Source organism: Capra hircus, chromosome 14 (assembly GCF_001704415.2).
Source record: "Capra hircus breed San Clemente chromosome 14, ASM170441v1, whole genome shotgun sequence".
NCBI classification, from domain to species: domain Eukaryota; kingdom Metazoa; phylum Chordata; class Mammalia; order Artiodactyla; family Bovidae; genus Capra; species Capra hircus.
Genome location: NC_030821.1, coordinates 88213048 through 88357226, shown reverse-complemented (window position 1 = coordinate 88357226; position 144179 = coordinate 88213048).

Genomic DNA, 144179 nt, shown 5'->3' with positions numbered 1-144179 from the left:
TGATGAACATTGGGATACACGTGTCTCTTTCAATTCCAGTTCCTCGATGTGTATGCCCAGAAGTGGGATTGCTGGGTCATATGGCAGTTTTATTTCTAGTTTTTTAAGGAAACTCCACACTGTTTTCCATAGTGGCTGTACTAGTTTGAATTCCCACTAACAGTGTAGGAGGCTTCCCTTTTCAACACACACACACTCTAGCATTTATTGTTTGTATATTTTTTGATGGCAGCCATTCTGACCTGTGTGAGATGGTACCTCATTGTGGTTTTGATTTGCATTTCTCAGATAATGAGTGATGTTGAGCATCTCTTCATGTGTTTGTTAGCCATCTGTATATCTCCTTTGGAGACATCTGTTTAGTTCTTTGGGCCATTTTTTGATTGGTTCATTTATTTTTCTGGAATTGAGCTGCATGAGCTGCTTGTACATTTTGGAGATTAATTCTTTGTAAGTTGCTTTGTTGCTATTATTTTCTCCCATTCTGAAGGCTGTGTTTCACCTTCTGTATAATTTTCTTCATTGTACAAAGCTTTTAAGTTTAATTAGGTCCATTTGTTTATTTTTGCTTTCATTTCCATTACTCTGGTAGGTGGATCATAGAGGATCTTGCTGTGATTTATGTCAGAGAGTGTTTTGCCTATGTTTTCCTCTAGACGTTTTATAGTTTCTGGTCTTACATTTAAATTTAATCCATTTTGAGTTTAGTTTTGTGTATGGTGTTAGAAAGTGTTCTTGTTTCATTCTTTTAAGGGTGGTTGACCAATTTCCCAGTACCACTTGTTAAAGATATTGCCTTTTTTTTTTTTTTTTGGTATATTTTGCCTCCTTTGTCAAAGATAAGTAGTCCATAGGTGCGTGGATTTATCTATTGGCTTGTTATTTTGTTCCATTGATCTATATTTCTGTCTTTGTGCCAGTATCATACTGTCTTGATGACTGTAGCTTTGCAGTACAGTCTGAAGTCAGTCAGGTTGATTCTTCTAGTTCCATCCTTCTTTCTCAATATTGCTTTGGCTATTCGAGATTTTTTTGTGTTTCCATACAAATTGTTAAATTATGTGTTCTAGTTTTCTGAAAAATACCATTGGTAGCTTGATAGGGATTGCATTGAATCTATAGATTGATTTGGGTAGTAGCCTCGTTTTCACTATATTGATTCTTCAGATCCATGAGCATGGTATATATTTCCATCAATTTGTGTCATCTTGGATTTCTTTCATTAGTGTTTTATAGTTTTCTATATAGAGGTCTTTTGTTTATTCAGGTAGATTTATTCCTAAGTATTCTGGTTTTTTTTTTTTTAATTTCAATAGTGAATGGTACTGTTTCCTTAATTTCTCTATTTTTTCATTGCTAGTGTATAGGAATGCAGTGGATTTCTGTGTATTAATTTTATATCCTACAAATTTACTATATTCATTGATTAGCTCTAGTAATTTTCTGGTAGTGTCTTTAGTGTTTTCTCTGTAGGGGATCATGTCATCTGCAAAACAGTAAGAGTTTTACTTCTTTTCCAATCTCAGTTCAGTTCAGTCAGTCAGTTGTGTCCGACTCTTTGCAACCCCATGGACCGCAGCACTCCAGGACTCCCTGTCCATCACCTCCTCCCAGAGTTTACCCGAACTCATGTTCATTGAATCAGTGATGCCATCAACCATCTCATCCTCCTTTGTCCCCTTCTCCTTCTGCCCTCAATCTTTTCCAGTGAGTCATCTCTTCGCATCAGGTGGCCAAAGTATTGGCATTTCAGCTTCAACATCAGTCCTTCCAATGAACACACAGGACTGATCCCCTTCTAGGATGAACTCGTTGGACCTCGTTGCAGTCCAAGGGACGCTAAAGAGTCTTCTCCAACACCACAGTTCAAAAGCGTCAATTCTTCAGCATTCAGCTTTCTATATAGTCCAACTCTCACATCCATACATGTCTATTGGAAAAACCATAGCCCTGACTAGACATATCTTGTTTTCCATTCTGGATTCATTTTATTTCTTTTTATTCTCTGATTGCTCTGGCTAGGGCTTCCAAAATTCTGTTGAATAGTAGTGGTTGACTGGGCACCCTTGTCTTGTTCCTCTTTTTAGAGCAAATGCTTTCAATATTTTGCCATTGAGGGTAATGTTTGCTGTAGGTTTGTCATAGATGGCTTTTATTATGTTGAGGTATGTTCCTTTTGTGCCTACTTTCTGGTTATTTTTTATCATAAATGGGTGTTGAATTTTTTCAAAGGCTTTCTCTGCATCTTTTGAGATAGTTTTCCTTTTGTTAATATAGTGTATCACTTTGACTGATTTGCAAATTTTGAAGAATCCTTGCATCCCTAGGATAAAGCCCACTTGGTCATGATGCATGATCTTTTTAGTATGCTGAGGATTCTGTTTACTGAAATCTTACTGAGGTTTTTTGCATCTGTGTTTATCAGTGATATTGCTCTTTGGTTTTCTTTTCTTGTGGTAGCTTTGTCCACTAGGGTGATGGCCTCATAAAATGAGTTTGGGAGTTTGCCTTCCTTTGTAATTTTCTGAAAGAATTTGAGTAGGATAGGTGTTAGGTCTTTAAATTTTTTGTAGAATTCACCTGTGAAGCCACTTGTTCCTGGGCTTTGCTCGTTGGATGATTTTTTGATTACAGCTTCAATTTCCTTGCTTGTGATGTGCCTGTTAAGATTTTGTATTTCTTTCTGGTTTAGTTACAGAAAGTTATACTTTTCTAAGGATTTGAACATTTCTTCCATGTTGTCCATTTTATTGACATATAATTGTTCTTAGTAGTCTTTTATGATTTTTTGTATTTCTGTGTTGTCTGTTTTGATTTCTCCATTTTAATTTTCATTTTATTGATTTCATTCTTCTCTTTTTTTTCTGATGAATCTAATTCTTTGCCTATTTTATTTATCATCTCATAGAATCAGCTCTTAGTTATATTGATTGTTGCTATGGTTTCCTTTGTTTATTTTTCATTTATTTCTTCTCTGATTTTTATGAGTTTTCCTTCTACTAACATTGGGATTCTCCTATTCTTCTTTTTCTGGTTGCTTTAGATATAGAGTTAGTTTGCTTATTTGATGTTTCTCTTGTTTCTTAATTTAGGGTTTTATGTCTATAAAATCTCCTCTTAACAATGTTTTTACTGAATCCCATAGGTTTGGGGTTGTCATGTTTTCATCTTCAGGTTTTTCTATGCATATTTTGATTTCCTTTTTGATTTCTTCCATGACATGTTGGTTATTCAGAAGCATGTTGTTTAGATTCCATATGTTTGTATCTTTAATAGTTTTATTTTTTTCCTGTGATTGACATCTAATCTTTCTGCATTGTGATCAGAAAAGATTCTTGAAATGATTTCAATGGTTTTAAATTTACCAAGGCTAAATTTATGACTCAGGATATGATCTGTCCTAGAGAATGTTCTGTGTCTCCTTAAGAAAAAGGTGAATTCCATTGTTTTGGGATGAAATTCCCTATAGTTATCAATTAGGTCTAATGGGTGCACTGTATCATTTAAAGTTTGTGTTCAGTTCAGTTCAGTCCCTCAATCATGTCCAACTCTTTGCAACCCCATGAATTGCAGAACGCCATGCCTCGCTGTTCATCACAAACTCCCAGAGTTCACTCAAACTCACATCCATCTAGTAGGTGATGCCGTCGAGCCATCTCATCCTCTGTTGTCCCTTTCTCCTCCTGCCCCAAATCTCTCCCAGCATCAGAGCCTTTTCTGATGAGTCAACTCTTCACATGAGGTGGCCAAAGTACTGGAGTTACAACTTTAGCATCAGTCCTTCCAAAGGACAGACAAGACTGATTTCCTTTAGGATGGACTGGTTGGATCTCCTTGCAGACCTAGGGTCTCTCAAGAGTCTTCTTCAACACCACAGTTCAAAAGCATCAATTCTTCGGTGCTCAGCTTTCTTCACAGTCCAACTCTCACATCCATACATGACCACTGGAAAAACCATAGCCTTGACTAGAAGGACATTTGTTGGCAAAGTAACGTCTCTGCTTTTCAATATGCTATCTAGGTTGGTCATAACTTTTCTTTCAAGGAGTAAGCATCTTTTAATTTCATGGCTGCAATCATTATCTGCAGTGATTTTGGAGCTCAAAAAAATAAAGTCTGACACTGTTTCCACTGTTTCCCCATCTATTTGCCATGAGTGATGGGACTGGATGCCATGATCTTTATTTTCTGAATGTTGAGCTTTAAGCCAACTTTTTCACTCTCCTCTTTCACTTTCATCAAGAGGCTTTTTAGTTCCTCTTCACTTTCTTCCATCAGGGTGGTGTCATCTGCATGTCTGAGGTTATTGATATTTCTCCCGGCTATCTTGATTTCAGCTTGTGCTTCTTCCAGCACACCGTTTCTCATGATGTACTCTGCATATAAGTTAAATAAGCAGAATGACAACATACAGCCTTGATGTACTCCCTTTCTTATTTGGAACCAATCTGTTGTTCCATGTCCATTTCTTACTGTTGCTTCCTGACCTGTATACAGATTTTTCAAGAGGCAGTTCAGGTGGTCTGGTATTCCTATCTGTTTAAGAATTTTCCACAGTTTATTGTGATCCACACAGTCAAAGGCTTTGGCCTAGTCAATAAAGCAGAAATAGATGTTTTTCTGGAACTCTCTTTCTTTTTCCATGATCCAGCAGATGATTTAAATTTGATTTCTGGTTCCTCTGCCTATCTAAATCCAGCTTGAACATCTAGAAGTTCACAGTTCACATATTGCTGAAGTCTGGCTTGGAGAATTTTAAGCATTACTTTACTAGCATGTGAGATGAGTGCAATTGTGCTATAGTTTGAGCATTCACTGGCATTGCCTTTCTTTGGGATTGGAATGAAAACTGACCTTTTCCAGTCCTGTGGCCACTGCTGAGTTTTCCAAATTTGCTGGCATATTGAGTGCAGCACTTTCACAGCATCATCTTTCAGGATTTGACACAGCTCAACTGGAATTCCATCACCTCCAATAGTTTTGTTGGTATTGATGCTTTCTAAGGCCCACTTGACTTCACATTCTAGGTTGTCTGGCTCTAGGTGAGTGATCACACCATCGTGATAATTTTGGTCGTGAAGATCTTTTTTGTACAGTTCTTCTGTGTATTCTTGCCACCTCTTCTTAATATCTTCTGCTTCTGTTAGGTCCATACCTTTTCTTTCTTTTATCAAGCCCATTTTTGCATGTAATGTTCCCTTGGTATCTAATTGTCTTGAAGAGATCTCTAGTCTGTCCCATTCTTTTGTTTTCCTCTATTTCTTTGCATTGATCATAGAGGAAGACTTTCTTATCTCTCCTTGTTATTCTTTGGAACATTGCATTCAGAGGCTTCAATTTTTCCTTATCTCCTTTGCTTTTCACTTCCCTTCTTTTCACAGCTATTTGGAAGATCCCCTCAGACAGCCATTTTGCTTTTTTGCATTTCTTTTCTATGGGGATGGTCTTGATCCCTGTCTCCTGTACAATGTCACAAACCTCTGTCCATAGTTCATCAGGCACTCTGTCTATCAGATCTAGTCCCTTAAATCTATTTCTCACTTCCACTCTATAACCATCAGGTATGATTTAGGTCATACCTGAATGGTGTAGTGGTTTTCCCTACTTTCTTCAACTTAAGTCTGAATTTGACAATAAGGAGTTCATGATCTGAGCCACAGTCAACTCCCGCTCTTGTTTTTGCTGACTGTATAGAGCTTCTCCATCTTTGGCTGTAAATAATATAATCAATCTGATTTCAGTGTTGACTATCTGGTGATGTCCATGTGGAGTCTTCTCTTGTGTTGTTGGAAGAGGTTGTTTGCTATGACCAGTGCATTTTCTTGGCAAAACTGTATTAGTCTTTGCGCTGCTTAATTCCGTATTCCAAAGTCAAATTTGCCTGTTATTGCAGATGTTTCTTGACTTCCTACTTTTGCATTCCAGTCCCTATAATGAGGAGAAGGCAATAGCACCCCACTCCAGTACTCCTGCCTGGAAACTCCCATGGACGGAGGAGCCTGGTAGGCTGCAGTCCATGGGGTCGCTAAGAGTCAGATGAGACTGAGTGACTTCACTTTCACTTTTCACTTTCATGCATTGGAGAAGGAAATGGCAACCCACTCCAGTGTTCTTGCCTGGAGAATCCCAGGGACGGGAGAGTCTGGTGGGCTGCTGTCTATGGCATCACACAGAGTCGAACACGGCTGATGTGACTTAGCAGCCCCTAAAATGAAAAGGACCTCTTTTTTTGGATGTTAGTTCTAAAAGGACTTGTAGGTCTTCACAGAACTGTTCAACTTCAGTTTCCTCAGCTTTACTGCTTGGACATAAGAGTTGTTTATATGTAAGGCATGTGTGTCCTTGCTAATTTTCTGTTTTGTTATCTATCCATAGGTGTGAGTGGGGTATTAAATTACTCCATTATTATTGTGTCACTGTTAATTTCCCCCTTCATGCTTGCTAGCATTTGCCTTACTTATTGAGGTGCATTTATTTGGGGTGCATATATGTTCATAATTTTTACATCTTTTTCTTGGATTCATACTTTGATCATTATGTATTGTCCTTGTTTGTCTCTTATCATGGTTTTCATTTCAAAATCTATTCGATCTGATATGAGAGTTTCTATTGAAAATCAGTTCTTATCCATATGGGGATCTCCATGTGTGTTATTTGTTGCTTTCCCTTTGCTGCTTTTAATATTTGCTCATTTCGTTTGATGTTTGTTAGTTTGATGAATATGTATCTTGGGGTGTTTCACCTTGGGTTTATCCTGTTTCAGACTCTCTGGGTTTCTTGGACTTGGTGGCGGTTTCCTTCTCCATATTATGGAAGTTTTCAATTATTATCTCCTCAAGTATTCCCTGATGCCCCTTCTTTTTGTCTTCTTCTTCTGGTACACCTATGATTCAAATGGTGGGGGATTCAATTTAACATTGTCTCATATATCTCTCAGATTGTCCTCATTTTTTAAATTCTTTTTTTCTTTTTCTCTTTCTGTTTCATTTATTTCCACCATTCTGTCTTTCACCTCACTTATCCTCTCTTTTGCCTCAATCATTCTACTGTTGATTCCCTCCAGAGTGCTTTTAACTTCCGTTAGGTCATTATTCATTATTGATTGATTCATTATTGCTTCTAGGTCCTTGTTAAATATTTCTTACATCTTCTCAATCCTTGTCTCTAGCCTATTTATATGTAGCTCCATTTTGTTTTCAAAATTTTGGATCATTTTTTACCATAATTATTCTGAATTATTTTTCAGTTAGACTCACTATCTCCTCCTCTTTTGCTTGGTTTTGTGGGTTTTTATCATGTTCCTTAACCTGCTGAATATTTTTCTTCATTTTCATTTTGTTTAGGTTACTGTGTTTGGGGTACCCTTTCTGAAGAGTGGGCGTTTGTGGTTCCTCCTAACTGTGGAGTCTGCTCCCTGTGGGTTGGTTGGACTAATGGCTTTCCTTTCAAGGTTTCCTTTCAAGGTTTCCTTGTCGGGGGAGCCTGTGTCTGTGTTCCGTTGTGTGGAACTTGATTTCATCTCTCTGGAGTGCAATAAAGGGTCTGTTGGTGAGTTTTGATGGTATCTGTGGGTTTAGCATGTCTTCAGGCAGCCTGCCTTTTAATGTTCAGCATTGTGTTCCTGTTTTGCTGAAGAAATATCACAGTTTGTTAATTCGCACTGCATCTTGTTGGCTCTTGGATAGAGCTTGGTTTTAGTGTAGATATGGAGACTTTTGCGTGAGCTCTTGTCTACTAATGTTACATGGAGTCAGGAATTCTCTGTTCTTCTAAAGTTTTGAAGTTAAGGTTCCTGCCTCTGGCTTTCAGTCCTTCTCTTACAGTAGCCTCAAGACTTCTCCATCCATACATCATAGAAGTTAAAACCCATAGGTGTATTGGTGTAACAGTTCTCCACAGCCAGGGATACCCAGAGTATTTCACAGATTTATTTACAGAAGATAAGAGGGAAGGGGAAGATAGAGGTGACCAGGAGGCTAGAAGTGGGAGTCAAAAGGGGAGAGAGCAATCTAGCCATCAGTCTAATCCCTAAGTGTTCTATACAGCCTGGATCACCCGGAGATATTCACAGGGTTATGTAGAGAAGAAGAAAGGGTGGAAGGAGATCGAGGTGACCTGGAGGACAAAAGGGAGAGTTAAAAGATGAGAGAGCAATCAAGCCGGTAATCAAATCCCTCCTTTTGAAAAAAACCGGCTGCCTTTCTGTGTGCCTGGCGTCATCCAGCAAAATTCAGAAGTTGTTTCATGGAATTCCCTCATCATTCAAATGATCCTTTGATGAATGTGGTGAATAAAGTCCTTCACGGAGCTTTAATTTAAATTTTTATAGGTTGGGATAGAGACTTCCAATATTTTTGTACATCCAGTTCTCCTTTCCTGCTAGGTGAATTTTATCCTCAAGCTTTTTTTTTTTTTTTTTTTTTTTTTTGCAATTAGATAGAGACTTGGCTAATTTTTACATAATGTGCTTTGAGGAAAAGTAACATATATCACTTTCAGGACAAAGAATTTAACTGAAGGTGTCAGACCCCATAGTGCTCCTTTTCCTGCTGCATTGACCTAAGATACCACATAATGCAGCTAGTGAAGGAGCAGAATGGTGGAGCCTCTACTGACTCAGAATTCTGAGAAGCCCCAGGGAGGATAAGTATGCTGGGAAGACTTTCAGACACAACAAAGACTTTGACAAGGAGGAAATCAATTTTGGATATCTTAAATTAGTGAGGTTTTGTGGTTGTGTGTTACATTGTAATCTATCCTACTCTGACTTTGCATTTAGCTAGAATATATTAGCCAGATAATATTTAAATTTCACAAGAATATATCCTTAACTGTACTGGGATTTTTTTTCCCCCTTTGAAATGTTCATGATTTAATGCACAACCCAAAAATACACTTCCTAAAAATAGAACAGTTTTTCTTTTTAATTAAAAAAATTAATTTAAAGGATAATTGGTTTACAGAACTTTCTGATTTTCTGTCATACATCAATAAGAGTCAGCCATAGGTACACCTATGTTCCTTCCCTCTGAGACCTCCCTCCCCATCCTATCCTTCAGCATGTTGCAGAGCCCCTGTTTGAGTTCCCTGAATCATACAGCAAATTCCCATTGGCTATCTGTTTTACACACGATATTGTAAATTTCTATGTTGCTCTCTACATACATCTCCCTTTCTCACTCCTCTCTTCTCACATTGTGCATAGGTCTGTTTTCTATGTCTGATTCTCCAGTGCTGTCCTGAGAATAAATTCATCAGTGCTATCTCTCAGATTCCAAATATATGTGTCAGTATACGATATTCATATTTCTCTTCTGACTTCCTTCACTCTGTATAATGGGCTCTAGTTTCGTTCACCTCACTGGAACACATTCAAATGCATTCCTTTTTATGGTTGAGTAGTATTCCATTGTATATGTGTACCTTAGATTTATATATATATGTATATGTACATATATATATATTCATCTTTTGGTGGACATCTAGGTCGCTTCCATGTTCTATTGTAAACAGTACTGCAGTGAACATTGGGGTAGATGTGCATCTTTCAGCTTTGATTTATTCAGGGTATATGACTAGGATTGGGTTTCCTGAGTCATACAGTGGTTTTATGCCTAGCTTTTTAAGGAGTCTCCATACCGTATTCCATACTGGCTGTATCAAGTTACATTCCCACCAGCAATGCAAGAGTGTTCCCTTTTCTCCACACCCTCTCCAGCATTTGTTGATTGTAGACTTTTTGATGATGGCCGTTCTGACTGGTATGAAGAGGTATCTCATTGTAGTTTTGATTTGTATTTCTTTGATATTGAGTGATGTTGAACATCTTTTCATGTGCTTGTTAGCCATCTGTATGTCATGTGTATTTTGAAAATTAATTCTTTATCAGTTGTCCCCCTTGCTATTATTCTCTCCCATTCTGAGGATTGTCTTTTCACCTTGTTTGTAGTTTCTTTTGCTGTGAAATAGCTTTTAAGTTTTATTAGGTCCCCTTGTTTATTTTTGTTTTATTTCATTATTCTAGGAGGTGGGTCATAGATCTTGCTTTGATTTATGTCATCGAATGTTCTGCCTATGTTCTCCATTATGCATTTAATAATTTCTGGTTTTCCATTAAGGTCTTTAATCCATTTTGACTTTCTCTTTGTGTAGGGTGTTAGGTAGAGATCTAATTTCATTCTTTTACATGTAGCTGTCCAGTTTTCCCAGCACCACTTATTTAAGAGGCTGACTTTGCCCCATTGAATATTCTTACCTCCTCTGTTAAAAATAAGGTACTCATAGATGCATGGATTTATTTCTGGGCTTTATATCTTGTTCCATTGGTCTATGTATCCACTTTTGTGCCAGTACCATACTCTCTTGATGACTGTTGCTGCTGCTAAGTTGCTTCAGTCGTGTCCAACTCTGTACGACCCCATAGATGGCAGCCCACCATGTTCCCCCATCCCTGGGATTTTCCAGGTAATAACACTGGAGTGAGTTGCCATTTCCTTCTCCAATGCATGAAAGTGGAAAGTGAAAAGTGAAATCGAAGTCACTCAGTCGTGTCCGACTCTTAGCCACCCCATGGGCTGCAGCCCACCAGGCTCCTCCATCCATGGGAATTTCCAGGCAAGAGTACTGGAGTGGGGTGCCATTGCCTTCTCCACTTGATGACTGTAGCTTTGTAGTATAATCTGAAGTCAGGAAGGTTGATTCCTCCAGCTCCATCCTTCTTTTTCAAGACTACTTTGGCTATTCTGGGTCTTTTGTGTTTCCATATGAATTGGGAAATTTTTAGTTCTGATTCTGTTAAAAATGCCATTGGTAATTTGATAGGGATCACATTGAATCTGTAGGTTGTGTTTGGTAGTATAGCCATTTTCACAATATTGATTCTTCCTACCCAGGAACATGGAATGTCTCTCCATCTGTTTATGTCATTTTTGATTTCTTTCATCAGTGTTTTAAAATAGTTTTCCATTTACAGTTCTTTTGTTTCCTTAGGTAGTTTTATTCCTAGATATTTTATTCTTTTTGTTGCAGTGGTGAATGGTATTGAATCCTTTATTTATCCTTCTGATTTTTCATTGTTAGTATACAGGAGTGCAAGTGATTTATGTGTATTGAGCTTGTGTCCTGCGACTTTGCTGAATTTGCTGATTAGCTCTAGCAATTTTCTGATAGTTTCTTTTGTGTTTCCTATGTATATTATCATGTCTTCTGCAAACAGTGAGAGCTTTATTTATTTTCCTATCTGGATTCCTTTCATTCTATTTCTTCTCTGATTGTTGTAGATAGGACTTCCAAAACTATGTTGAAAAAAGTGGTAAGAGTGGACCCCTTCATCTTGTTTCCAATCTTAGAGGGAAAGTTTGTAGTTTTTCACCATTGAGAATACTATTTGCTGTGGGCTTTTTACATATGGCTTTTATTATGTTGATGTAGGTTCCTTCTCTACCCATTGTTTTAAGCATTTTTATCATAAATGGATGCTGGAGTTTCTCAAAGGCTTTATCTGCATATATTGAGATGATCATATGGTTTTTTTGTTGTTGTTGTTATTGTTGTTTGAATAATTTATTTCAATTGGAGGCAAATTACTTTACAATATTGTAGTGATTTTTCCCATACATTGACATGTATCAGCAATGGGTGTACATGTGTTCCCCATCCTGAAGCCCCCTCCCACCTCCCTCCACATCCCATCCCTCAGCGTCATCCCAGTACACCAGCCCTTAGCACCCTATCGCATGCATTGAACCTGGACTGGTAATCTATTTAACATGTGGTAATATACATGTTTCAATGCTATTCTCTCAAGTCATACCACGCTTGCCTTCTTCCACAGAGTCCAAAAGTCTGTTTTTTACATCTGTGTCTCTTTTGCTGTCTCACATATATGGTCATGGTCACCATCTTTCTAAATTCCATATATATGTGTTAATATACTGTATTGGTGTTTTTCTTCCTGACTTGCTTCACTCTGTAAAATAGGGTCCAGTTTCATCCACCTCATTAGAACTGATTCAAATACATTTTCTTTAGGAGCTGAGTAATATTCCATTGTGTATATATACCAGTTTTCATATCAATTCCTCTGCCGATGTTCAATCTAGGTTGCTTCCATGTCCAAGCTATTGTAACAGTGCTGTGAGGATCATTGCGGTACATGTGTCTCTTTCAGTTCTGGTTCCTGGTTGTGTATGCTCAGCAGTGGGATTGCTGGGTCATATGGCAGTTCTATTTCCAGGTTTTTAAGGAATCTCCACACTGTTTTCCATAGTGGCTGTACTAGTTTGCATTCCCACCAACAGTGTAAGAGGGTTCCCTTTGCTCTGCACCCTCTCTAGCATTTATTGTCTGTAGACCTTTTGATAGCAGCCATTCTGAATGGCGTGAGATGATGCCTCATTGTGGTTTTGATTTGCATTTCCCTGAGAATGAGTGATGTTGAACATCTTTTCATGTGTTTGTTAGTCATCCATATATCTTCTTTGGAGAAATGTCTTTTTAATTATTTGGCCCATTTTTTGATTGGGTCGTTTATTTTTCTGTAATTGAGCTGCAGGAGCTGTTTGTATATTTTTGAGATTAATTCTTTGTCAATTGCTTCATTTGCTATTATTTGCTCCCATTCTGAAGGCTGTCTTTTCACCTTGCTTATAGTTTCCTTCATTGTGCAAAAGCTTTTAAATGTAATTAGGTCCTGTTTGTTTATTTTTGCTTTTATTTCCATTATTCTGGGAGGTGGATCATAGAGGATCCTGCTGTGATTTATGTTAGAGAGTGTTTTGCCTATGTGTTCCTCTAGGAGTTTTATAGTTTCTGGTCTCACATTTAGATCTTTAATTCACTTTGAGTTTATTTTTTGTGTATGGTGTTAGAAAGTGTTCTAGTTTCATTCTTTTACAAGTGGTTGTAGAGTTTTCCCAGCAACACTTGTTAAAGAGATTGCTGTTTCTCCAATGTATATTTTTGCCTCCTTGTCAAAGATAAAGTTTCCACAGGTGTGTGAATTTATCTCTGGGCTTTCTATTCTGTTTCATTAATCAATATTTCTGTCTTTGTGTCAGTACCATACTGTCTTTTTTTTTTTTTAACTTTATTTTACATTACAATGCTGTATTGGTTTTGCCATACATTGACATGAATCTGCCATGAGTGTTCATGAGTTCCCAATTCTGAACCCCCCTCCCGCCTCTGATCCCATATGTCGCTTTGTAATATAGTATGAAGTTAGGCAGGTTGATTCCTTCAGTTCCATTCTTCTTTCTCAAGATTGCTTTGGCTATTTAAGATTTTCTGTATTTCCATACAAACTGTGAAATTTGTTTTAGTTCTGTGAAAATTACAGTTGGTAGCTTGATAGAGATTGCATTGCATCTATAGATTGCTTTGTGTATTATACTCATTTTCACTATATATATTCTTCTGATCAATGAACATGGCATATTTCTCCATCTATTTGTGTCATCTTTGATTTCTTTCATCAGTGTTTTATAGTTTTCTATATATAGGTCTTTTGTTTATTTAAGTAGATTTATTCCTAAGTATTTTATTTTTTTTGTTGCAATGGTGAATGGAATTGTTTCCTTAATTTCTCTTTCTGTTTTCTCATTGTTAGTGTATAAGAACGCAAGGGATTTCTTCATGTTGATTTTATATCCTGCAATTTACTATATTCATTGATTAGCTCTAGTAATTTTTTGGTGGTGTCTTTAGGGTTTTCTATGTAGAGGATCATGTCATCTGCAAACAGTGAGAGTTTTGCTTCTTCTTTTCCAGTCTGGATTCTTTTATTTCTTTTTCTTCTCTGATTGCCATGGCTAAAAGTTCCAAAATAATGTTGAATAGTAGTAGTGAGAGTCAGCACCCTTGTCTTGTTCCTGACTTCAGGGGAAATGCTTTCAATTTTTCTCCATTAAGCATAATGTTTGCTGTGGGTTTATCATATCTGACTTTTATTTTGTTGAGGTATGTTCCTTCTATTCCTGCTTTCTGAGGAGTTTTTATCATAAATGGATGTTGAATTTTGTAAAGGCCTTTTCTGCATCTATTGAGATAATCATATGGTTTTTATCTTTCAATTTGTTAATGTGCTGTATAACATTGATTTGAAAATATTGAAGAGTCCTTGCATCCCTGGGTTAAAGTCCACTTGGTCATGATGATGATCTTTTTAATATGTTGTTAGATTCTCTTTGCTAGAACTTTGTTAGGGGTTTTTGCATCTATGTTCATCAGTTATATTGGACTGTAGGTTTTTATTTTTTGTGGCATCTTTGTTTGATTTTGGTATTAGGGTGATAGTGGCCTCATTTAAAGAGTTTGGCAGTTTACCTTCCTCTGCAATTTTATGGAAGAGTTTGAGTAGGGTAGGTGTTAGCTCTTCTCTAAAAGTTTGGTAGAATTCGCCCATGAGGCCATCTGGTCCAGGATTTTTATTTGCTGAAAGGTTTTTGATTACAGTTTCTATTTCTGTGCTTGTGATGGGTCTATTAAGATTTTCTATTTCTTCCTAGTTCAATTTTGGAAGGTATACTTTTCTAAGAATTCATCCATTTCTTCCAAGTTGTCCATTTTATTGGCATATAGTTGCTGATAGTAGTCTCTTATGATCCTTTTTCTTTCTCTGTTGCCTTTTGTGATTTCTCCATTTTCATTTCTAATTTTGTTGATTTGTCTCTTCTCCCTTTTTTTTAATTGATGAGTCTGGCTAATGGTTTGTCTATTTTATTTATCTTCTCAAAGATTCATTTTTTAGTTTTGTTGATTTTTGCTATAGTCTCCTTTGTTTCTTTTTCATTCATTTCTGACCTAACTTTTATGATTTCTTTCCTTCTACTAACCCTGGGGTTTTTCATTTATTCTTTTTCTAGTTGCTTTAGGTGTAGAGTTCGGTTATTTTTTTGTTTTTCCTCTGCTTTCTTGAGGTAGGCTTGTTTGAACCTTCCCATTATCACTGTTTTTACTGAATCCCATTTTCATTCATTTCTATGCATATTTTTATTTCTTTTTTTGATTTCCTCTGTGATTTGTTGGTTATTCAGAAGCGTGTTGTTTAGCCTCCATATGTTTGTATTTTTAATAGTTTTTTTTTCCCCATGTAGTTGATATCTAATCTTACTGCATTGTGATCAGAAAAGATGCTTGAGATGATTTCAATTTTTTAAAAATTACCAAGGCTACATTTGTGGCCCAGGATGTTATATATCCTGGAGAATGTTCCATGTGCTCTTGAGTAAAAGGTGAAATTCATTGTTTTGGGGTGAAATGTCCTATAGATATCAATTAGGTCTAACTGGTCTATTATATCATTTTGAGCTTGTGCTTCCTTGTCTATTTTAGTTGATATATCTTCTTGGTTTGACCCTTAATCATTTTGTAGTGTCCTTCTGTGTCCCTTTTCACAGCCTTTATTTCAAAGTCTGTTTTATCTGATATGAGTATTGCTACTCCTGCTTTCTTTTGGTCTCCATTTGCATGAAATATCTTTTCCCAGCCCTTAACTTTCAGTCTGTATGTATCCCTTGGTTTATGGTGGGTCTCTTGAGGACAACATATATAGGGATCTAGTTTTTGTATCCATTCAGCTAGTCTTTGTCTTTTGGTTGGGGTATTCAACCTGTTTACATTTAAGGTAATTATTGGTAAGTATGATCCCATTGAACTTTGTTGTTTTGGGTTTGAGTTTATAAATCTTTTCTGTTTTTCCTGTCTAGAGAAGATCCTTTAGCATTTGTCAAAAAGCTTGTTTGGTGGTGCTGAATTCTCTCAGCTTTTGCTTGTTTGTAAAACTTTTTATATCTCCTTCATATTTGAATAAGATCCTTGCTGGGTATAGTAATCTGGGTTGTAGGTTTTTCTCTTTCATCACTGTAATTATGTCCTGCCATTCCCTTATAGCTTGAAGAGTTTCTATTGAAAGATCAGGTGCTATCCTTATGGAATCTCCTTGTGTGTTATTTGTTGCTTTTCCCTTGCTGCTTTTGATATTTGCTTTTTACATTGATCTTCATTAATTTGATTATTATGTGTCTTGGAGAGTTTCACCTTGGATTTATCGTATTTGGGACTCTCTGGGTTTCTTGCACTTGGGTGGCTATTTCCTTCCCCATTTTAGGGAAGTTTTCAACTATTATTTCCTCAAGTATTTTCTCTTCCACTTTATTTTTGTCTTCTTCTTCTGGGGCTCTTATGATTCGAATGTTGTGGCATTTAACATTGTTCCAGAGGTCTCTGAGGTTCTCCTCATTTCTTTTAGTTTTTTTTTTTTTCCCCACTCTGCTTCATTTATTTCCACCATTCGATCTTCTACCTCACTTATCGTATCTCCTGCCTCAGTTATTCTACTATTGGTTCCCTCCAGAGTGCTTTTGATCTGTTATTGCATTACTCATTGTTGATTGACTATTTTATTTCTTCTAGGTCTTTGTTAAACTTCTCTTGCATCTTCTCAATTGTCTCCAGTACGTTTTTTCTGTAACTACATCCTGTTTTCAGAATTTTGGATCATCTTTACTATCATTATTTTGAATTCTTTTCCAGGTAGACTCCCTATCTCCTTCTCTTTTGTTTGGTTTGGTGGGCATTTATCATGTTCCTTTATCTGCTGAATATTTCTCTGTTTTTCATTTTGTTTAGATTGCTGTGTTTGGGGTGGCCTTTCTGTATGCTGGAAGTTTGTGATTTCTCTTTACTGTGGCATTGCTCCTGTGTGTGGGATTGGACTACTGGCTTGTCAAGGTTTCCTGGTTAGGGAAGCTTGTGTCTGTGTTCTGGTGGGTGAAGCTGGATCTCTTCTCTCTGGAGTGCAATGAAGTATCCAGTAGTGAATTTTGAGGTGTCCATGGGTTTGGTGTGACTTTTGGCCATCGTATATTAATGCTTAGGGTTATGTTTCTGTGTTGCTGGAGACTTAGTGTAGTATCTCTTGCTCTGGCTCTTGGGTGGAGCTTACTTTCAGTGTAGGTATGGAGGTTTTTGGATGAGCTCTTGTCAATTAATGTTATCTGGAGTCAGGAGTTTTATGGTGTTCTCAAGTTTTGAGTTTAAACCTCCTGACTCTGGTTTTCAGTCTTATTCTTACAGTAGCCTCAAGATTTCTCTATACATAGCGCACTGATGATAAAACATCTAGGTTAATGGTGAAAAGATTCTCCACTGTGAGGGCCACCCAGAGAGGTTTACAGAGTTAATGGAGAAGAGAAGAGGGAGAATGGAGATAGAAGTGACTAGGAGGAGAAGATGGGGAGTGAAAAGGGGCGAGACCAATCTAGCCAGTAATCAATTCCCTATGCGTTTTCCACAGTCTGGAACACCCAGAGAGGTTCATGGAATTACATAGATAAGAGAAGATGGAGGAAGGAGACAGAGGTGACCAGGAGGAGAGGAGAGGGAGTCAAAAGGAGAGAGACCAATCTATCCAGTAATCAGTTACCTAAGTGTTCTCCACAGCCCAGAACACCCAAAGAAATTCACAGAGTTAAGTACAGAAGAGAAGGGGGAGGGAGGAGAAAGAAGTGACCTGGGGGAGAACAAGGAGAGTCAAAAGTGGAGACAGCAGTCAAGCCAGTAATCACACCTCTAAACAAAAATGGGTACTGAAGATTAGATTATTATCGGTATGAAATTGATAGAAAATATTAAAAAGCAAAGATTAAAAATCTAGAGTAGAGGTTAGACTCTCAAAAGTACAATATAAAAATATAAAACAAATCACAAAAATTATTATATATATATATATGAAATTTACTTTAAAAATAGGGTCTTTTTTTGCAAGGTAATAGTTAGAACTGGACATGGAACAACAGACTGATACCAAATAGGAAAAAAAAAAGTACATCAAGGCTGTATATTGTCACCCTGCTTATTTAACTTATATGCAGAGTACATTATGAGAAACGCTAGACTGGAAGAAACCCAGGCTGGAATCAAGATTGCTGGGAGAAATATCAATAACCTCAGATATACAGATGACACCATCCTTACGGCAGAAAGTGAAGAGGAACTAAAAAGCCTCTTGATGAAAGTGAAAGTGGAGAGTGAAAAAGTTGGCTTAAAGCTCAACATTCAGAAAATGAAAATCATGGCATCCGGTCCCATCACTTCAAGGGAAATAGATGGGAAAACAGTGGAAATAGTGTCAGACTTTATTTTTGGGGGCTTCAAAATCACTGCAGATGGTGACGGCAGCCATGAAATTAAAAGATGCTTACTCCTTGGAAGAAAAGTTATGACCAACCTAGATAGCATATTCAAAAGCAGAGACATAACTTTGCCAACAAATGTCCGTCTAGTCAAGGCTATGGTTTTTCCTGTGGTCATGTATGGATGTGAGAGTTGGACTGTGAAGAAAGCTAAGCACCGAAGAATTGATGCTTTTGAACTGTGGTGTTGGAGAAGACTCTTGAGAGTCCCTTGGACTGCAAGAAGATCCAACCAGTCCATTCTGAAGGAGATCAGCCCTAGATTTCTTTGGAGGGTTTGATGCTGAAGCTGAAACTCCAATACTTTGGCGACCTTATGCGAAGAGTTGACTCATTGGAAAAGACTCTGATGCTGGAAGGGACTGGGGGCAGGAGGAGAAGGGGACGACAGATAGCTGAAGGGGATGAGATAGCTGAATGGCATAACTGACTCGATGGACGTGAATATGAGTGGACACTGGGAGTTGGTGATGGACAGGGAGCCTGGTGTGCTGCGATTCACGGGGTTACAAAGAGTCAGACATGATTGAGTGACTGAACTGAACTGAGTAGGTTATAAAAATGGAAATTAAAAGGGTAATAAAGAAGTTAAAAATTTAAAAAAATGTCAACTGTCCAGGATCCCAGGAAGACATGGTTAGCAACTGGGAGCCTCCTCCCAGTTTTGTGGAGGAGGCCATCTCTGAGCCTGAAATTGCCCCTTGCCTTCTGCCTCTGGTTGTTTCCTGCCTGCCACTCAGCTCTCCTCTGGTATTTGCTCAATCTTTTTTTGCTGTGAGCAGGCCCGGCTCTGCCTTACATTAGAGTTTTTCATGGGAAAAGTCTCTCTACCTCTTTTTTATTTTTTCTCTCTCTGTCTGTCGCAGTTTGGGTTGCTATCTCATGTAGGCTCCCTCAGATTGTCCTCAGGGCATTCAGGCCCAGTCCTTACCCTAAGCATGCAGCCAAACCCACACCACACCTTCTGTCACTGTCACTCGCTCACTGGTGGTGGACATGAGCATCTGGGCTACTTCTTTGCAGGGAGTTGTGGTTAGGCACATATTCTGTGTGTGTGTGTGTGTGTGTGTGTTTCCTCCTAGTTATGTTGCCCTCTGAGATTCCAAAACCCCCCACAGACCCTCCAGTGGGAGGTTTTTCTGGTGTTTGGAAAGTTCTTCACAACTCCCTCCCTGGGATGGGTCTCCATCCCCAACTCTTTTGACTCTCTTATTGTCTTTTATATTTTGTCCCACCTCCTTTAGAAGAGAGTGGGCTGCCTTTCTGGGTACCAGGTGTTCTCTGCCAGCATTTAGAAGTTGTTTTGGGGAAGTTGCTCAGCATTCAAATGATCTTTTGATGAATTTGTGGGGGAGAAAGTGGTCTCACCATCCTATTCCTCTGCCATCTTAGGCCTGCCCCTGATTATATGGTTTTTATCTTTCACTTTGTTGATAATAATGTATCATATTGATTGCTTTGAGTATATTGAAGAATACTTGCATCCTTGGAATAAACTCAACTTGATCATGGTGTATCAGCTTTTTAATGTGTTGTTGAATTCTGTTTGCTAGAAATTTGTTGAAGATTTTTACATTGATGTTCATCACTGATATCGGAGAAGGCAATGGCACCCCACTCCAATACTCTTGCCTGGAAAATCCCATGGGCGGAGGAGCCTGGTGGGCTGCAGTCCATGGGGTTGCTAAGAGTCGGGCATGACTGAGCGACTTCACTTTCGCTTTTCACTTTCATGCATTGGAGAAGGAAATGGCAACCCACTCCAATATTCTTGCCTGGAGAATCCCAGAGACAGAGGAGCCTAGTGGGCTGCCTTCTATGGGGTCGCACAGAGTCAGACACGACTGAAGCGACTTAGCAGCAGCAGTAGCAGTCATCACTGATATTTGCCTGTATTTTTCTTTTTTCATGTTGCCTTTTCCCAATTTTGATATCAGGGTGATTGTGGCCTCATAGAATGAGTTTGGAAGTGTTCCTTCCTCTGTAATTTTTTGGAAGAGTTTCAGAAAAATGGGCATTACCTCTTATCTAAATGTTTGATAGAATTCCCCTGTGAAGCCATCTGGCCTTGGGCTTTTGTTTTTGGGGAGATTTTTGATCACTGTTTCAATTTCAGTTTTTGTAATTGAGCTGTTCATAATTTCTATTTCCTTCTGGTTCAGTTTGGGAGGCTGATCTTTTCTAAACATCTGTCCATTTCCTCTAGGTTTTCTGTTTTATTAGCATATAGTTGCTCATAATGATACCTAATGATACTTTGTATTTCTGTTTTGTCTGCTGTATCTCTCCGTTTTCATTTCTAATTTTATTGATTTGATTTCCTCTCTTTTTCCCTTGATGAGTCTGGCTAGTGGTTTGTCAACTTGTTTATCTTCTCAAAGAATCAGCTTTTAGTTTTCTTAATCTTTGCTATTATTTCCTTCGTTTCTTTTTCATTTGTTTCTGCTCTGATTTTTATGATCTCTGTCCTTTTGTTGACTTTGGGGGATTTTTTTCTTTTTCTTTTTTTTTTACAGCTGCTTTAGATGTAGACTTAGGCTGTCTATTTGATGTTTTTCTTGCTTCTTGAGTTATGGTTGTATCACTATAAACCTCCCTCTTAGAACTGCTTTTGCTGAGCCCCATAGGTTTTGAGTTGTAGTGTTTTCATTGTCATTTGTTTCTAAATCTTTTGATTTCTTTTCTTATTTCTTTAGTAATTTCTTTGTTATTTAGTAATGCATTGTTTAATCTCCATGAGTTTGTGCTTTTTGCTTTTTTTTTTTTCCCCTGTAGTTGATATCTAGTCACATAGTGTTGTGGTCAGAGAGGATACTTGATACAATTTCAATTTTCTTAAATTTACTGAGGCTTGATTTGTGGCCAAGATGTGGTCTATCCTGGAGAATGTTCCATGTGCGCTTGAGAAGAAAGTGTATTCTTCTGCAATTGGGTGGAAAGTCCTGAAGATATCGATTAGGTCCTTTTGGTATAATGTTTCATTAAAGGTTTGTATTTCCTTATTGATTCTCTGTTTTGATGATCTGCCTGTTGGTGAAAGTGGCGTGTTAAATTCCCCTACTATTATTGTGTTGCTGTCAATTTCTCCTCTTATGCCTGTGGCTCATTGTTATATTGAGTTTGACAAGGCTGTGATTCATGTAATTAGCTTGTTTTCTGTGATTGTGGTTTTCATTCTGTCTGCCCTGTGATGGATGAGGAAGAGGTTTGTGGAAGCTTCCTGATAGGATGGGCTGGCTTTGGGAGAAGCTGGGTCTTGCTCTGGTGGATAGGGCCATGGTCAGTAAATGTTTAATCTAATTTTCTGCTGGTGGGTGAAGATGTGTTCTCTCTAGTTTGGGCTGAGGCCAAACTATGGTAGCGCTAATGGCAGTAATGGTGACCTCTTTTAAAAGACTTATGCCAGCATGCCATTGCTCCCAAGTTTGTTGTAGTCACTGCCCCTCAACTCAAGGCAGGCCACTGTTGACCGACAGCTCTGCCAGAGACTCCCAGACACTTACAGGCAAGCATGGCTCAGTGTCTTGTGGGGTCATTTTACTTTCTTCTGGGTCCTGGTGCACACAGGTTTGGTTTGTGCTCTCCATGAGTCTGTTTCCCTAGTCTCGTGGAAGTTCTGTAATCAAATCTCACTGGCCTTCAAAGTTGAATTCCCTGTGGGTTCTCAGTCTTTTTGCCAGACCCCTAGGTTAGAAATCTGTTATGGCCCTAGAATTTTTGCAGCAGTGTATGTACTTCTTTGGTATAATTGTTCCCCAGTTTGTGGGTTGTCTCCTTGGCAGTTATATAGTGGAGCTAATGGTGAACTCCTCCAAGAGTACCTATGCTACATGCTGTGCCTCTCAGATCTGCTACAGTCTTAGCCTCTGTGCTGTGGCAGTCCACTGCTGACCCATGCCTCTGCAAGAGGCACTCAGACACTCAAATCCAGGTCTGACTTGGTCTCTTTTGGAGGTTATTGATTCTTTCTCTGGGTCCTATTATGTAAAAGGTTTTGTTTGCACCCTCTGAGTGTCTCTGGTGGGCTTGAGGTTTGATTTTGCCCCTCCTATAGTCTTGTTAAGGTTTCTCCTTTGCCGTTGGACATGGGGTATCTTTTTTTGGTGAGATCCAACATTCTCCTGTTGATTGTTGCTCAGAAACTAGCTCAAATTTTGGTGTTCTTGCAGTAGAAGATGAGTGCACATCATTCTACTCTGCCATCTTGCAACCATCATACTGTAAATATTTAGCATACTTTAAATTTATTTAACCACATAATACTTTTTTTCACATTACTACCCCTTGCAAAATAGAATTCTATATATTTATCTTTGAGAAATACTAAGAAAAACATGAGGACATTTACTGATAATCCTTAACTGTCATGATTAATTTCTTTATTTTTTAAAAATATGTTTGTAGAACCCTTTTTAATCATTTAATTTTCAAAATTGTATAGACCTTGTGCATTGAATACTTTACTTATATTTAATATTTATGAAGTGAAAGTCTCTTTAGGGAAGATTCAAGATACAGAAGCCTTATAATTAGAACATAATATACTTTAATACATAAACATGAAAGAATCCTGTGTGAAAGGTTACTGTAGTACATCCAAAGACAAACTGAAAACAAATAATCACAAATCATATCTCAAAGACATAACTTCCTCTCTATAAAAACTCCATATTAAATCTGTGGAAATTAAATGTCAATAACAACAAAAACGTGAGAGACAAAGTATATGACAGACTATTAATAGGAAAGAAATACTCTTAAAATATAAAAAAGATGCTCAACTACAGCTTATGACAGCTTCATAAGCAGAAACTATCATCGTATTTTCTCCCATGTGACATTTTTTCTTACATAAATGATTAAAATTCAGTCACTTACCACATTACCGTATAACTATATTCCTTGTGCTCTGTGCTTCGTCACTCAATCATGTTTGATTCTTTGAAACCCCATTTACTGTAGCCCACTAGGTTTTTCTGTCCATGGACTATTTCAGGTAAGAATACTAGAAGGCGTTGCCATTTACTACTCCAAGGGATCTTTCTGACCCAGGTATCAAACCTGGATCTCATGCATTGGCAGGCGAATTTTTGCCACTAAGCCACCTTGGAAGCCCAACCTATGGGAGTATACACTGAAAAAATCCCCTGGGAGGATAATTTGGCAATCTCAGCAAAATTCAATTTCTAGGAATGAATTTACAAATAAACTAACTTTTTAACAAAGATTGTTCATAAAAATATTCATTGAACCATCAACAGAACTTGGTGATGTTTTCTCTTCTACGTCCATTGGGCCATATGAAGTTTTTTCCTATGTGCATACATTATTTTAGGGTAAAAAAAGTCTATGTTTGCAATGTCATTCTTCATGTTTATTAGCTGTCTGAGAAAAATTGTTTAGAAAAAGAGAAATGTACCTCACCTTTGATTTCCTTGTACTATTTTTAGAGCTATATTTCCTTGACCTATTTGAATATATCAAATGTACAAGGGAAAGTTAGATAGAGTGAGCAATGTAAAAATCACATGGTCATATTTTTCCAGTTAAAATCACTCATGGTAATGGCATATTTTGAAAGCCAGCTACAACTATGCACTAGGTCTTGAGCTTGGTAGGAGGAGATTTAGAAATAATTATGACCCAAGTTTCAAAATTTCAAAATCAGTGGCAACTTTCAAGTGTATAAAAGATCCCAGAAATTAACTTTCACATTCTTTAATTCAACTCTACACCAAATATTAAACTCTTTCTGTTTCAAAGAAGTTATATTAGATGCCGTGGGTAGAGCAATTCATGAAAGATATGGACTAAAATTTGTTTCCCAGAGAGAAAGCTTTGTAACAAGAGATTTGGCATTAGTAGATTTCTAAGTATAGCTCACTCTCTCTTAGCTGGGGAGCTTGTCCTCAGGTGAGCTGCAGATTTAGAAGCTATCATTGAAACAGATCTTTTTCAAAACAGGGATTTCTAGAACTTATTCTTAAAATTGTTTGTATTTAAATTAGAACAAAGATTTCTACAAAAAAATTTAACACATTTTAAAATAGAAATTTAAAGTCTTTCCATCCCACAGACAATCCCTTTGTCGTATGTTTCTCCTTAATTTCCCCCACAGTCTATGCCATGTTTCCTTTCTTAGTATCTACAGCACCTTTCACTGTTTCCTCCCTTTTTTCCCCTATCTTTGTACCAGAGCTACATAAAAGGAAACTCAGCACATAATATTTATCACTTACATTTTGAATATTTTTTCTCACTGCTAATTGAACCTGATTGACTGTGACTGAGAATCCAATGTTATATTATTTCTACCCTTTGGTTCTTGCTCCTACAGACTGGAATATAACAGCTCTTATGATATTTTGCTATGTGGAACTCAGATTCTTTGCATAATGGTTCTGTTTCTTTTCTCAGATCTTCAGGAAGACAACTGTAAATACCCTTTCCAGGCAGATCTCTTTAGATGGTGCCTCTTTTCTAAGGGTTCTCCCTTTCATTAGGAATATTTCCTAAAAAAAAAAAAAAAAAAAAAGGAATATTTCCTGAAAATCAGAAATGAACATGGGAAATATTTAATGGAAACTTCAGGGAGACTACAGGTCTTCTAATGCTGTTACTAAATCAATTTTTAAAAATTGAACAATATATGTAAAAATATATACCTATCTGTATGTATACAAATTTCATTTTTTCCCAATAAAACACCTTGTTTACTTGCCAACTCCATAATATATTTGCTATCCATGGATTTCCTTTTTGCAAAAAAAAAAAAAAAGATGCACAATAAAGTTATATAATTGAGCTAAGATGGCAGGGTAAAAGGATGTGTGCCCATCTTCTCCTGCAATAACTCTAAAATTTCAGCTCCCTGCTGAAAAACCATGGACAGGAGAATGTTGGATCACATGAAAAGAGATATCCTATGCCCAAGGGCAAAAGGGAAGTCCCAACAGAATGATTCAGTTCAGTTCATTCGCTCAGTCATGTCCGACCCTTTGCGACCCCATGAATCGCAGTACGCCAGGACTCCCTGTCCATCACCAACTCCTGGAGTTCACACAGACTCACGTCCATCGAGTCCGTGATGCCATTCAGCCATCTCATTCTCTGTCATCCCCTTCTCCTCCTGCTACCAATCCTTCCCAGAATCAGAGTCTTTCCCAATGAGTCAACTCTTCGCATGAGGTGGCCAAAGTACTGGAGTTTCAGTGTCAGCATCAATCCCTCCAAAGAAATCCCAGGGCTTATCTCCTTTGGAATGGACTGGTTGGATCTCCTTGCAGTCCAAGGCACTCTCAAGAGTCTTCTCCAACACCACAGTTCAAAGGCATCAATTCTTCAGCCCTTAGCTTTCTTCACAGTCCAACTCTCATATCCATACATGACCACTGGAAAAATCATAGCCTTGACTAGACAGACATTTGTTGGCAAAGTAATGTCTCTGCTTTTCAATATGCTATGTAGGTTGGTCATAACTTTTCTTCCAAGGAGTAAGCGTCTTTTAATTGCATGGCTGCAGTCACTATCTGCAGTGATTTTGCAGCCCCAAAAAATAAAGTCTGACACTGTTTCTACTGTTTCTCCATGTATTTCCCATGAAGTGATGGGACCAGATGCCCTGATCTACGTTTTCTGAATGTTGAGCTTTAAACCAATTTTTTCACTCTCCTCTTTCACTTTCATCAAGAGGCTTTTTAGTTCCTCTTCACTTTCTACCATAAGGGTGGTGTCATCTGTGTATCTGAGATAACTGATATTTCTCCCGGCAATCTTAATTCCAGCGTGTGCTTCATCCAGCCCAGCGTTTCCCATGATGTACTCTGCATATAATTTAAATAAGCAGGGTGACAATATACAGCTTTGACATACTCCTTTTCCTATTTGGAACCAGTCTGTTGTTCCATGTCCAGTTCAAACTGTTGCTTCCTGAGTAGCATACAGGTTTTTCAAGATGCAAGTCAGGTGATCTGTTATTCTCATCTCTTTCAGAATTTTCCACAGGTTACTGTGATCCACACAGTCAAAGGCTTTGGCATAGTCAATAAAACAGAAATAGATGTTTTTCTGGAACTCTCTTTCTTTTTCCATGATCCAGGGGATGTTAGCAATTTCATCTCTGATTCCTCTGCCTTTTAAAAAACCAGCTTGAACATCAGGGAGTTCAGGGTTCACGTATTGCTGAAGCCTGGTTTGGAGAATTTTGAGCACTAGTTTACTAGCATGTGAGATGAGTGCAATTCTATGGTAGTTTGCAAATTCTTTGGCATTGCCTTTCTTTGGCAGTGGAATGAAAACTGACCTTTTGCAGTCCTGTGGCCACTGCTGAGTTTTCCAAATTTACTGGCATATTTAGTGCAACACTTTCACAGCATCATCTTTCAGGATTTGAAATAAGTCAACTGGAATTCCTCACTTCCACTAGCTTTGCTCATAGTGATATTTTCTAAGTCCCACTTGACTTTACATTCCAGGATATCTGGCTCCAGATGAGTCATCACACCATCGTGATTATCTTGGTTGTGAAGTTTTTTTTGTACACGTCTTCTGTGTATTATTGCCACCTCTTCTTAATATCTTCTGCTTCTGATCTGTCCATATCATTTCTGTCCTTTATCGAGCCCATCTTTGTAGGAAATGTTCCCTTCGTATCTCTAATTTTCTTGAAGAGATCTCTAGTCTTTCCCATTCTGTTGTTTTCCTCTGTTTCTTTGCATTGATGGCTGAGGAAGGCTTTCTTATCTCTTCTTGCTATTCTTTGTAACTCTGCATTCAGATGCTTATATCTTTCCTTTTCTCCTTTGCTTTTTGCTTCTATTCTTTTCACAGTTATTATTTTTTTTTCCACAGCTATTTTTAAGGTCCCCCCAGACAGCCAGTTTGCTTTTTTGCATTTCTTTTCCATGGAGATGATCTTGATCCCTGTCTCCTGTACAATGTCACAAACCTCATTCCATAGTTCTTCAGGCACTCTATCTATCAGATCTAGGCCCTTAAATCTATTTATCATTTTCACTGTATAATCATAAGGGATTTGATGTAGGTTACACCTGAATAGTCTAGTGGTTTTCCCTACTTTCTTCAGTTTAAGTCTGAATTTGGTAATAATAAGTTCATGATCTGAGCCACAGTCAGCTCCTGGTCTTATTTTTGTTGACTGTATAGAGCTTCTTCATCTTTGACTGCAAAGAATATAATCAATCTGATTTCAGTGTTGACCATCTGGTGACGTCCATGTGTAGAGCCTGCCCTTGTATTGTTGGAAGTGGGTGTTTGCTATGACCAGTGCATTTTCTTCACAAAACTCTATTAGTCTTTGCCCTGCTTCATTCTGGATTCCAAGGCCAAATTTGCCTGTTACTCCAGGTGTTTCTTGACTTCCTACTTTTGAATTCCAGTCCCCTATAATGAAAAGGACATCTTTTTTGTGTGTGTTAGTTCTAAAAGGTCTAGTAGGTCTTCATAGAATCGTTCAACTTCAGCTTCTTCAGCATTACTAGTTGGGGCATAGACTTGGATTACTGTGATATTGAATGATTTGCCTTGGAGATGAACAGAGATCATTCTGTCGTTTTTGAGATTGCATCCAAGTACTGCATTTTGGACTCTTTTGTTGACCATGATGGCTACTCCATTTCTTCTCAGGGATTCCTGCCCACAGTGGTAGACATAAAGGGCATCTGAGTTAAATTCACCCATTCCAGTCCATTTTAGTTTTTTGATTCCTAGAATTTTGACGTTCTCTCTTACCATCTCCTGTTTGACCAGTTCCAGTTTGCCTTGATTCATGTATCTGACATTCCAAGTTCCTATGGAATATTGTTCTTTACAGCATTGGACCTTACTTCTATCACCAGTCACATCCACAGCTGGGTGTTGTTTTTGCTTTGGCTCCATCCCTTCATTCTTTCTGGATTTATTTCTCCACTGATCTACAGTAGAGTGTTGAGCACCTACTGACCTGGGGAGTTCCTCCATCAATATCCTATCATTTTGCCTTTTCATACTGTTCATGGGGTTAAGGGAAGAATACTGAAGTGATAACAAGATGATAAGAAGGATGAAATATCATTTAGAATCAAACCCCATATCTGCCAGTGATTCTTGGAGGGCTCAAGCAAAACCTTGTGTGCTCCAGGACACAGAGGCTCCACAGAGAATGAGTCAGATCTGCCTTTGAGTGTTTGAGTGTCTCCTGTACAGGCACAGGTCAGCAGTAGCCTGTTGCAGTGACAGGGGCTCTGGCTTCAGCACTCCTGGGAGGAATAACATGTGGCATCATGCCTCTTGGAGGAAGTTGCCATTAACCCCACCATGAAGCAACCAAGCAGACATCCCATAAACTGGAGAAAATTTATACCAAAGAAGTTCAGCACTGATACAAAAGCTCTAGGATACACAACAGATTTCCCAACCTAATAATCCAACAATGGGACTGAGAACCCCCAAATAATTTGACTTGGAGGCCAGTGGAATTTGATTACATAATTTTCCACAGGACAGGGGAAAAAGACTCTTGGAGAGCACAAATGAAACCTCATGCACATCAGGACTGAGGAGAAAGCAGCAGTGACCCCACAAAAGACTGAGCCAGACTTGCATGTGAGTGTCCAGGAGTCTCCAGCAGAGGTGTGGGTTGACAGGGCCTGCTGTAGCATCAGGGGTGCTGAATACCACTGCGCTGGCCTAAGTCCTCATTTTGAAGGAGATTGCCATTATAGCCATTGCAAATACCATAATTTGGCCTCTGGCCAAAAAACAGGGAAGGATCATAACCCTGCCCATCAACAGAAAATTTGATTAAAGATTTACTTAGCATGGCCCTGCCCAGCAGAACAAAACCCAGCTTCCCCTACTTCCAGTCCCTCTCATTAGGAAGCTTCCAGAAGCTTATTATCCTTATCCATCAGAGGGCAGACAGAATGAAAACTACAGTTACAGAAAGCTAAGTAAACTAATCACATGGATCACAGCCTTGTCTAACTCAGTGAAACTATCATCTATGCCGTGTAGAGTCACACAAGATGGATGTGTCATGGTGGAGAGTTCTGACAAAAAGTGGTCCACTGGAGAAAGGAATGGCAAATAGCTTCAGTACTCTTGCCTTTAGAACCCCGTGAACAGTATGAAAAGGCAAGAAGATAGGACACTGAAAGATGAACTCTCCAAGTCAGTAGGTATCGAGTTTGCTACCAGAGAAGACTGGAGAAATAACTCATGAAAGAATGAAGAGATGGTTCCAAAGTGAAAACAACTCCAAGTTGTGGATGTGACTGGTGATGGAAGTAAAATCTGATGCTATAAAGAGCAAATTGCATAGGAACCTGGAATGTTAGGTCCATGAATCAAGGTAAATTGGAAACGGTCAAACAGGAGATGGCAAGAGTGAGCATCAACATTTTAGGAAGCAGTGAACTAAAATGAACTGGAGTGGGTGAATTTAATTCAGACAAACATTATATATACTACTTTGAGCAAGAATGCCTTAAAGCAAATAGGGTAACCCTCATAGTCAACAAAAGAGTCCAACATGCAGTATATGGGTGCAATCTCAAAAATGATAGATAATCCCTGTTCGTTTCCAAGGCAAACCATTCACTATCACAGTAATCCAAGTCTATGGCCCAACCACTGATGATTAAAGAGGTAAAATTGAATGGTTTTATGAAGACCCACAAGACCTTCTAGAACTAACCCTCAAAAAAATATGTCCTTTTCTTGATAGAGGATTGTGATGCAAAAGTGGGAAGTCAAGAAATATTTGGAGTATAGTCCAGGTTGGCCATGGAGTACAGAATGAAGCAGGGCAAAACTATCAAGAGTTTGGCCAAGAGAATGTACTCGTCATAGTAAACACCCTCTTTCAATAATATAAGAAACGACTCTACACATGGACATCATCAAATGGTCAATACGAAAATCAGATTGATTACATTCTTTGCAGCCAAAAATGGAGAAGCTTTATATCGTCATAAAAATCAAGCTAGGTAGCTAACTGTGGCCCAGACAATGAACTCCTTATTACAAAACTTAGATTTAAATGGAAGAAAGTAGGGAAAACCACTAGACCGTTCAGGTATGGCTGAAATAAAATTGTTTGCAATTATAAAGTGGAAGTGACAAATAGATTCAATGGAGTATATTTGATAGATAGAGTACCTGAAGAACTATGGATGGAGATTTGTAACATTGTACAGGAGGCAGTGATCAAAACCACCACCCCCAAGGGAAAAAAAAATGCAAAAAGGCAAAATGATTTTCTGAGGAGGCTTTACAAATAGCTAAGAAAAGTGAAAGGTAAGTGAGAAAAGAAAAGACATACCAATCTGAATGCAGAATTCTTAAGAATATCAAGGAAAGATAAGAAAGACTTGTTAAGTGATCAAGGTAAAGAAATAGATAGAAACAAGAGAATGAGAAATACTAGAGATCTCTTCAAGAATATTATACATACCAAAGGAATATTTTATGCAAAGATGGACAGAAATGGTATGGGCCCAACAGAAGCTGAAGATATTAAGAGGTGGTAAGGATACACAGAAGAGCTATATGAAAAATATGTTAATGACCCTGATAACAGCAATGGTGTTATAACTACTCACCTAGAGGCAGACATCCTGGAGTGAGAAGTTAGATGGCCCTTATGAATCGTCACTGTGAACAAATCTAGTGGAGGTGATGTTATTCCAGCTAAGCTATTTCAAATCCTAAAAGATGATGCTGTTAAAGTGCTGCACTCAGTATGAAAGCAAATTTGGAAAACTCAGCAGTGGCCACAGGATTTGAAAAGGTCAGTTTTCATTCCAATCCCAAAGAAAGGCAATGCCAAAAGAAATTCATTTTTTTAAAAAACAATTGCACTCATCTCACTTGCTAGCAAAGTAATCTTCAAAATGCTCCTACGTAGGATTCAACAGTACATGAACCGAGAACTTTCAGATGTTCACAATGGATTTAGAAAAGGCAGAGGAACCAGAGATCAATTGCCAACATCCATTGGATCATATAAAAAGCAAGGGAATTCTGAAAAAAATCTACTTGTGCTTTATTGACTCTGCCAAAGCCATTGACAGTGTGAATCACAGCAAAATATGGAAAAATCTTAAAGAGATGGGAATATCAAACCAGCCTCCTGAGAAATCTATATGCAGCTCAAAAAACAATGGTTAGAACCAGATAGAGAACAACATTCTGGTTTCAAATTGGGAAAGGAGTATGTCAAGGCTGTATATTGTCACCTTGTTTATTTAACTTATATACAGAGTACATCATGTGAAATGCCAGGTGGATAAACCACAAGCCAGAATCAATATTGCTGGGAGAAGTATCAATAACCTCAGATATGCAGATGACACCACCTTATGGTAGAAAGTGAAAAGGAACTAAAGAGCCTCTTGAAGAAAGTTAAAGAGGAGAGTCAGAAAGTTGGCTAAAACTCAACATTCAAAAACAAAGATCATGGCATCTGGTCCGTCAATTCATGGCAAATAGATGAGGAAACAATGGAAACAGTGACAGACTTTATTTTCTTGGGCTCCCAAATCACTCCAGATATTGACTGCAGCCATGAAATTAAAAGACGCTTCTTCACTGGAAGAAAAGATATGACAAACCTATTGAAAAGCAGAGACATTGCTTTGCTGACAAAGGTCCATCTAGTCAAAGCTATGGTTTTTTTCAGTAGTCACATATGGATGTGAAAGTTGGACCATAAGGGAAGCTGAGCACTGAAGAATTGATGGTTTTGAACTGTGGTGTTAGAGAAGACTCTTGACAGTCCCTTGGACTTAAAAATCAGACTCAGTTCAGTTCAGTCACTCAGTCGTGTCTGACTCTATGCGACCCCATGATTTGCAGCATGCCAGGCCTCCGTGTCCATCACCATCTCCCGGAGTTCACTCAAACTCACATCCATTGAGTCGGTGATGCCATCCAGCCATCTCATCCTCTGTTGTCCCCTTTTCCTCCTGCCCCCAATCCCTCCCAGCATCAGAGTCTTTTCCAATGAATCAACTCTTCGCCTGAAGTGGCCAAAGTACTGGAGTTTCAGCTTCAGCATCATTCCTTCCAAAGAAATCCCAGGGCTATTCTCCTTTAGAATGGACTGGTTGGATCTCCTTGCAGTCCAAGGGACTCTCAAGAGTCTTCTCCAACACCACAGTTCAAAGGCATCAATTCTTCGGCACTCAGCTTTCTTCACAGTGCAACTCTCACATCCATACATGACCACTGGAAAAATCATAGCCTTGACTAGACGGACCTTTGTTGGCAAAGTGATGTCTCTGCTTTTCAATATGCTATCTAGGTTGGTCATAACTTTTCTTCTAAGGAGTAAGCGTCTTTTAATTTCATGGCTGCAGTGATTTTGGAGCCCCAAAAGATAGTCAATCCTAAAAGAAATCCATCCTGAATAGTCATTGAAAGGACTGATGCTCAAGCTGAAGCTCCACAATTGTGGTCCCCTGATGTGCCTAAGTGACTCATTAGAAAAGACCCTAATGGTTGGAAAAATTGAAGGCAGAAGAACATGATAACAGAGGTTTTGAGATGGTTTGATGGCATCAGTGACTAGATGGACATGAGTTTGAGTAAACTCCAGAAATTGTTGATGGACACTGAAGCCGGCATGATGTAGTCCATGGGGTTGCAAAGAGTTGGACATGACTGAGCAACTGAACATCTGAAAGTTATAATAACCTGTTAACAACTGTTACCTTATATAAAATGTCATTGTTATTTATTTTACTGTAATATGTCATAATTTTATTTATAAAATAGGAAACCAAGGTAACATATTTGTCTCCCTCATTGTAGTTTTCTAAATTAAGTATAAAATTTAAATAAAATATGAAAATATCCAAGCTTGAGATTACTGATAGCAGAATCATTAAACATATTGCTAATTTTAGTAATTACATAAATTTTGAGCAGCTAGGAGAGGAAGTTACAAATTGCTAAGCTCTATTGTCTGTGTTTTATTAAAGACAGTGCAAGCAATGGAAATTTTAAAAGTACACTGGAATGCTGAAATTATTGTTCAAAATCAATATTGGTGTAACTAAAAAAGATGTGCAAAGCATTGTTGTTAATGAAATGATTCAATGAACAATGTAAGTACTAGGCAGAAAGCTTTTCCAGACTGGAAATTTAAGAAACTGATTTGGAAGAATAAGCAAATGCAAGTTAAGATGGATAATACTGGATCAAATACACTGTGTCAAACTGAATAGAATATTTCAGCTAACAACACTGTATTTCTAAAATCTATTCATAGCAGACAGAAGACAAGAGAAAATTGGCTGTCAGAAGAGACAGGGGAGAATCATGTCTCATGCCTGAGACAAAGGAGATTTGCTAAACAGTGTATTTTTTGGTCCCATTGGAAAAGAGAGAGGCTTAAATTCCTGAGGCTTATTTATTCGTATGTGTCACTGTCCAGAATCATTAGCACCACAGCTACTCATAGCTGGCTACATGGCACAGCCTGACCCTTAACTGCCCTCTCAGAAAGGTGGACACTTATACTCAGGAAGTGTCTCACCTTCTGGATTTTTCTGGATGAGTTATGGAAGTAGAAATATCAACCTAGTTAGTAAACCTGCTAGAAGGCTTAAAAGGCAAGCCAGATTCTCAGAAATGATGACCTATTCAAGCATTGTCATCCCAGAAAGTTACACCATCAAGTGAAAAGGAGAATATGTTTAGGTGACCATAAACTTGTCTGGTAACTTACTGCTATAAATGACTTATCACTTATTCCTGGGCCCACGGATTCCTGGGTCCACCCTCAGATATTCTATATTTGCGTTGGGTGTAAGAATTTACCTTTCAAACAGCTCTCAAGTTGTACTTGTGCTTGCAATGTGAAGATGACATAGACTAAAATACCTTATTCACTTTAAATACTCCGTGTGTGACTGATGACTGTCAGTTTGCTACAGACCCCATTTCTGGCATTACTTATGTCCACTCTGCTCTGTGTTCTGGGGAAAGGCATTTCCTGGGCTCCATGGTCCTCTTATTTCTGGGAAAGTTTGCTCAACAAGAGGTACACTGTTTGTGTAATTATTTTTTTTTTCTTGCTTCTCTAGACATAAGGCTACTAGTGTTTTCCTTCTGTTAATGTCTGGATTGCTTCACTGCCCTTTGTGTGACTTCACATCTATTTCACCACAAATGTAACTGATTGTGTTAAATAGCTTTATAAAATTATAAAATTGTTTCTCTTTCCCGAGTGGACACAAAAAATATAGTATAATGTCCCATAAAACTAGTATATTCATAGGTACTTCAGGATGAGAAATCAAAAAGTTGACAAAGCTAAACCTTGGGCTTTGTGATAAACATAATCATAAAAGCTTTCACACATATATATATGTGTGTGTGTGTGTGTGTGTGTGTGAGTTTTGAAAAGATTGTAAAATTTTTCCTATTAAATCTCACTCAAATGTAAGAGATTTTCATTATTTAGAGGGAAAATAAGTTTAAGTAGTTATACTTCTGAGTATATAAATTAAAAAAGGTTAGCTCCATTGAGGAACAGGAAAGGTATTAGAAATGATTTAATTTTCTTATTTGGGGCAGGAGGAGGTTGAAACATGTAACTTCAGCAAACAATGAGAACTGGGAGCCATGGTATTGACCTTGGTCTAGCCAAATATAATTAGAACAACATATCCCTTCAATTTAAGGCTGATCACCTCCTAGAGAAGAGGAACCAGTGAAAGCCATAATACAAAGCCAATTAAAACTCAAGAGTGCTGATTTGCAAGCCATTGATTTAAATAATTGCTAATTGGTTTCTAATGAGGAAATAATTATTATTTCTCTGACAGTTTATATGCATGATTGAGAATTAGAAAGTGAAGAAGAATATATAAGTTCTTTGTATACCAGGCTCTGAAACTATTCCAATTATATGCTGGAATAAAAAGCTGTTACCAAACATGTTAAATTTTTGCTTCAAAAGGATAATCAAATGGAATGAAACAAAGAAAAAAATTACTGAAGTGTTACATGTGGAATCTGTAACTTGCACAGAAAAAAATTATGGATATTGTTTTGATACCTGTAAAATTGGACGACTGAAAATAGTACATTTATTTCCTTTAAATGTATAATAAGTGTCAGGTAATGTTCTAAGTGCTTTGCATATTTAGCTTATTTAAGAATTGAAAGATGTCAACATGACAAGTACTTCTATTTCAAAGATAAGGAAACTGAAAGAGATTCAGTAATTGCCTAATGACACAGCTCACGTGGTAGAGCCAGGATTTGGATGCAGGTAGATTGCCTCCCGGAGAAGGCAATGGCACTCCACTCCAGTACTCTTGCCTGAAAAATCCCATGGTTGGAGGAGCCTGGTGGGCTGCAGTCCATGGGGTCGCTAAGAGTTGGACACGACTTCACTTTCACTTTTCACTTTCATGCATTGGAGAAGGAAATGGCAGCCCATTCCAGTGTTTTTGCCTGGAGAATCCCAGGAATGGGGGAGCCTGGTGGGCTGCCGTCTATGGGGTCGCAGAGTCAGACATGACTGAAGCGACTTAGCAGCAGCAGCAGCTTGCCTCCAGAGTCCATGATCTTAGCAATGAGCATGAGCTGCCTCCTCCTCAGCAGTGATAATTGACACCTGCTAAATATTCAGAGAATAACTAAACTCAAAAAGGTTAAAAGCATTTTGAGTTGAGTAGGAAGTACCTTCTGAATAAGGTCTAAGGAGGAATAAGTTTTTGGTGTGTGTATAGAAAATTAGACTTGGAAAGGCCCCTAAATTCTCCAAATTTTCCCTTAAATTGATCCACATATGCAATTTTCCCTTGCAATGGATTTTATTTGGTGACAACAGACTTTTCCTTTTATTTCTGAGCCCATGATTGATGTGTGGGGATGAAACGGTCATTTAAAAACTTCAGGGATATTTTCAAATTGGATTGTAGAAATCTGTTACCATCCCTTTATGGTGGTAAAGGTTTGAGACGGGAATTGTGAAATCTGCTGGTAGCCCTTATGCCTACTATTTAGAGAAGACTAGTTCACAGTAAGAAAAATTGAAGGCAATATATTAGAAAATGAAGCAATGAGAATGGTCTATTTGTGTTAGGAAAGGGGAGTGAGGAAGATAGAATCTTTTTCACCAAGCCAAATCTAGTATGAGTTTTTGTTTCTACCATTTGTAATGAATAATACCTACTGATGGTATACTGTGACTTTAATGTTGTGTATAAATAGTTTTCCTTGGGAACAGGGCAAATATGCTTCCAGAGATTATGTTAATCTTGGGCATCCTTTAAATGCAGAGACCATGCATTTTTTTTTTTCCCATTGAAGTAGGAGAAAGAAAGCAAGAGAGAAAATTACCATCTGTTCAGGCAGGGTTCTCTAACCAGATTGTGCTGTATTTGCACTCAGAAGGAAGACAGACAGTAGTAAATCCCGGTGAACAACAGTAGCTCATAAACAGTGGGTAAAAGAGATCCAATATTAAATGTCTTTACACTCGCTTAGCAAAGTTCATAAAGAATCAGCAGCCTAGTTTATCCACATATAGGGAAATAAAGAGAAAGATAACATTTATCAATTGTAGTGAGGTGATATAGTAGATGAAAATAACAGTAAAGCTGGAAGTAACTGAGTCCTCATGTATGTTCAGTGCAAAACAGGAAAAGACACGAGTAGACACTTCATCAAAACTCTGATGAGGGCTAGATTTATTGTTTATAATAATAAATATAGGGAACATGAACTATTTTGGGAGACATAAAATGTAGGATTTGGCTCAAATATGAAAAATCTGGAAGACTTGGAAACATAAGTTTGATACTTATAGTGTCTTCTACAACAACATCAGTCTACAGAATAATTGCAATTCAGATAGCAAAAACTGGTTGAACATTAAAACACATAGCAATTTAACTAAAAGATTAATCTATCTGAGTACCTAGAATTAGAATTAAACACTCATGTGTGTGGTTACTCACCAAAGTCAATAAAAAAATTGAAAATTATGTGCAACATTTATGATGAGAGGTACCATGGACAATTTATTAAAACTTTAAAAGATAACCCTGAAAAATATAAAAGAGTATGAAGATTCCTCAAAAAATAAGAATAGAACCAAAATTAAGAATATGACACACCCATTCCATTTCTGCGCATTTTTCTGAAGAAGATGAAAACACTAGTTTGCAAAGATACACCCTTCTGTTCATTATAGCATTATTTATGATAGCCACAATATGGAAACATGTGTCCTTCCCAGTAAAGATCTGCCAGCAATGCAAGAGACCTGGGTTCAATCCCTGGGTTGGGAAGATCCCCTGGAGAAGGGAATGGCAAATCATTCCGATAGTCCTGCCTGTAGAATTCCATGAACAGAGAAGCCTGGTGAGCTACAGTCCACGGAGTCCCAAAGAGTTGGACATGACTGAGTGAATTGATGCTTTTGAACTGTGGTGTTGGAGAAGACTCTTGAGAGTCCGTTGGACTGCATGGAGATCCAACCAGTCCATTCTGAAGGAGATCAGCCCTGGGTCTTCTTTGGAAGGAATGATGATAAAGCTGAAGCTCCAGTACTTTGGCCACCTCATGCGAAGAGTTGACTCATTGGAAATTACTCTGATGCTGGGAGGGATTGGAGGCAGGAGGAAAAGGGGATGACAGAGGATGAGATGGCTGGATGGCATCACCAACTTGATGGACTTGAGTTTGAGTGAACTCCGGGAGTTGGTGATGGACAGGGAGGCCTGGGGTGCTGCAATTCATGGGGTAGCAAAGATTCGGACAAGACTGAGTGACTGAACTTGACTGAACTGAATTGAGTGACTAGTACTTTCACTTTCAGTTAATATATTATATATATATATAGACAGATAGTTATAACTCAACCATAAAAAAGAATGAAATCCTTCCATTTGCAGCAACATGGATGTATCAGGAAGAATTATTCTAACTGAAATGCCAAACTCAGAAAGACAAATACTGTATTATTCTATTCATATGTAGAATCTAAAACAAAGGTGAACAAAATAAGCAAAAATCTCATAAATACAGAGATCAGATTAGTGGTTACCAAAGGGGAAGTGTGTTGGGGGTAGCAAAATGGGTGAAGGGGATCAACTGTACAGGAGTGATGGTAACTAGATTTGTGGAATGGTCACTTGGTAGTGTAAACAGATGTTGAATTATAATGTTTTAGATCTGGCATTTCTATAATTTAAATAAAAAAGTGCAGAGAAATATGAACATCAGTATAAAAGTATGAACCAGGATATGGGGTAACACTTCACTAAAGGGTGAAAAAAATCATAAAAAGAAATTTAAAATATTATTAGTTTAAAATATTTCACTTAATGTTTGTGAAGATGTAGAAAAACAGTTGCTTTATCAAATATAGTGAGTCGCTTACATACGAACCTTCAATGCAAACATGGGTGCCAGCCCCTGTATGCCAGCTGTTGTACTGGACTATTGTAATTTTCAAGGCACTATAAGATTAAAAAATGTTTATTTGTCTGTTTGTTTTTTATGTACATATTATTTGTGTAAAAAGTATTATAAACCTATTACCATACAGTACTGTATAGCTGATTATGTCAGGTGGATACCTAGGCTAAAATTGTTGGACTCAGGAACAAACTGGACTTTGCTTGACTATGAAGTCACTCTCAGAATAGAACTCATTCATATATAGGAGACTTACCATAATATCAGAAAGATAATTTATTCTGTCAATATAAAATAAATGCCTTAACAATATAAAGCTTTGTAAGTAACCATATGTTTATGAATATGGATTGGTTAAGCCAACAACGGAGAAGGCAATGGCAACCCACTCCAGTACTCTTGCCTGGAAAATCCAATGGATGGAGGAGCCTGGTGGGCCGCAGTCCATGGGGTTGCTATGAGTCAGACACGACTGAGCGACTTCACTTTGACTTTTCACTTTCATGCATTGGAGAAGGAAATGGCAACCCACTCCAGTGTTCTTGCCTGGAGAATCCCAGGGATGGGGGAGCCTGGTGGGCTGCCCTCTATGGGGTCGCACAGAGTCGGACATGACTGAAGCGCCTTAGCAGTAGCAGCAAGCCAACAACAGTAGGGCAATATAATGATATTATTTAAGAAGAGATTAAAAATCACAAAACAAAGTTAATACACAATGCAAGGTAAAAGAAAGCAGTCTACAAAACAATAATTAGCACAGCATACATTATAAAAGAAAAATATTATAACCATGTAACAAAAAGAAATACATCAAATTATTAATACTTTTATTTTCAGAAGATAGGAACATGTGGTAAGGTTAACATTTTAATCCATTTCCTGCACTGAGCATGAGTTAGCATTTGAATTATCAAAATACTATGGTGAAGATAGTAAATGAAAAAGATGTATATAAAATAAATTAACATCAAATGGGACATAATAATAGTTTCTCCCCTCCTAGTTTAGTCTCTCAGTCGTGTCTCTTTGCAACCCCATGGACTGCAGCATGCCAGACTTCCCTGTCCATCACCAACTCCTGGAAACTACTCAGTCTCATGTCCATTGAGTCGGTGATGCCATCCAACCATTTCATTCTCTGTTGTCCTCTTCTCCTACTGGCTTCAATCTTTCTGAGCATCGGGGTCTTTTCCAATGAGTCAATTCTTCCAATCAGGTGGCCAAAGTATTGGAGTTTCAGCTTCAGCATCAGTCCTTCTAATGAATATTCGGGACTGATTTCCTTTAGGATGAACTGGTTGGATCTCCTTTCAGTCCAAGGGACTTTCCTAGAGTGTAAAACAAAAAATTAATCATTCTTATCATTAGAAGAAATACCATAAGTTTTTTAATTTCTTGGAGCCAAATGGAAACTATTTTTAATGGGAAGTAAGAGAGATAATTTCCCTAAGAAGGAGGAATTTTGATTGCAAGTTAACAAATAGTCAAATATTTTATAACAACAGTTTTAGTCTAATTTGTTAGTTTTAATACCTAAATAAATATGTAAAAATATATTTAAAACAACTGCCAATGATGACAAACAATTAATTATAATCTCATGCTTTTTTGATTTAATGAGATTCAGCTGGGCACTTTTCAAGTGGGGACTTTCACGGGTTTGTGTTCTGAATTTGACTGGAGCTGCAGATATCTGGGGAGAAGGAAATGGCAACCCACTCCAGTGTTCTTGCCTGGAGAATACCAGGGATGGGGGAGCCTCATGGGCTGCCATCTATGGAGTCGCACAGAGTCGGACACAACTGAAGCGATTTAGCAGCAGCAGCAGCAGCAGCAGCAGCAGCAGCAGCAGCAGCAGCAGACACCTGGAGTTCAGTCTGAGCTCGCTTATTCCAGAGTGGCTCTCTCACACTGCTGTTGGCTGATCTTGGCCATCTGCTAGGAGCTCAGCCAGGTTGTTGACCACAATGACCACACATGCATCTTCCAGGTGACTTCAGTTTTTCACTTGAGAGCATCTGAGTTGCAAGTGGGAGTGTCCTAAGAGTGTGCATTCCAAATGACCCAAAAAGAAAATCAAGGTTTTTGTAATTAGCCTGTAAACTAAAGCAGCTCACTTTCATCACATTTTGTTAATCAAACAGTGAATCACAGGGCCACCACCCTGATTCAAAGGAGGAGTATTTTGCAAGGGCATAAACAGGTACAGAAGAGGCATCTTGGAAACTAGCTGTTACATTCCACGTACACAATAATTGTATACAATTCAGAAGATACTAAGGCTTAAGCATGGAGGGTTTACTTAGCCCATCTAAAGTAATTACTAATAATTAGTGATGTTGAGCATCTTTTCATGTGTTTGTTAGCCATCCGTATGTCTTCTTTGGAGAAATGTCTATTTAGTTCTTTGGCCCATTTTTTGATTGGGTCGTTTATTTTTCTGGAATTGAGCTGCATAAGTTGCTTGTATATTTTTGAGATTAGCTGTTTGTCAGTTGCTTCATTTGCTATTATTTTCTCCCATTCAGAAGGCTGTCTTTTCACCTTGCTTATATTTTCCTTTGTTGTGCAGAAGCTTTTAATTTTAATTAGATCCCATTTGTTTATGCAGCACTGTTTATAATAGCCAGGACATGGAAACAACCTAGATGTCCATCAGCAGATGAATGGATAAGAAAGCTGTGGTACATATACACAATGGAGTATTACTCAGCCATTAAAAAGAATTCATTTGAATCAGTTCTGATGAGATGGATGAAACTGGAGCCGATTATACAGAGTGAAGTAAGCCAGAAAGAAAAACACCAATACAGTATACTAACACATATATATGGAATTTAGAAAGATGGCAATGACGACCCTGTATGCAAGACAGCAAAAAAGACACAGATGTGTATAACGGACTTTTGGACTCAGAGGGAGAGGGAGAGTGTGGGATGATTTGGGAGAATGGCATTCTAACATGTATACTATCATGTAAGAATTGAATCGCCAGTCTATGTCTGACGCAGGATACAGCATGCTTGGGGCTGGTGCATGGGGATGACCCAGAGAGATGTTATGGGGAGGAAGGTGGGAGGGGGGTTCATGTTTGGGAACGCATGTAAGAATTAAAGATTTTAAAATTGAAAAAATAAAAAACTAAAAAAAAAAAAAAAAGTAATTGCTAATTGTACAAGCCAAGCCTGAACCTATTCAGTCAAACCATAACTGAAGACCTTAGTCACTTCTCTGTATTCACTCTAATACATTTTAGACTGAGAACCATGGCCAAGAATTCTAATGCCCATTTCACCACCCATTCATTCTTGACTTTGGCCAAGTCTCTTATTCTCAGCTCCTGCTTTCTTTTACTGTCCTCAGAGAGTAGCTGTATGTCCTTCCCTGCCTTGCTCTGTAGCTGCATCTGACCCCGCCACCCTCCCCATCACTGACCTCCTTACTCCCCTTTAAACATAATTTTTAATGCAATGTCCTCAAGCAGTCCTTTCTTCATACTTATTAGACTATCTTAGGTGCTCTTTCATATATCCATTGTTTTTTGATGATTATGAGATGGATAATAAACCCTTGCTGAAGAGATATTCTCAAATCCTCTGTAATTTTCTCATTAGATTATCAAGCTCTATTGTTACCACACATTTACCTGCATCCCTAGGTGATATCTCCAAAGATTAGCCTTATTCTGTAATTGGCTTATGATTGGATCCACAGTTAGGTCCAGACCATTTCTGTCCTTTATCGAGCCCATCTTTGCAGGAAATGTTCCCTTCATATCTCTAATTTTCTTGAAGAGATCTGTAGTCTTTCCCATTCTGTTGTTTTCCTCTATTTCTTTGCATTGATCACTGAAGAAGGCTTTCTTATCTCTTCTTGCTATTCTTTGGAACTCTGCATTCAGAGGCTTATATCTTTCCTTTTCTCCTTTGCTTTTCACCTCTCTTCTTTTCACAGCTATTTGTAAGGCCTTCCCAGACAGCCATTTTGCCTTTTTGCATTTCTTTTCCATGGAGATGGTCTTGATCCCTGTCTCCTGTACAATGTCACGAACCTCATTCCATAATTCATCAGGTACTCTATCTATCAGATCTAGGCACTTAAATCTATTTCTCACTTCCACTGTATAATCATAAGGGATTTGATTTAGGTCACACCTGAATGGTCTAGCAGTTTTCCCTACTTTCTTTAAGTCTGAATTTGGCAATAAGGTGTTCATGATCTGAGCCACAGTCAGCTCCCAGTCTTGTTTTTGTTGACTGTATAAAGCTTCTCCATCTTTGGCTGCAAAGACTATAATCAATCTGATTTCGGTGTTGGCCATCTGGTGATGTCCATGTGTAGAGTCTTCTCTTGTGTTGCTCGATAAAGGACAGAAGTGGTCTGGACCTAACAGAAGCAAAAGATATTAAGAAGAGGTGGCAAGAATACATGGAGGAAGTGTACAAAACAGATCTTCACGACCCAGATAATCATGATGATGTGATCACTAATCTAGAGCCAGATATCTTGGAATGTGAAGTCAAGTGGGCCTTAGGAAGCATCACTATAAACAAAGCTAGTGGAGGTGATGGAATTCCAGTAGAGCTATTTCAAATCCTGAAAGATGATGCTGTGAAAGTGCTGCACTCAATATGCCAACAAATTTGGAAAACTCAGCGGTGGCCACAGGACTGGGAAAGATCAGTTTTCATTCCAATCCCAAAGAAAGGCAATGGCAAAGAATGCTCAAACTACCACACAATTGCACTCATCTCACATGCTAGTAGAGTAATGCTCAAAATTCTCCAAGCCAGGTTTCAGCAATACGTGAACCATGAACTCCCTGATGTTCAAGCTGGTTTTCAAAAAGGCAGAGGAACCAGAGATCAAATTGCCAACATCCACTGGATCATGGAAAAAGCAAGAGAGTTCCAGAAACACATCTATTTCTGCTTTATTGACTATGCCAAAGCCTTTGACTATGTGGATCACAAGAAACTGCGGAAAATTCTGAAAGAGATGGGAATACCAGACCACCTAACCTGCCTCTTGAGAAACCTATATGAAGGTCAGGAAGCAACAGTTAGAACTGAGCATAGAACAACAGACTGGTTCCAAATAGGAAAGGAGTATGTCAAGGCTGTATATTGTCACTTTGCTCATTTAACTTATATGCAGAGTACATCATGAGAAACGCTGGACTGGAAGAAACACAAGCTGGAATCAAGATTGCCCGGAGAAATATCAATAACCTCAGATTTGTAGATGACACCACCCTTATGGCAGAACGTGAAGAGGAGCTAAAAAGCCTCTTGATGAAAGTGAAAGAGGAGAGTGAAAAAGTTGGCTTAAAGCTCAACATTCAGAAAACGAAGATCATGGCATCTGGTCCCATCACTTCATGGGAAATGGATGGGGAAACAGAAGAAACAGTGTCAGACTTTATTTTGGGGGGCTCCAAAATCACTGCAGATGGTGACTGCAGCCATGAAATTAAAAGACACTTGCTCCTTGGAAGAAAAGTTATGACCAACCTAGATAGCATCAAAATAATAATAGTTATTATTACAAAATAGTAATACTATTTTTAGATAGTAATATCTCAAAAGCAGATACATTACTTTGCTGACTTAGGTCCGTCTAGTCAATCGTATGGTTTTTCCTGCGGTCATGTATGGATGTGAGAGTTGGACTGTGAAGAAAGTTGAGTGCCAAAGAATTGATGCTTTTGAACTGTGGTGTTGGAGAAGACTCTTGAGAGTCCCTTAGACTGCAAGGCGATCCAAACAGTCCATTCTGAAGGAGATCAATCCTGGGATTTCTTTGGAAGGAATGATGCTAAAGCTGAAGCTCCAGTACTTTGGCCACCTCATGCGAAGAGTTGACTCATTGGAAAAGATTTTGATGCTGGGAGGGACTGGGGGCAGGAGGAGAAGGGGACAACCCAGGATGAGATGGCTGTATGGCATCACCGACTGGATAGACGTGAGTCTGAGTGAACTCTGGGAGTTGGTGATGGACAGGGAGGCCTGGCATGCTGCAATTCATGGGGTCTCAAATAGTCGGACACGACTGAGTGACTGAACTGAACTGAACTGGGTCCACAGTGCCTTGTTCAGTGATTGGCTTACAGTTGGACCTAGGCTTCAATTGGCACTTATTAAGCATTTTCTGGAGAAGTGGACAAATCAAGAATTGAAAGTGAAAATTTCTCTGGTGGGTCAAACTCTTTGTGAATCCATGGTCTGTAGCCTGCCAGGTTTCTCTGTCCATGGAATTCTCCAGGGATGAATACTGGAGTGGATTCCCTTCTCCACGGAATCTTCCCAACTCAGCAATCAAACCAAGATCATTCACATTGCAGATGGATTCTTTACCAGCTGAGCTACCAGGGAAACCCAAGTAATACATAATTGGCATTATTAATTTCAAATAAAATAACCAGGTTGGAAGTTATGAGCATGTTTCAGTATTGTTGATTTGGGCACGGGTATATCAGTTCTTTAAAGAGAAAGTAGGTATGATTCTTTCCTTACCATTATTGAGAAAGATACTAGCATTGTGTCTGGTCTCTGAGAGGCATTAAAATCTTTCTGTGTGTCAATAAAATTACAACATTATTCATTCTCTATTGTCTTTTTATATTTCATAATTATTTTCAATATATAGGAAATATATTCTTAGCAGCTTCTAAGTGTAGGGAATTGGAACTGGAAATGTATAATATAGAAGCATTTGGCCCAGGAAACTAAGGTCCACTAGAGGAGTCAGTCATGTAACCAGTACTGTTAGAGCACAGAGGAAGAATGCCCACCTCATTCTAAGAGGTTACAGGGGGCTTCTTTGAATATTTAAGATCTCAACTGCATTGTAACTGAAATAAGAGAATTAATTTCACTTAGAGATAAAAATGGAAATGAGATTGGAGACATTTTAGCAGAGAACAGAATGAATAATGACTTCACTTCAGTTCAGTTCAGTCACTCAGTTGTGTCTGACTCTTTGTGACCCCATGAATCACAGCACACCAGGCCTCCCTGTCCATCACCATCTCCCGGAGTTCACCCAGACTCACGTCCATTGAGTCAGTGATGCCATCCAGCCATCTCATCCTGGGTCGTCCCCTTCTCCTCCTGCCCTCAATCCCTCCCAGCATCAGAGTCTTTTCCAATGAGTCAACTCTTCGCATGAGGTGGCCAAAGTACTGGAGCTTCAGCTTTAGCATCATTCCTTCCAAAGAAATCCCAGGGCTGATTTCCTTCAGAATGGACTGGTTGGATCTCCTTGCAGTCCAAGGGACTCTCAAGAGACTTCTCCAACACCACAGTTCAAATGCATCAATTCTTTGGCGCTCAGCCTTCTTCACAGTCCAACTCTCACATCCATACATGACCACAGGAAAAAACATAGCCTTGACTAGGCGAACCTTAGTCAGCAAAGTAATGTCTCTGCTTTTGAATATACTATCTAGATAGGTCTTAACTTTTCTTCCAAGAAGTAAGCATCTTTTAATTTCATGGCTGCAGTCACCATCTGCAGTGAGTTTGGAGCCCAAAAAAATAAAGTCTGACACTCTTTCTACTGTTTCCCCATCTATTTCTCATGAAGTGATGGGACCAGATGCCATTATCTTCGTTTTCTGAATGTTGAGCTTTAAGCCAACTTTTTCACTCTCCTCTTTCACTTTCATCAAGAGGCTTTTTAGCTCCTTTTCACTTTCTGCCATAAGGGTGGTGTCATCTACAAATCTGAGGTTATTGATATTTCTCCGGGCAATCTTGATTCCAGCTTGTGTTTCTTCCAGTCCAGCGTTTCTCATGATTTACTCTGCATACAAGTTAAATAAGCAGGGTGACAATATACAGCCTTGATGTACTCCTTTCCCTATTTGGAACCAGTCTGTTGTTCCATGTCCAGTTCTAACTGTTGCTTCCTGACCTGCATACAGTTTTCTCAAGAGGCAGGTTAGGTGGTCTGGTATTCCCATCTCTTTCAGAATTTTCCACAGTTTCTTGTGATCCACACAGTCAAAGGCTTTGGCATAGTCAATAAATCAGAAATTGATTTTTTTCTGAAACTCTCTTGCTTTTTCCATGATCCAGTGGATGTTGGCAATTTGATCTCTGGTTCCTCTGCCTTTTCTAAAACCAGTTTGAACATCAAGCTAAAAACAACTTGGGGTGTTCATTTAATTAAAAGTAGCTTTATATGTCTGGGTCATCAGGCATGAGGCCTGTAGTGGATAGGTAGGGAAGTTGCAATTGGCAAGAATCAATACGTTCTCCAGAGAAACTAAGGTTTTATCCTGTGGATAGAAAGGGGAGGGGTATGGAAAGATTTTGAACCAAATCATTATACAAGCATCCTGAGTTCTGTGTGGATCAGTCTGTGTTGTTAAGGCATGGACACATTTCACAGAGAAATTTCAAAACTTGTTAAGAAAAGGAAAATATTTAAAATATAGGTAAAGGTGAATTATTACCATCAAAGTAGAAAATTAAATTTATTATAACTTATCAATGGCAACACATTCCTTAATGCACTACTGAGGCAGAGTGTCTGGTAACTTAACTTCTGTCATCACTCAATCTTCATCAGGAGTTGTGAGAAATAAAGACAAATTTAGATAAAGACTGAGTTTATGTTTCACATATAATCTCTAAAATAATCTCTAAGGGATGTACTTTTTCAATAAGAAGTGTGAACAAATATATAAAGAAGGACATTAAATAAATAATAACAAAAATATGTGTTCTTGTTTTTCAGGAGTTGTGACCAATTCTTTGTGACTCCATGGACTGCAGCACTCCAGGCTTCCCTTTCCTTCACCATCTCCCATAGTCTGCTCAAACTCATGTTCATTGAGTTGATGAGGCCATCCAACCATATTGTCTTCTATTGATACCTCTTTCTACCCTTAAAACTTCCCAGCTTCAGAGTATTTCCCATGAGCCCATTCTCCCCATCATGTAGCCAAAGTACTGGAACTTCAATTTCAGCACCAGTCCTTCCAATACTTATTCAGGGTTGATTTCTTTTAGGAAGACTGGTTGGATCTCCTCGCAGTCCAAGGGACTCCCAAGAGTCTTCTCCAATACCACAGTTCAAAAGCATCAATTCTTAGGTGCTCAGCCTTCTTTATGCTCCAATTTTCACATCTGTACATGAATATTGGAAAAACCATAGTTTTGAGTATACAGATCTTTGTTGGCAAAGTTATGTCTCTGCTTTTAATATGCAACCTACGTTTGTCGTAGCTTTTCTTTCAGTAGCAAGTGTCTTTTACTTCCTGACTGCAGTCACTATCCAAAATAATTTTGGAGCCCAAATAAATTTAGTTCAGTTCAGTCATTCAGTCGTGTCCAACTCTTTGAGACCCCATGGACTGCAGCATGCCAGGGTTCCCTGTCCATCATCAACTCCTGGAGCTTGCTCAAACTCATTTCCATTGAGTCGGTGATGCCATTCAACCATTTCAACTTCTGTCATCCCCTTCTCCTCCTGCCTTCAATCTTTCCCAGCATCAGGGTCTTTTCCAATGAGTCAGTTCTTCGCATCAGGTGGCCAAAGTATTGGAGTTTCAACTTCAGCATCAGTCCTTCCAATGAATATTCAGGACTGATTTACTTTAGGATGGACTGGTTTGATCGCCTTGCAGTTGAAGGACTCTAAAGTATCTCTCCAGCACCACCGTTTAAACGCATCAAACCTTCAGCACTCATTCTTCTTTATAGTCCAACTCTCACATCCATACATGACTACTGGAAAAACCGTAGCTTTGATTAGATGTATTTTTGTTGACAACTAATGTCCCTGATTTTTAATATGCTGTCTAGGTTGGTTATAGCTTTTCTTCCAAGGAGCAAGCATCATTTAATTTCATGGCTGCAGTCACCATCTGCAATGATTTTGGAGCCCAAGAAAATAAAGTCTTTCACTGTTTCTATTGTTTTCCCATCTATTTTCCATGTAGTGACTGGCTGGATGTGGTGATCTTAGTTTTCTGAGTGTTGTTTTTTTTTTAAAATATAAATTTGTTTATTTTAATTGGAGGTTAATTACTTTACAATATTGTATTGGTTTTAAGCCAGCTTTTTCATCTCCTCTTCACTTTCATCAAGAGGCTCTTTAGTTCCTCTTCACTTCTGCTATTAGGATGATGACTTTTGATATATGATGTTATTGATATTTCCTCTGGCAATCTTGATTTCAACTTGAACTTCATCCAGCCTGGCATTTTGCATGATGTACTTTCCATATAAGTTAAATAAAAAAGGTAACAAAATACAACCTTGACGTACAGCTTTCCCAATTTGGAACCAGTCTGTTGTTCCATGTCTGGTTCCAGCTGTTGCTTGTTGACCTGCATTCAGGTTTCTCAAGAGATAGGTCAGGTGGTCTGGTATTCTCATCTCTTTAAGAATGTTCCACAGTTTGTTGTGATCCACACAGTCAAAGGCTTTAGTGTAGTCAAATGAAGCAGAAATACACGTTCTTCTGGGGTCCCTTGCTTTTTCTATGATCCAACAATTGTTGCCAATTTGATCTCTGATTCCTCTGCCACTTTTAAATCCAGCTTGCACATCTGAAAGTTTTAGATTTATGTACAGTTTATGCCTAGCTTGAAGAATTTTGAGCATTACTTTGCTAGTATGTGATATGAGTGCAATTGTGCAGTAGTTTGAGCATTTTTGGCATTGCCTTTCTTTGGGATTGGAATGAAAACTGATATTTTTCAGTCCTCTGACCACTGCTGAGTTTTCTAAATCTGCTGACATATTGAATGCAGAAAATTTAACAGCAGCATCATTTAGGATTTTAAATAGCTCAACTGGAATTTCACCAATATCACTAGGTTTGTTTGTAGTAATGCTTCCTAGAGACCATGTGTCGATTCATGCTTCAAGTTGTCTGGTTGTAGGATAGTGATCACACCATTGTGGTTATCTGAGTCATTAAGACCTTTTTTGTACACTTCTGCTGTCTTTAATATCTTTTGCTTCTGTTAGGTCAATACCATATATGTCCTTTATTGGGCCCAACTTTGCATGAAATTTTCCCTTGGTATCTCAAATTTTCTTGAAGAGATTGCTAGTCTTCTGCATTCTATTGTTTTCCTCTATTTATTTACATTGTTCACTTAGGCTTTCTTTTCTCTCTCTGTTATTCTTTGAAACTCTACATCAAGATGGGTATATCTTTTCTTTTCTCCGGCCTTTCTTTTCTCTTTCTCAGCTATTTGTAAGGCCTCCTGAGATAACTGTTTCCCCTTGTTGCCTTTCTTTTTCTTGAAGATGATTTTGATCACCACCTCATATACAATTTAAAAAATTTCTGTTCACAGTTCTTCAGGCACTCTGTCTATTAGATCTAATCTTTTGAATCTATTTGTTACTTCTGCTGTATAATTTTAAGGGATTTGATTTAGGTCATACTTGAATGGTCTACTGGTTTTCCCTACGTTTTTCAGTTTAAATCTGACTTTTACAATAAGGAGCCCGTGATCAGAGCCACAGTCAGAGCTAGGTCTAGTTTTTGGTACCTATATATAAGTTCTCCAGCTTCTACTGTAAAGAATATAATCAATCTGATTTTGGTATTGACAATCTGGTGATGTCAGTATGTAGAGTCTTCTCTTCTATTGTTGGAATAGAGTGTTTGTTGAAAGAGAGTGTTTGCTCTGATCAGTGTGTTCACTTAACAAAACTGTTAGCCTATGCCCTGATTCATTCTGTACTCCAAGGCCAAATTTGTCTGTTACTCCAGGTATCTCTTGATTTCCTATTTTTGCATTGCAGTCCCCTAAGATGAAAAGGATTTTTTTTTTCCTGATGATAGTTCTAGAAGATCTTGTAGGTCTTCATAGAACTGTTGAACTTCATCTTCTTTTGCATTAGTGATTGTGACATAGATTTGGGTAACTGTGATACTGAATGGTTTGCCTTGGAAATGAATAAGATTGTTCTGTTATTTTTGAGATTTCATTCAAGTACTGAACTTCTGACTTTTCTGTTGATTATGATTGCTACCCATTTCTTCCAAGGGATTCTTGCTCACAGTAGTAGATATAATGGTCATCTGAATTAAATTCAGCTATTCTGGTCCATTTTCACTCACTGATTTCTAAAATATTGATATTCTCTCTTGCCATCTCTTGTTTGACCACTTTCCACTTATCTTCATTCATAGACCTAAGATTCCAGGTTCCTATGCAACATCGTTCTTACAGCATTGGACTTTACTTTCATCACCAGGTACATGCACAGCTGGGCATTGTTTCTGCTTTGGCTCAGCCTCTTCATTCTTTCTGAAACTATTTCGCTGGTCTTCACCAGTAGCATGTTGTACATCTACTGACCTGGGGTTTGTCTTTCAGTGGCATAACTTTTTGCCTTTTCATACTGTTCATGTGATTTTCAAGGCAAGGATGCTGAAATTGTTTGTCATTCCCTTTTCCAGTGAACCACTGTTTTTTTTTTCCCCCAGAAATAACAGCAAAGCTTTTTGGTGAGCAAATAATAAACATATTACTATGTGTAATTAAGCATATGTCATCAGAAAAAAAATTCTTATATAAACCTCTGAAACTAAATTTTCAAATAACAACAGCAACAAAAAGGAGACAGCAAATTGGGTGCTGATCCATCCAGTGAGGAATTGAAATACATTAAAATTTTTATCATGCTCAAGAAAAGGATAAACATTCTAAATAGCTGAAGTGACTTGTTCTTAAAATGTACACTATGTAGAATTATAAGAGGACAATGACATTTTCTTTCAAATCTACAGTCCTTACCACTTACCAATCCCCCCCTTCTCATTGCTCAGAACTAAGCCCCAATTAGAAGTTCCTTTCCTATGTTGGCAAACATGCTCAAAATCCTCCAAATAGGCTTCAACAGTATATGAACCGAGAATTTCCAGGTATACAAGCTGTAATTAGCAAAGGCAAAGGAATCACAGATAAAATTGCCAATATCTATTGTATCACAGAAAAAGCAAGACAATTAAAGAAAAAAAAATCTACTTCTGCTTCATTGACTATCCTAAAGCCTTTGATTGTATGGATCACAACAAACTAAAACTGTGGAAAATTTTTAAAATGGTGGGAATACCAGACACCTGACCTGCCTCCAGAGAAAACTGTATGAAGGTCAAGAAGCAACAATTAGATCTGAACGTGGAACAGGCTGGTTGAAAATGTGGAAATGAGTGCTTCAAGGCTGTATATTGTCACCTTGTTTATTGAGCTTATATGCAGGGTACATCATGTGAAATGCCAGGCTTCATGAAACACAAGTTGTATCAGGATTGATTGGGGAAATATCAATAACCTCAGATATGCAGATGACACCACCTTTAGGGCAGAAAGTGAAGAAGAACTAAAAAGCCTCTTAATAAATGTGAAAGAGGAGAGTTGAAAAGGTGACTTAAAAGTCAACATTCATAAAACGAAAATCCTGGCATCTGGTTTCAGCACTTCATGGGAAATAGACGGGGAGACAATGGAAACAGTGAAATACTTTATTTCCTGGGCTCCAAAATCACTACAGATGGTGACTGCAGCCATGAAATTAGGAGAGTTGCTTTCTCCTTGGAAGAAAAACTATGACAAATCTAGACATCATATTAAACAGCAGAGACATTACTTTGCCAACAAAGTTTTGTATAGTCAAAGCTATGGGTTTTCCAGTAGTCACATATGGATTGTGAGAGTTGGACCATAAAGAATGCTGAGTGGTGAAGAATTGATGCTTTTGAACTGTGGTGTTGGAGAGATTCTTGAGAGTCTCTTGGACAGCAAGGAGAACAAACTAGTCAATCTTAAAGGAAATCAGTTCTGAATATTTATTGGAAGGACTGATGATGAAGCTGAAGCTCTGATACTTTGGCCACCTAATGTGCAGAGCCGACTCATTGTAAAAACCCTGTTGCTGGGAAAGATTAAAGGCAGGAGGAGAAGGGGACAACAGAAGATGAGATGGTTGGGTAGCATCCCGACTCTATGGACTTGAGTTTGAGCAAGCTCCAGGAGATGGCAAAGGACAGGGAAGCCTGGTGTGCTGTAGTCCAAGTATTGTAAAGAGTTGGACATGACTTAGCATCTGAACAACAACAAAGAAATTCCTTCATGGTTCTATACATTCTAGTGATAAAAACTCTCAACAGGAGACATCAGAAATTATTAAGGTATTAGAACATATGAAGCATTGAATAAAACTTGTGTTATTAGTAGGCTGTAGCTTCCTTTATGTTTTTTAGTAATATGGAGTGTATAGTTGCCTTCCTAAGAGTTTGAGGAACGAGTGAACCCACCCCTCCATCCACAATTGATTAACCTCCTGGTGTTCTGCTGGTTACTCTATCCTGAGGCCGACTTGCAAGAACAAGTGTTCATTCTCCAGTATGCTTAGCTTAGCAGCCACTTCTGCTTAGAAATGATCCTCGTATTTTCTTAAAATAGAGTAATTGGTAGGGTCAGTGGGCTTTAGAATAGGTGGTCTCAACTGCACACTTATACGTGCAATTCTGACCACTTCTGTGTTACCTGCTATTGAGGTCATGATGTGCGTAGCAGGGAGGGAATGGATGAACAGTCTGAAGAGGCTGAAGAAAATGAGGAAACCCTTTCCACAGACAGAATCTTCTCTTAGTTGGTTCTGAAAAGATTACTCTTCATGTGAGACACCTAAAGGAAAATCACTGCTCCTAAAAAGGAAATTTGTAAAAAAAAAAAAAAGTTTAATATTTTATTAAATACTAAATTTAAAAATATAATGATATTTAAAAATGTATCACTGAGAGTACATAAATTATAGAAAAATATTGAATTTAATAAGCCTGTGGCTTCAAAATTCTTTGATGATACACATGCCAATTTGCATCACTAGAAGCAAAATATAATTTCTCAGCATTTATGGCTTTGGCTATTCAAACATTCTTATGTATACTAATGAATTATATTTTTGGTGCAGGTGTATTTTAATATGTGTGCCTTTATAAACTCCCTATGGAAATAGTCTCTGTTCTGTGTAACTATTGCCTCCTGGTTCTTATAAATTCAATGTTTCCTTTAAATTCAATCTTCTGGAGGCATTTTGCAGTTAATATAAATGATTAGATCCCTTTGTCCTGTGATATAAACAAGTAAAAGGAAGCTTTACATTTATCTGAATATGCCCAAGCAGGTTTCCTTTGTAAATTACACTTCAGAGACAATGCTTCGAGTTCCACCCAAAATATTAGACACAAGGAGAACAGTCTCATTGTATAATATTTCTTGCTGTGGCTCAGACCAGGTTAGGAATTTTTAATGGCAAAGAAGAAAGGCTGTGTATGACCTTCTTGAATTTCAACATTGTAAAAATTAAATTTTAGCAGGTACTTTCCTAAAGGGTTTTTTTTTTTTTTTCTGGATTCTGTTTCTTTGTTTGCCATTAAATTATCCTGGTTGGATTTCTAAAATATTTATTCAAACTTTGTCTTTATATCTTTTTTCATAAGTAAGTGAGTCCTGGGTCAATGGAAATTCCATGAGCACTCAACTCAAGCAGATCCTACTGGGACCCAGGTACAATTTTGTTAGCTCCTGTGGACTTCTATGTCCTCTTGGCTCTGTTCTTTTTCTCTCCTTCCAGTAAGCCTTCCTTCCTTCTCTTATATATCTTCCTAATCACAAATAAAGGTATTAGTTGCATCCTACGGGCATCAATGGGATTCCTCCATGGCTCAGTGGTAAAGAATATGCCTACAGTACAGGAGATGCAAGAGACACAGATTTGATTCCTGAATAAGGAAGATCCCCTGGAGGAGGGCATGACAACCCACTCCAATATTCTTGCCTGAAGAATCCCATGGACAGAAGAGTCTGGTGGACTGAGGTCCATGGGGTTGCAAAGAGTAAGACTGAGAGTCTGATTGAAGAGTCTGACTTGAAGCATAGCACAGCACAGCACAGCACATGGCATCAGTATATTTAGAGTCCTTATTTACAGAATTAAATGATGTATATTTCTCTGACTAAAGATTTTAAAGTGTTACCATGTAGTTAGAGAATTTGAGACAAGATGGCTACGGCCATTGCTGTATGGAGAGAACCCAAGTTCTGACGACAGGATGCAGCCAGAATTTTTCCTATTTAATCTTTATTAGATGAATGACATTTTAAAACCCAAGTAATATTTCTTGGGACTCATGTTCCTCATATGTGAAGTAGATTCATAAAATGTCTCAGAAAGTGGTAATTAGAAATAATACAAGGTTGGTGTAAAAGTAATTACGGTTTTGGACGATGAATTTGAAATCACTATAACTAGGTTCAATATATCTTTATTAATCAAAATATGAACCATTACAATAAACACATTTTTTTCAATGAGAAATAAGTTTATTACTGTGGAATAAAAATCCACAGCATGGAATGTTTTGGAATTTGAAAATCTCTTGGAAAGCATTTTCTGTCTCCTGTTGGTTGTGGAGCCTTGTCTCTGAAAAATGTTGTTGAGATATTTGAAGAGAAGAAGCAGTCAGTTGGTGAGAGGTCAGGTTGTGGGAGAGAGAAGTCAGTTGCGACTTCATGTTGAAACTGTTTCTTTGACTTGCTTTTTTTTTTTAATTATAATCATATATAATGCCTCAGAGAACCTTGCCCCTCTGCCAGTAAAATGGTTAAACTAAAGTGACTTTTTTATAACCCTGTTCACCTGTAGGTTGCAGGAAGAAATCAACACATTCCCCTGCCTAAGAGTTGTCATTATAGGAGATACTTCTAAGATTAAAGGCTTTTTTGACTTTATTTCCTCACCTCCCCCTCATCTTTGATTCATAAAGGAACTTGCCATCCAGATTCTTCTAGATGGTTATTTTGAGATGTTAATGTGCCATCTTCTTGTATTAAAGACAAATTTTTTGCCTCAACACCTCATCTCTCAAATCTTATCCTGAAGTAAGCAGAGTGAGCTCAGTCTCGGTAACAAGGTGAATATGGCAGAGGAGGCAAAATTTTGTAGCCTAATTTGTTCCACTTTTGAAGCATTGGTTGTGCGGCAAGCAATTGGGTGTTGTCATGAAGAATTAGGCCCATTCTATTGACCAATGCTGGCTGCAGGCATTGCAGTTTTTGGTCCATTTCATCAATTTGCTGAGCATATTTCTTAGATGTAATGGTTTTGCTGGAATTAAGAAAGCTGTAGTGGATCGGACCAGCAGCGGGCCACCAAACAGTGACCATGGACTTTTGTGGGGCAAGTTTGCCTTTGGGAAGTGCTCTGGAACTTCTCCTTGGTCTAACTACTGAGCTGGTTGTCACTGGCTGTCATACAAAATCCACTTTTTGTTGCACATCACAATCTGATTGAGAAATGGTTCACTGTTGTTATGCAGAGTAAGAGAAGATGACCCTTCAAAATGACAATTTTTTGATTTGTGGTCAGCTCATGAAGCACCCCTTATCGAGTTTTTTTTTTTAATCTTTCCTGATTGCTTCAAATGCTGAACAACTGTAGAATGGTTGATTTCAAGTTCTTCAGCAATTTCTTGTGTAGTTGTAAGAGGATCAACTTTGATGATGCTCCCAATTGGTTTTTGTCAACTTTCAGTAGTCAGCCATTGCACTCTTTATCTTCAAGACTCTCAGCTCACTTGTAAAACTTCTTGAACCATCACTGCACCATACATTCATTAGCAGTGCTTTGGCCAAATGCATTATTGATGTTGCGAGTTATCTCTGCTGCTTTATGACTAATTTTGAACTTGAATAAAAAATCACTCAAATTTGCTTTTTGTGTAACATCATTTCTATAGCTCAAAATAACTGTAAAATAAACAGCAAGTAATAAGTCAATAGTAAGAAAATGTAGAGCTAGAAATGTACATTAAAATGATATCTAACATACTCACATTTATTTTGGAGAAGGCAATGGCAACCCACTCCAGTATTCTTGCCTGGAGATTCCAAGGGGGAGCCTGGTGAGCTGCTGTCTATGGGGTCTCACAGAGTTGGACAGGACTGATGCGACTTAGTAGCAGCAGCAGCAGCAGCACATTTGTTTAAGAATATGTGCCAATATCAAACAATAAATTTTAACAATGCAAAGTCCCAATATTATCTAGTACATAATTCATATTTGACGCATTAGTTTCTTTGATTTCTCCTTTTTTGCATCTTTCCTCTTTCCTCTTTACTTTACTCTGTACTTTCCTTTTCTTTTCAATACTGTTTCTCTTTAAACAAAATGGCTTTAAGCAGATATATATTAAGACAAGTTTTGAAAAATTATTTTATAAGATAGTACACTGATTTTAGAACTTCCATCTTAGAATCTTTAGTTTGTCTTGTCTTTAATTCAGGTCTCTCATAGCCTCATGAATATTTCTCCTTTCTTCCCACTATAACCAGTTCATAGGATGTGATCTGCTAATTCTCTTTAAACATAGTTGAAAATGACTCATGTGATTGAATATTGCCATAAAAATCTGTGTTTTAACAGAGATCAAATTTTACAGTGAACGCATGTTTCCAGGTTGTAAAGTTTGGGGGAAACGAGTAATGGACAACAGATAAGAATCTATTTTTTTTTTCAATTTGGACTCTCTGTGGGTATCACTCATTAAACTACAGAAATTCCTGCCCTTATACCTTCCCCATATCATTGAAACTGTGAACATCCTACTCTGAAAAGAAAGAATGATGGCAATAGGTGTGTGACTGCCTTCATGAAGCACGAAATTCACATCATGAAGCTTCAACTGATTTGGGAATTCAGCTTATGGAGGAACACTTGTCCTGGAAGGGCACTTTCAGTTACTTTCCTGAATCATTAGTGTATCTTTAAGGATTCTGAATTGTTTAAAATTCTCTATGGCTTTAACCTCTGATACATCATGTTTGAAAATAATCTACCTTATACTCTAATTTTTTTTTAATTTTTATTTTTACTTTATTTTACTTTACAATACTGTATTGATTTTGCCATACATTGACATGAATCCTCCACGGGTGTACATGCGTTCCCAAACATGAACCCCCCTCCCACCTCCCTCCCCATAACATCCCTCTGGGTCATCCCCGTGCACCAGCCCCAAGCATGCTGTATCCTGCATTGGACATAGACTGGCGATTCAATTCTTACATGATAGTATACATGTTTCAATGCCATTCTCCCAAATCATCCCACCTTCTCCCTCTCCCTCTCCCTCAGAGTCCAAAAGTCCGCTATACACATCTCCGTCCTTTTTGCTGTCTTGCATACAGGGTCATCATTGCTATCTTTCTAAATTCCAGAACTGCCTTATGACCCAGCAATCCCACTGCTGGGCATACACACCGAGGAAACCAGAATTGAAAGAGACACATGTACCCCAATGTTCATCGCAGCATTGTTTATAATAGCCAGGACATGGAAACAACCTAGATGTCCATCAGCAGAGGAATGGATAAGAAAGCTGTGGTACATATACACAATGGAGTATTACTCAGCCATTAAAAAGAATACATTTGAATCAGTTCTGATGAGATGGATGAAACTGGAGCTGATTATACAGAGTGAAGTAAGCCAGAAAGAAAAACACCAATACAGTATACTTATACTCTAATTTATCTCAAGATTTCTTCATACGTTTTCCCCCTATTTTTAACATTTAACTCTTCCACCTGCTTAAGTTGTTTTGCTGTGCAGGATTTAGCTGGAAGCACAGTGAAAATAAGGCAGTTACAATGAGTAGCTTGTATTTTGTAAGTAAGAAAAAATAATTCCTACATAGCATAGAGTTGAATATGCCTAAAGAGAAAATGGTGGAAGAGGAGGGACAGAGGCAATATTGGCTTAAATGTATTGAGGGCAATATTTCTGAGAGTGTTTGGGAGAAGGAAGAATGCAAGAGACAGGAAATAGAAGCAATTTCATTCTTTTTGAGATGGAGGTAGAAATTATATAAACATGGCCAGTGCAAACTCATTTCTGTGAAGATAGGGCTTTTCAGGAGCAAAGAACATTCCCCTCTGTGCAGCATCACTTAAAAAGTAACAAGAGGTCCCCCTACTTAAAATACTTTTCCTCTCATATTCAAGGCCACTGTTGGCTTGGACAGGAGTGGGCTTGAATCATTTTTCTCTCCTGTTCCACAGTGCTTTGCTCCCCTCTTCTACGAATACATCAGTGAAAATAATGTTGCCTGTCATATCCATAAACAAAGGATGATTCAGCCATCAAGCCATCACATTACAGTTGCTTCTGATGCTAAATCCTCAGGGAAATCAGGATAGAAACAGGATGCCTACCATCAAGCAGTCAATTGCTTCAGCTACTCCCAGGGATGTATCCTGAGGTGACTCAGAATAGAAAAGCACAAGATACTGGCCCCAGTTAGCTGAGGGGTATATCAAAGGAATAAATTCCATAAGCCCAGACTCCTGCATTTTCCCATACATAGAAAAACAATAAATCCGTTAATCTGAGTTGTCTGGTTTTCATTATATATTCTAGTTGATTTGTTGTGTTGATTTCAGTTGTACAGAAAACAGATTCATTTATAAATATACATAAATCCATTCTTTTTTATAACTTTTCCTATGTAGGATATTACAAAATATTGAGTAAAGTTCCCTGTGCTACACACTAAAGTTTTTGCTGATTATCTATTTTATAAAGAGTAGTATTTATACATTAATCCTAAATTCCTTATTTATCCCTCTCTGCCTCCATGTTTCCCCTTTGGTAACCATAAGAAAGCCTTCCTCAGTGATCAATGCAAAGAAACAGAAGAAAACAACAGAATAGGAAAAACTGGAGATTTCTTCAAGACAATTAGAGATACCAAGGGAACATTTCATGCAAAGATGGGCTCGATATGGACAGAAATGGTATGGACCTAACAGAATCAGAAGATATTAAGAAGAGGTGGCAAGAATACACAGAAGAACTATAAAAAAAAGATCTTCATGACCCAGATAATCATGATGGTGTGATCACTCACCTAGAGCCAGACATCCTGGAATGTGAAGTCAAGTGGGACTTAGAAAGCATCACTACGAACAAAGCTGGTGGAGGTGATGGAATCCCAGTTGAGCTATTTCAAATCCTGAAAGATGATGCTGTGAAAGTGCTACACTCAATATGCCAGCAAATTTGTAAAACTCAGCAGTGGCCACAGGACTGGAAAAGGTCAGTTTTCATTCCAATCCCAAAGAAAGGCAATGCCAAAGAATGCTCAAACTACCACACAATTGCACTCATCTCTGCTGCTGCTAAGTGGCTTCAGTTGTGTCTGACTCTGTGCGACCCCAGAGACAGCAGCCCACCAGGCTCCCCCATCCCTGGAATTCTCCAGGCAAGAACACTGGAGTGGATTGCCATTTCCTTCTCCAATGCATGAAAGTGAAAAGTGAAAGTGAAGTCACTCAGTTATGTCTGACTCTTCACAACCCCATGGACTGCAGCCTACCAGGGTCCTCCATCCATGGGATTTTCCAGGCAAGAATACTGGAGTGGGGTGCCACTGCCTTCTCTGGCACTCATCTCACATGCTAGTAAACTGATGCTCAAAATTCTACATGAACCATGATCTTCCAGATGTTCCAGCTGGTTCTAGAAAAGGCAGGGGACCCAGAGATCAAATTGCCAATATCCACTGAATCATCGAAAAAGCAAAAGAGTTCCAGAAAAAAATCTATTTCTGGTTTATTGACTAAGCTGAAGCCTTTGACTGTGTGGATCACAAGAAACTGTGGAAAATTCTGAAAGAGATGGGAATACCAGACCACCTCATCTGCCTCTTGAGAAACCAATATGCAGGTCAGGAAGCAACAGTTAGAACCAAGCATAGAACAACAGACTGGTTCCAAAGAGGAAAAAGAGTACGTCAAGACTGTATATTGTCACCCTGCTTATTTAACTTATATGCAGTGTACATCATGAGAAACGCTGGGCTGGAGAAAACACAAGCTGGAATCAAGATTGCCAGGAGAAATATCAATAACCACAGATATGCAGATGACACCACCCTTATGGCAGAAAGTGAAGAGGAGCTAAAAAGCTTCTTGATGAAAGTGAAAGAGGAGAGTGAAAAGTTGGCTTAAAGCTCAACATCCAGAAAACGAAGATCATGGCAACTCATCCTATCGCTTCATGGGAAATAGATGGGGAAACAGTGGAAACAGTGTCAAACTTTATTTTGGGGGGCTCCAAAATCACCGCAGATGGTGACTGCAGCCATGAAATTAAAAGATGCTTACTCCTTTGAAGAAAAGTTATGACCAACCTAGATATCATATTGAAAAGCAGAGACATTACTTTGCAACCAAAGTCCGTCTAGTCAAGGCTATGGTTTTTCGTGTGGTCATGTATGGATGTGAGTGTTGGACTGTGAAGAAAGCCGAGCACCGAAGAATTGATGTTTTTGAACTGTGGTGTTGGAGAAGACTCTTGAGAGTACCTTGGACTGCAAGGAGATCCAACCAGTCCATTCTGAAGGAGATCAACCCTGGGATTTCTTTGGAAGGAATGATGCTGAAGTTGAAACTCCAGTACTTTGGCCACCTCATGCGAAGAACTGACTCACCGGAAAAGATTCTGATGCTGAGAGGGATTGGGGGCAGGAGGAGAAGGGGACAACCCAGGATGAGATGGCTGGATGGCATCACTGACTCGATGGACGTGAGTTTGAGTGAACTCTGGGAGTTGGTGATCGACAGGGAGGCCTGGCGTGCTGCGATTCATGGGGTCACCAAGAGTCGGACACGACTGAGTGACTGAACTGAACTGATCCACAAGCTTATTTTTCAAAGTCTGTGAATCTGTTTCTGTAGTAATAGTTATCTTTTAAAGTTTTACTACCTGATCTTTCTGCAAAACTCCTATGTAACCTGAGTCCTCTGTTACCTCTATGGGGTGGTCCTACAGAGATTTCTTAGAGACTGCATCCTGGCCTGAAGTCCTCAGTTTGGTCTGCCAAACAAAACATAATTCTCAACTTTGAGGTTGTGCAATTTTGTTTCCACTTGACAATTTAGTGGTACTTAGGAAGGAGTTGGTCTTCCCTGGTGACTCAGAAGGTTAAGCATCTGCCTGCAATGTGGGAGACCCAAGTTAGATCCCCGGGTCAGGAAGATCCCCCTGGAGAAGGAAATGACAACTCACCCCAGCACTCTTGGCTGGAAAATTCCATGAACAGAGGAGCCTGGGAAGCTATGGTCCATGGGATCACACAGTCTCACCTGATTTGAAATAGAACTGCCTTATGACCCAGCAATCCCACTGCTGGGCATACACACTGAGGAAATCAGAATTAAATGAGACACGTGTACCCAAATGTTCATCGCAGCACTGTTTATAATAGCCAGGACATGGAAACAACCTAGATGTCCATCAACAGATGAGTGAACAAGAAAGCTGTGGAACATGTACACAATAGAGTATTACACACCCATTAAAATAATACATTTGAGTCCATTCTAATGAAGTGGATGAAACTGGAGCCTATTATACAGAGTGAAATAAGCCAGAAAGAAAAACACCAATACAGTATACTAACGCATATATATGGAATTTAGAAAGATGATAACGATAACCCTGTATGTGGGACAGCAAAAGAGACACAGATGTATAGAACAGTTTTTTGGACTCTTGGAAACTCTTGGGAGAGGGAGAGGGTGGGATGATTTGGGAGAATGGCATTGAAACATGTATAATATCATATATGAAATGAATAGCCAGTCCAGGTTTGATGCATGATATTGGATGCTTGGGGCTGGTGCACTGGGATGACCCAGAGGGATGGTATAAGGAGGGAGGTGGGAGGGGGGTTCAGGATGGGGAACACATGTATACCTGTGGTGGATTCATGTCGATGTATGGCAAAACCAATACAATATTGTAAAGTAATTAACCTCTAATTAAAAACAAAACAAAACAAAACAAAAAACGCTTTACTTTTCATGAAAGAGTTAGGTGCTTGGGCTCTGTTTTCTAAGCTAAATTTAAATTTCAACTCTGCTTTTTAATTGCTATGTAACTTTGCACAAATAACCTGAATATCTCACACTTCAACATTTTATCACCTATAAAATAATGATGATGATGATGATACTTCTCATAATGTAGTTCCTGTGACACTGTAGTTATGAACTATTTGTACGGTGTATAGAAAACCATTAGGACTGTTTTCCTCTATTTCATTGGATGATTATTCTCTATTTTGATAAATTAGCATTTTTAAAGTGTAGAATTAAATATTCTGGTCATTGAAAATGGAGATTTCTTTTGTGTAACTTGAACAGGTATAGAGAATGTATCCCTTTAGCTTTTACATTTTATTTTAATCATTTGCTCCCAGAGGAGGCCAATGAAGATGGCAGATAATAAAATGTGTGCGTGCTTGTCAGGAGTGAAACACAACTTACAATGTGTATGTGCTTGTCAGGACTGAAACACAGCTTAAAACAGAGGGTTGGAGGTGGGAGGAGGAGATATAGCAAGGGAATGAAATATTCCAATTATCTGGCTTAGGTGCTAGGTGCAGTTTTAGGGAGAGGCATAAACTAGGGAGTGAGAAGAGGTTGATGAGGTCCATCTTATAAAACCACCTGCTGAGTAGGAGTCTCAAGCAATCTAAGCTAATTCATTACCAATGGAAGGGAATCTAGATAGAAACAAACAAACAAACAAACAAACAAACAAACAAACACAAAGCCTTGTCCATTAGGTACACCATGGAGAAGGCAATGGCAAGCCACTCCAGTATTACTGCCTGGAGAATCCAAGGAATGGAGAAGCCTGGTGAGCTGGCGTCTATGGGGTCGCACAGAGTCAGACACGACTGAAGCGACTTGGCAGCAACAGGCATTAGGCACACCATAGTAGTCCACGTTTTCTTTTCATCAGTTCAGTTCAGTTCAGTTTCTCAGTTGTGTTCAACTCTTTGTGACCCCATGAATCGCAGCACGCCAGGCCTTCCTGTCCATCACCATCTCCCGGAGTTCACTGAGACTCATGTCCATTGAGTCAGTGATGCCATCCAGCCATCTCATCCGCTGTCATCCCCTTCTCCTGCCCCCAATCCCTCCCAGCATCAGAGTCCCTTCTAATGAGTCAACTCTTTACATGAGGTGGCCAAAGTACTGGAGTTTCTGCTTCAGCATCATTCCTTCCAAAGAAATCCCAGTGCTGATCTCCTTCAGAATAAACTGGTTGGATCTCCTTGCAGTCCAAGGCACTCTCAAGAGTCTTCTCCAATACCACAGTTCAAAAGCATCAATTCTTCGGTGCTCGGCTTTCTTCACAGTCCAACACTCACATCGATACATGACCACAGGAAAAACCATAGCCTTGACTAGACGGACCTTTGTTCACAAAGTAATTTCTCTGCTTTTCAATATGCTATATAGGTTGGTCATAACTTTTCTTCCAAGGAGTAAGCGTCTTTTAATTTCATGGCTGCAGTCACCATCTGCAGTGATTTTGGAGCCTCCCAAAATAAAGTCTGACACTGTTTCCACTGTTTCTGCACCTATTTCCCATGAAGTGATGGGGCCAGATGCCATGATGTTCATTTTCTGAATGCTGAGCTTTAAGCCACTTTTTTCACTCTCCACTTTCACTTTCATCAAAGGCTTTTTAGTTCCTCTTCACTTTCTGCCATAAGGGTGGTGTCATCTGCATATCTGAGGTTATTGATATTTCTCCCAGCAATCTTGATTCCAACTTGTGCTTCTTCCAGCCCAGTGTTTCTTCTGATGTACTATACATATAAGTTAAATAAGCAGGGTGACAATATACAGCCTCGACGTATTCCTTTTCCTATTTGGAAGCAGTCTGTTGTTCCATGTCCAGTTCTAACTGCTGCTTCCTGACCTGCATACAGATTTCTCAAGAGGCAGGTCAGGTGGTCTGGTATTCCCATCTCTTTCAGAATTTTCCACAGTTTATTGTGATCCACACAGTCAAAGGCTTTGACATAGTCAATAAAGCAGAAATAGATGTTTTTTTTTTTTTTTTTTTTTTTCTGGCACTCTCTTGCTTTTTCCATGATCAAGCAGATGTTGGCAATTTGATCTCTTGTTCCTCTGCCTTTTCTAAAACCAGCTTAAACATCTGGAAATTCACGGTTCATGTATTGCTGAAGCCTGGATTGGAGAATTTGAGCATTACTTTATTAGCATGTGAGATGAGTGCAATTGTGCGAGTTTCTTTTCATACATTCACTTAAAAAAAATCTGTTCTGACATAACTAAGCTAATTCCACGTAATATTTCTCCCCAAAGTTTGATAACCCAAATTTTTATTCATAATGTCTGCAACCAGTTACAAGTTCAGGTTCCTTGGTTTATTTACTTCTTCTCCAGTCTAGATATGGCCCCAAATACATGTATATTACACATCTACATTAGAAATCTAAATAGTCTAAAAATACTAAGTCCAAAATGAAGCAGGCAGAATGGGATAAACACATAGAATAAACACTTTCATGTGAAAAAAGAGAAAGCAAGTAGTATACAGTGGTCTTTGAGTTATGACATAGAGAGCCAAAACCAGAAGCCACGATTTCATGATAGTTGAGCCAATTTCTTGGTCACCCTGATGCTGTATCTTCCAGCAAGATGTCCCCTATCCATTTTCTTCCTTGGCTGCATCTGAGAAGATTATTGGAATATTCCTATTTTTGGAACAGCATTGTTTTGATAAACAAATTCCTTTTACTGTTAATTCAGATGTGTGAATTGCTTTAGGCATTGAAAAGACGTGAGGGTTAAAGTTTCTCTGATACAATATTGACCTTAAAACCTCAGCAGACTTTGGTTTGACTGCTGTGTGCATCCTCCTTGGACTGATAACCAGTGTTCAAGCTTACTAAGTCTCATCTTAAATCTGGACTTCATTCTGGTAGTTTCTGTCTCTTAGCAACCATCCCATTGTTTCATTCTGAGACAGTGAGGCCACTAATCTGTCCCTGACCTCCTGGCTGCATGAAAGTGCATAATTCTTAACAGTGGGGTTTCTCTCTCTCTCTCTCTTTTTTTTTAGACTGAAAGTGCACAAGTTTTTGAGTCTGATCCTATCTTTACAATTTTGATATTTTGCTCAGTCTGAATTATTTTGGTAATAATTTTGATTTATTAAAATATTTCTCTTGATCACCAATTTTTTCAGTGCCCTCTTAAATCATTTAAACATATTCAGATCTCATAGAACGGAAACATTTTCCCAAGAGTGACAAAGTTATGGGGGCAAGTCTGCTTAGCACGACTTGTATCATGTGTCCTTCTCTAAGACAATCATTATGGCCAAGAAGACAGTTTGATAATATTCTTTTATCGGCAAGATTTGGGACACATATTTACCCAGGAGTAGGGGTTATGAAGCAGGTGAGTCTACTATAAACACAAGCGCTGATTAAGATTATGATGCTATGATCAAGGGGTATTTCCTCTAAGATGAAATTCCAAGAAGACAAAAAAATTGGTCCATTTTAATGTGGTATATGTACTTGGGTAAGGGTAGAGGCTGTAAGGTTACATACCAAAACTCTAAGGGAGTGTTACATGCAAAAACTCTGGGGAAAGTGAGGTAACCAAATAAGGAAATAGATCTAACATTTATGGTTGACTGCTTCCAAGGATGGTTCTGGTCTTCCTGGGAAAAATACAGACACTGTGCCCCAGACATCCTTGGCCCACCTTGGTTGGCTCAACTTAGAGATATATCCAGGCTTCCATTTTTAGGATGACAATTTTATCCCTGCAGCTAAGCAATCCCAATAGAGTGTGTGAAATGTGTTCTATTTGTGTTAAGGGTGGTGGAGGAGATGCAAACATGAAAGAAACCTCTCTCTCATCATGTTCAGAAATTAGGAGATGCAGCAAAAATGCATCATAATGATGTTTACAGACTAGATTGACCTTTACAATTTTCATTGATTAAATACAATGACCTATGATATGTCCTTAGCATTACCTTAAAATTCTTAAAAGCCTCCTTGTTGTTCAAAGTAGTTTGCCTGCAAAAAAATGTGAATCATCTTAATACCTAAGAACTGCTTAGTGAGGGGACAGACTCACACAGATATATAAATATAGATAAATTAATATCTAACTACATAAATATTTAGCAACAAAAACAACTCATTAATGAAAATATACAAACTATATGAACAAAAAATGTGAATCAGTAATTTTGAAACATTAACTAGAGAAAATTCTGGGCAAGTATTGAACAAAACTGGAATGACTGTTCTTCGGCAGATTTTAGTTGAGTACTTTCAATTTTTTCAACATGTATGAGTACACGCAGTACGGAAGTGAAGCAAATGTTTAAGTGGTTATGTAAGCTGGCCTCTTCTCTTGGATGTGGGGGAACAAGTATCTGACTCCTGCAGATAACTCCAGTGAGAACTGTTTCTTCTCATGGTGGGTTTAATTCCTCCTCCTTTGGGGAGTTGTAAATCTTGAGTCTATGGACACTTATAAGTGATTTGACTATTTCTTGAGAACTTTTAAATGAAGCAACATTATTAATGCTTCTTTGTATATTTCTCTCAAGAGAGGGCTTATGTAATTTTGAAACTTTATAGAATATTGTGGAATAAATCCAAGAAAAGTGAAGAGCCATTGATTTAGAGGAAATCTGTTCTTAGATATTTATGTAGCACATGAGAGAAGATTCTTGTGCCCCCCTCTTTGATAATTTCCGCACAAGATAGCACACTTCATCTGTTATAATGATTTTATACCCACTTTCAGAGTGTTGTGATTAGTAAATGGATATCTCTTTACCTATAATTCTTCTATTTAGGAAATTATATCAACTATCAATAAAGAAATACAGAACTGTGACTATTCTCCAGTCTCCTAACTATATTTGTTACAACTCTGTGGATGGTTGTTGCCAGTGAAGAAATTTCAGCTCTCATCTGCCAAGAATAACTGCACTGTGGTGTTTTTCTTCATTCAGAGGAGCAGAAGCTGAATAGGGTCACAGACACGTTCTCCCTATCCCTGAAGGAGGGTGGATAGCTCAGGTTATCCTCTGCTCAAAGAGTTGCCGAGAGCGAATGTCATGGAGTTTTAGAGCGCTATGGAATTTCCTCACTGGATATATACCATATGGTATATGCTGCTAGGTGTGAAATAATTGAAATTTTAATGAACAATTTATAGTTGAATTTCTAAGGACCCCAGGCATTTAGTGATGGCTGCTCTTTGAAATACCCATGAATGAAAATGACCCCAGGTAACTGAACAAAACTCACTCTACAGATGTGTGTAGTATACAGTCAAATAATGAAATAAAGCCTCACAGAATACTGATTGCATTTGACAAGCTCTTCCTCGTAATTGTTGCTGAAATAAAGAAACTGACATACAGAATTGGTCCACAGCTTCATTATAGATTTTGTTAGACACAGTATTGGGGAAGAAAATAATATGACATTATTGAAAGTGAAAGTGGCTCTTTTAGACATATTCTGACTGCCAGTTACTCCAATTTTCTGAACAACAACAACAAAAACAGCTTTGTTCAAACTACACAATAGCAACTGATTCATTTCATGGGTAAAAAAATAGGGCAGTTTATTAAACAGGAATATCTTAAAAACTTCAGACTCTGAAAAATGCAATCAAACATGTCATGTCCTCCATCATATCTACTGTATAATCAATTCCCAAATGCTAGCTGCTTAATTTACATGACATTGAAAATATTTCCATGAATATATAAAAAGTGAATGAAAAGTAATAAACCCAGGACTAATAAGTTTACTACACACACTACATTTTTATAACCATCTGTTAATCCCCCCAGCCTCACAACTTCTCAGCTAACTAGAATATACAATCAACCAATATATCCCAACTCCTAACCATGCTTTATAAAAAAGCATTTATTGTATTTCCCATACAAAGAAAAGTTTCAGTGGAAGTTGATCTAGTCTCTGCCAATCACTGAAACAACTTCCAAGGAAGAAGCAAGTTCCAGGGCCTTGGTGAAACAGAAAATGAAAATTCACTTTGAAGAGTTTGCTCCATAAATAGAATTGGAAATGTGTAGAATCAATTAATCTAGTCAAGAATAAAACATAAACATTGAGAGTTTAAGCACCAGTGGGGCAGATTAGTCATTTTCTCAAGAGAAGACTCAGAGGATGGCAGATAGCACATTCCTTAATTAAGAAAAAAAAAATACCAACGTCATAAGGTCAGCTTACAACCCAAATTTGCTCTCTCACATTCTGATTTTCTTATGGATGATTTTGAAGGCCTTTGTTACATGTAAAATCAATAATTAGTCACCTTCCTTTTACCTTTCCTTTCTCCTTCCCTCCCTCCCTCCCTTCATTCCTAATTAATAATTAAGATCATTCTTGTTTTATCCTAGATATACAAGGTCTCTGTCATTACTACCTCTAAGTTTGTCTCTGTTACATTTTTCAGTTGTTAATTCCCTTTCAGCATCCTGATCTATAACATGAAGAGATAATCTCTGACACATGAAATGACTGAGAGTCATAGAGAGTCATAGATGGATAACATGCAGGGGACCTAGTCCAGTTCATAGTGGGTGCTCTCCTTCCTTCCTCAATCAAGGAACCTTGGTAAAGTAGTTAATGCTCACTCTTTCATATCAAAGCACTCTACTGCAGAATTCTGCCCTGGGTAATGGCCTATATCTCAACATTTGCCTAATATCAACTTTAGTCTGTCACTTATCCTATTCTCTGAGGGCTCTGGTCACATCTAAGAGATAGGGGTATTAGTATAAAAGGAATATACATCAGCAGCTATTTGGATGTACAAATTTTCTGTATAAGAAATTTTAACAGTCAACTTCAGAGAGCAATGTCCTACCCTAAGAAATCAGCTTGATGAAGAATGTTTCAGATGACCTAGCAGGTTTATGCAAGATAATTTTACCTTATTAAGTCTTTCCATGCCCATTAAATGCTACCATGTGCAAGTTATATATGTGCATTGTAAATCCTGGTTCACAGTATAGTACGAGCAAAACAACAAAATAGAGTTTTTGCCATTACTATTTTGGCTTAAAAAATGCTAATATTTCACATATCTTATTATTGTCTTCATGTTACTTTTTAAGTAACTTCAAACAAGGCATTCATGTATAATGGTATTAGATTTTAATGCAAACTGAGTTAGGTTTTCCAATATAATCACAAATATTTTTTCTCTGCTTAAAATGAATGTCACATCTAAGAAGATACAGCAGGGAAAAGACTCAAAAATACAACTGAGTTAGAATGGTACAAGGCACAAATTTACAAATATGGAAATACTTACAGGACTACAACAGCTAAGGCTATTTTATTCATTAAGGACACAATTGGCTGGTGTTTTCTAGAAGCTGATGGCAGGTGAAGCAGAGCAAACTAATTTAATCCCCAGAAGAAATAATAAAAATGGATTTTTTTTCATCTGTACTTGAATATAGAGGGGAAGAAGAATAAATTTTTTTAGCAATGTCCCTTCTCCCACAGATCATCCAGCTATTCATTTACTGATACACCTCAAATGTGTGATGAGACACAGACTTTTACTTTCCCAAATAACAACTTTGGAACATCCTTCTTTCCCTATACAAGCATGGTATTGGGAAATACCTTTTAACTAATGTTCAACAAAAGACATTTAACATAATGGTGGTGTTAGTGCTCAGAATGGATGGTGAGCAGGGCAGATGGGAAGAACATAAACTTGGGAAATATTTTGGAACCACAGAAAATACTTGAAATAAAACCTGCTTCATATTATTTGCATCTATTTAAAAATATAAAACTTTGTCTTTAGACAGTAAATGAAAAAAAAGTATAAATGCTTTGTTATGAAGGGACCTATAACCACCACATTTGAATTATCTTCCTGAGCCCAGGTCATTTTTTATTACATTTTGTTTTTCTAGATGTCCTAGTTTCAGTCCAGCACTCCTTGTTTTATCTAGTCATCAGATTTCAGTTTAGTTCAGTTCATTTCAGTCTCTTAGTCATGTTCGACTTTTCGCGACCCCATGGACCGCAGCATGCCAGGCCTCCCTGTCTATCACAAACTCCGGAGTTTACTCAAACTCATGTCCATTGAGTCGGTGATGCCATCCAGCCATCTCATCCTCTGTCATCCCCTTCTTCTCTTGCCCGCAATCTCTCCCAGCCTCAGGGTCTTTTCCAATGAGTCAGCTCTTCACATCAGGTGGCCAAAGTATTGGAGTTTCAGCTTCAACGTCAGTCCTTCCAATGATATCTCAGATTTAGGGACTAGTTAATATGACCTTGATGTAAATCATAGGCAAATCATATATGGATTATTTTGAATATGAGTATCCATTACTTTCATGTTTGTGGAAAAAGTAAGGATTTAATAACAAGTCTCAGATGCTGTCCTAACAGATAATATAAACTGATTACATTACATGGTTCAGCACTTTTGTAATAATTTTTGAAATATACAAATAGAAAAATAATTTGGCCCCATGTATCTGACATTTGACCCATGTTTACTGGTTCACCAGTATTGATTATTTATAGCTGGTATCCATTGTTTGGTCCAGTTGAATTTTTGATGCTAACCTTTGTCTGTAGATACTGGAAAATATACAAATGATTTTATTATTTTTAATTTAAAAGACTATCATCTTCCAAGGTCTCTGAAATTAACCTCTGACTAGATGAGGATCTCCAGATAAATGTGATGATTTTAACCTAGTCTATACCAGTCTGGGCACATTCAGTCATTTTTTCTTTGGTTATCTATGGAATTATAAATAGCACAAGTATAATCAACAGGGTACAGCTAACTAACTAATATAATACCATGTAAATATGTAGCTATATTTTTATAATTTCCTAAGAACTTTTAAAAATTACATGGTTTATCTAACTAATGAATCTATATATATTCTCTATATATCAATATATCATTATATCTATCTATCTATATAGATATCTCTCTATATATTTTATAAATTAAAAATATATATTTTATTATAGTTGATTTAAACGTATATATATGCGTATATATATATATATATATACACTAGATATATCTAGTTATAGACTAGTTATAGTAGGCTCGAGGTAGATATCTAGTTATATCCAGTATGTATATATATATATATATATTTAGATATACCTAAATATATATTTTCTAAATGAGAAATATGTATTTTATTATAGTTGGTTTAAATGTATTGTTAATTTCTATTGTACTCATTTTTATTTCACTCATTTCTATTGGAATCATAAAGTGATTGTTATACATTGTATATTCTTTTTTATATTCTTCTTTGTTATAACTTGCCACAAGATTTTGAATATAGTTCCTTGGCTGTACAGTAGGACCTTGTTGTTTATCCATTAAATGGATATAGGAGTTTGTGAATATCATACTCCCAATCCAAACCTCTCCCACACTGCCTCCACCTTGGCAAACCACAAGCCTCTTCTCTATGAGCTATTTCTGTTTCAAAGATGAGTTCATTTGCGTCACATTTTAGATTCTTCATATAGATGATATTGTATGGTATCTGTCTTTCTTTTTCTGACCTACTTCACATCGTATGATAATCTCTAGCTCCATCTATATTGCTTCAAATGTCACTGTTTCATTACTTTTTATGGCTATAGTATTCCATTGTATAAGTGTTCTATATGCTCTTTCTCCATCAATCTGTCAATGGCTTGATTTAGGTTATTTCCATATCTTATTAAAATTAGAAACTCATGTGAATGATGCTGGTATGAAGAGAGGAGTGTATGTATTTTTTCAATTAGAGTTTTGTTTGGATATACTCCAATACTTTTTCCACCTCGTGCAAAGAGTTGACTTATTGGATAAGACCCTGATGCTGGAAGGGTCTGGGGGGCAGGAGGAGAAGAGGATGACAGAGGATGAGATGGCTGGATGGCATCACTAACTTGATGGACGTGAGTCTGAGTGAACTCCGGGAGTTGGTGATGGACAGGGAGGCCTGGCGTGCTGTGATTCATGGGGTTGCAAAGAGTCGGACACGACTGAATGACTGAACTGAACTGAACTGATCCCAGAAGTAAGATTGCTGGATCAGATGGGGACACTATTTTTAGTGTTTTGAGTATTTTCTAAATTACCTGAGATATTATTAATACATGGATACTGAGGGAATTTTTAATACTTTATGAGATAGCATTTTGGCTTTTTATTCTCCATAGAGATGTTTTAATTTCACAGAATGGGTGTTTGTTGAACAAAACATGACTTTTTATAAATGGTTATAATAATTAATGAATGTTTTGGGTACCTGGGTGTTATTAACTCAGTTATTAGGCTATGGGTCCATCTATTCACTACACTCATTGAAGGGTCTACAAATTGTTGCATCTTCCACCCTCTGACAAGCTCATAGCAGGCTCGCGGTAGATGCTTATTCACTAGATGATCAAATAAACTGCTTTAGTGACTGAAACATCACAATTTGCAGGGTTAGACCTCTGGAATGTCTTTACAGATCTATTCAGAATTGCCAACATGGACAATATTCTTGATTCAGTTAATTTTGAGAAGTGCTTGATGTTTAACCAGATTTTAACATTTTAAATAACAATCTGTGACACTAAGGGTGGTACATTTAAAAATACATCTTTTTCCTTTTTATTTTATTTATTTTTATTTTTATTTTTATTTTTTTTATTTTTTTAAATTTTTTTTTTTTAAATTTTAAAATCTTCAATTCTTACATGCGTTCCCAAACATGAACCCCCCTCCCACCTCCCTCCCCACAACATCTCTCTGGGTCATCCCCATGCACCAGCCCCAAGCAAGCTGCACCCTACGTCAGACATGGACTGGCGATTCAATTCTTACATGACAGTATACATGAGGGTGGGATGATTTGGGAGAATGGGAATTCTAACATCTTTTTCCAATGTTTATAACAAGAAAAACTTACTATGTCCTGTTGATTATTTAAAATAATTTATAAAATTAGAAACTCAAAAGAGTTTTTTGGAGGCACAAAAATTGCATTTGTTTTGACCAAAGTAATTATTAACATGACTGAGCAGTCAATTAGCCCAAAGATCTTAGACTATCTTTTGACTCCTTAAATGATGTATGGGACTAGTTGATTGTGTCATAGTACTGGGTATAGAAGAAAAGAAATGCAAAAATGGAAAATGCTTGTCTAAGGAGGCCTTACAAATAGCTGTGAATAGAAGAGAAGCAAAAGGCAAAGGAGAAAAGGAAAGATACAAGCATCTGAATGCAGAATTCCAAAGAATAACAAGGAGAGATAAGAAAGCCTTCCTCAGCTATCAATGCAAAGAAATAGAGGAAAACAATAGAATGGGAATGTTTAAGAGCTCTTCAGGAAAATTAGAGACACCAAGAGAACATTTCATGCAAAGATGGGTTCAATAAAGGAGAGAAATGGTATGGACCTAACAGAAGCAGAAGATGTTAAGAAGAGGTGGCAAGAATACACAGAACCATACAGAAAAGATCTTTACAACCCAGATAATCACGATGGTGTGATCATCAACGTAAAACCAGACATCCTGGAATGCAAAGTTACGTGGGCCTTAGGAAACATCACTAAGAAAAATCTAGTGGAAGTGATGGAATTCCAGTTGAGCTGGTTCAAATCCTAAAAGGTGATGCTGTGAAAGTGCTGCACTCAATATGCCATTAAATTTGGAAAACTCAGCAGTGGCCACAGTGTCTTTCATTCCAGTCTCAAAGAAAGGCAGTGCCAAAGAATGCTCAAACTCCCACATAATCACAGTCATCTCACATGCTAGTAAAGTAGTACTCAAAATTCTCCAAGCCAGGCTTCAATAGTATGTGAATCTTGAACTTCCAGATGTCCAAGCTGGATTTAGAAAAGGTAGAGGAACCAGAGACCAAATTTTTAACATCTGTTAGATCACTGAAAAAGCAATACATTTCCAGAAAAATATCTACTTCTGCCTTATTGACTATGCCAAAGCCTTTGATGTGTGGACAACAAACTCTGGAAAATTCTTCAAGAGATAGGAATATCAGACCACCTGACCTGCCTCTTGAGAAATTTGTATGCAGGCCAAGAGGCAACAGTTAGAACTGGCATGAAACAACAGACTGGTTCCAAATTGGAAAAGGAGTACGTCAACTCTGTATATTGTCATCTTACTTATTTAACTTCTATGCAGAGTACATCATGAGAAACACTGGGCTGGATGAAACCCAAGCTGGAATCAAGATTTCCAGGAGAAACATCAATAACCTCAGATATACAGATGACACAACCCTCATGGCAGAAAGTGAAGAACAAGAGTCTCTTGATGAAAGTGAAAGAGGGAAGTGAAAAAGTTGGCTTAAAACTCAACATTCAGAAAACTAAGATCATGGCATCCGGTCCCATCACTTCACGGCAAATAGGTGGAGAAACAGTGGAAACAGTGGCTGACTTTTTATTTTTTATTTTTTGGGGGGGGGGCTCCAAAATCACTGCAGATGGTAAATGCAGCCATGAAATTAAAAAAAAACAAAAACAAATAAACACTTGCTCTTTGGAAGAAAAGTTATGACCAACCTAGATAGCATATTAAAAAGCAGAGAGATTACTTTGCCAACAAAGGTCTGTCTAGTCAAAGCTATGGTTTTTCCAGTAGTCATATATGGATATGAGAGTTGGATTATAAAGAAAGCTGAGTGCTGAAGAATTGATGCTTTTGAACTCTGGTTTGGAGAAGACTCTTGAGAGTCCCTTGGACTGCAAGGAGATCCAACCAGTCCATCCTAAAGGAGATCAGCCTTGAGTGTTCATTGTAAAGAGTGATGCTAAAGTTGAAACTCCAATACTTTGGCCACCTGTTGCGAAGAACTAACTTATTTGATAAGACTCTGATGCTGGGAATGATTGAAGGCAGAAGGAGAAGGGGATGGCAGAGGATCAGATGATTGGATGGCATCACAGACTCAATGAACAGAGTTTGAGTAAACTCCAGCAGTTGGTGATGGACAGGGAGGCCTGGCGTGTTGCAGTCCATGGGGTCTCACAGAGTCAGACACGACTGAGTGACTGAACTGTTGTGAATTGAGCGAAATAAATCTTAAAAATCACAAGGAGGATACTGCAAAATTACAGTACTTAGTAAACAACAAGAAAAAAAGCAATTAGCAACAATTAAACTCAGGGAAAATTAGTTGCTGTTGTTCAGTCTCTCAGTCATGTCTGACTCTGTGAATCTGTGGACTTCAGCACACCAGGCTTCCTGGTCCTTCACCATCTCCCAGAGCTTGTTGAAACTCATGTTCATTGAGTTGCTGATGCGATCCGACTTTCTCATCCTGTCATCCCCTTCTCTTCCAGCCTTCAATCTTCCCCAATATCTGACTCTTTTCTAATGAGTTGGCTCTTCACATCAGATGGTCAAAGTATTGGAACTTCAGCTTAAGCATTAATCCTTCCAATAAATATTCAGGGTTGATTTCCTTCAAGATTGACTGGTTTGATCTCCTTGTAAAAGTAGTAAAAGAGACTACTCTCAAGAGTCTTCTCTATGACCACAGTTCAAAAGCATCAATTCTTCGATGCTTAGTCTTCTTTATGGTTCAGCTCTCACAATCATACATCAGTTCAGTTCAGTTCAGTTCAGTCACTCAGTCGCGTTCGACTCTTTGCGACCCCATGAATTGCAGCACTCCAGGCCTCCCTGTCCATCACCAACTCCCAAAGTTCACGCAGACTCACGTCCATTGAGTCAGTGATGCCATCCAGTCATCTCATCCTCTGTTGTCCCCTTCTTCTCCTACCCCCAATCCTTCCCAACATCAAAGTCTTTTCCAATGAGACAACTCTTCACTTGAGGTGGCCAAAGTACTGGAGCTTCAGCTTTAGCATCATTCCTTCCAAAGAAATCCCAGGGTTGATCTCCTTCAGAATGGACAGGTTGGATCTCCTTGCGGTCCAAGAGACTCTCAAGAGTCTTCTCCAACACCACAGTTCAAAAGCATCAATTCTTCGGTGCTCAGCCTTCTTCACAGTTTAACTCTCACATCCATACATGACTACTGGAAAAACCATAGCCTTGACTAGGCGAACCTTAGTCGGCAAAGTAATGTCTCTGCTTTTCAATATGCTATCTAGGTTGGTCATGACTTTTCTTCCAAGGAGTACGCGTCTTTTAATTTCATGGCTGCAGTCACCATCTGCAGTAATTTCGGAGCCCAAAAAAATAAAGTCTGACATTCTTTCTACTGTTTCCCCATCTATTTCCCATGGAGTGATGGGACCAGATGCCATGATCTTCGTTTTCTGAATGTTGAGCTTTAAGCCAATTCTTTCACTCTCCTCTTTCACTTTTATCAAGAGGCTTTTTAATTCCTCTTCACTTTCTGCCATAAGGGTGGTTTCATCTGCATATCTGAGGTTATTGATATTTCTCCCGGCAATCTTGATTCCAACTTGTGTTTCTTCCAGTCCAGCGTTTCTCATGATGTACTCTGCATAGAAGTTAAATAAGCAGGGTGACAATATACAGCCTTGATGTACTCCTTTTCCTATTTGGAACCAGTCTGTTGTCCCATGTTCAGTTCTAACTGTTGCATCCTGGCCTGCATACAGATTTATCAAGAGGCAGGTTAAGTGGTCTGGTATTCCCATCTCTTTCAGAATTTTCCACAGTTTATTGTGATCCACATGACTACAGGAAAAATCATAGCTCTAATTTTATAGACTTTTGTCACAAAGTAATGTCTCTGCTTTTTAATATGCTATCTAGGTTGGTCATAGCTTTTCTTCCAAGGAGCAATTGTTTTTTAATTTCATGGCTGCAGTCAACATCTGCAGTGATTTTAAAGACAAAGAAAATAAATTCTGTCTCTGTTTCCATTTTTTCCCCATCTATTTTCCATGAAGTGATGGGACCAGATACCATGATCTTAGTTTTCTGAATGTTAAGTTTTAAGCCAACTTTTTCACTCTTCTCTTTCACTTTAATCAAGAAGCTCTTTAGTTCCTCTTCACTTTCTGCCATGAAGGTGGTGACATCTGCATATCTGAGGTTATTGATATTTCTCCCAGCAATTTTGATTACAGCTTGTGCTTCAGCCAACTTAGCATTTCACATGAGGTAATCTGCATATATGTTAAATAAGCACTGTGGTAATATACAGTTTTGGCGATCTCCTTTCCCAGTTTTTGTTCTAACCATTGCTTCTTGACCTTTTACTGGTTTTTCAGGAGGCAGGTAAGGTGGTTTGGTATTTCCATCACTTAAATAATTTTCCTGTTTGTTGTGGTCCCCACAATCAAATGCCTTAGTGTAGTCAATAGATCAGAAGTAAATGTTTTTCTGGAACTCTCTTGCTTTTTCTGTGATCCATCAGATGTTGAAAATTTACTCTCTGTTTCCTCTACCTTTTTCTAAATCCAGCTTGAACATTTGGAAGTTTTCAGTTTATGTACTGTTGAAGCATGGTTTGGATACTTTTGAGCATTACTTTGCTAGCATGTAAAATTAGTGCAATTGTGCTGTAGTTTGAGCCTTCCTTGACATTGTGTTTCTTTGGGATTGGAATGAAAACTGACCTTTTCCAGTCCTGCAGCCATTTTTGAGTTCCATATTTGCTAGCATATTGAGTGCAGCACTCTAACAGCATCATCTTTTAGGATTTGAAATATCTTAACTGGAATTCCACACCTCTACCAACTTTTTTTGCAGTGATGGTTTTTAAGGCCCACTTGACTTTGCATTTCTGCATTTCTGGCCCTAAGGTGAGTATTACACCATCATTATTATCTGGGCCATTGTGATTTTTTTTTTTGGTATAGGTTTTCTGTGTATTTTTGCCACCTCTTCTTAATATCTCCTGCTTCTAGGAGGTCCATAGCTTTTCTGTCCTTTATTATGCCCATCTTTGCATGAAATTGTCCCTCGGTGTCTCTAACTTTCTTGAAAACATCTCTAGTCTTTCTCATTCCATTATTTTCCTCTATTTCTGTGCACTGCTCACTTAAGAAGGCTTTCTTATCTCTACTTGCTATTCTTTGGAACTCTGCATTCAGCAGGGTATAACATTCCTTTTCTCATTTGCTTTTTACTTCTCTTCTTTTCTCAGCTATTTGTAAGGCCTCCTCAGCCAACCATTTTGCCTTGTTGCATTTCTTTTTATTGGGGATAATTTTAATTACCGCCTCTTGTACAGTGTTATTAACCTCCCTCCATAATTCTGCAAGTACTCTGTCTATTCTATCTAATCCCTTAAATTTTATTATTATTTCCACTGTATTGATTCAGATCATACCTGAATGGCCTATTGGTTTTCCCTTCTTTCTTCAATTTAAGTCTCAATTTTGCAATAAGAAGTTCATGATCTGAGCCATAGTTAGCTCCCAGTCTTATATTTGCTGACAGTATGGAACAGTATGAGCCTTTCCATCCTTACCTGCAAAGGATATAATCTATCTTATTTTGTTGTTGACCATCTTATCAAGGTATAGAGTCATCTCTTGTGTTGTTGGATGAAGGTATTTACTATGACCAGTGTGTTATCTTGGCAAACCTCTGTTAGTCTTTACCCTGCTTCATTTTGTACTCCAAGGCTAAGCTTGCCTGTTATTCCAGGTATCTCTTGACTTCCCACTTCTGCATTCCAGTCCCCTATGATGAAAAGGACATTTTTTCACTATTAGTTGTAGAAGGTCTTGTAGGTCTTCATAAAATCATTCAACTTCAGCTCCTTCAGCATTAGTGGTTGAGACATAGACTAAGATTACTGTGATATTGAATGGTTTACCTTGGAAATGAACAGAAATAATTTTGTCATTTCTGAGATTAAACCCAAGTACTGCATTTTGGACTCTTTTGTTGACTATGAGGGCTACTCAATTTCTTGTCCCCAGTAGTTGATATAATGGTGCTCTGAATTCAGTTCACCCATTCTGGTCCATTTTTGTTGACTGATTCCTAAAATGTTGATATTCACTCTTGACTTCTCCTGTTTCTCCACTCCCAGTTTATCTTGATTCATAGACTTAACATTCCAGGTTCCTATGCAATATTGTTCTTTACAGCCTCAGACTTTACTTCCACCACCAGACAGATCCACAACTGGACATTGTTTTTGCTTCGATACAGCTTCTTCACTCCTCTGGAGCTATTTCTCTGCTCTTCTCCAGTAGTATATTGGGCACCTACCAACCAGGGGAGTTCATCTTTCCCTGTTATATCTTATTGCACTTCCATACTGTTCAAGGGGTTCTCAAGCCAATATACTGAAGTGATTTGCCATTCCTTTCTCCAATGACAAATATTAATAAAGTGCAATTTTTCTCTTTTTTTTTTTTTGGTTCCTAATTAGATCCATCTCTACCCTACCATTACTACTGTAACCTTTTAATTCTCAGGCTATTGAACCATGGCAGTGATGTGTCCTGTAACAGAACTTACATACCACAGAGAAATGGCAATGACCATCATGTAGAATCTACACAGCTGATAATTAAATCTATTCCCCAAGAAGTGAATCAGGAGATAGTTCCATGTTGCTCCTAAACATACAACCCATATGCTCCTCAAAACAACTGGGTAGAATCTCAGCTCTGCCACTTACTCACTTGAGGTCTTGGCCAAATTACTTAAACTGTAGAGACCTTAGTCTCCTTGTTTGTGAAATGAGGCCAACATGTCTACTGTTTAGAGGTGTTTTGATAAAAGTTGAAAAAATTGAAAGGTCAACTGTCTAGCATTTAAGATCCTCATTACATTGTGCTTTTCAGGCCATCCAGACCTGACCAAGAACTTCTAAGTCTTTTGAAAATTTTGAGGCTAGCTCTGAGCTCAGATAACAGACTACAATCTTTACTCAGATTTTGAAGACAATGTTGAAAAATCACTTGTCGTGATACATAGGAACAAAGCTGAAAATATCTATGAATTTCAAATTATATCTTCTGTCATATCAGAATCTAATTTTAAACATTAAAAAAAATTTGATCCTTTCTCTGATCATCTTTTATTCCAATGCTTCTTATAAAGGGATCAACTTGCGTTCATACAAAATGTTTTCTGAAAAATACTTTGGAAGGTCAAGCATTTTATTTTTTATTTTTTTACAAAAAAATTCTGAAACAACTAGGGGGCATTGCTATCAAGTCATAGTTCAACTTAGGTGTAAAAAATGGAATTTAGTTTTTTTTTTCTTTTTTTTAAGATAAAGGATGTGATAGAATGAATTGTGTGGATGTCAAATTCATGATAAATATACACTGCCATATTCTCAGAAACTTATGATCCCCAAATTATCTTTGATTCTTACATAAGAATGAGGCCTACCTTTTTGAGATGTTATTTGGTTGTTAATATCTATTCCATCATTCTTTCTATTTTCTGCACTATTCCAATCTCAGTTTGGGTTCTTATCAGTTCTAATCTAGACTTAGCAAACACCTCTTCCCTACCATTGTGTCTAAAGATTTGTTTTCCAAAGTTCTGCTTTTCTCCTTGAGAGACAAACTCATTTGGGGGTCTGGACCCTGGCATCAGGAATGTCTGGGTTTGCACCTTGGATTCTCTATGGACTTTGGAATATTAGGTAAATTGATTAAGCTGACTTAGTCTTGGATTCTTCCTAGATTTGCTTCCTGTAATTGCACCTTTCTGTCTTAAATCATCAGTTTTTGGATAACAGATTGTTTGCTTGTTAAAAATAGACCTTAATTTTTAATCTTAAAAAAAAAAAAAAAAAGAACAGGGAATCCCCTGTTGGTCCAGTGATTGGGAGTCCACCTGCCAATGCAAGGAACATGGGTTCAATCCCTGATCCAGGAAGATTCCACCTTCTGCAGGGAAACTAAGCCCATGCACCACAGCTACTAAGGCTGCACAACCTAGAGCCCATGCTCTGAAGCATGGCTCAAGAAAAGCCACTGCAATGAGAAGCATATCCACCACAATAGAAAGTAGTCCCCACTCTCTGCAACTTGAGAAAGGCCACACACAGCATTGAAGACCTAGCACAGCCTAAGTTAAATACATAAATTTTAAGAAATTAACAGATCAAAAAAATAATTTTCTCCCTTGATCTTGCATCTCTCCTCGAGATTCTCCTTCATTTCCTTGTTCCTCTCTTAATTTCTCTGGATAGGTTATTGCACTTGCCTCCAGTCCTCCCCTTCTACCCTTTCACATGGCACTCCACTAAGTCCTCAGCTGTTACTTGTCTTTGAAACGTGCTTTCATGCCGTTACATTATTTTTATCCTTTTGTTATAGCTCATGTTCCTCCCCTTCTCACCTCTCCCTTCCCAATTCTAAATAATCTCATTTGTTTCTTAATTTTATCTAATGTCTGTATGCTGAAACCTCCAAAATTAGAATTCCACACAAAGGAAAAAAAATTATATGCTCATCATATTCATAATATCAAACTTTACATAACCAAATAAAATCTTTATATTTAATAATCTGAAACCTCAAGTGTTTCCCACTTCCACGTCAGTTACTACTTTTCATTTACTGGTCTGAGCAAAATAAAAAAATAATAATAAAGCAAGACATTGTTAACCATTTATCCTTAACTCAAATTTCTGAACATTGTCCCTAATATGGGCCTAGTTGTGTAGATATTATCGTTGCTTGATTTATGCATCCCTGATACCATTTAGGGATGGTATCACGCTTTAAGCCTAAAGAAGGGGAAGTCCATGAGTGCAGAACACCTTCAGAAGAGATTTATATTCAATACTGATATATTCTATCAGTAGAGCTACCTGATTATCAACTTGTAATAATATGAAATACTGTACCTCTGATGTCTCTGATAGGAATCAGCCTGACTGACTTTTACCTCCAAAACATACATCCATGTTATCTCCACTTAGCTGCAAACCATACCTTTCCCAGGCCACCATGTCTATTCCAAAGACTGTACTATGTTATGATTGGATTCCTTGCAACTTCTCTCGCCTACTCTACAGCCAATTCTTCAGAAAACATGCAGAGGAATTTTCTTTAAAGCAGTGCTGTGGTCTGAATGTTTGTGTTCTTCCAAAATTTGTGTTAAAATGTTAACCTCCAAAAGTAACGATAGTAGGTGAGGCCATTTTGCCTCATGATGGGATTAGTGGGCTCTTCTAACAAATGACCTCACAGAACCCCCACTCTCTTTCCCCATGTGAGGAAACAATGAGAGGTCTACAACTGGGAAAAGAGCCCTCACTCAGGACTGTGGGCATAGGCTTCCAACCTCAGACTGTGGGAATAAATTTCTGTTGTTTATAAGCCACCTAGTCGGTGGATTTTGATATAACAGCCCAAATGGAATAGAGTGGGTAGTGATCACATAATCTCAAACAGCTAGTGAAAACCCTCCAGTGAATCCCACTGTAGCTGGAATATATAGTCTACATTTCCTGCCACTGGCTAGAGGGACTATTTGTTCTGTATATTGTCTCTGCAGCCAATTCACCTTGATCTGTTCTCTTCCTCAGATGCCTTCAGAGACAGTGGTCCCTCTTCAGTCACTAGACCAGTATTGTTCAGTATGACAGCTGTGACTAATGATCCTTTAAAACATGATCACCATATTTTTATATTCTAGATGCATCTGTTCTGTAAGTGTAAAATACCACATTTCAAAAGTAGTTTAAAAGTTGATTTGCTGTGTTGTGCTGCTCTTAATCTCTCAGTCACGTCTGACTCTTTGCAAACCCTTGGACTGCAGCCTGCCAGATTCCTCTGTCCGTGGGATTTTCCAGGCAAGAATACTGGAGTGGATATGAAGATCCAGGAATTGAACCAGGGTCTCCTGTGTTGCAGCTGGATTCTTTGCCAACTGAGCTACCAGGGAAGCCCAAAAGTTAATGTAAAAAATATTAATTTTATTGATAATATTTATAAAGGTTACTATTTTAGATGTATTAGGTAAACTACAGAAAACTTAAAAAATAATATAAAAATTAACCATTTTTACTTGTCTAATGTGGCTTCTAGATAATTTAAATTTTTTTATGTGTCTTGCATTATATTCCTGAACTTCCCAGGTGGTTCAGTGGTAAAATAAAATAAAATAAAATAAAATAAAATAAAATAAAATAAAATCCACCTACCATTCAGGAGACACAAGTTTGATCCCTGGGTTGGGAAGAGCCCCTGGAGGAGAAAATGGCATCCCACTCCAGTATTGTTGCCTGGAACATTCCATGGGCAGAGGAGCCTGGTGGGCTATAGTCCATGGGTCACAAAGTGTTAGATACGACTGAGGTACAGAGCACAATGGCAAGAATTATATTTCTAGTGGACTGGGTATTTGTAGAACAGATTAAACTTGCATTTCAGAAACTTATTTTTCTTTCTAGTTGTCTTCTCCTTTGATACTCTCCCACCAAAATCTCACTTGATTGTTTCTCAGATCTCACTTCAAATTATACCTCCACAAAATGCCTTTACTGGGTCACCCTAGATAAAATTCAATAGCTCCCTGGCTTTATCTTATTTACCTTTAGTGATATTTCTTATATCATTTAATTCTCAGTCTTTATAATTCTCATAAATTATCACTAAAATTTTTTGTCATATATGAGTTAATTGAAGAGATGTTTTTTATACTGTTAATTTGTATGATTTAGACTCTTATTATAGTGACTGGGAAGTTATAGATACTCAACTTATAGTCATTGGGTAATTAAGAATGAATGACTTCCTAGTTGATTACCTATAATGTCATTCTTTGAATTTCTAGTTTGACCTGCTCCAAGCCTAACACTCCCCAAATTGAAGAAAACCATTCCATTTGATGTGATGGTAAAGAGTATTTGAATAGAAGTATGGAAAAGATAAAATGAGATACATCTGTCATCTTAATGAACATGTGTCTAGCTTCATTTCTTATTGTCATGAGGGAACACACATGGGTTTTGAATTTCCTAAGGAGGTTTTGCATAATCTTGGGTACAAATTAATTATTCAATAGAATTGTGATGATTTTTTTTCCTTGATCCAAAGGGAGCAGATGCAGCAAGTCTTTAATTGAAACTGGTTCTTTTAAAACACAAATAGATTCATCTGTAGTTAGTTTCTCTACAAAGATTCCCATGGAAACTCACAAAAAGTGTGGGAAAATGACAAACAAAGATATTAAATTACTTTAGGCTCACCAAATGATATTTACTTGAATGTCTTACTTTCTTGCTCTTTTACATGACATAGATACTGAGCTAATTTCTTTAATGGTTTAATCAATATTATATTGCCAGTGTAAACAATCAGAAATGCATTTGTTGTGGAAGTCTCTAAAAAATGAGGTAGAGACAGAGAAATACAGTGGAGAGATTGGTGAATATGTAGACTCCTAAACTGGAGTACTTTCCACAGAAATATTTTCCTTTCTTATCTGATGCTAATACTTTGAAAGAGAGAAGTCGATTCTCCTTAGGTTACTTTCTAAGGTGAAGGAAACTAGTTCTTACCTTGTGTACAGGATGCAGAGTTGTACCTTCCATATTCCTCTTGAAGAAGGGACTTGTCAGCTTTTATGGTCACCCAATAGCCTCTGTTAGCATCCTGATGGTCAGCCCTGGCTTTCAAGCTGAGGTAACCCCTTGGAGTGGCTGCCAGTCAGTGATTGAGAAAGTGGTGGTACAAGGGCCCAGCCATACTCAATATGGCATTCCTGCAATGGGCAAGCCTTACTCTGAAGCTCCCTGTCTGGCTGATAGAAGATATAGGCATTCCTTTCTGGCTTACTACACTCTGTATAATCAGCTCCAGTTTCATTAACCTCATTAGAACTGATTCAAATGTATTCTTTCAAATGGCTGAGTAATAGTCCTTTGTGAATATGTACCACAGCTTTCTTATCCATTTATCTGCTTATGAACATCTAGGTTGCTTCCATGTCCTGGCTATTATAAACAGTGCTGCGATGAACATTGGGGTATACATGTCTCTTCCAATTTTGGTTTCCTCGACCCAGCAGGGGGATTGCTGGGTCATAAGGTAGTTCTATTTCCAGTTTTTTAAGGAATCTCCACACTGTTCTCCATAGTGGCTGTACTAGTTTTCATTCTCACTAACAGTGTAAGAGGGTTCCCTTTTCTCCACACCCTCTCCAGCATTTATTGCTTGAAGACTTTTGGATAGCAGCCATTCTGACTGGCATGAAATGGTACCTCATTGTGGTTTTGACTTACATTTTACCAATACCATATACCAATGCATATATGTGGAATGTAGAAAGATGGTAACGATAACCCTGTATGCGAGACAGCAAAAGAGACAGAGATGTTTAGAACAGTCTTTTGGACTCTGTGGGAGAGGGAGAGGGTGGGATGATTTGGGAGAATGGCATTGGAACATGTATAATATCATGTAAGAAATGAATCGCCAGTCTAGGTTTGATGCAGGATATAGGATGCTTGGGGCTGATGCACTGGGATGACCCAGAGGGATGATTATGGGAAGAGAGGTGGAAGGGGGGTTCAGGATTGGGAACACGTGTATACCCGGGGAAGATTCATGTTGATGTATGGCAAACAAATACAATATTGTAAAATAATTAGCCTCCAATTAAAATAAATAAATTTTAATAAATAAATAAACTCTGTATCCATAAAAAAAAGAAGAAGAAGAAGAAGATTTAGGCATTCCTTCTTTTTCCTTTCACTACTGTTACTTTCCAGAGTGGCACAACCGAGTCTGACCCAGGGTGTGCATCCTGGAGAGCTTGAATTGTGATCCTTGTGTTGTCTGTCCTGGACCTGTAGTAGCTGCCTGGTATTGTCTACCAGTAAGTCATTTGGAAAGTAATAACCACAACAGAAACAGCTTGTCTTCCTCTATCTACCTCCCACCCTCCTCCCCACTCTCCCCTACCTCCTTCCTTTCTCTATCTCTCCCTTTCTTTACTATTTTTCCTTCAAAAAAATTTTTTTCTGAACACTCAGTCCTAAGATATACAATGGGAAACAAGAGAAATAACACATAATGTCCACTCTCATAGGTGCTTATTCAGTAGTAAGATTTGATTTTAAACATTCAGGGTCAGAACATGATTGGAAATTTTGGGGAAAAAATAGACATAATCTAAATTAAGTCAATATATACACAGTCGAAAACTTTCATTTCAGATTGTTTATTTACCAAAGAAAGTGGACTTTGTATCTACCATAGATCTATACAGATTCACTTATGTTATTTTAAAAGACAATCAGAATAACTTTCTTACTTATATCTATTTATGTAAGTCTTGATTTGCTAGAGTTAGAAGAATCTGGAAATCTGGAGAAAAAAAAATGTTGTTGGTAATCTTTATGGATGTAGGAATCATTTGAATAGGCCATATAATCAAGATACCCACTATTAATTAGATATGGCATGTTGACAATGTAGATCCTGTCCCACTCTGTGGTATAAAAAGAAGTCCCATTTGAAACATAAATATCTAATTGATAAAATATTTTCCCTTGTAGATATGTATGCATACAGAATAAGAACAACATTTCATTTTATTACATTGCATAAAAATTCCAGAAAACAAATTAACTTTCTAGAAATACATTTGCTTTTTCAATTAAGATGTTTAATTAAATTAAAGCTTTCCAGAAGTAAAGCAGTTTTACCTGAATTTTATTTCTTAGAGGGAGATGTTGGAGAGAAAAATATTTTGTTTAATGTTTTAAGTGGTTGTTGATTTTCCTAAAAATTAAAGTAGGTCAAGAAAACACACTGATCACAAGTACACAGTGGATCAGGCTGTCTCTTGCATAAGAAACTTCAAGTATTCAGACAGTATTTATGTACTGAGAAGATAAATTTGACTTGTTGCTAACAACAATAAAAAAGCAGCTATATAAGCAACCCCACTTTCCAGCAGCAGCTGAAAGATTTCTTTGAGAATGATTGGACATGGCACTTAGCAAATAACATTACAATTAGGTATATTTCCCACAAAATAAAAACAGTTCCCCAAGGCTCCCTGTGAATATGTGTGTGCACGCCTTGAATTCAATCTGATTCTCAGAAGCATTCACTTTGTGGGGCTGTTTTTGAAATTAAAAATTGAAAATTAGGGGATGCAGGTCCTGCCTAACCAAGAGAGCCGAGGAAATTCACAAGCCCTGAACAAAAGGAAGTGGCAATTACTTTTTTGTTTTTATGAGATAGCTATATTTGGGTGAAGGTATTCTTCAGTCATTTCAGTCATTAGGTGATTTTACAGTTATGACACTTTTAACTTGCAGAAATGATGTTTTCTTATTTGTTGCAATATTAAATAAAGTCTGGAATGTTGAACCAGGCATAAGAATTGAAGACACCCCACAGGGCAATGATATCAACAAAAATATGCAAAGAGGAATAAGAAAGATACTGTCAACAAAAAATATGACTTAGAATCCATTTGTACAAATTTTAATTTTTTTAACATCAAACTTTCAAAATATATAATTTTACAAATAATGTATTTATATTAATTTTAAAATATTTTCACTACCCCCATTGGGTTGAAGTTGAGATGAATCTCCCTACTGACCTCAGAAAATCATTGATTATAGTCCCTTTCCTCCATGAAGATCTCTTCACAAACACTGCTTGCATTTGAAGGCAATATTTAATAGCTGCTCCATATGAGCCAGGCATTGTGGTTGGGAGATAACGGGGAAATTTATTAGTTTAGGAGTACACATTTTTGCATATTTCCAAGCCATAAGTTAAAGCACTAAGGCCAGATGGAGAAATTAGCATGAAGGTTGGAAAGCAATCTTTGGGTAGCAACAAAAGTTTTCCCAATGAATTTGAAAGCTTGTCTCTAGGCATGTGGTTACTCTATATTCATTCATTTAGGGGGAAGAAAAATGCAACATGCTTTAATGAGACCAGTTTGCATGAAGTTACTCTGCTCACTCCAGAAAAGTGACCAAAAAAGTCTTTTCCATTATATTTAAATTATTTTTTCAATTGAAGTATAGTTGACTTACAATGTTATATTAGTTTCAGGTGTACAAGAAAAAGATTCAGTTATGTATATATAAAACTGAAAATGCACATATATTCTTTTTCAGATTCTTTTCTATTAGAGGTTATTACAAGATAAGAATGTATTTCAGGTGCTATACAGTGGGTCCTTGCTGTTTATCTATTATATATATAATATTGTGTGTATGTTAACACCAACCTTTTATTTTTGTTTTTAGACAAAAGCCTTCTTGAAGAAGCCAATAGTCCTAAGCAGAATACAATTCAGTGGTTAAAAAAGTTTTAATGCCAGATTGGCTGAATTTGAATCTTTAGTCATCTATTAGCTCTTTGAGCTTAGAAATTTATCAGTCTCTTTGTTCTTTACATACTTATTATTTGGGAAAATATGATACATATATATTATACAGTTAAAATAATATGATATTATTATCAACTCATAAATGTGTTGATACATAGGAAATACAGAGACACAGTCAGCATACAAAGTATTTTAATGTAAAAAGGGATTCTTCGAGAAAATTCTGATTCCTTCAGTCTTCTGTCTGCAAAAGGCATATTGCATGTTTGTGAAGAGTTTGTTGCACTAATTTTACAAAGGAGAGTTAGATGAATAACAGTTAGGCATGTGTACACAGATAGATGATTCTAAATTTTAAAATGGAAATTAGTACCAGATTGTCCAACTTAGAGCTACAAAGAAATAGAGAGATTCAGTTAAGAAACTGGATCTGTGACTCTAAATTCTCAAATGAGCACAGGAAAGACCAAGGAACAGAGAGAATGTCAGGGGCACAAATGTGAGAGCCACTTGCAGAAAAGTTACAAACTCTTAGAGGAGGTTGAGGTATGACAAACTATGCTATGGAGGCATTGAAAAATAAATGTAATTTTTTTCTAAGAGAGAGCCTTTTTAAAGAGTAATAATATGAATAACAAATTTATAGAACACGTTCAGTATTTTTAAAATTGTAGATCAGAATTGTCTACTTTATTTTCGATATGAATTTCTGTATTTTAACTAGTTAGTTCTATTAGAAAAACTTAGACTATAAGAAGGAAGAACTATGTTAATCTTGATGAGGGGAGAGTGAGAAAATACATTAAGCCATTAATTAAAAATAATTTAAACCTCAGTTGAATTATCATATCGAGGGACTTTTTTTTTTTCTCCTTATAAGTTCAACCCTCTATTTTTGGAAGAAAGTGAGGAACCTCTCCGCGGTTCAGTGGAAAGGTCTTCCCATCAAGCTTTTCCAGCTAGGAAATTACAAGGTTATGGAATAAAGGTGAGCGTCTTAACATACAGAAGAAGCTGTATTTGGAAAAAATGAAATTGCCTGTACATCTATTGTCTTTAAAAAACTCAGCCTGTGACAGAAAAAACCCAGGTGTGTAAGTCTGGATTGTCTTTCATTTTATAGTTTTCTTGGAAGCTATGATTCAAGACCATCTAATTTTTTCACTTAATGGCATATATCCCCTCTTCTGAATCTTAATAAAGCCTCTAACTCTACTCCCAAACTGAACTGATATGTCCACCGCTTGATCCCTTATTGATGGTTACAGCACACAGCATCATGGGAAGAATATGTCTTTCAGATCTCTAAAGACTTTAGGTGTCTTTGAGTTTGAGCAATTAACCACTCAGAGGCTTAATTTCTTAATCCCTAAATATAACTAATACTTAACTTGCAGAATTGTTTTGAGGATCAAATAAGATTATGTTTTACAATGCCTGCTGTGCTATATTTATTAAAAAATTGATAGCTTTTATTTATAGAACGGGTTTTCCCGATGTCTCAGTGGTAAAGAATTAGCCTGCAATGCAGGAGATGTTCAGGAGACACTGCTTCAATCCCTGGTCTGGAACATCCCCTAGAGGAAGAAATGGAAACCCACTCCAATATTCTTGCCTGAAAAATCCCATGGGCAGAGGAGCTTGGTGGGCTACAGTCCATGGGTCACAAAAAGTCAGACATGACTAAACGAGTGAACACACACACATTTACAGAAGAGGTTTATTTTTCAGTTCTTTTTTTTAATTGTAGGCACAGATGATTATACCCAGGAAGAGCAACGGGGAGGGAAGCAGCAATGAGAAAATTCACACTAGTGAATGGCTCATCAGGCATATCCCAGACAACAAGGTTCTGGAGAGGATTTGAAACTTTAAATGTGATGTGAATACACCCACTCAAATTGTTCACCCAGCAAATATTTATTAAGCATGAATCTCAAGCAGACAAAAGAGACACTTTGAAATGGATAGATTCATGGTCTCAGTCAAATGAAAAGATCTGAGAAGTCAGAATTCTAAAGGAAATAAACTGGAAGTATTGGAAGTGAAGACCAAAGCATGAGTTGTTTGAGACTGAGACTATGGAGGAAGGACTGTAGTTAATGAAAATAATATCTAAAATCCCTGGTGGCTCAGATGGTAAAGAACCCACCTGCAATGTGTGAGATGGATCAGGAAGATTCCCTGGAGGAGGGAATGGCAACAGACTCCAGTATTCTTGCCTGGACAGGGAAGCCTGGCAGGCTACAGTCCATTGGGTCACAAAGTTGAACACAACTGAGCTACTAATATTCCAATAAAATAGGGTTAACATCTTCACTGAGATGGCTGGGTAGCAAACATTTTAGGCTTTGTGGACTGAGAGTAAAATTTGTATATATAACTGTGGTACTCATAAAACTATTTAAAAATATAGAATCTATCTTTGGTTCAATGGCCTTACCAAATATTGCAGCAAGCTAGATTTGATCCATGGGTTGTAGTTTGCCAACCTCTGGTATAAAATGTGATTATGTGAGCACATGTTTGTAGTAGGAGGAAGATCAAATGAACAAAAGAAGATAATTCAAGAATCTGAGAGACTAGAATATTTGAGGCAGGAGAAAACTATCCTTCACTAGTGAGTTTCTGTGGAGACCAATGGGACCAGTAAAATCTTCGGTTCACTTAGTCATGTCCAACTCTTTGTGACCCCATGGACTGCAGCACACCAGGCTTCCCTGTCCATCACCAACCCCATCATCTGTAAAATATTGCTAGGGGCAATTTATTAACATGAATACTGGCTACTCTAACCTGTCGAAAGTCAAGGAGGATTAGGAAATGGAAACCTTCAGGGAGAGAAGAACCCTAGAATAGCTCCAGACACAGGGAGAGTTCTGACACAAGGATTGAAGGACCAAGAGGTGGAGGTGGGGATGGTGCAATGAATCTTCCTAGCAGAGGGATGTGACTCTGTGAAGACACAACGAAAATGCTTCCAAAGGTTTTTACTGAGATGTCATGTGAAGGGGTCCAGTTGAAATAAAAGAGTAAAGAATCCAGTGGAATGACTGGGTAAATGCAAATAAGTGTTCCTCATTCAGTACACTTTCAGCTAGGTTTTCCTTCATTTAGATTGGGTACAAATTGAGGGTCCAAGGTTTATTCTTTGGCTATGTCCATATTTCTCATTTGGAGCAAAAATATGATGGAAGGTTTCTAGTGTTTCTGCACCTCTATCTACTGCCTTCCCTAAGAAAATTCTTACTTCTGGGTTGGGATAGTGGCAATCCCTTGCTGATTGCAGTGAATCTTTACTTATAATTCATATAATACATGAATAATCCTCATCACTGTTCTTACACATTAGTCCATACTGCTGCACCACACCTCTCCAGCCCTGAAGGGAATCTGACCATTGGCCAGGAATCTGGGGAAGCTGGTTCAGCTTGTGTCACAGTTAGGAGCAGGGTATCTCAGACTCTATATGTAACATGATGTCTCTTTAAACATGCTCACATGAAGTCCTCTGTTGTGCACTACTAGCCAAGCCTTCTAACGTGTTCACCTTATCTTATAACTTTGGAGATAGGGTTCTGTCACTGTGTCAAATCCTTCAGTCCAGTCGCTCAGTCATGTCAGACTCTGTGATCTCATGAACTGCAGCATGCCAGGCTTCCCTGTCCATCACCAACTCCCAGAGTCTACTCAAACTCATGTCCATCGCATCAGTAATGCCATCCAACCATCTCATCCTCTGTTGTTCCCTTCTCCTTATACCTTCAGTCTTTCCCAGCACCAGGGTCTTTTCCAGTAAGATCCTTGGGACTTTTCAAATTATGTTCCTATGATATCAGCTGCTAGAAAAGTTTTTGGTGGCTTTCCTTGCCTTGGAAGTAACTTTTTTTTCTTAGATATTGCTTCTTTCTGGTGGGCTAGTTCCTATAATTAAACTGCTCCCTTTTTATTTATTGTCTCAGAACGGTAATGTTCTTATCAGTAATATATATCTCAATGTCTGGTCCTCCAGACCCTAATTAGTGGTGTTTGGATAGAATAGATTATTCACAACATAACGAATGACTTGGGGGAAGAGATGGACCATCTCAGTTTTGCATAAAATTTGATTCAAATTTTAAAAATAAGATATAGACTAAAACATCTCTTTAGATACAAAAAAGCTTCCTTTCTTCATCACTCTATACCCAACACATTGGGGAGATATTCAAGAGGGTGCTGTAGGAATATCCTGAACTCATCTCCTCATATGAACACAACAAATACATATGAAACAAATTCCTCTGAAGGAGACCTGAGAACTGGATAAGGAACCTTCACAACAAAGAGTAAAAGACAATAACAAGAAGAGAAACAGAAATATGGTCACAACAAGAATAAGACCATATCTCAGGCATTGTTATTGCTGTTGTTACTCAGTCTCTAAATTGTGTCTTACTCTTTGTGACCTCAGGTGCTGCATCACACCAGGCTTCTCTGTCCACCTCTCTCTCCTGGAGATTGCTCAAATTTATGTTCAATAAGTCAGTGATGTGATCTAACCATCTCATCCACTGCAAACCCCTTCTCCTGTTGCCTTCGATCTTTCCCAGAATCAGCATCATTTTCAATGAGTTGGCTCTTTGTTTCAGGTGGCTAAAGTATTTGAGCTTCAGCTTCATCAGCAGTCCATTCAATGAATATTCATTCTTGATTTCCTTTAGGATTGACTGGTTTGATCTCCTTGCTCTCCAAGGGACTTTCAAGAGTCCTCTCCAGCACCACACTTCTAAAACATTGGTTCTTTGGTGCTCAGCCTTCCTTATAACCAACTTTCACATTCATACATCACTACTGGGAAAACAAACAAACAAACAAACAAACAACAAAACATAGTTTTTATCTTACAGATCTTTGTTGGCAAAATGTTTCTTTTGTACGAGTGTTTCTGCTTTTTAATATGCTGTCTATGTTTGTCAAAGCTTTCCTTCCAAGGGGCAAGTGTCTTAGTTTTATGGAAGCAGTCACTGTTCACAGTGATTTTGGAGCTTAAGAAAATAAAGTCTGTCACTGTTTCCATTTTTCTCCATCTATTTACCTTGAAGTGATGGGACAAGATGCCGTGACCTTAATTTTTTGAATGTTGAGTTTTAAGCCAGTTTATTCACTCTCCTTCATCAAGAGGCTCTTTACTTCCTCTTCACTTTCTGCCATTAGAGTAGTATTATCATTTGCATATCTGAGGTTGTTGATATTTCTCCCAGCAATCTTGATTCCTGCTTGTGATTCATCCAACATTGCATTTCAAATGATGTATTGTGCATATAAGTTAAATAAACAAGTTGACAATATACATCCTTGTCATACACCTTTTCCAATTTTGAAGCAGTCAGTTATTCCATATCTGGTTCTTACTGTTTCTTCTTGATCTGCTTACAGGCTTCTCAAGAGAAAGATAAGGTCTGGTACTCTCATCTCTTTAATAATTTTCCACAGTTTGTTGTGATACACACAGTCAAAGACTTTAGTGTAGTCAATGAAGCAGAAGTAGATGCTTTTTAGGAACTCCCTTTATTCTCCATGATGCAATGAATTTTGGCAATTTGATCTCTGGTTCCTCTGCCTCTTCAAAATCAAGCTTATACATCTGGAAATTTTCAATTCACATACTGCTGAAACCTAGCTTGAAGGAGCTTGATTATAAGCTTGCTAGCATGTGAAATGATTGCAATTGTATGGTAGTTTCAACATTCTTTGTCATTGCCTTTCTTTGGGATTGAAATGAAAACTGACCTTTTTCAGTCCTGTGACCGCTGATGAATTTTCCAAATTTTCTGACATATTGAGTCAGCACTTTAATAGCATCATCTTTCAGGATTTTAAATAGTCCAGGTAAAATTCAGTCAATTCCACTACCTTTGTTTATGGTAATACTTTCTAAGGCCCACTTGACTTTAAACTCTCGGATTTTCAGCCCTAGGTGAGTGACCACACCACTGTAGTTATCCGGGTTATCGGATTTTTTTGTATAGCTTTTTGGTGTATTCTTGCCACCTGTTCTTAATTTCTTCTGCTTCTATTAGGTCTTTATCGTTTCTGTCCCTTATAGTGCCCATCATTATATGAAATATTTCTCTGATATTTCCAATTTTCTTGAACAGATGTCTAGCTTTTTCTGTTCTATTTTTCCTTTATTTCTTTGCATTGTTCAAAATGGCTTTCTAATCTGTCCTTGCTATTCTCTGGGACTCTGAATTCGATTGAGTATATCTTTCTCTTTCTCCCTTGCCTTTCACTTATCTTCTTTTCTCAGATATTTGTAAATCCTCTTCAGACAACTCTTCTGCCTTCTTAGATTGCTTTCTCTCTCTTTTTCCTTTTAATTGATTAATTTAATTGGAAGCTAATTGCTTTACAATATTGTGGTAGTTTTTGTCATATATTGACATGAATCAGCCACAGGTGCACATGTGTCTTGCATACAGGATCATTATTACAGTCTTTCTAAATTATATATATATATACTTTATTGGTGTTTCTCTTTCTGAACTACTTCACTGTATAAAATAGGCTCCAGTTTCATTCACTTCATTAGAAATGACTCAAATGCATTCCTTTTTATAGCTGAGTAGTATCCCATTGTGTATACGTACCACAATTTCCTTATCCGTTCATCTGCTGATACACATCTAGGTTGCTTCCATGTCCTGGCTATTATAAACAGTGCTGCAGTGAACATTGGGGTACATGTGTCTCTTCCAATTCTGGTTTCATTAGTGTGTATGCCCAGAAGTGGGATTGCTGGGTCATATGACAGTTCTATTTCAAGTTTTTTATGAACTCTCCACATTGTTCTCCTCAATGGCTATACTAGTTTGCATTCTCACCAACAATGTAAGAGGGTGCCCTTCTCCCCACACCCTTTCCATCGTTTACTGTTTGTAGACTTTTTGATGGTGGCCATTGTAACCAATGTGAGATGATACTTCACTGTGGTTTTGATTTGCATTTGTCTAATAATGAGAGATGTTGAACATCTTTTCATGTGCTTATTAGCCATCTTATGTCTTATTTCGAGAGTCTTCAGGTATTTGGCCCACTTTTTGATTGGGTTGTTCATTTTTCTGGTATTGAGCTGCATGGGCTTCTCATATAGTTTGGAGATTAATTATTTGCCAAGTGTTTGTTTGCTATTATTTTCTCACATTCTGAAGGCTACCTTTTCACCTTGCATATAGGTTCCTTCATTGTGCAAATGCTTTTAAGTTTAACCAGTTTAATTTTTAAAATTTTTGTTTTTATTTCCATTACTCTGGGAAGTGGATCATAGAGGATCTGGCTGTGATTTATGGCAAAGGGGGTCCTGCCTATGTTTTTTCTCTAAGAGTTTTATAGTTTCTGGTCTTACATTTATATATTTAATCCATTTTGAGCATATTTTTGTGTATGGTGTTAGAAAGTGTTATAGTTTCATTCTTTTACAGCTGGTTGACCAGTTTTCCCAGCACCACTTGTTAAAGAGATTGTCTTTTCTCCATTGTATATTTTTGCTTCCTTTGTCAAATATAGTTTCCACAGGTGTGTGGATTTATCTCTGGGCTTTCTATTCTGTTTCATGGATCAATATTTCTGTCTTTGTGCGATTGCCATACTCTCTTGAAGACTGTAGCCTTGTAGTATAGTCTGAAGTCAGTCAGGTTGATCCCCTCAGTTCCATTCTTTTTTCTCAAGATGGCTTTGGCTATTCGAGGATTTTTGTGTTTCCATGCAAATTGTGAGATTATTTGTTCTAGTTCTGTGAAAAATACCATTTTTTGCTTGATAGTTATTGTGCTGAATCTATAAGTTACTTTGGGTAGTATACCAATTTTCACCATATTTATTCTTCCAATCCACGAACGTGGTATATTTCTCCATCTATATGTGTCATTGATTTCTTTCAACAGTGCTTTATAGTTTTCTATATATAGGTCTTTTGTTTCTTTAGGTAAATTTATTCCTAAATATTTTACTCTTTTCATTTCAAAGGTGAATGCGATTGTTTCCTTAATTTCTATTTCTCTTTTTTCATTGTTAGTGAATAGGCATGCCAGGGATTTCTGTGTATTAATTTTATATCCTGCAAATTTACTATATTCATTGATTAGGTCTAGCAATATTCTGGTGGTATCTTTAGGATTTTCTATATAGAGGATCATGTTATCTACAAAAGGTGAGTTTTTCTTCTTTTCCAATTTGGATTCCTTTTATTTCTTTTTCTTCTCTGATTGTTGTGACTAGACTTCCAAAACTATGTTGAATAGTAGTGATGAGAGTGGGCACCTTTGTCTTGCTCCTGACTTTAGGGGAAACGCTTTCAATATTTTGCCATTGAGGATAATATTTTCTGTGTTTTTTTTTTCATATATGGTTTTTATTATGTTGAGGTATGTTCCTTCTATGTCGCCTTACTGGAGAGATTTTATCATAAATTGGTGTTGATTTTGTTAAAGGTTTTCTCTGCATCTATTGAGGTAATTTTATGATTTTTATTTCAAATTTTATTATTATGGTGTATCACATTGACTAATTTGCAAATATTGAAGAATCCTTGCATCCCTGGGATAAAGCCAACTTGGTCATGATGTATGATTTTATCATTATTTTGTTGGATTCTGTTGGATAGAAGTTTGTTGAGGATTGTTGCATGTACCTTCATCAGTGATATTGGCCTGTAGTTTTCCTTTTATTGTGGCAACTTTGTCTGGTTTTGGTATTAGGGTGATGGTAGCCTCATAGAATGGTTTTGGGAGTTTATCTTCCTCTTCAATTTTCTGTAAGAGTTTAAGTAAGATAGATGTTAGCTCTTTTCTAAATTTTTGGTAGAATTAAACTGTGAAGCCATTTGGTCCTGGGCTCTTCAGTGCTGGAAGATTTTTTATTACAGTTTTGATTTCCAGACTTGTATTGGATCTGCTAAGATTTTCTATTTCTTCCTGGTTCAGTTTTGGAAGGTTATAATTTTCTAAGAATTTGTTCATTTCTTCCAAGTTGTCCATTTTATTAGCATATTATTGCTCATAGTAGCCTGTTATGATCTTCCGCATTTCTGTGTTGTCTATGGTGATTTATACATTTTCATTTCTAATTTTGTTGATCTGATTCTTCTCCCCCCTCTTTTTTTTTTCTTGATGAGTCTGACTAATTGTTTGTCTATTTTATATATCTTCTCAAAGAACCAACTTTCAATTTTGTTAATTTTTGCTATAGTCTCCTTTGTTTCTCCTTCATTTATTTCTGCTCTGATTTTTATGATTTCTTTCCTTCAATTATCTTTAGGGTTCTTCTTTATTTTTCTCTAGTTGCTTTAGGTGTAAACTGAGGTTGTTTATTTGATGTTTCTCTAGTTTCTTTAGGTAGGTTTGTATTGCTGTGAGTCTCCCTCTTAGCAGTGCTTTTTCTGAATCCCATAGGTTTTGTGTTGTTATGTTTTCCTTTTCATTTGCTTTTATACTTATTGATTTCTTCCATAATCTGTTGGTTATTCAGAAGCATGTTGTCTAGCCTCAATATACATGCAATTTTAATAGATTTTCTTCTGTATTTGAGTTCTAATCTTACCACATGTGATCAGAAAAGATGCCTGAAGTGATTTCACTTTTTAAAAAATTTACCAAGGCTAGATTTATTGCACAGGATGTGATCTATCCTGAAGAAATTTCCATGTGCACTTGAGAAAAAGGTGACATCTACTGATTTGGGGTGAAATGCACTATACATATCAGTTAGGTCTAACTGGTCCACTGTATCATTTAAATCTTGTGGTTCCTTGCTAATTTTCTGTTTTGTTGATCTATCCATAGGTGTGAGTGGAGTACTGAAGTCTCCCACTATTATTGTGTTACTGTTATTTCTGCTTTTATTCTTGTTAGCATTTTGCTTTACGTATTGAAGTGCTCCTATGTTGGGTACTTATATATTTATAATTGTTATATCTTCTTCTTGGATATACTTTGATTATTATGTAGTGCCCTTCTTTGTCTCTTATCACAGTCTTTATTTCAAAATATATTTTATCTGATATGATTATTGGCATTCCTGCTTTTTTTTTGGTCTCTAGTTTGCATGAACGGTAAAGCGTCTGTCTACAATGAGGGAGACCTGGGTTCGATCCCTGGCTCAGGAATATCCCCTGGAGAAGGAAATGGCAATCCACTCCAGTACTATTGCCTGGAAAATCCCATGGACAGAAGAGCCTGGTAGGCTACAGTCTATGGGGTCACAAAGAGTCGGACACAACTGAGCGACTTCACTTTCACTTTCACTTTTGCATGAAATAGCATTTTTCCACCCCTCAATTTTAGTCTGTATGAGTCCCGCGGTTTGAGATGAGTCTCTTGTAGACAACATATATAGGAGTCTTGTTTTTGTGTCCATTGGCCTGTTTTTGTCTTTTGGTTGGAGCATTAACCCATTTACATTTAATGTAATTATTAATAAATAAGATCTCGTTACCATATACTTTGTTGTTTTGAGGTCATTTTTAAACACCTTTTCTGTGTATCCTGTCTAGAGAAGACCCTTTAGCATTTTTCAAGAGCTGATTTGCTGGTGCTGAATTAACTCACGTTTTGCTTGTCTGTAAAGCTTTTGAGTTCAGTTTCATATCTGAATTATATCCTTGCTGGATAGAATAAGATTGTTTGTAGATGTTTCTTTTTCATTACCCTAAGTATGTCCTGCCATTCCCTTCTGGTCTGAAGAGTTTCTATTGAAAGATCAACTGTTATCCTTATGGGCATCCCCTTTTGTGTCATTTATTGCTTTTTCCTTGCTGCTTTTAATATTTACTCATTGTGTTTGATCTTTCTAAGTTTGATTTATATGTGTCTTGGGGTGTTTCACCTTGGGTTTATCCTGTCTGGGACTCTCTGGGTTTCTTGGGCTTGGGAGGCTATTTCCTTCCCCATTTTAGGAGGGATTTCAACTATTATCTCCTACATATTTTCTCATGATCTTTCTTTTTGTCTTCTTCTTCTGGGATACCCATGATTCAAATGTTAGGGCATTTAACATTGTCCAAAAAGTCTTTGAGGTTGTCCTCATTTTTAAACATTTGTTTTTTCCTGTTTGTTTTATTTATTTCCACCATTCTATCTTCCGCCTCACTTATCCTCTCTTTTGCCTCAGTTATTGTATTGTTGGTTCCCCTCAGAGTGCTTTTGATCTCGGTTTTTGCATTATTCATTACTGATTCCCTCTTCTTTATTTCTTCTAGATTCTTGTTAAACATTTCTTACATTTTCTCAATCCTTATCTCTAGTCTGTTTATCTGTAACTCTTTTTTTTTTTTCTTTTTCAAGACTTTGTATCATCTTTACTATCATTATTCTGAATTCTTTTTCAGGTAGACTCCCTATCTCTTCCTTTTTTGTTTGGCTTGCTGGGTTTTTACCATGTTCCTTCACCTGCTGAATAGTTCTTTGCATTTTCATTTTGTTTAGTTTGCTGGGATTGGGTTGCCCTTTCTGCAGACTGAAAGTTCCTTGTCCCTCTTAATTGTCAAGTATGTTCCCTGTGGGTGTGGTTGGGCCAGTGTCTTGTCAGGGTTTCCTTGTTGAGGGAGCTTGTGTCTGTGTTCCAGTGGGTGGAACTGGATCTCTTCTCTCTGAAGTGCAATGAAGTGTCCAGTAATGAGGTTCGGGATATCTATGAATTTGGCATGGCTTTGAGTAGCCCATCTTTTAATGTTCAGGGTTATGTTCCTGTTTTGCCTGAGAGTTAGCATGGTGTATATTGCACTGGACCATGTTTGCTCTTGAATGGAACTTGATTTCAGTGTAGGTATGCAGACTTTAGGGTGAGCTCTTGTCTATTAATGTTCCATGGAGTCAGGAGTTCTCTGATGTTCTAAAGTTCTGGAATTAAGCCTCCTGCCTCTGACTTTTGGTCCTTCTCTTACAAGAGCCTCAAGACATCTCCATTCACACAGCACAAAAAATAAAATCCCTAAGATAATGATGAAGCAATTTTCCACAGCCAGGAACACCCAAAGAGATCCACAGAGTTATATAAAGAAGATAAGAGGTAGGATAGAGTTAGAGGTGACCAGGAGGAGAAAGTGAAGTGAAAGTTGCTCAGTCATGTCTGAATCTTTGCAACCCCATGAACTGTACAGTCCATGGAATTTCCAGGCCAGAATGCTGAAGTATTCTGAAGTGGGTAATCTTTTCTTTCTCCAGGGGATCTTCTCAACCCAGGGATCAAACCCAGGTCTCCTGCTTTGCAGGGTGATTCTTTACCAGTTGAGCCACAAGGGAAATCCATTGTGGAAAGAGGAGAAATGGGGGGGGGCATCAAAAGGGGAAAGAGCAATCTAGCCAGTAATCAGATCCCTAGGTGCTCTCCACAGATCAGAACACACAGAGAGATTCCCAGAGTTATCTAGAGAAGAGAAGAGAATAAGGAGGAAGGAGATAGAGATTACCTGGAGGAGAATAGGCAGAGTCAATGGAGAGAGGGCAATCAAGCAGTAACCAAATCCCTAAGTGAAAATGGATACTGAAGATTAGATTCTTAAATGTGCAAAATTGATAACAAATATAAAAAAGCAAAGATTAAAAATCTAGAATAGAGGTTAGACTCTCAAAAACGCATAATATAAAAATGCAAAACGATTTCAATTGAAAAAATTAAACAATATATATGGAATTTGTTTTTTAAAAATAGGGTTTTTTTTGAAAGGTAATAGTAGTCTATAAAAATGAAAGTTAAAGGAATAATAAATAACTAAATTTTTTTCAAAACAACTAAAATGTGATAGTAGTGAAAATATATCTAATAATTTCTCTGGAACTCTTGTGGGCATTGATGGGTCAGTTCAGTCTCAGATAGTCCCTTATTCTGGCTTGTATATTTTCTTAAGGTCTGTACATGCCCCTCAAATGCACTGTGTCAGCATTAACTGCAAGGTTTTAATCAGTTACTTTTGTCACTTGCAAAGCAGTTCCCTCTTCTTTGTTTATTTTGGTTTCCTCTGTTTGAAAGTCTCTTTAGTGTCTAGTTTTCACCCTGACACAGGGGTGCAAAGGTGACCACGTTTTTAGGCTCACTTTTTCAGTTATCTTGTGGGGAGGGAGGGACACGGCCAACAAATAACACTGGCATGTGTGGGGAGTGGTCTCAGTGGGATAACCACACTGGATTTGTCACAGCCCAAGGTGGTGTGTACCTTCCAGGTCCACACTGCCCAAGCTCTAGAGTGCTCTGCTGGGGCACTGTCCCAAGTAGGTCCTGCACTTTGTGCACTTCCCAGGTATAAGTCACTTAGGTTCTTGGGTGCTTCTCAGGGGCACAGACCCAGATGGGCTGTTCATTTTGTGCATTTCCCAGGTCTGAATAGCTCAGGGAACTGGGTGCTTGGTGAACACACTGTCCCAGGTGGGCTATGCATCTTATGCACCTCTCTGGTCCTGGCTGATCAGTTTCCTGGGTGTACCCATGAGGGCACAGTCTCAGGTGTGCTGTGCGTCTCCTCTGGGGACCTGATCTCAGGCTGTGAAACTCCTGCCAGATATCTATCTTCCAGGATCCCAGGAAGAGGTGCTTAGCAACTGGGAGCTTGCTCACAGTTTGGTGGAAGATGAGGTGCCTGGGGCCGAGATTGCAGCACCCCCTTGCCTTCTGGCTTTGGCTGCCACATACTTGCCCCTCTGCCTCCAGGGAGAGAGGGACATATATAGCAGTTGGCTTTCTCTCCAGTGATATTCACTCAATCCTTTGTTCTGAGAGTGCACCAGGGGTCACCATGTGGTATTACAGTCTTTCACACAAATGTCTTTCTCTCTCTCTCTCTCTTTGGCGATCCCATGGTTTGGTTTACTATCTTACATTAGCTCCCTCAGATTTTCCTCAGGACATTCAGGCCTGGTCCTCACCTAAAGGACCAATGATGATGATGCAGCTCACACCTCCCTGCCAGCCCCCACTCACTGCTGGTGGACGGGAGCATCTGTGCTACTTATCCATCTCTGATTTTAGTTGTGGTTAGGTGTGAATTCTGTGTGTGTGTTTCTGTGTGTGTGCTTTCTCCCAGTTATGTTGCTCTCTGAGATTCCATAACTCCCCACAGATAACCTGTGAGAGGTTTTCCTAATGTGTAGAAACTTCTCCTCCTTCACGATCCCAGGATGGGTTCAGTTCAGTTCAGTTCAGATCATTTCAGTGACTCAGTCGTGTCTGACTCTTTGTGACCCCATGAATCACAGCATGCCTGGCCTCCCTGTCCATCACCAACTCCCGGAGTTTACTCAGACTCACGTCCATCGAGTCTGTGATGCCATCCAGCCATCTCATCCTGGGTCGTCCCCTTCCCCTCCTGCCCCCAATCTCTCCCAGCATCAGAATCTTCTCCAATGAGTCAACTCTTCACATGAGGCCGACAAAGTACTGGAATTTCAGCTTTAGCATCATTCCTTCCAAAGAAATCCCAGGGTTGATCTTCAGAGTGGACTGGTTGGATCTCCTTGCAGTCCAAAGGACCCTCAAGAGTCTTCTCCAACACCACAGTTCAAAAGCATCAATTCTTCGGTGCTCAGCCTTCTTCACAGTCCAACTCTCACATTCATACATGACCACTGGAAAAATCATAGCCTTGACTAGGCGGACCTTAGTCGGCAAAGCAATGTCTTTGCTCTTGAATATGCTATCTAGGTTGGTCATAATTTTTCTTCCAAGGAGTAAGCATCTTTTAATTTCATGGCTGCAGTCACCATCTGCAGTGATTTTGGAGCCCCCCCCCCCAAAAAAAGTCTGACACTGTTTCTACTGTTTCCGCATCTATTTCCCATGACGTGATGGGACCAGATGCCATGATCTTCGTTTTCTGAATGTTGAGCTTTAAGCCAACTTTTTGACTCTCCTCTTTCACTTTCATCAAGAGGCTTTTTAGTTCCTCTTCACTTTCTGCCATAAGGGTGGTGTCATCTGCATATCTGAGGTTATCGATATTTCTCCTGGCAATCTTGATTCCAGCTTGTGTTTCTTCCAGTCCAGCGTTTCTCATGATGTACTCTGCAGAGAAGTTAAATAAGCAGGGTGACAATATACAGCCTTGACATACTCCTTTCCCTATTTGGAACCACTCTGTTGTTAGATATCCAGTTCTAACTGTTGCTTCCTGGCCTGAATACAGATTTCCCAAGGGGCAGGTCAGACGGTCTGGTATTCCCATCTCTTTCAGAATTTTCCACAGTTTATTGTGATCCACATAGTCAAAGGTTTTGGCATAGTCAATAAAACAGAAATAGATGTTTTTCTGAAACTCTCTTGCTTTTTCCATGATCCAGCGGATGTTGGCAATTTGATCTCTGGTTCCTCTGCCTTTTCTAAAACCAGCTTTAACATCAGGGAGCTCACAGTTCACATATTGCTGAAGTCTGGCTTGGAGAATTTAGAGCATTACTTTACTAGCATGTGAGATGAGGGCAATTGTGTGGTAGTTTTAGCATTCTTTGGCATTACCTTTCTTTAGGATTGGAATGAAAACGGCTTTTCCAGTCCTGTGACCACTGCTGAGTTTTCCAAATTTGCTGGCATATTGAGTGCAGCAGTTTCACAGCATCATCTTTCAGGATTTGAAACAGCTCAACTGGAATTCCATCACTTCTACTAGCTTTGTTCGTAGTGAAGCTTTCTAAGGCCCACTTGACTTCACATTCCAAGATGTCTGGCTCTAGATTAGTGATCACATCATCATGATTATCTGGGTCGTGAAGATCTTTTTTGTACAGTTCTTCCATGTATTCTTGCCACCTCTTCTTAATATCTTCTGCTTTTGTTAGGTCCATACCATTTCTGTCCTTTATCGAGCCCATCTTTGCATGAAATGTTCCCTTGGTATCTCTGATTTTCTTGAAGAGATCTCTAGTCTTTCCCATTCTGTTGTTTTCCTCTATTGCTTTGCATTGATCACTGAAGAAGGCTTTCTTATCTCTTCTTGCTATTCTTTGGAACTCTGCATTCAGAAGCTCATATCTTTCCTTTTCTCCTTTGCTTTTCACTTCTCTTCTTTTCACAGCTATTTGTAAGGCCTCCCCAGACAGCCATTTTGCTTTTTGGCATTTATTTCCCACGGGGATGGTCTTGATCCCTGTCTCCTGTACAATGTCACGAACCTCATTCCATAGTTTAGCAGGCACTCTATCTATCAGATCTTGACCCTTAAATCTATTTCTCACTTCCACTGTATTATCATAAGGGATTTGATTTAGGTCATACCTGAAGGGTCTAGTGGTTTCCCCTACTTTCTTCAATTTAAGTCTGAAGTTGGCAATAAGGAGTTCATGATCTGAGCCACAGTCAGCTCCTGGTCTTGTTTTTGTTGACTGTATAGAGCTTCTCCATCTTTGGCTGCAAATAATATAATCAATCTGATTTTGGTGTTGAGCATCTGGTGATGTCCATCTGTAGAGTCTTCTCTTGTGTTGTTGGAAGAGGGTGTTTGCTATGACCGTGCATTTTCTTGGCAAAACTCTATTAGTCTTTGCCCTGCTTCATTCCACATTCCAAGGCCAAATTTGCCTGTTACTCCAGGTGTTTCTTGACTTCTTACTTTTGCATTCCAGTCCCCTATAATGAAAAGGACATATTTTCTGGTGTTAGTTCTAAAAAATGTGTCTCCATCCCTAAATCTTTTGTCTCTGTTTTCGTCTGTTGTATTTTTCCCTACCTCCTTTTGAAGAATTTGGGCTGATTTTCTGGGTTCCTGGTGTCCTCCACCAGCATCCAGAAGTTGTTTTGTGGAAGTTGCTTAACAGTGAAATGATCTTTTGATGAATTTGTGGGGGAGAAAGTGGTCTCCCCACTCTATTCCTCCACCATCATGGACAGCCTCCTTTTTCTTGAGGATTGAGTCACTGCCTCCTGTACAATGTTACAAACCTCCATCCATAGTTCTTCATGCACTCTATCTACCAGATCTAATCCCTTGAATCGATTCATCTCCTCCATTGTATAATCATAAGGGATTTGATTTAGGTCATACTTGGATGACGTGGTGGTTTTCCCTACATTCTTTGATTTAAACCTGAATTTTGCAATATGCAGCTGATGATCTAAGCCACAGTCAGCTCCAGGTCTTGTTTTAACTGACTGTATTTAGCTTCTCCATCTTTAGCTACAAAGAACATAATCAATCTGATTTTGATACTGACCATCTGGTGATGTCCATATTTAGAGTAATCCTTTGTGTTATTTGAAAAATGTATCCATATTTGGAAAGGATGAAAAATACTTATATTCCCTGAAGATTGAGGAATTTGAGCTCCCCATGAGGCATCCATCCCTTAGATGCTGCATGGAGTGACAAGACCCTGAAACACCTGGGTTTGAAAATCATTGGGGAATATGACTAGGAAAATTATATAACTATAGGGAATGGAAAACCTTATCTAATGGGGTTGTTCACAGCCTCGGTGAACCCCAAACTAGCACAAAACACCAGATTTAATAGCACAAGTATCATAGGTGAAAGAAATCCACTTACTTATCTTGAATCAAATGTCAGAGAGCAAGAACCAATTAGGACACACTTTGGTGAGTGAGACACAGTTATGAGCCATTTTTATAATCTCATGCTACCTTTTTAGTGCCTGTGCTACCTGGTACCATTTTGGAAATCTCCATTTAACCTATTAGCCAAGAGTCTGGCCCTCTTCTGAGTTTCTGTTGGGTCTCACAGCTGACTCTATGATGACTGGGCCCACCAGCACATAGATGATGTTGTAGTTAGGCACCACAGTCATTCCAAGGGCAGGTGCTGCCCACCCACATGCCAGAGCAGCATTCCTGGTTTTTCCACAAGAGACAAGCACATGGAAGCCACATGTAGGACACTGTTGAGTGCCTGGCTTGTGTGGTCAAGTGGGATTGTGCTTTTGACCACATAGGACATCTGTTACACAACATCATCTCTTCACAACGTGGAGAGATAACTGATTTACATAATACATTGATAGAAGCAAACACAGAGAAAAAGGCAAAATCATGAGATAGAGGTATATTTTCCAATCAACAGGGCAATAAAAAAATCTCAGAAAAAGATGCTTATCAAATTTAGGAGAAGAATGGATATTTATGATGAGGGCTTCAACAGAAATATAAAAATATTTCCAAAATACCAATCAGAAGGTCTAACTAAACTTAAAACTAATTAAAGAGGTTCAACAGCATATTAGATGATCTAGAAGAAAGAACAAGTGAATTTGAAGACAAAGCACTGGAACTCACCTCAACAGAGCAGGAAAAATATTTTAAAAAGTGACAGTCCCAAAGGGGCCTTTGGGACAATGTCAAGTAGATTAACATTCACATTGTATGGGTCCCAGAAGAAAAAAGAAGAGAGAAAGGCCATAAAAGTTTTTTTGAAGAAATAGTGGCTGAAAACTTACCTAATCTGGGGAGAAAACAGACTTCTATGTAGAGGACTTTTAGAAATTTTAGAGTGAAATATATCAAAACAGACCCACAGAAAGACCCATTGCAATTAAAATGGTCAAAGTTTAGAAAAAAAAAAAAAAAAGAGAGAGAGAGAGAATCCTAAAAACAGCAAGAGGAGAAACAACTGTTATATACAAGGGAAACCACATAGAGCTGTTAATAAATTGTTTAAGCCAAAGACTTATAGGCCATAAAGCAGTAACATGACATATATAAAGTTCTGGAAAAAATAAAAATAAAGCCAAAACCATAAAATAAATGAAAAAAACAAAACTTCCAACCAATAATTCTCTACCCAGCAAGGTCACCATTCAAAGTTGAAAGTGAGAGTAAGAGCTTCCCTGATTAGTAAAATCTAAGGAGTTTACCGCCAGCAAATCAATATACAAGAGGGAGGGGGTAGGTAAGGATTCTTTGAACTGAAAAGAAATGACTTTAATTAATAAGATAGAAAGTATGAAAGTAAGAAAATCCCATCAGAGAAGGTAAATATACAACATAAATAGTGACTCCATGACCTATAAAGCAAGCATAATGTTGGAGAAGGAGTAAAAAATAAATCTTTAAGATTTGTTTAAATTCAAGTTGCTATCAACTTAGAATGCTATTTACAGGAAATTAGATTTGAATATTTTATATGTAAAATATTCTGTGTGAAATATTTCTTCCACACGGAAGAAACTTACAGTAAATACATAAAATAAAATGAGAAAGAAATCTAAACATAAAACTAAAGAAAACTACCAAAACACAGGAGAAGAGAGAGAGCAGAGAAAGAAACTAAGAGGAAGCAAAATAAAAACAAAAAACAAAACAAAACAAAAAAGAAAACAATTACCAAAATGGCAACACATACATAGCTATGAACTACTATTTTAAATGTAAATGAACTAAATTCAACAATCGAAAGACAGTGGCTGAATAAACAACAACAACAACAACAACAACAACAACAAACATATATATGGTAGCTACAAAGATTACTTCAAAAGCAGGGACACAAAGAAACCAAATGGAAATAGAAAAGAAAGGTGGAGTAGCTACACTCATATCAAATAAAATGGACTTTAAAACAAATATTTTAATAAAAGGCAAAGGTCAATAAATAATAATACATAAATAATGATAACGGTATACATAAATACATAATGATAAAGGTCAATACATAATGATATCAATTCAGCAAGATAGTATAAAATTTATAAATAAATACACATCCAACTGTAAAGGCATATAAAGCAAATATAAACTAATTTGAAAGGAGAAATTGAAGGCAACAGAATAATAATAGAGTAATTCAACAACCCAAGTATATTAATGCATAGCTCATCTAGACAGATAATAAATAAGGAAAATTCAGTCTTAAATGATATATGAAACCAGATAGAATTTATAGCTACTTACAAACATTCCATCCAAAAGCATCAGAATATGCATCCTTTTCAAGTTCTATGAGACATTCTCCAAGATAGATCATTTGTTAGGTCACAATGCAAGTTTTAATAAATTAAAAATATTTAACTTATATCAAGTATCTTCTCTGTAAACAATGGTACCAAACTAGAAATCAACCAAAGGTAAAGAAAAATGAAAATTTAAAAAACAACCCCTACAAAATGAAGAGATTAAAGAACTTGCAATGTTCTTTAATAAAATTCTGAATAACAATGGGTCAAATAAATCAAAGAAGAAGTTTTAAAAATGCTTAAAGGCAATTGAGATTAGAAATACAATATACGATAATCAGTGTTATACATCAAAAGCAGTTCTGGAGGAAATTTCACACCAATAGAGGCAAACCTCAAGAAACAAGAAAAATCTCAAATAAATATCTATCTTTAGACCTAAAAGAACTAGAAGAGTAAAAATTCACAGAGGAGGGAAATATTAAAGACCTGAGTGGAAATAAATGGAATGGAGATTTAAAAACCAATTAAGAATGATCAAAGAAACAAAGCTTTTTTTTGCGGGGAGGATGGGGAAACAAAACACCATTACCTAGACGTTTCCACCCCTATTTTTAGAAAAAATAAATTTCACATATTTAAAATCAGAAATCACTTTCTAACACCACACAAAAAAATAAACTCAAAATGGATTAAAGATCTAAATGTAAGATCAGAAACTATAAAACTCCTAGAGGAGAACATAGGCAAAACACTCTCAGACATAAATCACAGCAGGATCCTCTATGATCCACCTCCCAGAATTCTGAAAACAAAAGCAAAAATAAACAAATGGGATCTAATTAAAATTAAAAGCTTCTGTACAACAAAGGAAAATATAAGCAAGGTGAGAAGACAGCCTTCTGAATGGGAGAAAATAATAGCAAATGAAGCAACTGACAAACAACTAATCTCAAAAATATACAAGCAACTTCTGCAGCTCAATTCCAGAAAAATAAACGACCCAATCAAAAAATGGGCCAAAGAACTAAATAGACATTTCTCCAAAGAAGACATACGGATGGCTAACAAACACATGAAAAAATGCTCAACATCACTCATTATTAGAGAAATGCAAATCAAAACCACAATGAGGTACCACTTCACACCAGTCAGAATGGCTGTGATCCAAAAATCTGCAAGCAATAAATGCTGGAGAGGGTGTGGAGAAAAGGGAACCCTCCTACACTGTTGGTGGGAATGCAAACTAGTACAGCCACTATGGAGAACAGTGTGGAGATTCCTTAAAAAATTGCAAACAGAACTACCTTATGACCCAGCAATCCCACTTCTGGGCATACACACTGAGGAAACCAGAATTGAAAGAGACACATGTACCCCAATATTCATCGCAGCACTGTTTATAATAGCCAGGACATGGAAACAACCTAGATGTCCATCAGCAGATGAATGGATAAGAAAGCAGTGGTACATATACACAATGGAGTATTACTCAGCCATTAAAAAGAATTCATTTGAATCAGTTCTGATGAGATGGATGAAACTGGAGCCAATTATAGAGTGAAGTAAGCCAGAAAGAAAAACACCAATACAGTATACTAACACATATATATGGAATTTAGGAAGATGGCAATGACGACCCTGTATGCAAGACAGGGAAAGAGACACAGATGTGTATAACGGACTTTTGGACTCAGAGGGAGAGGGAGAGGGTGGGATGATTTGGGAGAATGGCATTCTAACATGTATACTATCATGTAAGAATTGAATCGCCAGTCTATGTCTGATGCAGGGTGCAGCATGCGTGGGGCTGGTGCATGGGGATGACCCAGAGAGATGCTGTGGGAGGGAGGTGGGAGGGGGGGTTCATGTTTGGGAATGCATGTAAGAATTAAAGATTTTAAAATTAAAAAAAAAATCAGAAATCAAAGAGAAGTGACAATTGATACCTCAGAAATACAAAAGATCCTCCTGCTGCTGCTGCTGCTAAGTCGCTTCAGTCGTGTCCGACTCTGTGCGACCCCATAGACGACAGCCCACCAGGCTCCCCCGTCCCTTGGATTCTCTAGGCAAGAACACTGGAGTGGGTTGCCATTTCCTTCTCCAATGCATGAAAGTGGAAAGTGAAAGTGAAGTTACTCATTCCTGTCAGACTCTTCGAGACCCCGTGGACTGTAGCCTACCAGGCTCCTCCTTCCATGGAGTTTCCAAGCACAAGTCCTGGAGTGGGTTGCCATTTCCTTCTCTAGTACAAAAGATCCTAGTAAGCTACAAAAAATTATATGCTAATAAGCAGGGCAATTTAGAAGAAACAGATAAATTTCTAGAAACATACAATCTTTCAAAACTAAACCATGAGGACTTAATATCTGAATGGACAAATTACTAATAAGGTTGTGGAAACCGTAATTAGAAACTCCTAACACAGAAAAAAGGACCAAACAACTTCACTGGTGAATTCTAGCAAACGTTCAAGAAAGACTTAATATCTATCTTTCTCAAATCATTCCAAAAAAAAAAAAAAAAAAACAAAACCAAAAACCCTCAAAAGGAGAGAAACCTTCCAAAAATATTTTATGCAGCCAGAATTACCTCGATACTCAAACTAGGCAAGGAGACAGTAAAAAAAGAAACTTATTGATCAATATTTTTGAAGAACATAGATGGGACCATCTTCAACAAATACCTGCAAATTGAATCCAATAACACGTTATTCCAGGGATGCAAGGATTGCTCTACATTCAAAAATCAGTCAATGTGACACATGATATTAACAAAATATGAGATAATACTCATAAAATCATTTCAAGAGGTGCAGAAAAAGCATTGAACAGCATTCAGCAATTTTTTAATAAGAAAATATCAGTAAATTAAGTATAGAGAGAATACCTTAAAAACAACAACAACAAAAGTTCTGTATGACAAACTCAAACTAATATCCTACTAGGTAGTGAAAAGTTGAAAGATTTTCTCTAAGATCAGGACCAAGATGAGGATGCTCACTCTTCCCATTTTTATTCAACATAGTATTAGGAGTCTTAGCCACAGCTATTAGTCCAGAAAAATAGATAAAAAAGCATCTAAATCAGAAAGGAAGATGTAGGGCTTACCAGAAGTGGTAAATCATGGTAAAGGATCTTCCTGCCAATACAAGAGATCTGGGTTCAATTCCTGGCCCAGGAAGATCCAACATGCCATGGAGCAAAGTTCATGCACCAAAGCTATTGAGCCTGTCTTCTAGAGCTAAGACAAAGCAACTACTGAGTCCACATACCACAACTACTGAATCCTGTGTGTCCTAGAGCCATTGATCTGCAATAATAGAACCCACAATGGTGAGAATCCCACACACTGCAAATAGAGAAAAACACACACGCTGACAAACACTTAGCACAGTCTAAATAAGTAAATAAATTGATTCAAAAAATGGCAGATGTAAACTGTCACTCTTTAAAGATAATGCCATACTATATATAGAAATACTCAAAAACTACAGAAAAATTTTAGAACTAACAAATACAGTAAAATTGAAAAATTCAAATCGATTTATAAAAATCTGTTGCATTTTTATACACTAATAAAAAACAGTCTAAAAAAATGAAGGGAAAAATTCTCACATACAATTGCATTAAAAAGAATAAAATACATAGGTACAAATTTAACCAAGAAGATCAAAAACCTGTACATTAAAAACTGTGAGACACTGATGAACAAAATTGAATATTATACCAAAAAATGAAAAAAAAATTCCATTATCAAGGTCTGAAAGAATTAGTATTATTATAATGACTGTATTATGCAAACAATCCACAGATTCAATGCAAAATTCCGATGGCATATGTCACAGAACTAAAACACATAATTCCAAAATTTGTATGGAACCAAAAAGGACACAAATTATCAAAGCAATCTTGAGAAATAAGGTCAAATCTGAATGTATCAAGATCCCAGGGTTAAAACTATACTACAAAGCTATGGTAATCAAAATAGCATGGTAGTGGCACCAACATCAGACACATAGCTCAATGGGATGAAATTGAGAGCACAGAAATATACTCACACATGGACAATTAGTATGCAACAAATGAGCAAAAAAACACAGAGTGGAGAAAGGATGATGTTTAATATAGGTTTAATATATGCTGGGAAAACTGGACAAAATAATGAAGGTAGACTACTATTCTACATCATATATAAAAATTAACTCAAAAATATACTTGAATGTAAGATCTGAAACCTTGGAATTTCTTCAAGAAAACAGGCAGTAACCTAACTGACTTTTGTTGCAGGGGTGTTTACGAGGATATGATTCTAAACAAAAGGGATACAAAAGCAAAAATAAACAATTGAGAATGTATCAAACTAAAAAGCTGCTTAACAGCTAAAGACACTAATATCAAAGAAAAATGCAATCAACTGAACAAGTGAAGATAATTAAAAATCACATACACAATAATAGTTTAGTATCCAAAATATATTAAAAACTTATGCAAAAAACCTCAAGCTGTTTAAACTACAGTATGAAAGCACCAAATACCTGCTAAATGTCTATTAAAAATACAAAGAGTAAAAAATATTATAGAGGATGTGGAGTAAAAGTGACCTCCTTACATTACTGGTGGGAACATAAATTGATGCAGCCAGTATGAAAATTAGTATGATAATTCCTCAAAAATTTAAGAATAGAGTTACCATGTAACCTAACTATTTCACTTTGAGGTATTTGTCCAAAGAACATGAAAACACTAATTTAAAAAGACATCCACCATTCTGTTTATTGCAGCATTATTTACAATAGCAAAGATACAGAAGCAACCTGAGTATTAGTCAACAGATGAATGATAAAGAAAATGTCGTGCATATATACTCTGACTTATTATCAGCTATAATATGGTATGAAGTCTTGCAATTTGCAGCAATGTAGATAGATCTACAGGGTATTATCTAAGTGAAATAAGTCCATGGGTCAGTTTAGTCCAGTCACTCCATTGTGTCCAACTATTTGCCACCCCATGGACAGCAACATGCCAGGCCTTCTTATCCGTCAGTAACTCCCAGAGCTTACTCAAATTTATGTCCATTGAGTCGGTGATGACATCCAACCGTCTCATTCTCTGTTGTCCTCTTCTCCTGCCTCAATCTTTCGCAGCATCAGGGTCTTTTCCAATGAGTCAGTTCTCCCCATCAGGTGGCCAAAGTATTGGAGTTTCAGCTACAGCATCAGTCTTTCCAGTGAATATTCAGGATTGATATCCTTTAGGATTGACTGGTTTGATCTCCTTGCAGTCCAAGGGATTCTCTCTAACACAACAGTGGAGTCTCCTCCAATACCACAGTTCAAATGCATCATTCTTAAGTGCTCAGCTTTCTTTATGGTCCAACTCTCACATCCATGCATGATTACTGAAAAAATCATAGCTTTGACTAGATGGACCATTTGGGCAAAGTAATGTCTCTGCTTTTTAAAATGCTATTTAGATTTGTCATAGCTGTTCTTACAAGAAGCGTCTTTTAATTTCACTGTTTTCTTTGTTTCTCCATCCATTTGTATGAAGTGATGGGACAATATCCTGTGATCTTAATGTTTTGAATCTTCAGTTTTAAGCCAGCTTTTTCACTCTCCTCTTTCAATTTCTTCAAGAAGCTCTTTAGTTCCTCTTCACTTTCTGCCATATCAGAGGTTATTGATATTTCTAATGGCAATTTTGATTCCAGCTTGTACTTCATTCACCCCAGCATTTCACATGGAGTACACTGCACATAAGTTAAATAAGTAGGGTGACAATATACAGCCTTGACATACTCCTTTCCCAATTAGGAACCAGTCCGTTACTCCATGTCTGGATCTAACTGTTGCTTCTTGAGCTGCACATATTTCTCAGGAAGCAGATCAGGTGGTCTGGTATTCCCATTCTTTAAGAATTTTCCACTGATGAAAGAAATCAAAGAGGACACTAATAGATGGAGAAATATACCATGTTCATGGATCAGAAGAATCAATATAGTGAAAATGAGTATATTACCCAAAGCAATTTACAAATTCAATGCAATCCCTATCAAGCTACCAGCTATATTTTTCACAGAACTAGAACAAATAATTTCAAGATTTGTATGGAAATACAAAAAACCTTGAATAGCCAAAGCAATCTTGAGAAAGAAGAATGGAACGGGAGGAATCAACCTGCCTGACTTCAGGTTCTACTACAAAGCCACAGCCATCAAGACAGTATGGTACTGGCACAAAGACAGAAATATAGATCAATGGAACAAAATAGAAAGCCCAGAGATAAATCCACACACATATGGACACCTTATCTTTGACAAAGGAGGCAAGAATATACAACGGAGTAAAGACAATCTCTTTAACAAGTGGTGCTGGGAAAACTGGTCAGCCATTTGTAAAAGAATGAAACTAAATCACTTTCTAACACTGTCCACAAAAATAAACTCAAAATGGATTAAAGATCTAAATGTAAGACCAGAAACTATAAAACTCCTAGAGGGAAACATAGGCAAAACACTCTCTGACATAAATCACAGCAGGATCCCTTATGATCCACCTCCCAGAATTCTGGAAACAAAAGCAAAAATAAACAAATGGGATCTAATTAAAATTAAAAGCTTCTGCACAACAAAGGAAAATATAAGCAAGGTGAAAAAACAGAATGGGAGAAAATAATAGCAAATGAAGCAACTGACAAACAACTAATCTCAAAAATATACAAGCAACTTATGCAGCTCAATTCCAGAAAAATAAACTACCCAACCAAAAGATCGGCCAAAGAACTAAATAGACATTTCTCCAAAGAAGACATACGGATGGCTAACAAATAAATGAAAAGATGCTCAACATCACTCATTATGAGAGAAATGCAAATCAAAACCACATTGAGGTACCACTTCACACCAGTCAGAATGGCTGTGATCCAAAAATCTGCAAGCAATAAATGCTGGAGAGGGTGTGGAGAAAAGGGAACCCTCCTACACTGTTGGTGGGAATGCAAACTAGTACAGCCACTATGGAGAACAGTGTGGAGATTCCTTAAAAAATTGCAAACAGAACTGCCTTATGACCCAGCAATCTCACTGCTGGGCAAACACACCAAGGAAACCAGAATTGAAAGAGACACATGTACCCCAATGTTCATCACAACACTGTTTATAATAGCCAGGACATGGAGACAACCTAGATGTCCATCAGCAGATGAATGGATAAGAAAGCTGTGGTACATATACACAATGGAGTATTACTCAGCCATTAAAAAGAATACATTTGAATCAGTTCTGATGAGATGGATGAAACTAGAGCCGATTATACAGAGTGAAGTAAGCCAGAAAGAAAAACACCAATACAGAATACTAACACATACATATGGAATTTAGAAAGATGGCAATGACGACCCTGTATGCAAGACAGCAAAACAGACACAGATGTGAAGAGCGGACTTTTGGACTCAGAGGGAGAGGGTGGGATGATTTGGGAGAATGGCATTGAAACATGTATACCATCATGTAAGAAATGAATTGCCAGTCTATGTCCGATGCAGGATACAGCATGCTTGGGGCTGGTGCACGGGGATGACCCAGAGAGATGTTATAGGGAGGGAGGTGGGAGGGGGGGTTCATGTTTGGGAATGCATGTACACCCGTGGTGGATTCATGTTAATGTATGGCAAAACCAATACAATATTGTAAAGTAAAATAAACTAAAAATAAAAATTAAAAAAAAAAGAAGAATTTTCCAGTTTGTTGTTACCCAGATAGTTAAAGACTTAGGTCTAGTCAATAAAGCAGAACTAGCTGTTTTTCTGGAACTCTCTTGCTTTTTGTATGATCCAACAGATGTTGGCAATTTGATCTCTGGTTCCTCTGTCTTTTAAAAATCCAGCTTGAATATCTGGAACTTCTCAGTTAATGTACTTGAAGCCTGACTAGGAAAATTGTGAGCATTACTTTGCTATCATGCGAGATGAGTGCAATTGTTCAGTAGTCTGAATATTCTTTGGCATTGCTTTTCTTTGGGATTGGACCAAAAACTGACCTTTTCCAGTCCTGTGACCACTGCTGAGTTTTCCAAATTTGCTGGCATATTGAGTGCAGCAGTTTAACAGAATTATCCTTTAGGAGGTGAAATACCTCAGCTTCAATTCTATCACCTCCACTAGCTTTGTTCATAGTGTTGTTTCCTAAGGCCCACATGAATTTGGACTCCTGGATGTCTGGCTGTAGGTGGGTGATCAAACCACTGTGGTTATCTGGGTAGTTGGATCTTTTTTGCATAGTTCTGTGTATTCTTGTCACCTCTTCTTAATATCTTCTGTTTCTATTAGGTACATACCATTTCTGTCCTTTATTGTGCTAACCTTTGCATGAAATGTTCCCTTGGTATCTCTAATTTCCTTGAAAAGACCCCTAGTCTTCCCTATTGTATTGTTTTCCTCTATTTCTTTACATTGATCACTGAGGAAGTCTTTATTATCTGTCCTTGCTATTCCTTGCAAATCTGCATTCAGATGGGTATATCTTTCCTTTTCTACTTTGTCTTTAGCTTCCCTTCTTTTCTTGCTATTTGTGAGGCCTTCTCAGATGACCATTTTGCCTTTTTGCATTTCTTTTTTTTTTTTTTTTTTGGGTGGTGGTCTTGATCACTGCCTCCTTTACAATGTCATGAACCTCTGTCCATAGTTCTTCAAGCAATCTATCAGATCTAATCTCTTTAATCTACTTGACACTTCCATTGTATAATCCCAAAGTATATGATTTTGATCATACCTGAATGGTGTAGTGGTTTTCCATACTTTCACCAATTAAAGTCTGAATTTTGCAATAAGGTGTTCATGATGTGAGCTACAGTCATCTCCTGGTCTTGTTTTTGCTAACTGTACAGAGTTTCTCCATTTTCGGCTGAAAAAAATGCAATCAATCTAATTTCAGGACCATCTGGTGATGTCCCTGTGAAGATTCGTCTTTTGTGTTGTTAGAAAAGGGTGTTTGCTATGATCAGCACATTCTGTTGGCAAAACTCTGTTAGCCCTTTTCTTGCTTCATTTTGAACCCTAAGACCAAACTTGTCTATTACTCCATGTATCTCTTGACTTCCTTACACTTGCATTCCAGTCCCCTATGATGAAAAGGATATATATTTTTAGTGTTCATTCTAAAAGTCCTTGTATGTCATCATAGAACTGTTCAACTTCAACTTCTTTGGAATTAGTGGTGGGGCATATACTCAGATTATTGTGATATTGAATGGTTTGCCTTGGAAATGACAGAGGTCATTTTGTCAATTTTGCCAATGCATCCAGGTACTCCATTTCATGCTCTTTTGTTGACTATGAGAGCTACTCCATTTTCTCTAAGGGATTCTTGCCCACAGTCATAGATAAAATGGTCATCTGAATTAAATTGGCACATTCCAGTCCATTTTAGTTTACTGATTCCTAAAATGTTGATGTTCATTCTTGCCATCTCCTTTTTGACCTCTTCCAATTTAGCTTGATTCATGGACCTAACATTCCAGGTTCCTATGGAATATTGTTCTTTGCAGCATAGGAAAGAACTTTACTTCCATCACGAGTCATATCCACAACTGAGCATGCTTTTGCTTTGACTCTGTTTCTTCATTCTTTCAGGAATTATTTCCCAACTCTTCTCCAGTAGCATATTGGACATCTACTGACCTGGGTAGTTCATTTTTCAGTGTCATAACTTTTTGCCTTTTCATACTGTTCATGGGGTTCTAAAGGCTAGAATCCTGAAGTTGTTTGTCATTCCCTTTTCCAGTGGACCACGATTTTCCAGAACTCTCCACCATGACCCGTCCATCTTGGGTGGCCCTACTCTGCATGGCTCATTGTTTCATTGAGTTTGGCAATGCTGTGGTCCATGTGATCAACTTGGTTAGTTTTCTGTAAAGTCTATGGATGATTCCACTCAAATGCAGAGTCTAAACAAACAAAAATAAATTTTAAAAAACTCATTGATATAGAGAATAGAGTAGTGGTTATCACTGGGGAAGGGAGATTGAGGGTATGTGAAATGTGTTACAAAGTTCAGTTGTATGATGATGGATGGTAAATAGATTTGATTTTCCCCCACGTTGATCATAATAGTGAATTTCACATTTCATATTTAATATGCATCTAAAACAAGATCACGATCCTTGTAAAGCAAAAGCATAAAATAAAAGATCTGTGATGTGTGTGTAGTTAGTTCATTTGCCCCACTTCAAAAAAAAATTTACAGATGTTGAACTTAATGCTGTACACCTGAAATTTATCTGTTAAAAATTCTGTATGTAGAATCATAAAATGTATTCGATACTTTATTATGTCAAAGAATGTAAATGAAAAAATGACACCACATTTTAGCTATTATCATTAGTATCTGGTCCATATACAAAAACTAACATCACAGAAGGATTTTTTTTAACTTTACATTTAATCTTGAATTACATAAAAAATCTGTTAGTTTTATTTATTTGGCTAATCTCTACTGGCATTTCAAACAATGGTAAAATATATTTTTAGTTCTATCAACACTGTAACCCTTGGGAGGAAAATATGAATTCATAAAGTAAGCCCCAAATTTATCTTCAGAAGATATTATGACACAGGACAAACTAACATTTATCAAGGTGTAGTCTCCCTCATGTCATCAAAGCTGAAGATTTACAGTAATGCCATTCTCCTTGATATAATTATACCCAGGTTTCTTGCTAGTTTAAAGCAGATCTTTCTGAATTTCTGATTCTGGTCATAGATCTGGCTTGGCTATATGGGAAATCCTTTTATATTCCTTTGGATATTGTAGTCTCAATATGCTTATCTTAGGAGAGGAAAATGAATAAATTATGGAAACCATGGTGCTGATTTATTACTGTGTAAAATGATAGACAGAAGTGTCTAGAATAGTATAAACTTTTACAGCAGAGAATTGTTGCACCAGAATTGACTTACTGAAATTTTACCCAAAGCCAACTGATGTGCCAAGTACTTTCCCCACGTATAGAGTTCATGTGGATAAATGAGCGTAAGTATCTCCTTGCTTGTTTTAAAAGGAAATCCACCTATCTTACTTTGATAAAAGATGCTTAAAAACATGTAGAAGAAAGAGGAGACTGGTGTTTTAACCAGACGTTTAGCTTTGCTAAACAAATCAGAAAATTTAAGCACAGATATACACTCTTTCATGTATTATAATGTGTTGTTATATATTTATTTTCTGTATATAATATTGTTTGGAAGATTCATTCACTATGATATCCCCAACGGGTCCTGCTACTGCTAAGTCGTTTCAGTCGTGTCCGACTCTGTGCAACCCCGTAGACGGCAGCCCACCAGGCTCCCCCGTCCCTGGGATTCTCTAGGCAAGAACACTGGACTGGGTTGCCATTTCCTTCTCCAATGCATGAAGGTGAAAAGTGAAAGGGAAGTCATTCAGTCGTGTCCGACTCTTAGCAACCCCATGGACTACAGCCTACCAGGCTCCTCCGTCCATGGGATTTTCCAGGCAAGAGTACTGGAGTGGGGTGCTATAGGTAGCTAAAACTCAGGCTCATGCATTTTGTGTGCTTTATACTTCAGAGAGCAGAGTTGTCCTTGATTAATCCAACACAAAAAAAGATTAATTTACTTATTTTAATTGGATACTAACCACTCTACAATATTGTAGTAGTTTTTGCCACACATTGACATGAATCAGCCATGGGTGCACATGTGTCCCCCATTCTGAACATCCCTCCCACTACCCTTCCCATTCCATCCCTCAGGGTTGTCCCAGTGAGCCGGCTTTGAGTGCCCTGCTTCATGCATCAAACTTGGACTGGTGATCTGTTTCACATATGGTGTTATACATGTTTCAATGCTATTATCTCAAATCATCTCACTCTTATCTTCTCCCACAGAGTCCAAATGTCTGTTCTTCATATCTGTGTCTCTTTTGCTGTCTGTATATAGAGTCATCATTACCATCTTACTAAATTTCATATATATGTGTTAATGTACTGTATTAGTATTTTTCTTTCTGACTTACTTCACTCTGCATAATAGGCACCAGTTTCATCCACCTCATTAGAACTGATTCAGTTGCATTCTTTTTAATGACTGAGTAATGTTCCAGTGTGTATATGTACCACAGCTTTCTTATCCATTTATCTGCTGATGGACATCTAGGTTGCTTCCATGTCCTAGCTATTATAAACAGTGCTCCAATGAACATTGGGATACATGAGTCTCTCTTTTTTTTTTATTTTAATTTTTTATTTTTTTTTAAATTTTAAAATCTTTAATTCTTACATGCGTTCCCAAACATGAACCCCCCTCCCACCTCCCTCCCCACAACATCTCTCTGAGTCATCCCCATGCACCAGCCCCAAGCAAGCTGCACCCTATGTCAGACATGGACTGGCGATTCAATTCTTACATGACAGTATACATGTTATAATTCCCATTCTCCCAAATCATCCCACCCTCTCCCTCTCCCTCTGAGTCCAAAAGTCTGGTATACACATCTGTGTCTTTTTTCCTGTCTTGCATACAGGGTCGTCATTGCCATCTTCCTAAATTCCATATATATGTGTTAGTATACTGTATTGGTGTTTTTCTTTCTGGCTTACTTCACTCTGTATTATTGGCTCCAGTTTCACCCATCTCATCAGAACTGATTCAAATGAATTCTTTTTAACGGCTGAGTAGTACTCCATTGTGTATATGTACCACAGCTTTCTTATCCATTCATCTGCTGATGGACATCTAGGTTGTTTCCATGTCCTGGCTATTGTAAACAGTGCTGAGATGAACATTGGGGTACATGTGTCTCTTTCAATTCTGGTTTCCTCAGTGTGTATGCCCAGAAGTGGGATTGCCGGGTCATAAGGTAGTTCTGTTTGCAATTTTTTAAGGAATCTCCACACTGTTCTCCATAGTGGCTGTACTAGTTTGCATTCCCACCAACAGTGTAGGAGGGTTCCCTTTTCTCCACACCCTCTCCAGCATTTATTGCTTGCAGATTTTTGGATCACAGCCATTCTGACTGGTGTGAAGTGGTACCTCATTGTGGTTTTGATTTGCATTTCTCTCATAATGAGTGATGTTGAACATCTTTTCATGTGTTTGTTAGCCATCCGTATGTCTTCTTTGGAGAAATGTCTATTTAGTTCTTTGGCCCATTTTTTGATTGGGTCGTTTATTTTTCTGGAATTGAGCTGCAGAAGTTGCTTGTATATTTTTGAGATTAGTTGTTTGTCAGTTGCTTCATTTGCTATTATTTTCTCCCATTCAGAAGGCTGTCTTTTCACCTTGCTTATATTTTCCTTTGTTGTACAGAAGCTTTTAATTTTAATTAGATCCCATTTGTTTATTTTTGCTTTTATTTCCAGAATTCTGGGAGGTGGATCATAGAGGATCCTGCTGTGATTTATGTCTGAGAGTGTTTTGCCTATGTTCTCCTCTAGGAGTTTTATAGTTTCTGATCTTACATTTAGATCTTTAATCCATTTTGAGTTTATTTTTGTGTACGGTGATAGAAAGTGATCTAGTTTCATTCTTTTACAAGTGGTTGACCAGTTTTCCCAGCACCACTTGTTGAAGAGATTGTCTTTACTCCATTGTATATTCTTGCCTCCTTTGTCAAAGATAAGGTGTCCATATGTGTGTGGATTTATCTCTGGGCTTTCTATTTTGTTCCATTGATCTATATGTCTGTCTTTGTGCCAGTACCATACTGTCTTGATGACTGTGGCTTTGTAGTAGAGCCTGAAGTCAGGCAAGTTGATTCCTCCAGTTCCATTCTTCTTTCTCAAGATTGCTTTGGCTATTCGAGGTTTTTTGTATTTCCATACAAATCTTGAAATTATTTGTTCTAGTTCTGTGAAAAATGTGGCTGGTAGCTTGATAGGGATTGCATTGAATTTGTAAATTGCTTTGGGTAGTATACTCATTTTCACTATATTGATTCTTCCGATCCATGAACATGGTATATTTCTCCATCTATTAGTGTCCTCTTTGATTTCTTTCATCAGTGTTTTATAGTTTTCTATATATAGGTCTTTAGTTTCTTTAGGTAGATATATTCCTAAGTATTTTATTCTTTTCGTTGCAATGGTGAATGGAATTGTTTCCTTAATTTCTTTTTCTACTTTCTCATTATTCGTGTATAGGAATGCAAGGGATTTCTGTGTGTTGATTTTATATCCTGCAACTTTACTATATTCATTGATTAGCTCTAGTAATTTTCTGGTGGAGTCTTTAGGGTTTTCCATGTAGAGGATCATGTCATCTGCAAACAGTGAGAGTTTTACTTCTTCTTTTCCAATTTGGATTCCTTTGATTTCTTTTTCTGCTCTGATTGCTGTGGCCAAAACTTCCAGAACTATGTTGAATAGTAGCAGTGAAAGTGGACACCCTTGTCTTGTTCCTGACTTTAGGGGAAATGCTTTCAATTTTTCACCATTGAGGATAATGTTTGCTGTGGGTTTGTCATATATGGCTTTTATTATGTTGAGGTATGTTCCTTCTATTCCTGCTTTCTGGAGAGTTTTTATCATAAATGGATGTTGAATTTTGTCAAAGGCCTTCTCTGCATCTATTGAGATAATCATATGGTTTTTATTTTTCAATTTGTTAATGTGGTGAATTACATTGATTGATTTGCGGATATTGAAGAATCCTTGCATCCCTGGGATAAAGCCCACTTGGTCATGGTGTATGATCTTTTTAATGTGTTGTTGGATTCTGATTGCTAGAATTTTGTTGAGGATTTTTGCATCTATGTTCATCAGTGATATTGGCCTGTAGTTTTCCTTTTTTGTGACATCTTTGTCAGGTTTTGGTATTAGGGTGATGGTGGCCTCATAGAATGAGTTTGGAAGTTTACCTTCCTCTGCAATTTTCTGGAAGAGTTTGAGGAGGATAGGTGTTAGCTCTTCTCGAAATTTTTGGTAGAATTCAGCTGTGAAGCCGTCTGGACCTGGGCTTTTGTTTGCTGGAAGATTTCTGATTACCGTTTCAATTTCTGTGCTTGTGATGGGTCTGTTAAGATTTTCTATTTCTTCCTGGTTCAGTTTTGGAAAATTGTACTTTTCTAAGAATTTGTCCATTTCTTCCACGTTGTCCATTTTATTGGCATACAACTGCTGATAGTAGTCTCTTATGATCCTTTGTATTTCTGTGTTGTCTGTTGTGATCTCTCCATTTTCATTTCTAATTTTATTGATTTGATTTTTCTCTCTTTGCTTCTTGATGAGTCTGGCTAATGGTTTGTCAATTTTATTTATCCTTTCAAAGAACCAGCTTTTGGCTTTGTTGATTTTTGCTATGGTCTCTTTTGTTTCTTTTGCATTTATTTCTGCCCTAATTTTTAAGATTTCTTTCCTTCTACTAACTCTGGGGTTCTCCAACTCTTCCTTTTCTAGTTGCTTTAGTTGCAGAGTTAGGTTATTTATTTGACTTTTTTCTTGTTTCTTGAGGTATGCCTGTATTGCTATGAACTTTCCTCTTAGCACTGCTTTTATAGTGTCCCACAGGTTTTGGGTTGTTGTGTTTTCATTTTCATTAGTTTCTATGCATATTTTAATTTCTTTTTTGATTTCTTCTGTGATTTGTTGGTTATTCAGAAGTGTGTTGTTCAACCTCCATATGTTGGAATTTTTAATAGTTTTTCTCCTGTAATTGAGATCTAATCTTAATGCATTATGGTCAGAAAAGATGCTTGGAATGATTTCGATTTTTTTGAATTTATCAAGTTTAGATTTATGGCCCAGGATGTGATCTATCCTGGAGAAGGTTCCATGAGCACTTGAAAAAAAAGTGAAATTCATTGTTTTGGGGTGAAATGTCCTATAGATATCAATTAGGTCTAACTGATCTAATGTATCATTTAAAGTTTGCGTTTCTTTGTTAATTTTCTGTTTAGTTGATCTGTCCATAGGTGTGAGTGGGGTATTAAAGTCTCCCACTATTATTGTGTTATTGTTGATTTCCCCTTTCATACTTGTTAGCATTTGTCTTACATATTGCGGTGCTCCTATATTGGGGGCATATATATTTATAATTGTTATATCTTCTTCTTGGATTGTTCCTTTGATCATTATGTAGTGGCCTTCTTTGTCTCTTTTCACAGCCTTTGTTTTAAAGTCTATTTTATCGGATATGAGTATTGCCACTCCTGCTTTCTTTTGGTCTCTATTTGCGTGGTATATTTTTTTCCAGCCCTTCACTTTCAGTCTGTATGTGTCCCTTGTTTTGAGGTGGGTCTCTTGTAAGCAGCATATAGAGGGGTCTTGTTTTTGTATCCATTCGGCCAGTCTTTGTCTTTTGGTTGGGGCGTTCAACCCATTTACGTTTAAGGTAATTATTGATAAGTGTGATCCCGTTACCATTTACTTTATTGTTTTGGGTTCGAGTTTATACACCCTTTTCGTGTTTCCTGTCTAGAGAATATTCTTTAGAATTTGTTGGAGAGCTGGTTTGGTGGTGCTGAATTCTCTCAGCTTTTGCTTGTCTGTAAAGCTTTTTATTTCTCCTTCATATTTGAATGAGATCCTTGCTGGGTACAGTATTCTGGGCTGTAGGTTATTGTCTTTCATCACTTTAAGTATGTCTTGCCATTCCCTCCTGGCCTGAAGAGTTTCTATTGAAAGATCAGCTGTTATCCTAATGGGAATCCCCTTGTGTGTTATTTGTTGTTTTTCCCTTGCTGCTTTTAATATTTGTTCTTTGTGTTTGATCTTTGTTAATTTAATTAATATGTGTCTTGGGGTGTTTCGCCTTGGGTTTATCCTATTTGGAACTCTCTGTGTTTCTTGGACTTGGGTGATTATTTCCTTCCCCATTTTAGGGAAGTTTTCAACTATTATCTCCTCAAGGATTTTCTCATGATCTTTCTTTCTGTCTTCTTCTTCTGGGACTCCTATAATTCGAATGTTGGAGCGTTTCATATTGTCCTGGAGGTCTCTGAGATTGTCCTCATTTCTTTTAATTCGTTGTTCTTGTTTCCTCTCTGATTCATTTATTTCTACCATTCTATCTTCTATTTCACTAATCCTATCTTCTGCCTCCATTATTCTACTAATTGTTGCCTCCAGAGTGTTTCTGATCTCATTTATTGCATTATTCATTATATTTTGACTCTTTTTTATTTCTTCTAGGTCCTTGTTAAACCTTTCTTGCATCTTCTCAATCCTTGTCTCTAGGCTATTTATCTGTGATTCCATTTTGATTTCAAGATTTTGGATCATTTTCACTATCAATATTCGGAATTCCTTCTCCGGTAGATTCCCTACTTCTTCCACTTTTGTTTGGTTTGGTGGGCAACTCTCCTGTTCCTTTACCTGCTGTGTATTCCTCTGTCTCTTCATCTTGGTTATATTGCTGCGTTTGGGGTGGCTTTTTTATATTCTGGGAATTTGTGGAGTTCTCTTTATTATGGAGCTTCCTCACTTTGGGTGGGGTTCTATCAGTGGCTTGTCAAGGTTTCCTGGTTAGGGAGGCTTGTGTTGGAGTTTTGGTGGGTGGAGCTGGGTTTCTTCTCTCTGGAGTGCAATGGAGTGACCCGTAATGGGTTACGAGACATCAAAGGTTTTGGGATAATTTTGAGCTGCCTGTATATTGAAGCTCAGGGGAGTGTTCCTGTGTTGCTGGAGAATTTGCATGGTATGTCTTGTTTTGGAATTTGTTGGCCCTTGGGTGGAACTTGGTTTCGGTGTAGGTATGAAGGCATTAGATGGGCTCCTATTGCTTAATGTTCCCTGAATTCAAGTGTTCTCTAATGTTTTCAGGCTTTGGATTTAAGCTTCCTGCTTCTGGTTTTCAGTTTTATTTTTACAGTAGCCTCTAGACTTCTCCATCTATACAGCACCGATGATAAAACATCTAGGTTAAAGATGAAAAGTTGCTCCACATTGAGGGACACTCAGAGAGGTTCACTGAGTTATAAGGAGAAGAGAAGATGGAGGGGGTAGTTAGAGGTAACTGGAATGAGATGTGGTGAGATCAAAAGAGAAGAGAGCAAGCTAGCCAGTAGTCACTTCCTTATGTGCACTCTATAGCTTGGACCGCTCAGAGGTATTTACAGAGTTATACGGGGAAGAGGAGAGGGAGGAAGTAGACAGAGGTGACCAGGAGGATCAGAGAGAGGAATGAGTAGGAGCGAGACAAATCCTGCCAGTAACCTGTTCCTTAGGTGTTCTCCACCGTCTGGAACACACAGAGATTCACAGAGTTGGATAGAGGAGAGATGGGGGAGAAAAGAGACAGAGGCCACCTGGTGGAGAAAAAGGAGAGTCCAGAGGAGGAGAGAGTGGTCAAGCCAGTAATCTCGCTCTTAGGTAAACTGGGATAGTGAAGTTTGGGTTTTTAAATGTACAAAATTGACCACAAAAACCTAAGAGCAAAGATTAAAAATCTAGAGTAGAGGTTGGATTTTCAAAGATACAATATTAGAGAGAAGCAGAAGGAAAAAGGAAGGAAGAAAGAAAAAAAAAAGAAAAAGAAAAAGAATTATTAAAAAACAAACAAACAAACAATCAAGAAAAAAAAAAAAAGCCATCAACAACCATCCAAAGACTGTATGTGGTGTTTGCCTTTAAAAAAAAAAAAAAAAAAAAAGTCTTTTTAAAAAACAAACAAAAAAATAGTAATAATAGGTTATAGAAATAAAAATTAGAGGAGAAATAGAAGACAACAATTTAAAAAAAGTTAGAAAAAAAAAAAGGAATGATTTTATAAATATTAAAAATATCTGGCCCTTTCTGGTGTAATGGGCCGTGTGGGATCACTTCCAAGGTGGTTCCCTCTGTTTAACTTCTTCTGTTTGCTGGCTTTTTAGGCTCACAGTTGCGCTGTGGGGAGGGGGGCTGCTGCTAACAAATAGCACTGTCGTGTGCACGCAGTATCTCTGCCCGGCTTGACCTGTCCTTTTTCGCGGCGCACAAACCGCTCCGGCTCTAGGATGCTCAGCCAGGAACCATCTGGGGCCGGCCCTAGGCTGCGTGCACTTCCCCGATCCAAGCCGCTCAGGTTCGGCGCTCAGGCAGCCCTCAGAGGCACAGATTCGGCTGGAACTGCGCTTTGTGCCCTTCCCAGGTCCAAGTAGCTCAGGAGTTTGGCGAGCGCGATCGCCGAGGCTTGTCACCTTTTCTGCTGCTGCTGCTCAGCTTTCTGGGCGGGCCGCTGGCGCCCCCCGTGAGGCAGATTGTGACTGTCCAGCACCCCCAGAAGTCTTAGCAAAGGAGCTTGCTTGCAGTTAGGTAAGTAAAGTCTCTCCGAGTTTGCAATTGCCCCTTTCCAGTCCTTACGACTCTGGCTGCCTGTCCCCGGCGGGGGATGGTCTGCAGCCGGCTTTTCCCGTTCCGTCCTTTGTTCTGTGCTCGGTCCTGGCGGTGTCTTATGTTCGAGCTTTTCGCGTGGTAGCTATCCCACAGTCTGGTTTGCTAGCCCAAGTTAGATCGTTCTGGTTGTGCGTGGGGCGTTCCTGCCCAATTCTTACAAAGCTCTGCAGCCCGCGCCTCCCGCGCGTCCCTGCCCTGCACCCACTTCCCAGTGGCGGATGCAGGCGTCTGTGCTGCTTTTCCGCTGGGGGAGTTACTGTTGGGCTTGTAATCTGTTGGTTTTAATTATTTATCTATTTTTCCTTCCTGTTATGTTGCCCTCTGTGTTTCCAAGGCTCGCCACAGACTCGGCAGGGAGAGTGTTTCCTGGTGTTTGGAAACCTCTCTTCTTAAAATTCCCTTCCCGGGACGGGCTTCCCTTCCCGGGACGGAGCTCCCTCCCCACCTCCTTTGTCTCCTTTTTCATCTTTTATATTTTTTCCTACCTGTTTTTGAAGACAATGATCTGCTTTTCTGGTTGCCTGATGTCCTCTGCCAGCCTACAGAAGTTGTTTTGTGAAGTTTGCTCGGCGTTGAAATGTTCTTTTGAGGAATTCGTGAGGGAGAAAGTGGTCTTCCCGTCCTATTCCTCCGCCATCTTTCCCTCCCCCCCACATGAGTCTCTTTTGATTCTGGTTTCCTCAGTGTGTATACCCAGTAATGGGATTGCTGGGTTGTATGGCAGTTCTATTTCCAGTTTTTTGAGGAATCTCCACACTGTTTTTCCATAGTGGCTGTACTAGTTTGCATTTCTACCAACAGTGTAAGAGGGTTCCCTTTTCTCTGCACCCTTTCCAGCATTATTGTTTGTAGACTTTTTGATAGGAGCCATTCTGACCAGCGTGAGATGGTACCTCATTGTGGTTTTGATTTGTGTTTCTCTGATAATGAGTGATATTGAGCATCTTTTGATGTGTTTGTTAGTCATTTGTATGTCTTCTTTGGAGAAATGTTTGTGTAGTTCTTAGGCCCATTTTTTGATTGGGTCGTTGATTTTTCAGGTATTTTACTGCATGAGCTGCTTGTATATTTTTGAGAATAATTATTTGTCAGTTACTTCATTTCTTACCATTTTTTCCCATTCTGAAGGCTGTCTTTTCACCTTGCTTGTAGTTTCCTTCGTTGTGCAAAAGGTTTTAAGTTTAATTAGGCCCCATTTGTTCATTTTTGCTTTTATGTTCATTACTCTGGAAGGTGGGTCATAGAGGATCCTGCTGTGATTTATGTCAGAGAGTGTTTTGCCTATGTTTTGCTCTAGGAGTTTTTTAGTTTCTGGTCTTATACTTAGATATTTAATCCATTTTGAGTTCATTTTTGTGTATGGTGTTTGAAAGTGTTCTAATTTCATTCTTTTACAAGTGCTTGACCAGTTTTTCCAGTTCCACTTGTTGAAGATATTGTGTTATTTCCATTGTATATTCTTGCCTCCTTTGTCAAAGATAAGGTGCTCATAGGTGTGTGGATTTATCTCTGGGCTTTCTATTTTGTTCCATTGATCTATATTTCTGACTTTGTGCCAGTACCATACTGTCTTGATGACTTTAGGTTTGTAGTAGTCTGAAGTCAGGCAAGTTGATTCCTCCAGTTCCATTCTTATTTCTCAAGATTGCTTTGGCTGTTCAAGATGTTTTGTATTTCCATACAAACTGTGAAAATATTTGTTCTAGTTCTGTGAAAAATACCATTGGTAGCTTGATAGGTATTGCATTCAATCTATAGATTACTTTGGGTAGTATGGTCATTTTCACTATATTGATTCTTCAGATCCAAGTACATGGTATATTTCTCCATCTTTTTGTGTCTTTTGTTATTTATTTCATCAGTGTTTTATAATTTTCTGTATATAGGTATTTTGTTTCTTAGGTAGAATTATTACTATTTTATTCTTTTTGATGGACTGGTGAATGGAATTATTTCCTTCATTTCTCTTTCTGTTTTCTCATTGTTAGTGTATAGGCATTCAAGGAATTTCTGTGTGTTAACTTTATATCCTGCAAGATTACTATATTCACTGATTAGTTCTAGTAATTTTCTGGTGGTGCCTTTAGGGTTTTCTAAAAGGTAGGTCTTCATAGAACCATTCAATTTCAGCTTCTTCAGTGTTACTGGTTGGGGCATAGACTTGGATTACCGTGATATTGAATAGTTTGCCTTGGAGACGAACAGAGATCATTCTGTTGTTTTTGAGATTGCATCCAAGTACTGCATTTCACACTCTTTTGTTGACCATGATGGCTACTCCATTTCTTCTGAGGGATTCCTGCCCGTAGTAGTAGATATAATGGTCATCTGAGTTAAACTCACCCATTCCAGTCCATTTTAGTTCGCTGATTCCTAGAATGTCGACATTCACTCTTGCCATCTCTTGTTTGACCACTTCCAATTTGCCTTGAGTCATGGACCTGATATTCCAGGTTCCTATGCAATATTGCTCTTTACAGCATTGGACCTTGCTTCTGTCACCAGTCATATCCACAGCTGGGTATTGATTTTGCTTTGGCTCCATCCCTTCATTCTTTCTGGAGTTATTTTTCCACTGATCTCCAGTATCATATTGGGCAACTACTGACCTGGGGAGTTCCTCTTTCAGCATCCTATCATTGTGCCTGTTCATACTGTTCATGGGGTTCTAAAGGCAAGAATACTTAGTGGCTTGCCGTCCCTTCTCCAGTGGACCACATTCTGTCAGACCTCTCCGCCACAACCCACCTGCCCTGGGTTGCCCCGCGGTCATGACTTAGTTTCATTGAGTTAGACAAGGCTGCGGTCCTAGTGTGACTGGATTGACTAGTTTTCTGTGAATATGGTTTCAGTGTGTCTGCCTTCTGATGCCCTCTTGCAACACCTACCATCTTACTTGGATTTCTCGTACCTTGTGCATGGGGTATCTCTTCACTGCTGCTCCAGCAAAGCACAGGCACTGCTCCTTAACTTGGACTAGGGATATCTCCTCACCGCTGCCCTTCCTTACCTTCAACATGGGATGGCTCCTCTAGGCCCTCCTGAGCCCAAGCAGCCACCACAACTTTTAGAACTAACACCTAAAAAGGATGTCCTTTTCATTATAGGGGACTGGAATGCAAAAGTAGGAAGTCATGAAACACCTGGAGTAATAAGCAAATTTGGCCTTGGGATGCGGAATGAAGCAGGGCAAAGACTAATAGAGTTTTGCCAAGAAAATGCACTGGTCATAGTGAACAGCGTCTTCCAACAACACAAGAAAAGACTCTACACATGGACATCACCAGATGCTCAACACCGAAATCAGATTGATTATATTCTTTGCAGCCAAAGATGAAGAATCTCTGTACAGTCAACAAAAACAAGACCAGGAGCTGACTGTGGCTCAGATCATGAACTCCTTACGACCAAATTCAGACTTAAATTGAAGAAAGTAGGGAAAACCACTTGACCATTCAGGTATGACCTAAATCAAATCCCTTATGATTATACACTGGAAGTGAGAAATAAATTTAAGGGCCTAGATCTGATAGACAGAGTGCCTGATGAACTATGGAATGAGGTTCGTGACATTGTACAGGAGACAGGGATCAAGACCCTCCTCATGGGAAAAAAAAATGCAGAAAAGGAAAATGGCTGTCTGGAGAGGCCTTACAAATAGCTGTGAAAAGAAGAGAAGTGAAAAGCAAAGAAGAAAAGGAAAGATATAAGCATCTGAATGCAGAGTCCCAGAGAAAAGCAAGAAGAGAAAAGAAAGCCTTCTTCAGCTATCAATGCAAAGAAATAGAGGAAAAGAACAGATTAGGAAAGACTAGCTATCTCTTCAAGAAAATTAGAGATACCAAGGGAACATTTCATGCAAAGATGGGTTTGATAAAGGACAGAAATGGGATGGACCTAACAGAAGCGGAAGATATTAAGAAGAGATGGCAAGAATACACAGAAGAACTGTACAAAAAAGATCTTCACGACCCAGATAATCACGATGGTGTGATCACTCATCTAGAGCCAGACATCCTGGTATATGAAGTCAAGCAGGCCTTAGAAAGCATTACTACGAACAAAGCTAGTGGAAGTGATGGAATTCCAGTTGAGCTGTTTCAAATCCTGAAAGATGATACTGTGAAAGTGCTGTACTCAATATGCCAGCAAATTAGGAAAACTCAGCAATGGCCACAGGACTGGCAAAGATCAGTTTTCATTCCAAACCCAAAGGAAGGCGATGCCGAAGAATGCTCAAACTACCACACAATTGCACTCATCTCACATGCTAGTAAAGTAATGCTCAAAATTCTCCAAGCCAGACTTCAGTAATATGTGAACTGTGAACTTCCTGATATTCAAGCTGGTTTTCGAAAAGGCAGAGCAACCAGAGATCAAATTTCAAACATCCGCTGGATCATGAAAAAAGCAGGAGTGTTCCAGAAAAAAAAAATCTACTGGTTTATTGACTATGCCAAAGCCTTTGACTGTGTGGATCACAATAAACTGTGGAAGATTCTGAAAGAGATGGGAATACCAGACCACCTGACCTGCCTCTTGAGAAATCTGTATGCAGGTCAGGAAGCAACAGTTAGAACTGAACATAGAACAACAGACTGGTTCCAAATAGGAAACGGAGTACGTCAAGGCTGTATATTGTCACCCTGCTTATTTAACTTCTCTGCAGAGTACATCATGAGAAACGCTGGACTGGAAGAAACACAAGCTGCAATCAAGATTGCCGGGAGAAATATCAATAACCTCAGATATGCAGATGACACCACCCTTATGGCAGAAAGTGAAGAGGAGCTAAAAAGTCTCTTGATGAAAGTGAAAGAGGAGAGCGAAAAGTTGGCTTAAAGCTCAACATCCAGAAAACGAAGATCATGGCAACTGATCCCATCGCTTCATGGGAAATAGATGGGGAAACAGTGGAAACAGTGTCAGACTTTATTTTTTGGGGCTCCAAAAACACTGCAGTGGTGACCGCAGCCATGAAATTAAAAGACGCTTACTCCTTGGAAGAAAAGTTATGACCAACCTAGATGGCATATTTAAAGCAGAGACATTACTTTGCTGACTAAGGTCCGTTTAGTCAAGCTATGGTTTTTCCTGTGGTCTTGTATGGATGTGGGAGTTGGACTGTGAAGAAAGCTGAGCGCCAAAGAATTGATGCGTTTGAACTGTGGTGTTGGAGAAGACTCTTGAGAGTCTCTTGGACTGCAAGGAGATCCAACCAGTCCATTCTGAAGGAGATCAGTCCTGGGATTTCTTTGGAAGGAATGGTTCTAAAGCTGAAACTCCAGTACTTTGGCCACCTCATGTGAAGATTTGACTCATTGGAAAAGACTCTGATGCTGGGAAGGATTGAGGTCAGGAGGAGAAGGGGACGACAGAGAATGAGTTGGCTGGATGACATCACTGACTCGCTGGACATGAATGTGAGTGAACTCCGGCAGTTCGTGATGGACAGGGAGGTCTGGTGTGCTGCAATTCATGGGGTTGCAAAGTTTCGGACACGGCTGAGCGACTGAGCTGAACTTAGGATGTTCTATGTAGAGGATCATGTCATCTGCAAACAGTGAGAGTTTTACTTCTTCTTTTCCAATCTGGATTCCCTATTTCTTTTTCTTCTCTGACTGCTGTGGCTAAAACTTCCAACACTATGTTGATTAGTAGTGGTGAGCGTGGGCACCCTTGTCTTGTCTTAGGGGAAATGCTCCCAATTTTTCACCATTGAGGATAATGTTTGCTGTGGGCTTATCATATACCGCTTTTTTTTTTTTTTATGTTTAGGTATGTTCCTTATATGCCTGCTTTCTGGAGGTTTTTTTTTTTTTTTTATCATAAATGGATGCTAAATTTGGCCAAGGCTTTTTCTGCATCTATTGAGATAATCATATGGTTTTTATCTTGCAATTTGTTTATGTGGTGTATCACATTGATTGATTTGTGAATATTGAAAAATCCTTGCACCCCTGAGATAAAGACAACTTGGTCATGATTTATGATCTTTATAAGATATAGTTGGATTCTATTTGCTAGAATTTTGTTAAGGATCTTTGCATCTATGTTAATCAGTGATATTGGCCTGTAGTTTCCCCCCACCCCCAGGGGCTTCTTTGTCTAATTTTGATATTAGGGTGATGGTGGCTTCATAGAATGAGTTTGGCAGTTTACCTTCCTCTGCAATTTTCTGGAAGAGTTTGAGTAAGATAGATGTTAGACTTTCTCTAAGTTTTTAGTAGAATTCACCTGTGAAGCCATCTGGTCCTGGGCTTTTATTTGTTGGAAGATTGTTTTTATTACAGTTTCTATTTTTGTGCTTGTGATAGGTCTGTTAGAATTTTCTATTTCTTCCTGGTTCAGTTTTGGAAGGTTATACTTTTCTAATAATTTTTCCATTTCTTCCAAGTTTTCCGTTTTTTTGTAATATAGTTGCTGATAGTGGTCTTTTATGATCCTTTGTATGTCTGTGCCAACACATCTTTTAATTTGTTCCAAATGGACACAGAAATCCACTATATGATTTTTTACTTTCCCATAATCAAGGGGGAAAAATCCTGTAGTTTAATATAAGGAAGAATAATGGCTCAGAATTTAGTATTTTATTAAAAAAACTATATTGAAAATACTTAAAATGCTATAATATTGAAAATAACTTTAGTTTCAGTATACTGCTGCTGCTAAGTCACTTCAGTCGTGTCCGACTCTGTGCGACCCCATAGGTGGCAGCTCACCAGGCTCTGCCATCCCTGGGATTCTCCAGGCAAGAATACTGGAGTGGATTGCCATTTCCTTCTCCAATGCATGAAAGTGAAAAGTGAAAGTGAAATAGCTCAGTCTTGTCCAACTCTTCGCAACCCCATGGACTGCAGCCTACCAGGCTCCTCCATCCATGGGATTTTCAAGCCAAGAGTACTGGAATGGGGTGCCATTGCCTTCTCCGAGTTTCAGTATACAGATCACCTTATATTTTAAACATTTATTTAGCCAGACTTTGTCTAGCCCCAACTTGCTCAACCAAAGTGAGTTAAGAAAGTGTGTCTGCTCTCTCAGGTCTGAGGGGAACCATAAGATAATTGTCAATGGCTGCACTTACAGAGATCAGAGCAAAAGGCAGATTTAGCAACTGCAGGCAGGTCCCAACGGATAAATTCCCTTCCAAATGTATTAATTGATTGATTTGGAGTCAGTTATTTGAATTCTAGATACATTGTTTCATATAAAAAATGTGACAAATGGCAATTTGACTTCCAAGGAAGCCCACACAATCCAATTATCATATATTTCAGTGGAGGCACTGCTCCAGTGGTTTCTTGGTCTCTCTAACTGAATGGGGGTGTCTCTCTGATCTGATGCTTTTGGCACTCTAAGTCACTTGGGATGACACATTTTCTCCAATACTAGAAGTTCATGTTCATGTACACAACAACAATATGTTCATTTATAGGTTATCCATAAAGTGAGTATTCCTAATTTGGGGTATATCTACACTTGATTAATTAAATCAGTGTGGGAACTATGCTTAAATGGTTCTGGACACAAAGTTTATTGGCTTGAAAAGATCTAACTTGGCTTATTGCATAGGCAAGTTCTTATCCATTTCCCACATTTATACTTGATAGATTTTGCAGTTGGAATAAACAGTTCTGCCTAAAGTATAGTTTAGCAGCTTGTGTTTTTAATAAACAATAATAAAAGTAGTCACAACAAGAAAGTAACTTTTATATTTATCTATAGAGAAGTATTAGGTATTGCAGAAACCCAATCTCATTCATTTTTGGCTCTTTAATTTTACCACTGAAAAATAAATTGATTGATTCTGAGCTATGTGAATTTGCTTTTATCCTGTTTTAAGAGACAGTCCAAAAATATTTCTTATTTTTTATTTATTGTATCCATTCTGCAATCTCTTCTCATTCTTGCGTTTCTTATTGTCCATTAACTACTCAGTTTCTGAATGTTCTTTCCAAAATACTTCTACCTTTTACTAAATTATTAAACAGTTCCCAAAGAAATGTGTTTCCTTTAGAAAGTAGCAGTAGTAGGCATAGTAAAGCACAAATCCTTTGTTCCTCTTCGCCAAATGGTTTATTAATACGTTCCACTTAGTATAGTATTGAAATACATCCAAAAGTGTAATTTTGGAAGGACTTTTTCCTGGACTGAAATTATAGCATAGGTCATTTTCTACTTTTTGAAAGTTATATTTATTTACTCACCATAAGTTTCAAAAATCCAACAAATAATCATTTATGAGTATGTTATCAAAATATTGAAATGTTACATTTCTAATACTTTAATATATAATTTATGATCTAGGAATAACAAAAAGATTGTTAAAATTAATGCTTACATATATTTAGAAATTTTATATATTAGGTGAGAAGGATATATTTTGTGATGAAAAGAATGTGTAGAGAGCTTAAAAATTATTACTCAGTCTATAACTGCTTTAATAACAACTAAAATTTCACCTCCTTTATTCTGAGTTTTTTTTTTCTCTTTTTTTAAATTAGCAAATTACTCTAATTAATTTTAAAACATCCTTGCATTTTACAACATTCTTTCAGAAGAATTGAAAACAATAGGGTTAGTTTCAGAGTAACTTAAATAAAAGTACTGTGATTACATGGTGCTTCTCTGGTGGTTCAGAAGATAAAGAATCTGCCGGCAATGTAAGAGATCTGAGTTAGATCTTTGTGTCAAGAAGACTCTTTGGAGAAGAGAATGGTTAACTGCTCCAGTATTCTTTCCTGGATAATTCTATGGACAGAGGAGCCTGGCAGACTAGAGTCTGTGGGGTTACAAACAGTCGGACACAACTGAGGGACTAACACTTAACATTGGGATTGTTCTTTTTCAGTCACCAACTTGTGTTCTACTCTTTGCCTGCATGGGTTGCAGCAAGCCAGACTTCTCTGTCCCTCACCATCTCCTGGAGTGTGCCCAAGTTCATGTTCAATGAAACAGTGATGGGATTACATATTATTAAAGATTAGTGAGTAAACAGAAGAGAGAACTTTTTAATGGAGTTAAACTTTATAACTTTTTAATGGAGATACTCTTTATAATTAAATGCCCTGCCTCCTTAAAGTTGATACGGGAAAAAACTGATTCTAAACTTAAACAAATGTGTGTAAACGCTTGTGTGGTAAACTTATAGGAAAATTCTTCTTTTGATTCCAAACTCCCAATTTATCCCACCTTCTCCTTTGATAACCATATGCTTGGTGTCTATGTCTATAATTCTGCTTCTGTTTGTAAATAGGTTCATTTGTTTTTTGTTTTTAGGCTTCCCCAGTGGCTCACTGGTAAATAATCTCCCTGCCAATGCAGGAGACACAGGAGAGTGGTTTCAATCCTTGGGTAGGGAATATCCCCTGGAGGAGGAAATGACAATCCACTCCACTATTTGTGCTTGGAAATCACACAGACAAAGAAGACTGGTGGACTACAGTTTATAGGGTCACAAAGAGTCAGACATGACTGAGCACACACATACACATATAAGTGATACCACATGATATTTGTCTTTCTCTGACTTAATTTAGTATGATAATCTCTAGGTCTATACATATTGCCTCAAATGACATTATTTCATTCTTTTTTATGCCTGACTAATTTATACATATTATATAAAAATACACTGTAGTTGAATATATTACATATACATAAAATGTTGCTTCTTTATGCATTAATTTGTTGATGGACATTTAGGTTGCTTGTATATTATTTTGGCTACTTTACATAGTGTCACTATGAACATTGAAGTGCATGCATCTTTTCAAATTAGAGCTTTCATCTTTTCTGAGAAATTCCTTTTTTTAATTAAAAAAAGAGTATTTTTTTCATTTTTTTACAAGATAAATACATGCATATAACCTAGAAAATATAAAATCTAAAAGATTGTTTTTAATCACTAATGTTCATAAATCTCTAATATATAACTAATGGATTATATTAGTTATCTACTACTGTGGAAAAAGTTGTCCCAAAATTTAGTGATTTAAAGAAACAGTATGTGTTTTCTTACCATGTCTGTAGATCAGTAATTCAAGCATGACTTAGATCAGAGTCTTTCACAGAACACCCAAATGTCAGCTGGGTCTGTGGACATCTCCGAACCCCCTTGGAAAAGATCAGCTCCCAAAGTCAGTCAAATGACTGTTGACAGGATTGGAGACCTCACATGCTATTGGGCAAAAAACTCAGTTTCCCTCCCTGCGGACATATCCCAGTAACAACTCAAGATAACTGGTGTTACCAGAGTGAGACAATCAAAGGACATGAAAGCACTTGAAAAATGAAAGTCACAGACTCAGTAACCTTTGTAACTGAGTCTCTGAAGAAACAGCCCTTCACTTCTGCCATATTCCATTAGTTATAAGCAAGCCATTAAGTCCAGTCCATGCTCAAGGGCAGGAATTTACACAGACGCCTAAGTACTAGGCAGCAGGTATCTTGCAAGACATTTCAGAAGTTTCCTTTGACAATGGCTTGCAATATATGTTGATACAAACCTTTATTTATACAAAGAAACAGAAATAAAAATTTTCTTAACATCTACAGTTATCAAAGGCCATCAATAATAAGAACAGTTAGCCCTTCTTGATATCTTCATATGCTTGTATTTATTACTGAGGTTTATGAACATTATTGCATTTAATTCTGTCAGATATCTTTTGGAAAAATATTTTAATCCCATTTTAGAAATTAAAAACTGAAACTTAGAGAGATACAATAATTTTCTAAAATAATATGGCATATTGAACTTGAACTTAATTCCTGGCATCCAGACTCCAGACCTTACGCATTATTATATATAGTATTACACTGAAATGGCTACATGAACTAAATTTTAGTTCTCTAAAATTTAGTTGTCCTTAGCAACTGTTTGCTATAAAACAGTTGTTAAAGACAATGCCCATATTTGTTGTTAATTTGTTTACTTATTTGTTTCATTTCTGGCCACACCATGTCATGTGGCTTGTGGGATCTTAGTTCTCCAACTAGGGTTTGAATCTTGGTGCCATCTGTGAAACTGCCGAGTCTTAATCCCTGGGCCACCAGGGAAATCCCATTAACATGTTTTCTATACATTAAAAAAAAAAAAATGACCCAGAGAGATGTTATGGGGAGGGAGGTGGGAGGGGGGTTCATGTTTGGGAACGCATGTAAGAATTAAAGATTTAAAAAAATAAATAAAAAAATTTAAAAAAAGAGTGTAAAAAAATAAATAAATAAACAATAAATCTCCTTATGAGAATGGAAAAAAAGTACATCAAGGCTGTATATTGTCTCCCTGCTTATTTAACTTATATGCAGAGTAAGTAATGAGGAACATGAGAAATGCTGGGCTAGATGACACACAAGCTGGAATCAAGATTTCTGGGAGAAATATCAATAAACTCAGATATGTAGATGACACCACCCATATGGCAGAAAGTGAAGAAGCACTGAAGAGCCTCTTAGTGAAAGTGAAAGAGGAGAGTGAAAAAGTTGGCTTAAAGCTCAACATTCAGAAAATGAAGATCATGGCATCTGGTCCCATCACCTCATGGCAAATAGATGGAGAAAGACTGCCTGATATATATTTTTTGGACTCCAAAATCACTACAGATGGTAAATGCAGCCATGAAATTAAAAGACACTTACTCCTTGGAAGGAAAGTTATCACCAACCTAGATAGCATATTAAAAAGCAGAGACATTACTTTGTCAACAAACGTCCATCTTGTCAAGGCTATGGTTTTTCCAATAGTATACTTTGGGCAGCTGATGTGAAGAACTGACTCATTTGAAAAGACCCTGATACTGGGAAAGATTGAAGGCAGGAGGAGAAGGGGACCACATAAGATGAAATGGTTGGATGGCATCATCAACTCAATGGACATGAGTTTGAGTAAGCTCTGGGAGTTGGTGATGGACAGGGAGGTCTGGCATGCTGTGGTTCAAGGGGTTGCAAAGAATCGGGCACAACTGAGTGACTGAACTGAACTGATGAGAATTTAGACTAGTATTAAGTTTAAAGAAAATATTTTTCTACTCTGAAAATCTAATATGTTTGTTTCATTTTCTAATCATAAGATGGACATTATAATTTTTTCCTTATTTGGCAAGATTTCTAGAACTAAAAAGTAAAGAATAATAAAAGATTGTTTGATAGTATTCATTGTTTTGTAAGGCACACAGCTATATGTATAAAGAAACAAAGATATTTCTGTTTTTGTTTTGTTTTATTTTCACAAATTCATATCTATAGGATAAATATAAGTACACCCCTGAATACCTGAGGAAAAAAACACTCTACAAAATTTATAATGGTAGCATGATGTTTGATTAAATAAAAATCCAACTTTGACGTGGATAAGTATAATACAAAGTCATGAGAGAATAGAGTTTAATTATTTTAAAGGCTTTGTGGGATTGCTTCAAGATGGCAAAGTAAAAGGATGTGTGCTCATCTCCTCCTGCAAGAGCACTAAAATCACAACTAACTGTTAAAAAACCATCAATGGGAGGATGCTGAAACACACACACAACCAAAAAGATATCTTATGTCCATAGACAAAGAAGAAGATGCAACAAGATGATAGGAGGGGTACAATCACAGTGAAATCAAATCCCATACCTGCTGGGTGGGTGATCCACAAACTGAGAACAATAATACCAAAGCAGCTCTCCCACTATTGTGAAGGTTCTGAGGCCCATACCAGGCTTCCCAGCCTGGAGATCCAGTAAAGGGACTGGGAAACTCCAGGGAATCTGATATTGAAGGCCAACCAGATTTGGTTACAGGATTTCCAAAGAACTGAGGAAACAGAGTCTCCACTCATGGAGGACATAAACGAAATCTTGCATACACACCAAGACACTGTGTAAAGTAGCAGTGACCCCACAGAATACTGCACCAGACCAACCTGCTAGTGTTTGAGGGTCTCATGTGGAGGTGTGGGTCAGCAGTGTTTTGCTGAAGCATGGGAGTACTGGCAACAGCAATCCAGAAAATGTCCTTTGGTATAAGTCCTCTTGGAAGTCACTGTTAATCTTACCATAGAACCCTTACATCCCAGGACTGGGTTGCATCAGGCCAAACAACTTACAGGAAGGGAACACAACCCTAGTCATCAGAGCATGATCCTGACCACCAGAAGAAGACCCAATTTTTCCCACCACCAGTTCTTCCTAGCAGGAAGCTTACACAAGACACTTAGCCTCATCCACCAGAAAGCAGACAGAAGCAAAAAGAATAACAATCTCACAGCAGTTAGAATGAATCCCACATCACAGAAAGCTAATCAGAATGAAAAAGGAGATGAAGACATCTTGTCTACAGATTAAGGGACAACACAAAACCCAGAAAAACAACTAAATCAATTTGAGATGGGAAAACTTCCAGAAAAAGAATTTAGAATAATGATAGTGAAGATGATCCAGGATCTTTGAAAAAGAATGAAGAAAATACAAAAAATGTTCACTAAAGGCCTAGAAGAACTAAAGACCAAACAGAGATAAACAATATACTAGAAGGAAACAATAGCAGAATAACTGAAGCAGAACAGCTAAGTGACCTGAAAGAAGGAATGTGGAAGTCACTGCCACAGAACAGAATATAGAAAGAAGAATGAAAGAAAAGGAAGACAGCCTGAAAGACCTCTGGGACAACATTAAATGCACCAAAATTCACATTATAGGAGGCTCAGAAGAAGAAAGAAAGGACCTGAAAAAATATTCAAAGACATAATAGCTGAAAACTTCCTTAATATGGGAAAATAAATAGTCAACCAAGTCCAGAAAGTGCAGAGTACCAAACAGGATGGACCCAAGGGGGAATAGACAAAGACATAGTAATCTAAATGATGAAAATTAAAGACAGAGATAAAATATTAAAAGCATAAAGGGAAAAACTATAAATAATATACACTTGAACTCCCACAACATCATCCACTGATTTCTCAACAGAAACTCTACAGGTCAGAAATGAATGATACAGTATACTTAAAGTAATGAAAGGGAAGTATCTACAACCAAAAATACTCTAACTAGCAAGACTCTCATTCAGATTTGATGGAGAAATGAAAAGATTTCAAGACAAGAAAAACTTAAGCCAATTCAGCACCTCCAAATCACTTTTTTTTTTTTTTTCCAAAATCACTTTTATGAGAAACACTAAAAGAACTTCTCTAGGCAGGAAGCACAAGAGAGGGAAAAGACCTACACAGAATAAATCCAAATCAAGAAAATAGTAATAAGATCATACATATCCATCAGTTCAGTTCATTCACTCAGTCATGTCCAACTCTTTGTGACCCCATAGACCGCAGCACACCAGACCTCCCTGTCCATCACCAACTCCTGGAGTTCACTAAAACTCACGTCCATCGAGTCGGTGATGCCATCCAGCCATCTCATCCTCTGCTGTCCCCTTCTCCTCCTGTCCCCAACCCCTCCCAGCATCAGAGTCCCAGCATACATATCCACAATTACCTTAAATATAAATAGATTTAATGCACCAAACAAAAGACATAGGTGGATTGGGAGGAAGAAAATATGTGCATGTATGCACCTCCACTTACCACATGACTCTATTTAGCCTTCTAAATGTATATAACAATTTTATATTGTTAGGTTAATCACATTTTCATTATGGCTTGCAGTTGTAACTATCCTTTATTTTTTGCCTGGTAACTGATTGTGAAAACTGATAAACATCTTTTATTATTGTGATTATGTAACTATTATTCACTTGATAACATTGTGACTGATCAATAGAAAATAATAGAATTCTCTATCACTAAAAAATGTAATCACTTTTAATAGAGAAACGCATAATCAGTTTTTAAAATCCAGATGCATTTAAGAACTATCTTGGAAATTTTAAAAGATACAAATGCCAAGGTATTGCTCGTTTTCTCTAAGATCAAGATGTGTTTCTATTGAACAACTATGTTTAAAAGTAAATCAATTATGTGATGATCTTTTATTTTTATCTAATTTATTTCACTTTTTTCATTTTATATTCAGTGGTTTGTCCCATTCATTTCATTTTGTGTTTTCCGCTTTCTGTGCCTCTTTTTTTGTTCTTTCCCAAGTCTTTATCAAGGATAGTAGAAAGTCTTTTGACTATATATGCATATATATATATACACTTACTCTCTCTATATATAATATGTATGATATAATATACATATTTTAGATAACATGAATTTTTGCCTAGCTATAAAATTATGATATTTTGATTTCACTTGTTTGACTTATGAATAGAAAGCTAGATTTCTTTTTTAAATATAAATTTATTTATTTTAATTGGAAGTTAATTACTTTACAACATTGTATTGATTTTGCCATACATCAACATGAATCCGCCACAGGTATACATATGTTCCCCATCCTGAATCCCCTCCCTCCTCCCTCCCCATACCATCCCTCTGGGTCGTCTGAGTGCACCAGCTCCTAGCATCCAGTGTCATGCATCAAACCTGGACTGGCGATTCATTTCATATATGATATTATACATGTTTTAATGCCATTCTCCCAAATCAAACTTTGATATAATTCCATGTATTTTGGCATCTAGTATTACTGCTAACAGTTTAGAAAGTTTATTATCTTTGTTGCTATTCAGTCACTAAGTCGTGTCTGACTCTTTTTGACCCTATGAACTGCAGCACACCAGGCTTCCCTGTCCTTCACTATCTCCCAGTTTGGTCAAACTCATGTTCATTGAGTCAGTGAAACCATCCAACCATCTCATCCTCTGTCACCCTCTTCTCCCCTTGCCCTCAATCTTTCCCAGTATCAGGGTCTTTTCCAAAGCATCAGCTATTCTGATCAGGTGGCTAAAGAATTGGAGCTTCAACTTCAGCATCAGTTCTTCCAATAAATATTTATGGTTGATTTCCTTTAGGATTGACTGGTTTAATCTTTCCTCTGCCCAAGTGATGGTCAAGAGTCTTCTCAAGCACCACAGTATTTAAAAACATCAATTCTTTGGTGCTCAGCCTTCTTTGTGGTCCAATTTTCACATCTCTACACGACTCTTGGAAAGATCATAGTTTTATCTAGATGAACCTTTGTCAGAAAAGTGATGTCTCTGTTGTTTAATATGCTGTCCAGTTTTGTCATAGCTTTTATTCCAAGGATCAAGCATCGT